At 36.7% G+C, this 144179-nt stretch overlaps 1 protein-coding gene across 1 annotated transcript; it reads right to left on the bottom strand.

Annotated features, from left to right (window-relative positions):
* Nucleotides 1-57144: 57144 nt before the first annotated feature.
* On the bottom strand, nt 57145-139475 carry C3H8orf34 (chromosome 3 C8orf34 homolog). Its single transcript, XM_063300247.1, has 14 exons — nt 139382-139475; nt 124452-124599; nt 123491-123625; nt 120997-121125; nt 114488-114516; nt 112633-112802; nt 109731-109897; nt 96612-96747; nt 86335-86414; nt 84853-84926; nt 76591-76711; nt 70119-70612; nt 65990-66083; nt 57145-57471 (listed from the first exon to the last, which is right to left on the bottom strand). Exons 1-13 carry the CDS (start codon nt 139448-139450, stop codon nt 65991-65993), a joined length of 1845 nt encoding a protein of 614 aa, XP_063156317.1. The 5' UTR covers nt 139451-139475; the 3' UTR covers nt 57145-57471; nt 65990.
* Nucleotides 139476-144179: the final 4704 nt, after the last annotated feature.

Below are 144179 nucleotides of genomic sequence, written 5' to 3'. Positions count from 1 at the left end.
AGGCCTAAACACTTTTTTCCCCCCAATTCTTCACTAATTTTTGTTGCAGATGCCAGAAAAGTTAAACAGTATGTCCTCCTTTTTGTCCCATTTAACCTCCTTTCCAGTTGTCTGTGTCCTCCTTTGCCTCTTCAGATATCTGGTTACCCTACTCAGGAGTGTATCCTCCCCTCATGAAGCAAAGATGATGCTATATCATCTTGCCCCCTTGCTCTTTGGCTGCTTTGAAAGGCAACTTTGGCATGTCCCTCCATAGTAGCCTTTTGCTGTGGTGGTGGTTTGGTTGCACACTTTTCTCATCACAAAAATAGGCAGTTCCCCTTTGTGGGTCTGTACAGCTCTACTTTCCAGGACTTTTTTGGAAATCAATCAGGACACATAGACTAGAATGCAAAACTGGGACAATTCTGATCAAACCAAGATGTAAGGTCTGATGGAGTTTTTAAAGGTTAATAAAAGAACTCCAAGCAGCTAACAACAATCTTGCAAAGTAGAAGCGTGAACCGAAAAAAGGAACTTGCACATTAAGCTTAATTACATTCAGAAAATTCAGTCTTCACACAGTAGTTAGATGAAGAAGAAAAAAAAGGTAGCTTACATTTACTCAGTAGATCTGGATACAAGTAGCTTCATAGTAGAAAACACTTATTCATCACTGGTTCTTTGTAGACACTTTCTATGTGGAATAGAAAGTCTGCGTGCAAGCGAGAGGAGAGGACAAGAGCTGCATTCTGCAGTACCTCCTGCTTGCAAGTGTGCCCAAGAGGTAATGGAGATTGTTAATCCCCAAACCCAAGAAGAAGGAGGAAGTGGAAATCAGGTAACCCATGTGACATCCCACAAGCACAATAGAGATGCGTTTACTAGAAAGACCCCCTTATGCTTATGAGACAATGGTGAGTTGACCCCTGATAATTCCAACAAGGTCAACTAAGAGAGACTGTGAGAGAAGAACAAGTAAATAGCCAGGTCACCAGCCAACTGGCCAAATGCTCCTATTGGCCAGCTAGAGGGAGCACAGGCTATCTCAAGAAGAAAGAGGTGAAGACTTTGCCCAGCACTATGCTACTCATCTATGAAAGTGCAAATTGTGGTACCTCAATGATATGTCCCTGGCCATTTCACCTCAAATGTAGCTATGCTTGTGCAAATTAGTAAGTTGGTACAACTGAAGACTAAAAAGCTAGAAATACTGTATATTTCCCTTCCCATTGTCATATGTACTCTTAAGTTGATGTTAGAAAATACACTATATTTTGATACGAGTAGAAAAACTGCTTCTCTCAGATCTTCTTTCCACTTAGCTTTTAGATGTGGTAATGCCATTTCAAGGTGACCTCCTTGTTTATTCTGTGATGAACCATTCTTCAAGAAAGAATTTTCATGAAAAACAATCTTATTAGATCTTCAGGATCACATAAATAAAACAACTTTGCTTCATATATTACCAGAGAAGCCTGGAAAGTATTTTCTCAGCCAGGTGCCGCAGTGGTCTAGTGTCTGTAAAATTAGAACCCTTTGGGACTGGCAAATGTAACGTACAGTAAGTTTGTGCCAGCAACATTCCTGTCTGGGAGCTGAGCCAATCATCAAAAGGAAGGTGACTTTATTATATAATCTTGGATTCATTCTGATCAAAATTAATAGAAGATATGTCACTTTAGTAATACATTAATAGCACTATAAATAGAATTGTATAAAAAGGAAAATTATTTGAAGCAAAAAAAAAAGGTACCTATTGTTCTAAATCTTGGAAGTGCATTTTATCAGTTAGCCTTCTTCCTTTATTAATAGGTCATCTTTATGCATCATTGTTAAAATCAGATTTCTAGTGATGAAGCTTACATTTTATTGAATTGGGGTGACATCAGAGAGACATGCTTTTCCAGATAAGGACAAGCACAAACATTATGCTGAACCATTTCTCAAGATGAAAAACAACATAATATAGTGTGACTGGATTATAACATTCAGTTCTTCCATCTTCTTATCCTTGAATAACTTATATGACCATGCCAATGATTGCTAACTTGTTTCTGACCATTGTATATTCTGGTTTCCATCATGTTTCAAACAGACCAATGGCACATTATGTTTAAAACCCTAAAATAAACTTTTAATTTTTTCTTCTCAGAGTTGCTTTCCTTCCTCCAACTGCAATTTCTTTCTTTGTTAATACCTACTAACCCCATGCTTCACTCAGGTATTTATTTAGGATCTCCTACCAGATGTGCCTCTTTGGGCACAGGGGACAAATTTGTATTCACGGATTGGTCTGATATGATTCATACCAAGTTTCTATCCAATCCAACTTCTAAAAAATAATAATAATAAATCTTTCCCTAGGTGCCTTAGGTCATGTAGTTACAGTATAGCTATATCATATATAATAAACCATGTGCTGCAACAAACAGCTCCATTTTAAAAAGGGACACAAAGCCACAGTCTATGCTACAACTTAAAGCTTGCTCCAGTTTGATCACTGAAAAAAATCCATTAATTTTTTATGCAGAGGAGACCAACCTGCACGTGCCCTCAAAAAGAAGAGCTATTACAGTATTTCTGAATTCTCAAGAGGGAGTTTAATGTAAAGGCAACATTAACTGCAAACTTCCCTTGGTCTCAATGTTTTCCATCTTTACCTTTAAAAATTCATGCATCTAAATTGCTATCTCAGATTATCCTTGCCCACTTCTGAACATACAGAAACAGAAATATATTGCCTATAATTTCACAGGGTAAATACATATTCATATAAAATATATGAATAGAATTCATAGAATTCAAAATTAATATCTTTATAATGAGCTAACTTCTGATTTCTGTCAGATTCAACTAATCACTGGCATCTGATAAAGATGCATAGCCTCTATTTTTTCAGCTGGTAAAATATTACTGTTCTCTCCAGAGGTCATCCTAATCTCTCAAAATCCATTGCTTTTCTTCAGGAGAAGGTTAAAATGTTTTTTAGAAATGGTCCCAGGATATGATCCAAGGGCATGTTACAACTGCCTGTTGATTGCTAGAAGTGAGACCACCTTTAAATTCCATATATGGTCTTACTTTTCCACTGATAATTTTGAGCTGATGTTTCTAGGGATTGTAGAAATACCTTGTATTTATAATCCACAAACTGACTTGAATTGATAATAAAAAAATAAAAACGTGCAGATTCCAGTATGTTCTGCTTTGATTCTGTGAGGGGCACAGAAGTCTTAGGCTAGGACAGGCTTAGTAGAGTACACCTAGCTGTAATTACACCTACTAATAATTATGTATGCAGTGTCTTGCCCTCTGTTGCCCATAATTTACTATTTATGTATGCATGATTAGGGTTCCAGGGCTATTCTGCAATATGAGTTAGGTTGGCCCAAGAGCAGGCACAGAATTTTCACTATGGCACCATGCATCTTTTCTCTTAGCTTTTGTTCTTCGTTGTACCTGTTCACTACCTTGAGCAAGTAGGAGGAAAGGTCAGATACAACTGCAATTAATAATTAATAAATGGAGCTTGCTTTTGATTTAGCTTGTTGTATAAACCCATATGGTTTGTAAAGAATATTGAGCCTGAAGGAGGGGTCAACAAACCATAGTTTGTTGAACAAACCTATGGTTCAACAAACCATAGTTAACACAAACCATAATATGACACAATTTGAGAACTTAATATGTTGCCATAGTACTATAGTACAATACTATACTACACGATACTATAATAGTCATATAGGACCACTGGATTGATACATGCTAATTTAGAAACACAGGCATATTCCAAACAAATTTTGATTTGCCTATTTACTAGCAACTCCAGCAGTGCAACAGATACTTAGAGGATTTCTTGTATAAATTCTAGTAGGCATATGCCAGATGAAAAACAATAGGACTTCTTTCATCTCCTTTTATTCTCGACATGGCTTCTATTTCCTTAGCTCTGTATTGTCCCCAAATCTATGTATAGCTTCACCACTACAGTAAAAGTTGTGATAAGAGAGGAAAAGGTGATGTTTATTTTTAAGAGACCCATATAATAACATATATTTAGCATATTATTTAATTATAGCATATAATTTAAGCATATAATTTAATTATAGTATGCATGAAACTAATCTGCTCAGATCCATAATATCTCTGCAATCACTATGTCCACTTTCACACTAGTGTTTTATAGCATTTTATTGCATAGTTCAGCTATTACCACAGCAATATAAAACTGGTCTTCAGTGGTAATTTATCACTACAGTGATGGCTGGATGGCATGTAAGACACTATAAATCACAAATATGGGAATGGCCTGAGAGTTACTTATGACAAGCTATTATCAGACTTCACAAGTTCAAGACTTCACTTGTATAAACCGAATGGTTCCAAATATTAATTACCATACTGATTTATAGCCATAAGTTATTCTGTGATCTGCCCCCTCCCCACCAAAAGCTGTAGCTATTACGCCATGTTGCTATTTTCCTTGCATAGGTACAGTGTTCACATGCAGAATATATAATTTCCTCTCTCCCTCAGGCAAATGTACTAGCACTGTGATAGATTGTTAAAAGAGTTAGGAATAAACTCCATCACATTCTCTATTCTTTTCAGTCCAGGTGTGTGAACTCCGAGATATTTCCACGTTCAGGCACTATTATCCAGGAAAGAACAATTCCTTTTACCTTTGTAATGTGACATACACCTGCAGGACCTGCAAAATTTTAGAAGTGGGCATTTATTTATTTTAAGTAGTCTATGTTGTCATGGAATCCTCCCAGCCCTGATTACATGTGACCCTTGGGCTAATTTCTCCTGAGATCTTCCATCAAAGCGATACATGTCATCACAATTGCTTCAGATGATAATCTTAGTGCCTAAATGCTGTACCTCAGTTACAGAATTTTACCTAGAGGGATGAAAGAAGTAACACAGTTCCCTGCCATTTGAAACCCACTCTTATTTTACCAGCTTGGTAAGAAAATAGTAGAGGCCCCTCCCCTAAAACCAAAACATAAACTGCCGGATTGGCTCCATAACAACTTTTAACTGGTGGCTCCATCCATCCCCCATCATCATAGAGAATAAAATGAAAGTTCACAAAATGGCACAACAGTGTCATCCCCATTAAAGACATTACTGAACAATAAGTGCCTACACTGGATCCAAACACCAATCAGAACAGCTAGACCTGTAATTTTTCTGTACAATATAAAACATGTTCATTCTGTGGCAGGTGTCAATACCTGATATCATTTGTCTCCCTGCCATTCTTTCTGCCTTTGATGACAATGCTGTTGCAGCCATCTCTTTATCCTTGTGGGTTTATTAACTGATGTAACAGACCAGGAATCATGGCTGTTCAGAATGTTGACTATTGTGCTATCTCTATCAGGCTAAGTGCAAAAGTAAGGTGGGAGATGAAATTCACAAGAACAGCTCTAATGGAAGAACCAAGTGACAACAGGCATTTGGGGACCTAGTGCATCTGGAGCTGGACCTGGAGCTGATTAACTCAGTGTTGAAAAAACATACTTTCTCTACAAAAAACCCAAAGTGAAGAGAAGCTACCTGTATTCTCTGTAACAAATGGGCAATAATGGCACATTGATTGAATTAAAATAGAACCTAATTGCTTGGAAAGATCAATATACCAATAAAGTGATCATGGAGTGTAACAGAACACTTTAATGTTATGTCAAGTCTGATATAAGTATTTCAAAGAATGATATAGTCCATTTTCTCTGCCAGCATACAGAACCAGCCCTTGAGCCTTTAGGACCCGATGTGAATAGCGACATTTGTTTAAACTTTTAAAATTGAAAGCATTGAGAACCTAAAATATGTGTACTTTTTCACCTTGTAAATAGCCATTTAACATTCACTGCTCTTTTTTAAATGACACATTTCTATTTAGCTTTCTGCTACTGCCATAAAATGAATAGATGAATCATATCTAGACATCAGCCAAATTTTACGTGTTCCTGACTCCAACATCAACATGATTGGTCTTGTTCTTGTCCCACAAAAAATAACAGTATGGTCAGCATGATTGGATAGAGAGCACCCAGAGTGTCAGGCATCAAATAAAATGAAAATTTAAAAAGCAAAAGCAAAGTGAAGGTAGGTGGTGAGTCTGTTAGGAGTAACACTGGATAATTATATATCAAAAAGAGAGAGGAAAACCACCCAAATAACAGATGAACATATGACTCATAGTTTTCAAGTAAATACCTATTGATAAGTAGGATTTATATATATACATATACATATACATATACATATACATATACATATACATATACATATATATATATATATTTTCCCCTGGCAATTTCATTTATTTGTTTTAACATGACTTGTCATGTAGAAAGTTGACATTTGCATGCAAAAATCTGAATATGTACAGCATTCCTAAACCAAATCTTATCAAAGGTTCTCCCTCCCTCCTTGTGCTTTTGCTTGTTTGTTGAGTGTGTATTATTTTTCATGGCAAGAAGTGGCTCAGCATGGCTGATAACAGGAAAACATAGCTATAGCAGACCAGTTTGGTACCTCCAACCAAGTGAATGGTGTCTATTCTGGTTCCAGATATAAGAACATCCTCAGGAGTCTCAAGCTTTCAGAAGAAACACTTCTGAACATGTTGAGAAACAATTGTTCAATCCTTCTCTAAATTTCTCATAATTTCTCCATTATTTTTCAGTCTCCCCATAAAGTATCTATTCCAGAGGTTCTTTGAGGAACATCTCAGTCTCCTCTCTTATTTTTATGCCACATCCAGAACTGTCCCCAAGAGATTTATTTAAACAATTAAATATTAATATTAATGGGGTTCTTTGTTCCTTACAAGTGTGCTACTGAAGACATGTTGATACACAAAGATAAATGTGCAAGTGTCAATTCTCATGTGATTTCAATAAAAACGTCAATTTTCACTGGAGTATAACTTTAAGTCTATATCTTACAGAATATGATTTGAGTAGCTGTTATGCATACAGGGTTATGTAACATTAGTTTTTGGCTTGACCTCTCAAGCCTATAACTGCATTACATGTGTATAAAAATATCAGTGCTTATTCTTTTCATTTTTTTTACTGTTGTTTCTAGTTCTTTCAACCTCTCTGTTGTCTATTCTGAATTAAATTTTAGTTCTAGGCAAGCAAATATAGTCATATTCTTTGAAAGTACCATGCAGGTTAATAGTGCACCTACAATGACAATAACATTTGCACACGTTCTATGTACATCCAGAGGCATGGTTTGTTTTTAGCTTTAATGTAAAATTATCATAAAAGAATAAGAGAGGACAGAAAGTTCTATTTTCAAATCTATTAACTTCTAGCCAAGCTTTTTGAAAAGGTAAAGAAATAGAGAATCGTTTTAAGCATGAACATCTCTTAAGTGATACAAGGCACCAAGTTTCATGATTTTGTGCATAGGTTTGATCCTTCATCCCCATCCATTTGATACAGATTTTTAAAAAACTAGCAGAACACTGTAAATTTCACAGCAAATCCCAAACTATTTTTCAAATCATACCATTGATTTTACTAGATTTTGAGTCTAAAAAGGGATACATCTTAAAACAAAAATGGAGAGCAATGAGATAATCAGAATGTAAGATTATGCAAAAGCTTTAAAGACCAATTCACAGGTTTGCCTTAATATTTACATGATTATTACAGATTACACTAACAAAGGAGTGAAATACATAAAATGTGTACAAACTATATCATGATAGTCTCATAGAAACTTTTAGTGCTGGAGTAAAAAATGTCTGTTTCTTTTGGTATCAGTAAGCTGCACAGCTTATATCACGCTGTATTTATTTTGGCAAGGACATGCATATAAATTTTGCCATAAGTAAAGTTTTCACTTCAGCAGCTCTTGTGAAGCTGAGCTTCACATTAAAACAGGCAGCAGATTAAAAAGAACTAACTTATGCAGCATAATCATTTTATATAAAACTTCACAGTATCAGCAAAAAAATATTGTGTAGCTCAAGCAATGAGCTTTCTACCACATCTTTATTTTCCTAAAATGCAGAATAATTATCACAAATAACCACACAAATTCATAATGTATAGGATGATTTACCTCTCTCTCCCATACACATTAGACAAAAGAAAATTGTCTTGATTATTATACTCACTTTTAGCAATTGGACCAGTGTATAAATTCCAATAATCTTAACATAGAAATATTTTAAAAATTAATCTGGGGAAATTAATGTTTTCCACTGATTGATTGATTGGTTAAGGCCACCCAACTCCAAGAAGACTCTGGGCAGCATACAATGAGCCCAATACATAGATTAAAAACTGATTAAAAACCACATAATTACCCAGACCAAAACAATATTCCCTAACATGCAAAAACTCAACAGGGGTTCACAGCCACCCTCACCCCAGGCCTGGGAACAGAGCCAAGTCCTCAGAGAGTTCCAGAAAAAAAGGAGAGTGGGAGCCATGTGTATCTCTGGGGAACTGCTAGAAGAAACATGATAAAAATTGCAAGGCATCTTGCAAAAATTGCTATATGCAAATACAGCTACAATATTTTACTACCAGCAGGAAGACAAGTATTTTTTTTCTATTAGAGTAATATCAATTACTAATCCCCATTAATCATTCATCAGACTAGACTTGATTATACTTGCACTGGCTGACGCTTAAAATTTATAACCCAGCATGCTAGACCAATAGCAGATATTCATGGCTTTCACTCAGATTTATTGAAATTAAACGGTTGAATACAAAACCAATGAGCTGCTCTTTTTGTCTAGACTGAGTAATCCAGAAAAACATTTCAGAAGATAATTGTATTTGAAAAGGTGAAGTACAATGGAAGGACCTATCTCTCCTCCCCCATCTTTAAATTTTCTCTTCAGTAGGACAGCTATCATACATTTAACGATGCAGTGAGGGGATTTAATGGGGCACAGAATTCCACTGTCTAGAGATCACTGTGAGAAGGTCTAGTCAGAAGAGGTGAGAACAGGACCTTCATCAACAAGTAAAATGTTCAGGAAAGTTTATGTAAAAGGAAAAGATCTTTAAGTTCTCCAAGTTTAAAACTATTTAAGGATTTAAACTTATGAATCATGGATGCATGTTGCTCTTCTCCATGTTTTTGTCACCCTCTGAAAAGAAATATGATGAAAACATTTGTGTTGAGATGTTTTATTTATTTTTCCAATTCCTCAATGCTTTTCAACAGCTCTGCTGATTATGCATAGATACCAGAATCTCATTTAAACATTTCAAGGCTTGAATGTCAACTGGTTACATTCAGTCACACATTGTAGTTGATCTTTTTTAAAAAAAAAAATGGCAAAAACATCCTATTCTTGTAACATAGATACCTGAAAGCAACACTTTCTCAAGCAAGTTAGTTCCTTGTTTTCATTTCTAGTACTTTTTTCTATTCCTTTTTTAAAATCTTTATTGGTTTTTAAAGTCATGTTTTCATGCACATTCCAAAACTGGACTGAATTTATGCCAAATAAATAGTATTATTCTTGTTATTTTAACCTTCTATTATTCACCAAACTTGACATGGTATCAGACATAAAGCATTTTTGCCTTCACTTTTGATTAGCCAATGGCTCTGCCAGTTTATTTGCTTTCAGTTTTGATTTACAAGTGGGTCAGCCAGTTTAAATTTTACATTCTTTAAAGACGGCCCATTTTTCTATGTCCTATTGTCACCTGAATGTTCAGCATAACCCCAAACCCTCAATAATATATCTCTGCAAGCAACAAAGGTATTGATAGGCCTATTCACTACAGATACTGTAAACTCTCAGGCTGAGTTGGTCAGTGATACTCAGAGTTGAATAACAGGTGTTTAAAGTTCACAAGAAAATACTGATAGTCCAATCTTTTCAGGAATGTAGACAGTTACATTCAGTGTCAATGGTCAGTAGAATAATTTAATAACAATGGACGCATATAAGATATCTATAATGTTATTAACATTCCCTTATAACTAGGTATCGTATATAGTATTCCCAATCCTAACATTTTGGAACAGAGGAAAATGACTCAGCATTAATGATAATACTTAGTCTAGTTATGCTACTTCACTCCACGTTATCAAAAAGCAGTATCTTTAAATCAATGCACATTGTTTATGTTTGTGTGCATCTGTGTGTGTATGTGTATATATACCTGCCTGTCTATCTGCAACCTCCAATATTTATGAAGTCAGCATTTATTCAGGAAGCAAACTCAGGTTGTTAGATCAACCTCATACAACATCACTCAGCGACCGTACTGGGTGGGAAAATGTTCCCTCCAGGCTACAGGATTTTAAACCAGATACTATAAACTGGAAACACTGAAATGATTGAAACAATTGTCTTTCTTCTCTTCCATCCAGTAGAAGCTCTCATTACTAAGGTTTATACATTCAGATAAACAGACTCTGAAAGTTTGATCCTCTTTATATTTTAGTCACTAAATGTAGACATTTATTTAGGCTTGTGTTAATAGTTTCATTTTTTAACTTTAGATATTTCAAAATTAATGTTGACAGTAATTATTAAAAATGCAGAATGTTGTAAATTATTGTTATTTTTTATTTTTTATGATTGTATAATTGTTTCTGAGTTCAAATATGTGAATATCTACCCAACTTAAGGCACCTCAGATTATTATTTAATTGTATTATTGTATTTCATGCATTTTTAAGAAACTGTTTTGATTATGTATACATGTAAATGAATGTGGCTATAAGGGAGAGACCTGGAATAATGTATCATTGCATGACTATTGTGTAAAATAACTTAAGCATACATTCAAACTCCATAGGCAATGTACTAAATTGGGCACAGAGAATAAAGCCACATTCACTGTTCTGCCAAGAATCCATTCTTGCCAAGTAAAGGAATTTGAAAACTCTCAAGGTTCCTGTGCAGAGGGTGGGAAACCCACTAACTTGGTTCAGCTCTCCTTTGTGGCCAACTTTTATGTGGCTCTCCTTACATTTCTCAAAGAGAAGCCAGGCATTGCATAAATACTGCAAATGAAAGTTTTCCTGGCATGTAAAGAAAATGATAGTGAAATTAATTTCTGTATCCAGGCATAGGAATGGAGCAGGAAACACTGGCAAGTCTAGGTGCTTCTGAAGGTCCTTTTGCACTGCACTGCTGACCAAGTCAGGTTGAAGACAACTGAGAAGCTTCTGAAGCTTTTTTCATGCCAAGGTATCCGATACTTCTTTAATATAGTAAATCTGCATAGAAAGACAACATTTTCATGAATTACACCCCACAGCTTGTTAGAACCAAATGCTAGGAAGCATTCAACATGTGATTTAGGAGCTTACAGATTACTTTGGGAATTGTTGAACTAAAACTTGAGATATCTTTGACTATTTTTCAGTATTATTCTCCAGCGAGTTTGGATTCTGATATTATTTGGAGAATATTTTCCCACCAAGGTCCTCCTAAAATGTAATTTTAAATGTCTTACTTAGATATATGAAAGCATACTGTCAAGGAAGCATGTTTGATTTTGGGATATTAATGTGGTTACTGAGTCTGACATTAAAAATGGGGAGAAAATAATTTTACCCTTCAAATACTGTAGACAATTTTTTCAGAGTAATTGAAGATTATTTACCACTATTTCCTGCTCAGGAATACAATGTTCCTGAAACAGAACTGCCCTAGATCTGCATTTAAAGGAACTCTATACAAATAAAAAACTAGTGTAGAGCTTTAAAGGTGGGACTCAGAACTCAGCATTCCTTTATCTTATCTACATTGCCATTCTAGTGTCTGCTTGACCCAGTTTGGTTTACACTTCCTAATAATATCTCTAAGAGAAGCTGCAAGATCCAGATGAGGCACAATCTTGTAATAACAATTTGCCAAGCTAAACATGATCTCACTTATTCCTTCAACTCAGGTATATATTATTGCTGTACAACCAACATCTTATCAATCAATGATGTAATGCTTTTATCACCAACTCTGTATCTTAAATTCTGACATCCCCAACTGGCATTTTTGCCTGCTTCTTATTCCTGTCCAGTGTATAGCAGTAAAACAAACATTAAATATCTTACATGACTTTCTCTGTATAAGCTACAGTTTTCTATGTCATCAGTGATAATGAATCTATCCAATTCGGAAGACTACACATTACCTTTTGAAAGGATTCTGAAGAATCCCTGAACTCAAAGAAAAGAACCAGCCATTCATATGTCTATCAGAAGTAACAAAGACCATCTTTCCAATGAATTCCAGTCCCATTTCTGTCTGTCAGAATTCTGTGCACTAGGTATGTATTTAGTAAGGTTACAAAATCCACACAGAGTCTTAATGATCCTACAGGTTTGGGTATGACGAATGCTGTGCAGGTCCACAAACTAACAGAGCACTAACATTTCATTTACCTCTTTCCTTATACCATAAATAACTCATCCATTAACTTTATAAACCTAACTGAAAGGTTCTTACTGGTATGTATAGCATGTTTAGCCACACTGGCTCTACAAGGATGATACTCTGGAACTCCTTCACTATTGTGTATAGTTTTTCTTTGGTTTCTGAGTAAAAAAAAAAAAAGATATGCTCAACTCTTTCTTGCTTCATTTTGATAAGCCAACATATCTGGTATTTACTTGTCCTTTTGTCTATCTGATGCCTCTGTAATTCCCTGTACTGCATGTTGCTTTTCATATTGCTAAAGCATATCAACATATACTATTGAAAGTTTTTTTAACAGAATTTTCTGTCTTTCCTAGGTACATATACTCGTCAAAGCAGTCCTGAACTACCTATAGTCCTACCCAGGCTGCTCTAACTGATCTCAAGCTCCTAAATCTTGAATTTTAATGCCACTGTTTTTCTGCTTTTTTGTCTTACACAAATTATTCTCTATTGACTTTATTTTTCTAATTGTTCTCCAGTACTAAATCTATTTCAGAGATCTTTTGTTCTAGATTTCCTTTCCAATGTTCAACTCCCTCTTACGTTTCATCCAAACAATACTTAAATGCAGGGTCCTGACTAAGCAAAGACCACGCTGAGATGAGGAGGAAGTCTCTAGTGTTTTATTACTGCTGTTGTAGACAGAAAATCCTACCAAACTGAAGAAGCGTGGGAAAACCCAGACAGATAAACCCCAAAAGTCAAGGCGGGTCTGTTCTGGGTTTCTTTGAATGACAGCTCAAATTCTCTAAACTACACATGCATTTTCCCCCCTGGATAGGGGCCCCCTCCTGTTCACCATCAGTACTCATGACATTCAGGGACTCCATGAATTCTCGAAGTGGCACCAGGTGTAAGTCTACCCTCAGCCACAGAATCTCACAGGATGACTTTGGGTTAATCTCTTTTGTTCAGCCCAGCCTACTTCGTGGGGCTGCTGTAGAGAACAATGGGAAGGAACACTATACTATATACACTACTTTGAACTCCTTATCGAAGGGCAGGAAGTAAATCTAAAAAATAAATTTAAAAAATTTAAAGTGGCAACCTTTCATCTATCTGAAATCTCTTAGCTTTCAGACTGCTGTCCTTATAAGAAAGTGTCCAGTTAAGTCTTTAGATTCTCACAGAACTAACTGATATATAATTATAATCTGCACACAGAAAATTATGAGTTATTGTCATTAACTGTGACTGGTATTTGTTGGGTACAATTAACTGTTGTATGTGCTTTCCATGGATTCATTGACACTTTTCATTTAATAGCTCTTTAGAGCCACAAAACTAATTCAAGGCATTTTTCCATCTGGGTTGTCATTACTCTCAGATACAATATTGCCCTGTGCTTAAAATCCTCTCACCTTAAGCAGTCACTGACAAACTCCTCATCTTAACTGCATGTGCCCATTGCTTATTGCTATTTTCATTCCCCCATTATTACTTATTTCTGGAGCAGAGACATCCTTCCCTCCTCCATGTTATGGGAAACTAGGAGCTCAGTGCTCTAGCATTTATCAAGGTAGCGGTTTTATTGAAGATAGGATATTAATTTGGCATTTGATGTGGCTCTGTGCCTCAGAAGTTAAAGCTTAGAGAAGGACCATCTTCTTTCCACTTCTACTTCATTTAATCTTCAAGAGTATCTACATTCAAGGAGATTTGGGCAATTTAAAATGTTCCTTTTTAGCCAGTCAATGAACAGAAAAATATCTCAGCATGCTTTCTCATTCACAAAAGCCTGTTATCTCTTAATTCTAAGATGTCTGTCACCATACTATCAGTTGTTCTCAGATCTCAGCACACAGGGAGGATCAACTCCTCCTGCTGTAATCACAGTGTGATTACAACAGGAGGAGCCTTGCACAACCTTTCAACTCCTGGTACTGGATTTCTTTTATAGAAGCTGTTCTTGCAGCTGCAGTTTTCTTTCTCACTGCTGGGTTTCCCTTGGCAGCCACTGTTCTTTCATAGAAAGGTGCTGCTAAGTCTCTTTCAAAATGAAGCCTTTCTCTTTCAAGCACAGTTTTTGTTCTACAGGTAGTCCTTGGGTTATGGCAGCAGTTGGGACCAGAATTTCCATTGCTAAGCAATGTGGTCATAAAGTGCGACGTCATATAAAGTGCACATCACTTAGCGACAGCAATCCTGGAAGTGCTAGTTGCTGTTGTAACCCCAGGACCATGAGGGTCATTAAGTGAAAAGTGGTGGGAATCACAGCCAAGGAGGCCGGTGGGTGAGAGCTGCAGGTCATAAGTCAGTGCCATCGTAACTTTGAATAGTTGCTGAATGATGGTCGTAACCCAAGGACCACCTATATCTCTGACTATTTAGAAGGACTCCTCTATACCAGGGTCAGCAATCATGTTCTGTAAAGGGCCAGATCCTATCCCTTCTCCACAGGCACAGCTGGCAGGTCTGCAGCCAAGAAGCATGGTCACGCTTCCTCTTGGCCCTTCCCTTTGATCCAGGAGCTCAACTGAAGCTTGGACCTGCCAATCTGTCACCTGCTCACCCATCTATTTTTAGCTTGCAGGCCATACAAAAACAGGTGTTAGGCCAGATTTGGCCTGTGGGCCATAGTTTGCCAAGCTCTGCTCTAAACTCAACTTAAAACTCCTATTGACCTTCTAAACTGACTCTAGCCCTTCAAGGGTTTTAACTCTTTCAGTGGCCATGCCAACTTACCAAAAATCAACCCTACAACAATATAACTATTTACAAGCTGTTCTTCTAGTAACAAATATATTTGGTATCACCCATTATCCTTGCTTTGATCTGCTAAGCCAAGCAAAATATGTCTTTCAAAAATGACATTCTTTAATTACACATTGGCTTAATTAAATGTACTGTTTTGTGCTTAATAACATCAAACTCTAGTTAAAAAACATTTTTATTCTGTATCTTTCTAGAGTCTCCAGTTTATCATCACATAAAAATATATATAATTATATTAAAATATGTTTAAACAAATTAGTCATGCCTTGCAGCAATACCACAAGCTATTAAAAGCAACATAAATATAAAAATGTTATGCAGTAAGAAAAAAATGATGCCTTTCAATATAAATTAAGGAAATGGAAAAATATAGAAATAATTAAGTTTAAAGCAATTAAGTAAACACTTTCTTCCTGAGTCATTGGGAAGTTTAAGTATGCATGATTTCTAATGGTATACCAATATATAAGTTAACCATAGGAGATTACGTTAAGAATGTTTTGCCAGTTTTCTTGATTCAGATTTCCAGACAGTTGAATAATTCAGCAGCAATCCTATCTTTTCTAATGTTTGACAAACATAATGAAGAGGTTTTTCTAATGCTTCTTTTCCTGGCAGTGTCTGTTTTATATGTGATAAGGCTATTCTATCAGCTAAGAAACACCTAAAAGAAATTTTATCCTGAATGATAACAAGTATTAGAAAATGGAAAAGTTACTCATTTTTACAGTATCCAGATCTGTTAAGTTTTTAAAAACTAACATTTTAATGTCTTCTCGTTAACATTCAAATTCTAGATGTATTTACATTTTCACCAGCCTAGAAACAAGCTAGACCTGTTACAATAATACATGCATTAGTCACATCAAACCTGACTTTCGTCAGTGCAGTGATGATCTTGGATGAGACTTCAGGTATTTTAGTCTGCCCAGAATGAAGAAGTGAGAGTATTTGTGACTGCATTTAACCAAGTCCCCATTGCATTCTTTACACAGATCTTCCAAAACCAATTGCCAACAACATCTACAAAATTATTTAGAAATAATGAAGGCTGCCAGTTGTAATCCTGAGCACATGTTACATTCAGAATCTAGCACCAGTGGGATCCTGTGGCTAAGCACTACAGGTAATAACAATTTCCATTAGAAAAAAGTCATGGCACTGAACTATTTTTCCTTCCAACAAGTTGTAAATTTAGTGAGATCATAAATAAATAGGAAAATTAAACCCATATGATCTTGGTAAAGGAGATACAGTTATATTCATTCTCTTTGGTAAAAGCAAGGGAGGCAGCTACTTTGGGGCACATAGTCACAGGAGTACCTGCTTGGCCACCCCTTGCTGCTGATTTCTTACCCCATGCCTTTAACAAATCTAATTGTGCAGGAAAAGGTTAACCATATCTGGACCACAAAAATCCAAATAACCACTAAATGGCTGCGAAGCGCCAGGGAGTTTGCTGTATCCGTATCTGGTGATAATCTGGATTTTTGCAGCCCAGACATGGAATCTATAGCAGAAGAGCAGCATGGAAAGAAGGAAGGAGCAAAGAGAAAGTAGCTGCTGCCACTGCTACTACTGCCTCCTCTGCTACCACTTTGTAGTCAGCCATCATCTCATGAGCAGCAGCTTGCACTAGAATCATAAAATATATTTAATATACTTCACAACCAAATTTATATTTTAATATACTTTTCCGCCAAAGGTGATAGCTCCATGCAAAGAATCGCACATAAAATCTGTGCTAATTTTTCAAGCGCTTCTATTAAGTCCTATTAAAGTGTCAAATTTGTGAATGATAGCTTCATGGACAAGCTTGTTAACCTCACAGAGTAATGTGATCCAACTGTAAATTAGAGTTCTTGCAGTGGGCTGTAGAAATTGCAGTATAGTGAAAGGAATCCACCTTTCTGGGAATCTGGATTGGTCAAAGCAAATTGTGAAAATGTGTTCATTCCCTTCCAATTAAGCAAAAAGGACCCTAGTCTTTGCTGCAGCCTTACTTTGCTTACTTACTATCCAACTGATGTCTGGATTTACATATCACATGAAGGCAGGGTTTGTTAAACTATAATCCACTGAATAAATCACAACTGTCTAGATTTATGGAATACACTAAGCCACAACCCATAACTTACAAGCCATAATTTCCACAAAACACAAAAATAATATAGGACCTGCTACTGTTAGCACAATGCCAGTATGAATCCAGTTAGCTGTAATTTATTCAACAGTCCATGTTAAAGCATGGTTTAGTTTAGGAATGGTCCTTATTTTGTGTAACAAAAGAACCCAATACTCACCACAAAAGCAGGATAAAGATTTTATCTCTGCCTCTATGCCAGGTCTATCATGCCCCTGTTATCAAAGCAGGAAGGAAGGAATTGGAGGAAATATGTATATGTTTCATTGATAGTTAAATGCATAGTGAATACCTGATGATCCAAAGTCTAGTGTCCATTTCCAAATCCTTCCAACTTATGTACAAGCCACTCCCACACTTCTTAAATGAGAAAGTCTACTTGAGTAGATTATACATGGTAACTGTCACTGACACCAGAAGTTCAAGTTAACTGCTTTATGCAGATAGTTCCTTTGGAACACAAGTTTCAAATATGTTCATTCATGTATGAAAATGCAGAGCTTTGATCCAATGCCGTTTTGCACAAGGTGGAACAGGCCACTTCTATTTAGGCAATATTTGAAGTATATTTTATCCTTAGTCCCTCCCAGACCTTAATAAAATTTTATTTGCTGTTTGCTTTAATTATTTCAGAATGATTAAATTCTGTTTAATTGAGCAGTAAACATGTCAGAGCATTTTTTCTGGCTTCCTAAGTCTGCTCAACCTTGAGTTGAAACAAATGCTATTTTACCTATAGGTGTACCTTATGAAACAGTTTATCAAGGCAGATTTAAAACATGAATTGAAAATACATGTTCCAATAATTTTTTTCTTTGATAGGGAGTTACTCATATGAAAGTTTTGCTATCATTTCAAAATTTTACTTGTGGGAAGGGAATGCAATAGCTCGCCAAGAACTACATTAGGTCAGCTGCCATGCTCTATAAACATACTACGCACACCTTACACAAACAAGCTATGGTGAGCTAACTGTCCAGAACAAAAACACTTGGAGAAAAAAAAGGGAGATTCAGGATGATTAATTGCATCATTTCTTTTTCATATTTCATCAATCTACTTCGAATATGCCAATGCATAATTGGTTCTTAGTAAGGATCTCTGGTAAATTAATATATTTTTGTTAGCTTCAAAGCTTTTTCTAACTACATTGTAAAACAGTGAAGTAATTTTGCAAAAGACAGACACATATTGTAGGCAGACATTATAGCAGGTTCAATAGCCAGTAGAAACAAATTGGAAATATTTTATGAATCTTTCAATTCAACCAAAAGAACCTAACAATAAAGACATAAGCTTGAGTGGAAACAACTGCCAATTTCTTTCCTGTTTACTCTTGTCTCATGTGCCACCTTCCTCTGTTGCTTCTCCTGAACTGAATTTTAGTTCCATAAGGGTAGGACCTGTCCTTTCATTCTGCATAAAGTGGGGATAGGAAAATATATCAGTTCTGGTCTGTCTGTCTCTCTCTCTCTCTTTGCAAATACTGTGTGTTAAATTAGATTGATCAAGCTTTTTTCAAACGTGCAGTAGCATTTCTATATATTTTAGTGTATATTTTAAAACCAACTGAATCAGAAGATCCATGGAGGGAGGGGGCAAGGGGGTCAAATAATAGTACTGTACTGTTGTGATGTAAAATCTGCCAATTTTGTACCTGTGTTGTGACATCATGTGCACATAGAAAAGGGATGGAGCTTGCATCATGACAGTGCAATACTGTCTTCATTGTGACGAAAGTCTCTAATCCTGTGGACACCTGTAAGCATAAGGTGTGATTCAGCTGCAGAGCATGGGACTCACTAGGTTGCATTCAGTTCTGATGAAATTTAAACATTAATTCATTAAAATTAATGGATCAAAATTAGTAATGACTGATTTAAAGTCCAACTGATTTCTCCTCAGCTATGACTAAATCTAGATGCAATCCATTAGTAATTAAAATATCAAAGCTGTGGAAACCTATTTTATTTTCCTTTACTTAAAATAATAGGTCCCCTTTCATTCTGATACCCATCATACTAGAATTGCAGGATTCATTTGTCAAGAATTATTTTCAGCAGGAATCAATTGTTGACATTTCTATGTCCTTGGTTTGCTGTGCTTCAACTCTCCCTCATTCCACCTGATCTTCTTGCTTGTTTTCTGAATTTCTGGTATCTTTGATCCTTTTTTCCACATCTTCCAGCATTTCTGTCCAAGATGCCCCTTGCTACATGATGCCACTTTAGAGGCAGTTTTGAACTTTAACAGGATAGACTGTATTATTTGGCAGTTCTTTGTGTGAGCAGCTGTACAATTTGAATTGTCCTTCCGAATAAATAAATAAATACATACATCAGTTCTGAGCCTGAAATTTAACCTCAATCCTATATAAGCTTGACATAAGTCCCATTGAATGAGATGTTGCATCTTTCTACACTCTGTTTCCTGCCATCCTTAGCTATTTGGTTAATTGCTAGAGTGTGTCCTTATAATATCTTGAATCAATTCCACCATCATAACCTCATTTCCAGATGCAAATACTTTTGGTTGCTTATGTGACCAGTTGTATTTTTCCACTTGTATTTTTCCATGGGAAATAAACAAAAAGAGAGTAGGAATATTGGCCAGTAATACTAGGTGGAACAAAATGGGATATCAAAATGGAAATCATTTCATGTATTTCTCTCTAATATGTCACACTTCACAGAATATGCAGGACTCCACCTAATATTCACAATTAACAAACCAGAGATATACTGAAAATGGGAGAAGAGTCACAATCTTTTCACATTCCATGTTCTGTAAACTAAGTTGCAAAAACTATTTCACAACCTGTGCTTTGTCTCACATGTCACAGAACTGAGTCCATGTTATATTCCATGAGTTTCAGACTGCAATGGAATTTGTTGGAAAATCATTGGGGTTTTCAGCTTTCAGAGGTTTGTAATGTGGCTATGTTTTAACACCAAGAATGGTTTTTCTTTAAAGTTAGCTGTCCAAACTTATTTTCTTGGTTAAAACCACTTGGTTGCTGAATTGAGATTTTACTCACCACTGGAACAAAAATCTTACCGAGGATATACTTACTCAGAAACCACATAAGAGAGGCAAGCTCAGGCGGTATCAGCTGCAGCTACACTGCTTGCAAGATGTGTGAGTGGTTTTTTTTTAAGGATGTAATTCAAGATGAAAAAAGATGTATCTTAAAAGTAAATCAATATTTTACTTCCTTATCATTATTGCAGCTTTTAATTTAATACCATTGTTGACTGGTCTGGTTACCCATTGCTTGGAGAATATATGGCATTGATGTCAATGCATGGGCACTTGCAGAGAGAGACTATCACAATTAGGAGACTGATATTGCTCTATCCCTCAACTAATTGTTTTTATTAAAGATCTTCCACTTATACATTAATTTGGAGATATTTTTATTAATTTTGTATTACTTTTTAATGTATTTTCCTTGTTTTAGTTGTGGTGAGCTGCCTAGAATTGTTGGGAGCTGGGAGGCATACAAATTTGATAAATAAATAAATAAAATTAATGGGTCTGTTGGTAAAATTCATATTTTACTAGCTATAAGAAAATAAAATTGTAGTAAGCAAAGCCATGTGATCATCATATGGGAAAATTGATTACAATCAATACAGTTTAATTACAATTTAAACCCTGCATTTATAAGGAGTCTTCATTATTAGTGCCTTATTCTCTACAAAATTCAGTTAAAGATCCCCACAGAGTCATTAAAATAATAGGAAAGTGCTTAGTGAACAAAACTCTGTCAAATTAAATGAGCATAACTGGTTAATGGGATAGTCAAATCTAATAAAACTATAAGCAATTATTTAGAAAGATAGAGCAGTATCATTTGCCATAAAGCTTTATACATGACAGATCTTTGCCTTCCTAGTTGTGAACGTATTTGCATAAGTCTATGAAAATGAATATTTTAGTGAAATAAAGAGATTAAATCCTATTCATGTAGGTGTGTTAGAAGCAAGCCTTTTGTTGAAATGAGATTATTAATCCCAGTTAATAATACAACAAACCATAACTCCCATAGGAAACATTTTAGCTCCCTGTGTGCAATTCATACAGGAAGAATGCATACATATCTTTAATTTTCAAAAATCTATTCTAAATTTTCTGAGTACACCTTCAATAAAGATGAACCAATTCTGCAGAACTCTTTAAGTAACCTTCATGAGTATTGTTTCTGAATGTAAAAGAATTAGGTGACAAAGAATGCCTTCCAACATTTCACAGATGAAAATAGAAATATGTCAGCAAGAAGACTGGAATCCATGGTCTTGTGAGCAAAGGACAACAGTTGATCAAAGGGGAAGGCTCACTTTAGGGGTGACCAAGAAACATAATCACCAGTGCAAACAGATTTGATCTATAATAATGCCCAGATGAGATAACAGTGTAGTTATTGCTTGCTCAATTTTGCATTGCTCTAAAGATTTACTTTTCAGCTTAAAAAATACTTCCAAAAGTGTATTTGTAAGCTCACATATTTCCCTAAAGCTTCTTCTATCATATTTTCCTTACTACAAGAAAATCTGTTAGAAAAAGAGAATCAAATAGCTTCATGATAGCATTAGGAGCACCAGAAAAGCAAAAACACCAGCTAATTAAACAGCTGAATCTGCAACTTCTTTAAAATTTGGAATATTAAAGCTTGGGGATTTTTTAATAGATTCTTTAAACTTTAGTGAAACTAGAACAGTTGGATAATGAGAAATAATTACTGTACTGAAAAAACTCTTACTTCGAAGTTTTCCACGTCCACCAGGCCATCTGCTATGTGGTACGGCTTTATCCAGAGGGAAGAAAAGCTTATTCTCTCTACTATAGTATATTTAAATATACTCTTTTGTATATTGTTTTATTTACTTTTTATTTTATTTTTGCTTATGACATATAGTTGTGTGGTATTTTGTTCCCCAGTTCATACTGAAGCCAATGTTACTGACTTCATTGTTTTGGTATTCAGAAAATAGGAAATAGTGGTTGAATCATATGGCATATAAATGCCAATTTTTTTTAAATAAACAGGTTTCTGTCAGCAATTTCTTATTGCATTAATATATGGTTTTGTGATATTAAAGCATTACATAGGATTTCAGTTCTATTATTTTAATCTTTCCTTGCCAAAGAAAGACATGCCTTGCAGCCTTCAAATGATATATAAATCACACATTCTGTCTCTAAGCAATATGATAGCTTTATAGCACCACGGTGTAACAATATACAATTGCCACTTAGAAGCAAATGGTTTATAGGGTAGGAAATAAGGTAGTAATAATATTGGTATTTATATATCTCTTCCCAGTGCTCAAAGCACTTCACAAATGTTGGCTGCATTCATAAGATTTTTTCATGCTGTCATTTGAAGGATTAAGAACTAGCAATGTATATATTATTATCCTATCCCTTATTTCAATCTTTTTGGACAGAGCTTAGTTCTTGACTCCCTGTTTAAATCAAACCATGGTGCTATGATATTATCCCATGGTATGTAATTATATGGAAATCATGGTTTGTAATTTTACGGTTAATGAATTGGAGGATCCCTTGATTGCATACATTATCTTGGGAATCTTTGGAAAAAGTCTATTACATTTCTCAATATTACTGCACCGCCACAAGCAAAGCAGCATAAAACTGAAAGAGCAAGATTCTCTAATAGCTACCTTAGTGAGTTCATGGTGAAGTCAATATCTGAGCTATTGGCCTCCTGGCTCATGGATAGTAATAGAAATATGCTGTCCAATTTCTACTACTGTAATTTTAAAAAGCTACAAAAAAATTATTTTCAGATTCCTTATTTCAAGAGCTTTGAATATACACAATTCTGTATACAAGTTTCTCTGCACAACTTTGTCTGAGCCAAAAAGTTCATCGGAAGAATGTGGAAAAAATGCCATACCCTCTTTCAAGTTTCCTGTTCTGATTAGGATTGGCTAGAAGAATTTAGAAAAACTAAAATAAATCTTATTACAAGTTAACTGTCTTCTACTGAGAAGATCAGAAGCACCCACTTCTGCAATAAAATTCACTGCAGTTTATTTTTCTGTTTCTGTTTAATTAGTATTTATTGAAACAAGGTTTTGATCTTGTCTTGTTCCAATAAACCACAGCTTAAACTAATGAAGAATACAGGTTCTATGGGTGTACCCACCCAAAGCATTTTTACCCTTCAAATCCAAAACACTGCACAGTCATATTAATTAATAAATCAGTTTATGCAATAAACATAGCAGAAAAGAAACAATAATTAAGGACTACAAGTGATTTTGATATATATTGTTGCTCCCTTTTTCTTTCTTGTGCAATTTGATTGATTGGTTATGTGCCACCAAGTTGTAGACTCATAGCAACCACATAAATAGATTTTCTCCATGACAATATGTCCCTAACCTGGTCTTCCAATGGTGCACCCATCACAACTGTAACCAAATTCATCCAGCATGCTGCAGGTCATCCTCTTCTTCACTTTCCTTCCACCTTTCCCAGCATTAGAGCCTTCTTCAGAGAGCTAGGCTTCTCATAAAGTGTCCAAAGTATGATAAGCCTGGTCATTTGTAGGTTGAGTGAGAACTTTGAATTGATTTGTTTGATGATCTATTTATTAGTTTTTTTCCCTGTGCATGGCATTCTCAGGAATCTTCTCCAACACCAAAGTTCAAAACTGTCAATATCTTTTATCCTGCTTCTTCAAAATCGAACTTTCATTTCCACAGAGTGTCAGAGTGTCATTAACCTCTTCCAATCTGTTGGCCACTGTGTTGTTCTCCAGATTGGCTGCCACAGCTTGATTAGAACCTTTACTGATTCTTCTTCTGATGCTTACCGTATTCCTGCGGGTATTCCTTCAGTTCCTGTAGCTTTCTGAACTGGAAGATCCAGAGTGCTGATCATCTTCTAGTACTAGGTGTTCTGATAAGTAGGGAATATCCCATAAGTTAGCTGTTGTCACCTCTACTGTACAGTATTTCAGTATATTCCTTCCATCTTTCTTTAAACTTCTTTGAATCAGTTACTATCTGACCAATGGCATCCTTTAGCGTACCATTTCGAAGTTGGAATTGCTTTTGGAGTTCAGAGATCTTTTGAAAGACTGTCTTGTTAATATACAGTATAAAGAGCAAGTTACTAATTAAATGACAACAATATCAAACAACTTTCTAAAGAGAAGCTAATGTTCATCTTAGTCCCATAATGTAATGTCTTAATATTTGCAATGAAATGCTATTTACGTGCAAATACCTTTATGATACAAATATCAAATAAATAGTTCCCTGTTGCTCGGTGTTACATCATTTGGAAAAATTGAAGTTAAGTATAACCTTTCCACAGAACAAAGTTCATGTGGCCATTAATAAGGTCCATCTGAGTGGTTTAGACTTCCAGAATACAATTAATGAACAATAGCAACCTACGCTTCATACTGTAGACTAGAATTTTCTGTTTTACAAGCCTGGATTAAAATATATTTGTTAGAGTAAGAGAAATGACCCTGGAGGCAAAAGTGTTTAACAGCCATGGATATATGAAGTGACTAAACACTGATTTTAAAATACAGTCAGCCTGGCACTTGAAAAAGGAAAAATCAAATTACTTTCTTTATTGGGAAGTATTGACATTTTCACCTGATACCGTTTTAAGGTTTTCCTACTGTTGAGTCAAAAACTCTACAATGCCTGAGGAATAATAGGTTTGAAAAAGCTTCAGGAGACTGACCTTTCTAACATTTCCAAGAATTTTTGACTTCAGGCTATGTCTGGACTGCAAGAGATCTCTCTTATATTATGTGGTTTTCATTTACGCATTTACTGTGCATTTCCTTTGTGTTCTCCAATTGCATGTGTAGGCATGAATATTATTTTGCATTGCATCCACTGGGTTGTTCCTGTATAGTTTTGTGGAGGTGGGGTCATACAAAGGGATTTCTTATAAGTTACCTACTTAGGCTGTTGTTTCAAAACCTTTGTCTTCTTGTGCAACATATTATCTTGGAATATGCACAGATATTGAATGAGTTGAGGAGATATATGAGACCTTGTCATGCCTGCTGCAACCATGGTGCCTCAGTGAATCCCAAGTTTCTTCAAACCTTCATTCAAGGTGAAGAATTGTATATATCTCTAGTGGTGAACAAAAAGAGGAGAGGGAGTGGTCTGTCCCTGATGCAGGAAATAAGGGCTGCTGCTGCCAAAGACATGAGGGTGCTAGTAGTGGGCGTGGAGATCAGCTGTTTGGTGGTCACCAGTGGCACAGCAGTGACAGAGGACAGAGGACTAAAAAAAAATGTGCCTTCAAGTCATTTTGACTCCTGGGACTGTCCCCTGCAGTTTTCTTGGCAGCACTTTTCAGAAGTGGCTTGCCAGTTCCTTCTACCTCAGGCTGAGAAAGATGACTGGCCCAAGGTCACCCAGCTGGCTCTGTGGCTAAGAGGGGACTAGAAGTCACAGTCTTGTGGTTTCTAGTCTAACAGCAGAATCACTACACCGAACTGGCTTTTAGCAATGAAGGAGGCAGGTGTTAAAAAATGTTCCCCTCCGGGTGTTGAGTATGCTAGGTACATCACTGTATCTCTCTTTTGTAGTAATGCAATGAATATAAAGGTGGAAAGGCTACAAATCAGGAAAGGAAAAATACAAAAATGCCACCAGGAATGCCATTAACATGTAACTATTTCAATAACAAATGCTTAATTTTAATGATTTTTTTTTTTAAATCCACTTAGTTGCAAGCTGTTAAATCCCTGATGGTTTAAGAGCCCATGAAGACAACCTTGGGCAAAATAGTCAGAAACTGTTACGAAAACAAAAGGTGTAGAGTCATTTATTGAACCTGAGAAAAGAAAAAGTATTTGGAAGAGATTCAAACTGGCTCCTCCCTGACTCCCTGGGGCAGTGGTTCTCAACTTTGGCCACTTCAGGATGTGTGGACTTCAATTCCCAGAATTCTTAAAGTGACCAAGGTTGAGAAACACTGCTCTGGGGTGTAAGAGGGAGGGAAGGGAAAACACAGTCAGACATACAAGATTCTATTACTATAGCCTATCACTATAAAGCTAACAGGTGGTTTCTAATGCAGCTGCAGGTGCTATCATTATTGTGCTCCCTATAAGCTCCTATCTATTTTCATTTGTTATTAACAACTTTTTCATGGGAAGATTTGAACATCCCTTCCCCAGACACACAATGGAGGATTCAGAAGTACAGGCCAGGCTTTATAGCATGGCCAGCTAGGAAGCCTCCAACCTCCAAAAGCAGATCTTACTTGGACTGCCTCCATGGAGAATTTTGGTGTGGATTCCCATTTTATCTGTAACAGAAAACCCCCTTTCTACTGAGAGGATGGTTGTATCTGGTCCAGGAAAGTCAAGGAGCCAGAATATAGGCCTGGGAAGCACTTCCTGACTAAATGCTTTGAGAAATAGTACTACTAAGGGAGATTATTTACTCAAGAATGAAGCTTTCCTTCTAAGTAAATGATTTCCTTCAGATCATCTGTAATAACTTGCAGTCGGGGAAATTTGTGAGAAACTAGACTGGTAAAGCTCCCTATCGGGACCCTCTCTGGCTCATCTAGTAAACTATTTGCCCAGGACTATACTACTAAGATGCCAGTCTTCTATTCCATGACTCTCTCTCTCTTTTTTTTTTTTGCAATGAAAACAGAGTTGTTTCAAGGCAAAGCCTGGGCTATTAATTCGAATACAAAGCACTGATCTCAAAAATTCTCTTTTAAAATATTCATTAGTGTTTAAAATTCTTTTAAAATATATATTGTAAAAATGACTACACTGGTAGTTAACTATGCATTAACCAAATATTTAGAGAAATCTTTGTTAGCATCTAACAAGCTGTTAAAATATGCTGCTAGCTATAATGTGTAGGAGGCAGAGTTTCCTATTAAGTTTTAATTTTTTCCTATACTGTATATCTTGAGCCTTTCTTGAACCCATATTAATTTACTTTCTACCTGAAATCTCTTTAGCCCACTGTTTAAGATCATTAGGAATATTTATTGGTATTTTAAGGTTTAAGGTCTTTTCTGACATCATTGCATTGCCAGATTTATAACAGTAATGAACTCATCCGTGCAACTTCCCATATTTTTTTGTTCATTAAATGTAGTAATATCCTATTATTCTAAATTTTCAATTACATACCTAGTTTATGGACTGGTAACCTTTGCCTGTTATTTATAATAACTCTGAGGAATACTCTACATGATCTTCTGATTAATATGACAAAATTTAAGACTTAAGGATGAAATTTTTCAGATGTCGCTGGCTCAGAAAGTACATTACAATGGCCAATATTTTTAATAATTGTGTAATAATATTCTCATAGATGATACCACTAAACCAATTGTCTAGCTTCCAGATTCATATGGGGACCCTCTTTTGCAAAAATGAAAATTTGTTGCAAAATCATAGTGTTACTTGATTATTCAGATTATTCACAAATATTCAGAGGTGAACACTGTTGTTTCTATAGGCAAAGCTGTTAACTACTAATATAGGGGAGGATATCTGTAAACTTTGCAGTCTTAAAAAAATTCACAATCTCAGAGAAAATACCTCCAAAGACAATTCCATAAGGAATAAACTGACATGCAATGCTGACTATTTGGGGTGGGGTGGGGACAATAGTTAATTCTTTAAGGCTTTTTCTATTCTTATAATTGATCATTACACCTTATTTGGCATACTTCTATTGTCATCAGTTAATGCCACGGATTACAGAAAAAATCCAAGCAAACCACGAAACCATCTGTCAGTAAAGTAAGTAAACTAAACTAAACTAAACTAAACTATAAACTAAACTAAACCAAACTAAACTAAACTAAACTAAACTAAACTAAACTGCATTTGTCCTAGAAGTCACTTTTTATGCTAGACATCTTTACTAATAAAGAAAATGCATCCTGTTCCATTTTATTTTAGAATATATAGACTACCTGTAAAAATAAAAATCTCTCAAAGGTGTTATCAGAAATCCATAAAACATCAACAGGACATCAAATGGCAAGTAAGTGGCAGCTAAGACTGATACAATAATTGTTATATTGATTAATAAATTAAATATTAGAACCCTGTACTGGTAGCTACTTGGTGATACTATGTGAATACCATCTTACTTTGTTCTGGGTTTGAGTCCTGCCACTAGAAACAAATTAAGCCTGCTTCTCATTGAAAAATGCTTAGAAAAGGAGGTATCACAGGAAAATATCTTGAACAATATGCTTGGCTCAAAGAGATTCTCTCTCCCTCCCTTCCTCAATCTCTCTCTCTTTCTCTCTCTCTTTGGTATTCTTGGTGCAATGGGAGAAGTACAGGACTATGATTCACCCGGTTGGTCAATGTATCTCTGACAAATTTTGCACCATTCAGAATACCAGACTGATAAGGTCACAATGATATATACTGAGGCTGCATCTTCTACAGCTCAGCAAACCATAAATCTTAGTTTAGTAGCCACCCTTTCCTTGTGTCTGCCTGTCCTGAAAGACTTATGAAGGGAATGGGGCTACTTTTTTCTGTTTATGCCAGAGTGGTTAGCAGGTTTTATTTTCTGTTGAGGGCAGAACCTGAATGGTAATCTGTTCGGGACTGCACACCAAGTGGTAGACAAGTCCAAACCAAAGGTCGGGGCATTCATTTGCTCCCTTCTTTATGTTCACCATTTTGACACACAGATCCTTTCTCCCACCATCCAGCAGGATGATGGGAAGAGACAAATCACTCTTGCCAGAGCTCTAAATTGATCACTTGCAGAGAGCTTGTGAAATTAGAGTGAGTTTCCTATTCCTGGTTTATGCAATGAAAAACCTCTCTCAAACACTCAACAATTTATACAGAATTCAGAGGACAGGAGAGAAGGTGATCTTTCTATTGGAATGCCACTTAAAGTTGATAGTTTAGGAGGGGGGTTCGTTGTACAAGAGATAAAAATAAATGCAACCAATATGTTCCATAAAATTATTGCACTACAGTTAATTCATGGAAACATAATGAAATGAGGAACTGTGAAAAGGCCACCTAAACAGCAGCCCCATAGAAATTTGGCAGAGCCATTTGTAGGAGAATCAATCTCTACATCTAAGAAATGTCAGTAAATTTTAATATTGATGGCATCAAAATGGTACCATGTATGCTCAATTATTTACATGCATGTGCATTACATATATGTGAATGGGACACACCTTTACAGGATCTCATCATACTGAACCATAAAATCAGGAACATGGGATTTATCATCATCTGAAGATTTATGAAATTATGGAATTATGGGCCATGGGGCAGCAAAACAGATTACTGGTTGGTGTTGAGAAGACTGACCTACCTCAAATTTATAGTTTTGGATAGATATTGTATTTTTTTAAATGAGTTTCTTTTTATGGGCATAATAGAAAGCCGAATAAATATTATTTGTGTGGTCAAGTCTTAAGGATGCATTTATATACCAGACTGAATTATTTCTTCCATGCAATATATCTTTTTGTTCTTTTTCTGTTCATTTTTGTTTTCCCTTTTGTGTCTGTATATATTATAACAAAAAATACTTTTAAAAATGCTTGTGTCCCCCCTTTGGGAGGAAAACCTTTTTTGTTGGTAGTTGACTCTGCTCTCTTACTTTCTAAACCCATGGATTAAAAATACAGTAGCAAGGTGTGAGCACCCTGCAGGAGTGTTTACCATCCATTAGGAAAGGCTGACATCCCAACCAGTTGCAGTGAGGCTGGGCTCATTATTTCTGAAAGGAGCTGTAGGTGCTGATATCAGAATGTTGTTGTAGAGGAAATCTGACTTCCTGAAAGTCTTCTCCCCCCCCCTTTGTTTTTGTTGCTTTAGAATTTATTTAGAATTGCTTTTTGAAGAATTTCAGAGCTTACTTTATTTTTATAAGATGAGAAGGTGTTTTTGCTTTGTTACCCATTTTTTCCATCATTGTGGACAAATCTTAAAAAGCTTAGAGGGGGTTGTTTTCTCATGATGTCTTCCTTTAGAGTTTAGTTAAAATGTAGAAATTCAGGGAGGTTATCAGCTTCTGGAAAATGGGTTGTGCAATGACCCAGGACATTCACACACACCCCTCATCCACTTTGTAACTAAAATAAGTGCAAAGAACTTTCCCCCCCTCCATGAGAATTTCATTTGTTTTCCCTTTTGAAAAAAACTCATCTAAAGCAATTTTCCTTCTTATCAAATGCAAAAGAGTTTAAAGAAATGCAGAATAAATTATTGCCTCTACATAAAAGCTTTGCCTACATTTATCAGTAGCTTCATGTTCAACCAGATATTTGGAAGAAAGTCCCTTAACCAAAAGGACATGGCAAGAAGCTGATATATATCATCCTTTGAATTGTACACTAGCGTTGATTCTTTTCAACAGACATAAAAACTGCCATCTCTGAAGAAATATATCTTTTCTCATAGTAAGACAAGGAAATTTGAGGGAAAAACATGTCATGGTGTGATCAGATTAATATGGGAACAGCTTGTGCAATGTTTTCAGAATCATAGTTGCATTTCTTTAGGATGTTCTGCTGTCCAAGCTCCTGGTTTTCTTTAGTCATTTTTTTCAGTGCTGATTAAGTCTTCCCAGAAGCAAAGGTGGTTTTTATTATCCTTCTAATGTATCCAATTCTAACCATTCCCACCAGTGACCACACTTTCCATTTTTTGTTTTATAATGAATGGAATTGGCTCCATATTTCCAAATATTCATTTTTGACAGACACTAAAGTCTATCAAATCTGCAACTAAGGTAATGTGGAAAAAAGAAAATTTTGAGCAGCAGGCATGACATTCGCTTAATATAAAAGTATAGTTTGTTTAGAACTTTGCTAACAAAGTATATGTATATAACAAATAAACTATTGGACCATTCATCCTCTGAACAGTGTGAAGCAATTCATGATTATCTCAGCAAACTGGAGAGAGACTTAGGCAACAGAAAATACATGGGGCCCAAGGTTAACCTTTGATGCCCCATTCTACAGGCAATCTACACATTAAAGATGATGCAGATTGTAGGAATTAGAAGCCCAGTCTGGATCAGGATCACACCAGTGAACAAAGCATTAAAACATTAATCTGCCATGACAGTTCCAATCCAAGTTAGGTTCCTTTATTTATTTACTGATGATGACGATAATTTAAAAATTACCACTGCACTGAAATCCTATATGTATTCAGCTTCCCCATAACATGCACTCTTTGGCTCTCTCAAAAATATATCAAATTAAAGGACACTATTGTTAATCCAAAATACAGTCCAAACACACATGATATTTAATCAGTTTCAAAGGTATACATTTGTTTGTTTTATTGATGGACTGATATCCTGCATTTCATATACATGTGAAAAGGTGAAAGGCCCCCTGTTCAAGCACTGAGTCATGTCTGACCCTTTGGGGGGACATCACTTTTGTGACGTTTTCTTGGCAGACTATAGCGGTGTGGTTTGCCATTGCCTTCCCCAGTCGTCACCTTCCCCAGCAAGCTGGCTACTCATTTTACCGAGCTTGGAAGGATGGGAGGCTGGGTTGACCTGAGCCGGCTACCCGAGAATCCGGCTTCCACTGGGATCAAACTTGGGTCATGAGGAGAGTTTCGGTTGAAATACTGCTGCCTACCACTCTGCACCACACAAGGCTAGGTTCATATACAAGTAGAGCCTGTATATATGCATGTTATATTCTGACTGCATCCTGTAAATGTAGAATGTGAAAAGAGCTCTTATCTCCATGATGCCAGGCCCATTCTCATTCTTATCTGCTATGCCACAGCTATTGTCTGTAGCATGTTTAGTAAATAGAAAACACACAATAATTATGTTGCTGATTAAATTAAATAGCAGCTTCTTCTGCTGAAAGGGAAGAAATAGTTTCCCATATCAGTCTGGGGAATCTGCTTTCCCCACTTGTGGATTATACAGTCTAAAGAGAATTATTTGTCACCATGTAAAAACGTTTTCATACTAGGCTAAAAAAAAAAGTTCGCTGAACCATTCTACATTCTAACTGCTACATGTTTTCATTATAAAATTATCTCTTGTGGTCTTACTGATTTATGTTAACTAAACATTCAGTGCTATGAATCTAAATATACTGTAACTCAGGGTAAAAATAAAATATTTTGCATTATTTAAATAAATGAAAGTTTTAGAATAATTATTCAGGACATTAGCATATATTATGCTGTGATTTAAAAAATCATAATAAAAGAAACTGTTATCTGATAAGCGACAATAACCATCAAATGGACATTTTTGTGTTCTCTGTATGACTACCTTTCTTGTTTACTTTAAAAAAATCAGAAAAGCATATTTTGGTGGGATTTCAGATAGAAGATAGTATTGCTGTGTTGGGATAATGGAAATTGTACCTGATTGGTGCTAGGTTGAGGAAGGCTGGATTAATCCCTTCCAATGATAGGATTTTGTTGGCTCATAATTGGCAAGATATATTTTCTTTTTTTAAAAACTGTATTTCATTGACACATATTAGATTTTTCCTCTTCAGTCGTCCATTGTCTTTTAAGCAGCACTGGGAGAAAAACAAATACATGTTCACGGTATGATAAAATTACCTTTAAATTGCTAGCTAAACACTATCGCAAGGATCAAGAAAAGAGGCCTCAACAAGTTATTTGGAAATTTCCCTGCTTGTAAAGTTCAGACAAAAAGTCTTTTTGTTTATTGATCTGAACATTTTAACAGGAAACAGGGGTTCAGGCATTAAAAAGCAACTTTTTCCTCCCTGACATAAATTTTGCCATTGTGCTGTGATTGACAGCTGTCCCCACTGTCTGTAAACACTCTACAAACCTCCCAGATTGACCATTCAGATCCTGCACCCAAGATCTAAAGGCTGAGCAGTTTGTGGCCAATAAAATTCCTTTTCATTTCACCCCGGGTTGCCATGTCTCTTCAAACACAGACAGAAAAGCGGTGCTCTGTGTCCGACAGATTTTAATTTTCAATCCTCATCCTTTCGCACAATGTAGACACAGCCAAACAAACCATCCCCACAGCCTAGCAACCTGTGGTTTGAACAGTCTATGTGTATAAGCTGCAGGGATGATGGCCTGGGCCTGTTCACACATGAATAAAGAAGATTAAGATTTCCTTTCAAAGACATGAAACTTTTTGACAGCCAGTGTCAACAGTGCTGTCTGCCTCTCAATGTGAAACAGTCTTCTGTCACGGGTTCCCACAGGGAGGTCCTGCTGATTAGCATGCTTAACACTTCCATTCCTTGTCAGTGTTTAATTTAAGAATAAAGCTGAAAGTTTTGCAAACTCTAACTTACCAACAAAGAAAGGAAAACTTACTAGAAACACTGAAAGGAAATATCAGCTAATGTAAACACCTACTGGGTGTATTTTTGGAAGAGGATAATGTGAGGGTACTGAAAGGAACAGGAGAACATTGGATTCTCTTAACTAAAATATGCCAGTAATACTGATGGTAAGAAATGCAAATCTTTAAGAGTGGGCTTCTTCTGTGAAATATGAGCCATTTAATGCTAAACATTGTTTCTTGGAAGTGTCTCTTAAACGTGGTTAAGATTTGCAGTCAAAAGTGCATCTGTGTTCCAGAAGACCTTTAAGATGTGTTATAAGATCTTTAATACTTTTTAAGGGCTTAAGCTTAAACAGCTTTTTAAGGGCTGTTTTTTTAAACAAACAAACAAACAAACGTTACCACTGCTTATTGGGGTTTGGAGAAGATTAGGTTTGGGGAGAAGATTCCCCCCCCCAACCTCTCAGTAATCTACTGCCTTTCAGTGGGGGTGCTTGCTCTAAAGAGGTTGCCAAAGACATAAGATATAAAATAGAGTTGCTTCTGTGAGACTAGTCGTAGTCCCTTTAGAAAATTCAGCAGCAACTGAGAATATCCAGCAGAACATCAGGAGGTATTTCCCCAAAAATTAGTTTTGGGGAAGGCACAAAGCTTTGCTTACAGAATTTAGAAGATGAGGTATTGGATCCCCCTTCTGTGTTACAAGAAAAAGAACACAGGATTTTATTCCATTGCTAATTGTCTTGTCTCAACTGACTTGTCTTTGTCAGATTTATAAGAAAGAAGAGAAATAGAAATGTATCATATGTAATATTGGAAAAGAGAAAAAATACTCATGATTGTTTGAAGACTATTTCAGTTTTTGTTTCAGTTTTGACATTTATTTGTGTCAAAAGGTAGATTATTTGCTTGCCTCTGTATTTTTATACTTACTCGTTTTATAATTTGTAATGTATTTGCATCCCCCCAGCTACTCATGTGCATAGCAGATATACAGTAAATGACATCTTTGGTTTTTCATTTCCTTATGGTGCCTTGACACTGCTTCCTGAATGTATATTGCCTAGCTGGTGGGATGTGGGCAACATACTCTGGCCTTCAAGATTGAAAGCCTAGATTGACCAAAGCTGTGGTGAATAATGGAAATCATTCTTCTGATGATTGTGGCTTGGTGTGTAAGAGTAGTACCTGCCTGTCTGTCTGGATCTGGAAGTCCCACAGGAGACAAGTAGATAGAGGATAGAGGATAGATAGATGTGTGTGTGTGTGTGATTTTGTGTCTGTAAATGTAAAGACTTTGCAGAATTGTTACCACCAAAGGAAACTGAACTCCATAACACTTACCCTGGAATTTCTCACTACTACGAAGCCAGGAACACATACCAAGGCTGACATTTTGCCATCAATCTACATAAAGTTATTATCAGTAAAGAACCCATTTCTTTCTTTTGTTCACTGAGCTAATCTGAATGATTATATCCAGCCAGCACTCCAATAACATGATAAAATGTGTAAGCTGACATATGCACTGTTATCAGTCAGCAAGTAGAAGAAATGGTGTTTTGTCCATGTGGATAAGATAAGATATAAGCCACAAGGGTTTCATATCAGCTGACATTTCCTCAAGAACAGTACCTGGTTTGAATCAGGATGTTCTATAAGGGCCATATATGTAATGAAAAGGGATATTTGCCAGGAACATGTATTGTTAGCCTTAGGTGGCATAATTCACTGAGATAATGACCATCTGTTTTTGTTTAAGGGGTTAGCAAGTTGAAAAGGTTAACCAATATTTAATGATCAAAATGGGTATTTCAATTGCTTTGCACTTGTGTGGGTTTTCTCCCCACTAACAGGCAGACATCATGTCACACATTGGATTTTATCACCTCTGCATGTATATTTTAGCCAGTTATTGACTTTCTGAGCTAGAGAATGAATGTCATTTTTCAACAGTTTATGGAGAAAATGTCTGAGATTTCAGACTGCAAAATTATAATGAGTTTACATATCCCCTGTATAAAGATACAGAAACCCCATTTTAAAAAGCCAATTCTGTCCCAATTATTCCTCAGGAGTCAGCTGTAATTGCTCATAAGTGCTTAATGTGGGGAACAAGGGGAGCATTTACAGCTGCATATAACATCTCCATATAAGAAATTCTACTGGGGTTTCAGTAACATTATCATATTCAGTAACATTATCATGTCCAAAATTTTATTATTTTTCCACAGCCCCCATAAAATAAAGATCAGCGAGCAACTACTATGAAAGGACTAGCTATCTCTAAAAGGCTTCCTCAATATTTCCTTTGGCATCATTTGGGGCCAAGAGAAAATGTTTTTTAGCCTGGAAAAATTCACTTGAGACCAGAATCCTAAGATGTCCAAAGGGCCATAGAATAGGGAAAAGTTTGCCCTTTATGCCCGCTCAGTTTTGAACAAGGCGAGCTCCAGCTTTTTAGTTGTCCTAGAGTCAGTAATGACCCAAGAGAGAAAAGGGACAATATTTTCTATTGCTCTTTACATTCATCAGGTGGAACAAAGTAACATAATGTGTAGCATTTTCCACATATCTGTTAAGAATTCATATTTGCATTAAAAATTACCCTGAGATTAATTCATTTGTTGATCCAGCATTTCAACAAATTAAGCAAAAAAAAGCATTTCAATTTTATTTATTTATTTATTTATTTATTTATTTATATTTAGATGTTGCCCAACTCTAATCTGACTATTTAGAATACTAGTTAGAACACTTTATTCCATTTTGCAACTTTGAAAGTATCCTAAATATCTTTAAATGAATGTAACAAAGTGGCACATAGCAACAATAAGTAAACATAAAAAAACATAATATAATATAATATAATATAATATAATGTAATGTAATGTAATGTAATGTAATGTAATGTAATGTAATGTAATGTAATATAATATATAGTATAATGCAGTTTTTCTCCAGCCTGGTGCTTTGCCTTGAGTTGTTTATTCGTTTAGTCGCTTCCGACTCTTCGTGACTTCATGGACCAGCCCACGCCAGAGCTTCCTGTTGTTCATCAACACCTCCAGCTCCCCCAGGGACAAATCCATCACCTCTAGAATATCATCCATCCATCTTGCCCTTGGTCGGCCCCTCTTCCTTTTGCCTTCCACTCTCCCTAGCATCAGCATCTTCTCCAAGGTGTCTTCTCATTATGTGGCCAAAGTATTTCAGTTTTGCCTTTAATATCATTCCCTCAAGTGAGCAGTCTGGCTTTATTTCCTGGAGGATGGACTGGTTTGATCTTTTGCAGTCTAAGGCACTCTCAGAATTTTCCTCCAACACCACAGTTCCAAAGCATCGATCTTCCTTCTCTCAGCCTTCCTTATGGTCCAGCTCTCGCAGCCATATGTTACTACAGGGAACACCATTGCTTTAACTATGCGGACCTTTGTTGTCAGTGTGATGTCTCTGCTCTTAGCTATTTTATCAAGATTGGTCATTGCTCTTCTCCCAAGGATTAAGCGTCTTCTGATTTCCTGACTGCAGTCAGCATCTGCAGTAATCTTCACACCTAGAAATACAAAGTCTTTCACTGCCTCTACATTTTCTCCCTCTATTTGCCAGTTATCAATCAAGCTGGTTGCCATAATCTTGGTTTTTTTGAGGTTTAGCTGCAAGCCAGCTTTTGCACTTTCTTCTTTCACCTTCATCATAAGGCTCCTCAGTTCCTCTTCGCTTTCAGCCATCAAAGTAATATCATCTGCATATCTGAGATTGTTAATGTTTCTTCCAGAGATTTTAACTCCAGCCTTGGATTCCTCAAGCCCAGTTTGTTGCATGATGTGTTCTGCATACAAGTTGAATAGGCAGGGTGAGAGTATACAGCCCTGCCGTACTCCTTTCCCAATCTTAAACCAGTCCGTTGTTCCGTGGTCTGTTCTTACTGTTGCTACTTGGTCGTTATACAGATTCTTCAGGAGGCAGACAAGTTGACTTGGTATCCCCATACCACTAAGAACTTGCCACAATTTGTTATGGTCCACACAGTCAAAGGCTTTAGAATAGTCAATAAAACAGAAATAGATGTTTTTCTGAAACTCCCTGGCTTTTTCCATTATCCAACAGATATTGGCAATTTGGTCCCTAGTTCCTCTGCCTTTTCTAAACCCAGCTTGTACATCTGGCAATTCTCGCTCCATGAATTGCTGAAGTCTACCTTGCAGGATCTTGAGCATTACCTTACTGGCATGTGAAATGAGTGCCACTGTTCGATAGTTTGAACATTCTTTAGTGTTTCCCTTTTTTGGTATGGGGATATAAGTTGATTTTTTCCAGTCTGATGGCCATTCTTGTGTTTTCCAAATTTGCTGGCATATAGCATGCATTAACTTGACAGCATCATCTTACAAGATTTTGAACAGTTCAGCTGGGATGCGGTCATCTCCTGCTGCCTTGTTATTAGCAATGCTTCTCAAGGCCCATTCAACCTCACTCTTCAGGATGTCTGGCTCTAGCTCACTGACCACACCGTCAAAGCTATCCCCGATATTGTTATCCTTCCTATACAGGTCTTCTGTATATTCTTGCCACCTTTTCTTGATCTCTTCTTCTTCTGTTAGGTCTTTGCCATCTTTGTTTTTGATCATACCCATTTTGGCCTGGAATTTACCTCCAATGTTTCTAATTTTCTGGAAGAGGTCTCTTGTCCTTCCTATTCTATTGTCTTCTTCCACTTCCGCGCATTGCTTGTTTAAAAATAGTTCCTTATCTCTTCTGGCTAACCTCTGGAATTTTGCATTTAATTGTGCATATCTCCCCCTATCACTGTTGCTTTTTGCTTTCCTTCTTTCTTGGGCTACTTCTAGTGTCTCAGCAGACAGCCATTGTGCCTTCTTGGTTTTCTCTTTCTTTGGGATGTATTTTGTTGCTGCCTCCTGAACAATGTTGCAAACTTCTGTCCAGAGTTCTTCCGGGACCCTATCTACTAAGTCCAGTCCCTTAAATCTATTCTTCACCTCCACTGCATATTCCTTAGGAATATTGGTGAGCTCATATCTAGCTGATCTGTGGGTCTTCCCTAATCTCTTTAGTCTGATCCTAAATTGTGCAATAAGAAGTTCATGATCTGAACTACAGTCAGCTCCAGGTCTTGTTTTTACTGACTGTATAGATGTCCGCCACCTTTGGCTGCAAAGGATGTAGTCAATCTGATTTCGGTGTTTTCCATCTTGTGAAGTCCATGTATAAAGCCGTTTCTTAGGTTGTTGGAAGAGAGTGTTCATTATGCAGAGTGAGTTGCCTTGACAAAATTCTATCAGCCTATGTCCTGCTTCGTTTTGTTCTCCCAGGCCATACTTACCTGTAATTCCAGGTGTCATTTGACTGCCCACCTTAGCATTTCATTCCATTGCCTTGAGAGACACTTTTTATTCTTTTTTTTTTTTAAGAGGATTGGCTTAGTATTTCCATTGTAGAGCTACATAGTTGATACTATGGTTTTATATTTAATGTATATAAAGATAGATTGAAGAATAAATGAGAAAGGAAAACTACCAGATGCTTTCTGAAGCTAATAAAGACACAGGAAATATAAATTAATAGCATTTGGATTTTGTCTAAACAAAACATTTGGCTAAGACAGACAATGCTGTAAAGGTCTATTATTTTATTGTAACCAGATCTTCAAATAAAGAAGAAAGGCCAATTAAATTCTAATACCACTACAATTCTAAATACATGGCAAGTTTATGGATTCCAATGGAGCAAAAATATGCCATCGGAGTAACTATTCAAATGGGAATTGGATCATGGGTACTGATACTGGGGTTAGGTCCTATTCCAAACTGCTGCTAGAGAATAAATAAAGAAAAAAGCTTTTTCCTGTTGTTCACACTAATAACAAGTACTCAAATTTTCTGGTATGACAGATGTAGAATACAATAATATAAAATACATTTTGCATCCACTTTAAAGACTATGCCAAGCATTAAATTAATTCTAAATAATATTTTATTGCAATTTCTGATTCCAGTGAACTGCAGTCCTAAATTACCCCCTCTGTCCTAACAGCCAGGAACCACGCTGAGACAAGGAATAGGTCTCTAGTGCTTTATTACTGCTACATTAGACAGAAAATCCTAACAAACTGAAGAAGTGTGAGAAAACCCATAGAGATAAACCCCAAAAGTCAAGGCGGGTCTGTTCTGTGTCTCTTTGAATGGCTGCTCGACTCCTCACTACTACGCATGCGTTTTCCCCCCTGGATAGAGGCCCTCTCCTGCTCGCCATCAGTACTCATGACACCCTCTAAGGATTCCATCTGCACTTTCCAAGCTCACCTTCCACAATGGTCAGCATACCCAACCCAGAACTCTGTATCTATAAAATCTTAAACAAATGCAGGCAGCAAATCAGACATAAGGTCCTTAAAAATTGAAAATGTGCTAGATGCAGGCCAGGAGACTTTAAGACTTTCAGTTTTGCCAGAAGACTGGGTCTAAGAGGTAGTCCTGGCCCATAAAGTTTAAGAGGGGTCAGTCCATTTTTTAAATCATGTAGATCAAATACTCACTTGGAGCTATCCGTGGTGCTGCAACCAAAACCCTTGCTTGCTAGTGTTGTAATCACCTTGGCATCAGAACAGAAGATGAGGCTTGAGCAGAGTATGGCTTTCTTTTAAACAGTTTTATACAGACAGTAACAGGTATAGTATTATACCAAAATATACCATTATTCTTCTCTAGCAACAGAGATCCTGAATCTACAGAGAAACATCATCTAGAACTGCTGTTGAGCAAAACCACTGACATTTGGCCTGTCTTAATTTCTATATTAATTTTTAGTATTATAATAAAGGAAAAAAGAAAGAAGTTACAACAAATCTAAAACAAAAAGAAGAAAAAGAAGAACAGCAGTCATGATAAAATATATAGATAAGAAAAGTAACTTGGTTTTGAAAATATAAATTAAACACTCCGCAAAGACATATTGGTTAGATCTTCCTCTACTTTGGTACAAAGCAAGTTTATAGGTGAAGAGTGAACATAGTACATAAATCCAAGCTTTAAAATCAGGTGTAAGAAAAACTTTCCTTTGAAGTAAACCTTTTTTTTTTTAGCTACAGTCCATACCCAATAAATCCAGAGTTCTTCATATTTTTTGGTATATAGTTCAATATTACATTAACCTCTTTGAACCTTATTTTTCTTCCCAATGCCCTATTAATATTTCTTAGTATTGAATCAAAAAGGAACAACTATAGAGCAGGCCCAAAAGATATGTTTCAGTGTCCTTTCCACAATTATATATTTTCAAAATATTAAGGATGAAATCCAGCCCCTACGGAATATCCTCTTAATCACATTAATGTTTTAAAAAATTCATATGCACCATTTTAAACATGTGATTTAAATAAAAAACAGGATATTCTGACATTTCATTCCTGTTCTCTTGTAAATTCCCAGAATCTGTTTTCATTATACTGTTTGTAAAAGGAAAGTTTTAGAATCAGTGGAAGCTTTTTTCAATAATAATAATAATTTGTAAGTTCTAGACACTGCTAACATGTCCAGTCCAAACTGACTGTGATTATTCCAGAGTGTCTATTACCATGTGAATGGGGAACAGATATAAGCTTCCTTCTTAATTACATCTAAATATTTTTGTAAAAAAATCAGAAAATTACCAAATATATAAAATGGGAAGAAGACAATATTTCAATTCATATTCAAATCATTAAGGAATCTATTGAATGAAGATTGAAGGAATAAGAAACATTATTTAGGAGGAGAAAACACATGATTTAAATATATATGTTTGTACTTATTTTCAATCTTTTTTGCCCTGAACCTTTACTTAATGTAATTTACTCCAATCAAATCTTTGCTTAACCTTGTTATTAAATGCTTCAATTTACAGGAACTTTGCTATGCCTCTTGGGAATCTGTTTTAGTACAAATCCACTTTTAAAAATTCTTCTTAATGTCCAAGTAAATGTTTTGGGGATGCACCATGGAAATGGAAAACAGTGAGAACTGCTGACTATCCATCCTGAACAGTTTTGGCTGGAATTCTAGTTGTTGTTGTCTGAATGTGCCATATATACTTTAAAGGCTGGGGTTTGGACTGCTATAATATTTCTTTACATCTATATTATCCTTCATGACTGATAATAGAACCTAGGACCAAAGGCAGAAGTCTGCTATCTTTCTCAGTCATGCTGCCTCATGCATTTTAAAAATAAATGCCACAGGATGAAGGTCATGAATTTTCTAATACACCAGGTGAAGTACGCATGAAATCACAAAGCTATTGATTCTTCATCTCTCCCTGCCTGCAGCTTTGCCTGGCTCTGGGATCAGCACTCTGCATTCTTTCTGACATTCTCATTTAGTAATTTGTCATCTGCTATACATTACCTGAGGACAACAAATATATTCACCAAGTCACAAGTACGTTGAGGGTGTATTTGTGTTTCAGATGCAGTAGTGTACTCTCAAAGTATCAGCAATCGTTTCACCAAGAAATGAAGGATTCGGTTCCCTCTTGCAACTATTTCATCCAAGACCCAACACTGTCCCTCCAGACTGATATGCGTCAATACTATACTTTGGCATCTATCACCTAATAGAAAATATTTCACAATAAGCAGCTTGAAGTCCAGGGGCATCCACAAAGAGAGCCAAAAAGTCAGGATGATGGGCACAAACATACAGTTGAAGACCTGCCCCCTTTCTACATGGATTAATGCATTAAAAAAGGAGGGGGAGCTTTAATCATTCAGCTGTGGCTGACCTCTTTGATTATTTTTTATCCCTCCCCTTCATAGACACCTCTGTTAGAGTCTGAATCACTTCATACATAGGAAGTTTTTCTCCTAATCTACCCACTCCTTGCTCAAAAATGGATTCCTTTGTATGACCTTTTTTTGCTTGCCTGAACTTCAGAACTTTTCACACTTTTAGCCCCAATGCTATTTCCCTGCTTTAGGAACAAGGAAAAAAGTCAAATGGATAAATGCTTCTTCATCTCCTGTTTCAAAAAGATAAGTGTCTTGGCAGTTGTATAACATGGCCTGCTAATGGTAAAGCTAGTCAAATGATTACAACCCATGAAAGTTAGGTAGCATTAAAATGATTACTGTGTTAGGACATTTGTAAATTGGCTGATACTCACAGAACTTAAAGCAGATTGTTGCTTTATCTCAAATATTGTAATCACTTTAATTAAAATTAAAAAATAAATCTGATAACTGATTTCCAGTGAGTTGAACTATTTATTGCTTGTCTGTAACAATCCCCTGGATTGTACTGAAGATTCAATCACGTGAGGCCATAAATGGCATTTGTCTTGATTATTATTGAAATACAGACTTTCTTTGAGTGAATCTATTTTTTTTGCTATACTTCAAACCCTTCTACACACTTTCCCTCTATTGAAAATGAACCATCAAAGAATTCACAGACGTTTAACAGATATCTAGGTTTCTTAGCATAGTCTTTTCTGTTTAACATCATTCCAAGCTCTTGAGGAAGGAGATTCACAATTGTGCTCCTGAGTAAGCCAGTGATTGTAAAAGCTAGCCAAGTCTGTGAAAGTGGGAACTCTCAAATCAGAACTGATCCAAATTGTCTAATCTACCTCAGCAAGTAAGGAGTGTCAGTCTTTCTTTGACAGAGTATGATAAATCAAACATGTCACATTTGTTTTAAATAAGACTGTGTAAAACATTGAAGAGGTGATCCTAGCTTCAATGATGCACCAAGTAAAGCATCTGTTCAAAGGTGCTTCGTAAAGCAATATAGCTATCTCTTCTGAAAGAACGAAGCAAAACTTCTGCATTGCTATGTTTGATGGTGCTCTTCTTTTAGAAGCTGTGGAAGCACCAGAAGAGCCTCTTCCAACTACCACTACCCCAGAGGAAACTGTCAGAGCAATACAGAGCATTTCACTGAGCTGAATCATGTCACTGCAGAACCCTGAAGCATCACACTGAGGCAAATGGCAGCTACTTCTTCCTGATGTAATGTTAATGAAATACACATTCACATAATATTTTGTAAAAGTATGTTGGATTTGGCAGATACTATAATTTCTTGCCTGTGAAGATCATTCAGACATGAAGAATTTGAGCATCCATGATAGTTATGGTTCAGAAAAACCACATTGTCCATAATGTAAAATCCCAAGTTGACCCTTATTGTTAGTTGTAACCAGTCTTCTCTAACTTGGTCGCCTCCGGGTGTATACATGTATTGATTATGCTGCATGGAAATTTTCAACACATTTAGAGTGCATCAGGTCAGAGAATATTACTTTAAAATATAATTGGGGATAGACCACTTGTGTCCAAGGAATTCTATAGAACAATTTATATTCTCAAATCTAGATTTTTTAGAAAGGGCCCCAGATCCTATTTTTCCGATGAGGTCTTTAATCATATTAATCATAGTGATGTAATGCAAGCCACAAATTGCCAGCAATATAGTATGTACAGACAAGTAGGCAGTGGAGTTTATGACATCATGATAATAAATTAACAGCACCATAAACCAAACCAAACCAGTTGGGGAAAAAAAGGGAATGGAAGACAGCACTTCTGTTTTTGTAGCTTCTAGATTCATTTACAAACCATTTTTATTTATGGATATTAACTTCATTACATGTCTAGCCATACTTCTTGGCACATAAGTTCAGATATTTTACCCAAAATAATTTAACAATTCCAAGAACAAATTTAATGAAGTACTAAATTTTTGGTTTAGTAATGGAAAAATATTTTTAGCAGGTTAAGAATATTTTCACATATTTATTTATTACATTTTACTGCTTTTTGCTTTTTAAAAGTCAGCCCAGAGTCATTGGAAGTCAGGCGGCCTCAAAGTGTCTAAATAAATAAATAAGATTTAAACACAGTGGTTCATCTTGCTTCTTCTTCCTTCCTCCTTTTTTCCTCTTCTCTCTTTTTTTTAAACTCTTCACAGTTACCTCTGAGTAGGCATATGTAGGATTGATTTTTAAAAAAAACTATTTTAAAATTGTATCTTTTCATTGGAACTAATGTAAGTAAATGTTTTCATAATTGTCCTTGAGAAAATTTGGTTTATTCTTAACCAATTTTAGCAAAATTAGAGTCCTATCCCATATGCTTTTCAAGGGTTTTGTTCATATTTAAGAAACAACAAACTATGGTAGACATTTAGAATGCTAAATAATTGAATTTTTAAAGTTGTTTATTTCATCTAGCTCCCGTGCACCCCATACTCCATACATACAAACAGGACTAACATGTTGCTTAAAGATGCCAAGTGCCAGCAAGTTTCCTTACTTAATATCACAGTTTAATTACTTAGCACTCCTGCCAAGTTTTTTCCCCCTCCTGTGTGTCAGTTTACACACAATAAAGTGAGGATATATAGAGAGCAAGAGAAAGGGGTGGGGGGAGAGAGAGAGGATGGTTTGTGAAATGCAGCTACTGTCTGTTCTATATATATATTTAGTAAACTTGTGCCAAAAAGAAATTCATACAGAGCCAGAAAGTCTGTATGAAATCATTTATTACCCCTGCTAAAATATGTTCCGGAGAGAAATTAAGTTCTGAACTTTCACTAAGCTGTAATGTGGCTCTCTACAAGTACAAGTTTATTGTTCATGGGCCAGCACTAAAAATGTGATTAATACTAATTTATAAAATATGCTTTGATCATAATTATTACATCTCTGAATGTACCATAATTATTTCTTTAGGGAAATAAGCAAGGAACGTAGGCTGTTGGCAGGTTTGGAGATGCAGGCAGCTTCGTAGCTTCATAGTTGGAATGGCATGACTTTGCATGTGTGAACACCAAAGGCCATCAATCTTCAACCGTTCAAATCAGCATTCCACTTCTACATCACTGATGAAATTCAGATCACCAAAGGGTTACAGCCCCAAAGCCTGGTTTCAATCCACCATTGTAAAGGAGGAAAAAAGGGATAAAACTAAAGCTGATGAGATCAGCCCTTTAAATGCTTTCATGTACAGTATAACATAAAATATTCTAACTATTGCGGTTTAAAAAAATATCACTTCAATGTGTCTGCCTCTGCTTTGAAAGTAACATAGGAGCTTATTGCAATTCTGGTGGGTAAAGGCAAAATGCTAACACAGCAGCAGAAGGCGGAAAATAAAAACACATTTTCCAGCTTGCTTCCTTGGAAATATGTTCCATTAAGTTCAGTAACGCTTTCTTCTAGCTAAGCATATAAAGGGATGAGCGCAATCCTGCAGTGGAGGTTAGTGAACTGAAAGATGATAAGATTTTATGGAAACTTGGTTGTATTGGCAGGCTCCTGGATTCTCTACCACCATACAAATACCTCAGGAATCCTGGCAAACACTTACAGCAGTTAGTTAGGGAGCAGAATGACTAAAACAGGATGTATTCATGGACAATTAAGGGGGAAAACATGCTTTGTCTACATCTGGGGTGTCCACAGGAGGGGGCTCAAAAAAGTCAAGATGGTAGACTCAATCAGGTAAATTGGAGCCTCAATCCTTTAATATCTTTGTGCATGTGACACATATAAAGAAGGAGTGTGGGATTAATCACACGGCCTAGCTGCCATCTTGATTATTTTTATTTCTGCCTAATCTGGGTACATTCTACACCCTGTTTGATTAAAGGTCAGACCTATTCAAAGCCACAACTTTACATTAACTTCAACTTGGCAAAAATTATTTCCCTCTCATTGAAGTCAAAAGAAAGGGTGAATAAGTTATTGGTTCAGTCTCCCCATGTGAATATGCACACTTAGAACTCATAAGGGGAAATCCCATGGACTGAGGAGAAAGAACATTTTTCCATACAAAGAATGCATTTTGCCTAAAACTGCTCAGAGCACATATGACAGCTAGAGCACATTATTAACAACTGCTAGTCTAAAACTTCACAAGGATCCTGAACTCCAGATATAAAAACCAGAACTTCATTCAATGCAGCAACCCTGAGAAGTCAGAACTGGGTATGTTAAGTACCTAAAATAAGGAATTTGATGATCCCATGTTTTTCCTGCACTTTTTGCAATCCATGAACATCGTATTCCAAGAGCTCCTAACCCTTTATAGATCAATAAGCACAAGAGTTTTTATGAAAAATAAAATATAAAGTTGCTATAAAAAAAACAGGTAATAAGAAAATTTTTAATTTTTCTTTGGCCATAGCAGTGTTGTTCTTTTTCTTTTCATACATGGATTATTAGCAGCTTAGGATAATGATATACGTATCTTTTAAAAATATAAGTTTAAATGTAAATATAAGGGAATGGAATCACTGAGGTTGAACAGTTTCAGTGCTGTTGGTAAACTGGTTTATGAACCAACTTCTTTAGAACTCTGTAACAAGGCTGTACATAAGGTTTCATACTCCATAAATACACGGTCCCTACATACAGTATATTTATCTGAGCTTGGAATTGGCCCTTTCTTATTTTCGAGTCTGGCACCTTCCCTTGCTTTTCCACAATTATACAGTACTGCATGAATGATTTGATTACTGATAAAATTCTATTGATATAGTAATTATATTGAACTAAAGGAAGTGTGTATAATAATCTCCCTCCCAGCCTCCACCTTCACTTCCATTTAGGGATTAGTACTTCCTTTCAAATGCTTTCCACAATGTAATTCATTAGCAGCCCCTTCTCATGCAGCTATCCTCCAATTCAGTGACTAGAATCTAACCATGTTCCCAGTAAAGTATTGCAAAGTAAGTAGCACCAGATTTAATGGGACAGATTTCTGCGTATTCATTCATAGAATTGTGCTGTAGCATTCATTCAGTGGAGTTTAATCATTTTAATCCACAAATAACATAAACTGCTTTTTGGAGCAGCCTATACAACTTGGTTTTATCATTTACTGGCAGATGACCACATAAGCCTAAAATTGTGATTAATCTTTAGAACAGAAATTCCATGAAAATGAATTGTTCTTGTGCCTTCAGTGTTGGCCTAAGCTTACTTTGATGTCTATAAAAGATCAAAGATGTGTAGACGTGTATCCTGTAGCTTTAATGTATGTCACATATATAGCCCATTAATGTCAGCAATAATATGTGTGCCTGTCTCTCTCTCTCTCTCTGTCTCTCTCTCTCTCTGTGTATTGGAGATGCTCTTGGTCATGCATCCATTTATTTTTTCACAAACACCATCCTCTTTTTTGGCTCACATGGAGGATAGTTTCTCAGTCTAAGTGAGTGCTAAAACGTAGAAATGTCAAATGAAGGTATTCTGGTTCATTATTTTGAAAATGACAGAAGCCTTTGCAAGGTCCTGGAACTGATGGAGAAAAATGATGAGGAGAAGCAAACCCTTCTTAACAAAGAACCTCTCAAGGCTTGAGCCTTTGCAAGCACCTCGAAATGCTAACACAATACTGGGCCTGTTTGCTTCATTGAAACTTTTATAACAAAAACTCTAGTAGACTGTGATCTCCAGAATGTATTTAAAATATGTGCTCATTTTTTTTTAAAAAATGGGAAAACTAGCACAGAGCCATTGAATTTATGTTTCTCTCTACTTATAGAAAGAATCTTGCAAGATTAAGGAATGGTAATCAAATGGTATCATTTTTCTTCACTCCTGTCTTGAGAAAAGTCAGATCAGTGCTGAAGGTTTGCAGGGTTGCATAGAAATAATTTGAAATAATTAAAGCTGCCTGACTTTACATGTTCTGTTTCCAGTCCTTAAACCCAAGGAGCCAGACTTCATAATCTGTTTGCTGAAGAGACTAAGTATAATGTTGGTATCATTTTAATTACCATAAACAGAACCATCAACTGCAAAGAATTAAGAAGAAATGTCTGGTTGTGACAACAACATGTGTTAATGCCTTTTCATTTTTCAGGGGGTGGTCTCATATGCACAGGCGCACACACAATTTATTTATTTAGCTGGCTAGCTAGCCGGACCAATAGACAGACATCTATCTGTATAACCCAAGTGCAATCATCTCCTTTTCTGAGTTTAACAAATTTGATCAAAAACAAACTTTAGATTGAGAGCTCCTAATTATTTTCAACAGTAAGGCTGTTTCTGCTCAAATCTGCTATTCCTTCTGCCAGAAAAAGGGAGAAGGACAAACATTAGCCACCCAAGGAGAAAATAGATGTACCTTGAGTTCTTAATATGTCTAAGATTCTTGATGTGTAGACGGTTGCTCGGATTTAGCCTTTTTTTCTGATCCCTATAAACCTTAAATCTGATCTCAGAAGAAATTATCTACTTCATTTTGAGATTTATCTGGACAGATTTGGCAGTGGTTTGGTACTTATCATCAGGTGTACAAATGAGGGCTTTCTATTAAATAAAAGATTACTTTTCTGATGAAATATAAAAGAAATGGTGACTTGCTGAGGCACCAATAAAAAATATCCACCAACACTAAAGAAAAACAATATTCTGCTACAGTATGGTTACTAATGACCTACACTGTTATACCTACAGAATTTGTTTGAGTTTTGAATACTTGAAACGCTGTCAGGCAAAAAGTAACATGAAGGCCCTTCAGACCAAGGAAATGGCAAGGCAATACTTGGATGTGCCATCACCTGTCCCATTCACTGTATTTTATCAAAGGAAATCCAGACAGCTTTGCAGCTCTTCTGTGTCTTTTCATTGCTTCTTCCACTGGTTTTTCCTCTCCATAAAAAACCTATTGAGGAAATTTGGAATAGTTCACAATTGCTAGGATCATACATCACACTAAACCATAAAGTACTTATGGGCTGATTTGCACTGCCAGGTTGCCCCGTTGTGAGCACAGACAACCAACCAACCACAGATGATGCCATTTTTGACTTGCCCAGCCCACTGTGAATATCCCTTCCGTCTGTGTTTTTCTGCTTCGCATCAAAGGTAGTGTTTTCTGGTTTGTGCTGCCTCAAGTTGTGCCTGATATGATTTACTTCCTTTTAGGCAAGGTTGGTGAACTGAACACCCCACTCAAGAAGAATTTTACCAGAGTTAAAGTATCAACATGCCTACATCTGCACACACGGGATCTAGCTATAAACATTGCCCTCTTACTTTTTCCCAAGTTTTGCTCCTTAATTTCTTCTGCAGCTACTCTTACTATAGTGTCCTAGTAGTGAAGCCTAATGTGAAAAGGGTTACCAGTCTGAAACTTGGCAGAACTCTCATTTTTAAATACATTTTAAAATTTTCTTTCCCTGAGCTACCCACTGTTCTTTTCTTTTCTTTCCTTTTCAAATGAATGCAGTGATAAGTCCTTTGCAGTAACTATTCATTCGAGAGCCAGGAGGTGAAACTCTTCTACCTCGAATGACAGCAAATATAATGATACAGTACATGGAAGAACTGGTTAAAATTAGGAGCAGTAAAGGGGATTGCTCAAGGAAAGGCACACATGCACGCACATGCGGACGTGCACACACCCACACCCACATATTTATTCATTCATTCATTCATTCATTCATTCATTCATTCATTCCCTGGCTGGTTTCATACTGGTGACTCTGCCTATCAAGCAATCTAACCACTGGCTACAATCACATTACTATAACTGTAGTGCAGCAAAGCCAAGGCTGGAGTTAAAATCTCTGGAAGAAACATGAACAATCTCAGATATGCAGATGATACCACTTTGATGGCTGAAAGTGAAGAGGAACTGAGGAGCCTTATGATGAAGGTGAAAGAAGAAAGTGCAAAAGCTGGCTTGCAGCTAACCCTCAAAAAAACCAAGATTATGGCAACCAGCTTGATTGATAACTGGCAAATAGAGGGAGAAAATGTAGAGGCAGTGAAAGACTTTGTATTTCTAGGTGCGAAGATTACTGCAGATGCTGACTGCAGTCAGGAAATCAGAAGACGTTTAATCCTTTGGAGAAGAGCAATGACAAATCTCAATAAAATAGTTAAGAGCAGAGACATCACACTGACAACAAAGGTCCGCATTGTTAAAGCAATGGTGTTCCCCGTAGTAACATATGGCTGTGAGAGCTGGTCCATAAGGAAGGATGAGAGAAGGAAGATCAATGCTTTTGAACTGTGGTGTTGGAGGAAAATTCTGAGAGTGCCTTGGACTGCAAGAAGATCAAACCAGTCCATCCTCCAGGAAATCAAGCCAGACTGCTCACTTGAGGGAATGATAGTAAAGGCAAAACTGAAATACTTTGGCCACATAATGAGAAGACAGGACGCCCTGGAGAAGATGCTGATGCTAGGGAGAGTGGAGGGCAAAAGGAAGAGGGGCCAACGAAGGGCAAGGTGGATGGATGATATTCTAGAGGTGACGGACTCGTCCCTGGGGGAGCTGGGGGTGGTGATGACCGATAGGAAGCTCTGGCGTGGGCTGGTCCATGAAGTCACGAAGAGTTGGAAGCGACTAAACGAATAAACAACAAAAAAGTGCAGCAAAGATTGAAGAGCCAAACCTGGAAAACAGAAGGAAAGAAGTTTTATTTTAAAGCTGGTTGCTATGAATGCCGCTTTAATTCATTGAAATAATTTTTGATGCTTTAACTTTTAAACAATTTACATATATCTCTATCTCTAATCTCTTTCCAGAAAGGCCAACTCACAGAAAAGAGAGTGATCTGCAATTGCTTTTCTAGCAAAAAAGTTGTAACAGCACACCAGCAGGGAAATTGTCCAGGGTGGGGGTGTGGTAGCCAGCACACATGGCAAACGTCTGCCAAAAAATCCCAGTGTAGGCTGGAACATGAGCAGCTGAAGGCTGCAGGGTGAAAGATAAGAATCCGACTACTGTAGTTTGAACAATGTAGTTTGTTACTAGCTTTACTTAATACAATAAACAAAACTAATGAGTGAGTCTGTTAGTTACTAGTATTTGCTAGAATTAAAATGGTTTTATCACACAAATTCTAAGTTCATTCTTGCAATTTCAAATTTTCATATGCACCCGGAGCAATTCTGAAAAAACCTTTCCTGACCACAATAGCTATGGCTTATTAGCTGAAAGTTCACATGCTACTGGAATCGAAAGAAGTTATTTCAAATCAATATGCAACCTGTACCACAAATTGGTTAATTGCTAAGAAAATTAAATGTTGATAGCTATGAAGACTAATACAAGTGTTCTTGATGCCCAAATGTTACTGTGTTTCAAGTGTATAAGGTCAATAACATGGCACCCTTATTTATAATTCAACTATATCAATATAATGGGAATAATTTTTGAGAACTAGGGGCTCTGTTCTACAGAACTGCAGAAGAATCTAATCATCAGTCCTTTCTAGTACCCCTCAATGCATTGTGTTGCCCCATCCTTGGTCTTAGTGAAGTCCTCCCCTCAGCTGATGTGGATTGGGAAGAAAGGATGGAATGAGAAATGTCATATGGCAAATATTGATACAGGTTACCAGATATAAGTCAAATAGTGTTTGTTGTCATCACTAGAATTATGCATGGCTCTTTTGGAAGAGTTAGAGGCTGCTGGTCTGGTTTGGTTTCTTGGCTGACCTGTATCACCAGCTAACAAATTTCTCTCAAACGAACAAAAACGTGAAACAAAAGAAGCCATGGCAGGAAATGTTAGATGAATAATTTTATCACTTTATTTGACTATTTGAAGAATTTCACGTCATTCTCTGTACAGATTTTCATGATATCAAAAGCCTGGAAATTTGCCAAAATTCCTACACAATCTTGTCATACAGCACAGCTGCTAAAAATCTATTATTATTTCAGCAAAGATTCAGCAAGAGCTCCACTGGACTGAATAAACTGAATGTAGTAGAAAGTAATAGCATGTCTCCAAATATACTACCTAATTTCTAACAAAAGTTCCCAGCACTTGGAATCCAAGTATACAGTAGAATTCAGTGCAGAAATTTGAGGGAAACTTATGACCTGTGGTATGATAGCTTTCCTAACATCTCTATCTGGGTAGATGCCAATTTATACTCAAATCCTCAGCTGTGTGTGTGGGGGGGGGGTCAAAAATGTCAAGATGGTAGTTACAATCATGTGATTGAAGTCCCACTCCTTTCTATGTGCAACACAAGATCATGCAGCTGTGAATGCCATCTTGACACCCACAAGGAAAAACACATGTACAGCAGATTCCCCAGCCAGTGTGATAGATAGCCACTTGCCTTGAATGCTCCCATTTCTCCAACCTGGAAAACATGCCATGCTGTTGTCACTGCTGTGATAGGCTTCACAAACAGGGTTAATAGGAAGGTAAATAAAATTGTCCTGTGACCTGAGGAACTTTATGTATGTGTCACTTCCATCCAACACAGGTAGAAAAACAATTATAATGACATCACCTGCTTTTTTTTTCTTGTTAGAAGTCATCTTCCCACCATTTCCTGCTAGAAGTACACTAGGATGTATGATCAATCAAATGAAATGTGAGAATGGCAGGTTTAAAAGACAAAGACACCTGATAACTATGTGAACATGTCTACATACTTTTCTTGCCAGCAGTAATGGGAGTGGGTTACCTTTGTATTCTTCTGTATTGCTTTTCCAAGTCTGCACAATAGCCTTGAGATCACTGGTAGTGTCCTACCCAAATACTAATGAGATCCAACCTTGCTTATTTGGGATGGGATAAGATTAGCCAAAGCTAGGTTTTGTGTCGTACAAGAAGGCCAACAAGGGAAAATGTGTAATGTCAGGTAGTAAACGGCCATAACAAGAGTAAGAAATCTTAAAGCATAAGATGATTTGTTCACTCAACCTCTCCATGCTTAAAACCATTACATTTAGGTTTAATGTTCTTTCCCCAAATTGACATCAGTAAAGGAAGAAGCCATGTCTGAAAGTTGTCACAGAAGCATGATGGCTGGCCTTGAGGGACAGAGGGGGAAACTGTTAACAAAGAGGCCAGAATGAAAATATAGATTAAGTCCAGGACACGTAGAAAGTGTGGGCAAATGTCTCAGACAAACACCTCCCTAAATCGCATGGCTATAAAAGATAGGAGCGGCAACAGAATCAGACTTGAAAAATTATGTCACTAGAGCCAATCTCAATCAAAGTTATTTTTAGTCTTCTGTGGAGTTATTTCTTGGTCTGGTCTACCTTGCAGGGATGACATCAAGCTTGCAAGGCTGATTGCGCTCTCTTCCATAATCATGTGATATAGGGAGGTGTCTGAAATATTTGTGCCCACTTTCTAGATTGAACTTCAAGGCTTGCTGGGAGAAAAATGGCTGGGATATGTGCTATGGTATTACATGATTTAGACATGGAGTTGGTATTGTTTGGTCACATGGCATTAGCAGTTTCCTATTATTTGTTCAAGAGAGACAGTATCAAGCCAGCTACGCAGGGAGATGATCTGAGAGGGCTGAAGAGAAATCACTGAGAGAAAAACTTGACAGAGTTGGAGCTAAGTGTCTGGATCACAGTGTAATCATATGCCTCCTTTCTGAGGACTCTGTGGAGTTTTAGGGCAAGATATTCATAAAAGAAACAAAACTGCTGTCCCTATGATGAAAACATCCCAATGAATATGCTGCAATGTTTGTACTGTGAGTATATTCACAAATCACTTAGTACACCCTTGGCTTCCTTTTAACCTGGACTGGACCTGGATGGAAACAAAGCTTGACACTCCTCTAAAAGAGGTGAGAAAAGTGGGCACTGGCTCAAAAGAAGAAAAACTTTTTTTTGGAAAAGTGTAGAGTTTTATATAAAATATTGTATGAGGTTTTACTGTATCTTCACAACCACAACACTAGGAGAAAAGATGAAGCAATTTGTACTTCATGAAAAAAATGTACAGTGCATTTGATCTTTGTCTCACTGTGATCTGCTTTCTTTAACATTATATCACCCTTCAGAAAACCCTAAACCATGAATGGGAAATCATGGCTAAGACTCCAGTTAATATATTTCCCAAAGTACTTGCATATTCTGATGCTCCAGGTAATTCCCTCGCATTCAACAACAAGGGAAAGGGGCTTAGATTATTTTTTTGTCCAGCTGCAGAACTGTAGGTAGATAACTTTTCCCGGACATGATAAACCAGCACCACTAAAGGGAATAGGAATCAGCAATCGCTTAGAATGTGGAGTCCTTGGTGCTCTCTGAGCCTTGTTGTTTTCTTACAGACGTTTCATTGCCAGACTAGGCAACATCTTCAGTGCGAAGAGGGAGTGGGCCTTGCTCTCAGTTTATATACTGTGGCTTGCCCTGCTTGTGTTGGTAGGGGTGTCGTTCTCTCCTTGGGAGTTCTTTGATTGGGCTGGTGTTTGCTGCTTGGTTGATTGCCTGAGTTAATAGTTCCTTGATTAGGGTGTATTGTGCTGTTTGATGGTTCATCTGGTGTTAATCCTAGTGTTGACTTTTTGCATATCTGGGTGTTGATTGCTGGCAAGGGAGCGTACTGGTCTTTTGGCTTTTCTATTGTCTCTTTTAAATGTATTGTCAATACCATTCAAAAGAGGTATGTAACATTTACATACCATTCAAAAGAGGTATGTAATATTTACATACCATTCAAAAGAGGTATGTAACATTTACATACCATTCAAAAGAGGTATGTAACATACCTCCACAGTTCAACCCTGAGCTACAAATATTCACTTAGATTGGCTTAGAATGTGAACAATGGGCTGATGCCTGCTAAAACTGAAATTATGAGTGCTTAGGTGTTAGATTACCCACACGAACAGGAAGAAACAATGACTGCAGGCAGCTTGGGGGAGTCCTGGCATTTGAGTATCAGGCCCCAAGGAGCAGTCTTTGGAGCCTTCTGGAATTAACTCATTGATTTAGATACACTTGTGATGACTAAAAGGAACAGGCAGAATAAGAAAATAACTTTTTCTTCTGTCCTATGTGAAAGATACACCTTTAGGAAGGGAGCATATTGGAAACTGCTGGAAATTATCACTTATTGTTGTTCAGGGGCAAGTGGACACCAGATCTGCAGAATGTTAGCTAGGGCTGAAAAATATCTGGAAGAAGAGTTTTGGATCACGAGCAAACAAAGCAATTCTCAGCTCATAATTAAAGCAGTCACATCTTTTGTGAAGCTTCTCTGTGAGTCAGAGAACTTTAATGAACAGAGACTTTAATGAATGGAGAGGCTGTATTCATGCAGTATCCAAAGTAGTATTTCAAGATAATTTTCAAAGTATGCATAGCCCTGTTTACTTGCTTGTATTAATTTCTATATACAAATACAAATATATAAACAATTACTGTAATTTAAATGTGAGTATATTTCTCCATATTGGGCAACACCATGACCAGCTGGTCAGTGTGGCTACTTAATCTGCAATCTAGGAGCAAATTATTGATGGACAGCTTTGGGACCCCTATTCACATTGTTTATGATTCTGAATCTTTAACCCTGAAATAGCCACATAAATAGAGGGACCATCAGGGTATGGTCTGGTGGTCCTTAAAACAGACAACTAATATTTGTAGAATAGGCATATGGATGTCCCCCAGTTCATTACAAACATATTGCTAAAAGAAGTTTGTACCTTCTTAATTTTCTGCAGTAAGGTACAAACCTGTTCTTGAATATCCTCTTGGCCCAAGGAGTCATCTGTTGCTATCTTTTAACTTCCAACATTTAAAATTCTGCTATCTGCTATTAATACATCAAAGTTATTTTGTTTGTGTTGTGTTGTATTTATTTTGTGCTATTATAAAATATTTTTAAATCCACAATTATAGAGGCCATACCTAAATATTTTAAATAAATAATACACTTTCCTCATATGCTTATTCACCACTTGCTTACTTTGGAATAATAAAAAATGAAGGTCACAGTCTTAATATTTGTGATAGGAAGTTTGGTTTTATTCATTATTCATTTGATATTTATAACGACTATAACAGTATGTGATTATGATTCAGAAACTGAAATCAAAGAGGAAAGAAGGCAAACTCATGTCTAACTGAACCACAGCACAATCTGATGCATACCTATTCAGGAATAAAAGCCATCAGATTAAATACAGCACACCTCCACTTGCAGTTGAAATACGTAAATGGATACTGTATATGGGATGATTCCTCTATAAATCCTGGAAGAAATTTCATAGTCAGTCCAAAACAATCTGCTTCAAACATGTTTCAACATATAATAGGCACACACATGTTATCAAATGCTTAAACCAGTTAAGATCTGAGTAAATAATATCATATTTGAAATTAAAATATTTCACTTACGCATGCCTACATTATTCCACATAATTCACTAAGTAAAAGCTTTCATGTAAAAATGTGAAACTGCTAATTCCTGTAAATTATGCTTGAATAAATACACACATGCATATAAACATACCCCACACATTAATAGTTCATTCATTTCTATATTTATCACAGTGAACAGCTGCCCATCTACCTTGAGCTCTATCTATATAGGCTCTCAGCAGCATATACAACGCATCTTCAATTTCTCCCCACAACATTAATCCTACTGGCTAGGCTGCATACATACATACATACATACATACATGCATGCATACAGATGTGGCTAAATGAAATAACATTTCATTGATTAAAAATGAGACAAGTTTATAAAAATATACGGAATAAAAAAATCTTAAATGCAGAAAACCTTTAAGGAGGTGTGCTTTTCACCAGGCAAAGCTGAATATACCAAATGTGAATCCAAAACAAGAGGGATATAAATTAAACAAAATACATTTTATTAGAACTATGCATTAAAAAGTGACTCTTAGACATCTTTATCTACAGCCTCTGTTACCATGGTAAGATCTGGAGTTTGGTACATTACAGCACCCACACGTTACAATAATTCCACTTATGTTGCATTTATAAAAATAAGCTCTATTATGCACAATAAATGAAAATAGCTAATCATCTGCAAGTTATATACTTAGGATAAATTGTTCTTCTTTGCATCCACAATTTCATTCACAAGCCTGGAAAATAAAAAGGGACAAAGCACCATTAAACATTAAAGGACCATAAAAATGATAAGAATGCATATTCTTCATATGCGTTTTTAATTTTGTTTCTTCAATCAATCTTTAATACGGTCACAGACCAGAATTACAAATTTTAAAAAAAAAAGAAATACATTGAAATACGTTAAAATACATTAAAAATACATTAAATGAAATGAACAAAACATGATAATATATTTACAGATTAATAGAGTCATCAATGGGCAGTCGAGGTCTGCCTAATTTGCAGACAGTATAGCAAAATTTAGCTACGTTCAGGGAAACTAAGTCATTCTGATCAGATAGCAACAACTGAACATAAAAGAGAGCAGAATTTCCTGGATATTTTATCAAATGAGGGGTTATTAAATGGGTTTGTGAATCCTTATAAAGAATACAGTATAGCAGGATATGTTCTATAGTTTCAGTAGCCCCTTGTCCACAGGGGCACAGTCTCAACTCGTATGGGACTTTTTTGTAGCGGCTCTCCAAAACTACTGTGGGAAGCACATTACAGCGTGCCAGAGTAAGTGCCCTCCAAAATTTGGAGACAGTTATATGATTTAGGTATCTCGCTGGCTTATAAGAAAAGGCTTGATCGCCCAAAAAAACACTCTTAGGCAAAGCTGACTGGTCCTGCTGGATTTCCAGGTCTTTGATACGCTGCTTGTATTTGCTAAGTGCATGCTCATAGCCCATCATTAGGAGTGCCTCACTAGAAAAGCCGAGATGTTGTAGTTTTTGTGAGATGGTCCTGAACCATACTGATTTATAATTATCCTTAGAAAGGAAAGAACCCAAACCTGTAGGGAAAAACAGTAGTTTCAGCCAATGTGCTATAATACAAGTCCATGCACCTGTTTCAACTTTAGGCAACCCTGCTTCCCTCCTTAATACTACATTTGGGGTACAGGGAGGTACCTGAAATATGGCCCTTAAGAATTTGGATTGAACCCTTTCCAATGGTGTGAAAGAAGAAGAGGGTCCTAGCTGAGCACCGAAGAGTAATTGTGTGCGGGCCTTAGCTGAGTATAACTTCAGTGTTGCTGGAATGTGCTGTGCTCCCTTGGTAAAATGAAAGGATTGGATTGCTGCCAGTGTTTTTTGAGCGTTTTGTATAACATAGCTTTGGTGCACACTGCGTTTAGTGGAGCAACGAAAAACCATGCCCAGATATTTAAAGGATTTAACTTGTTCAATGTTCTGGCCGTTTAACCTCCAGATGTGCAGTTTAGGTCTCTTTGCAAAGACCAAAATTTAGTCTTGCTATAGTTGATTTTGAAAGCTTCTTCAAGCAGTAACTGGCCAGAGCGCTCATGGCTCGTTTGAGTCCGATTCGTGTTTGTGATAGAAGTACTATGTCATCTGCAAACAACAAAGTTACATCCTGCCAATTTTGGAGGATGATATTCTAATTGATTCATTTTGGCCACAGGTGAATTTATATACAGATTAAACAGCAGAGGAGCTAAAATACAACCCTGCCTCACTCCTCTGTGAGTTAGAATCTCACTTGTGTGATGGCCTTGCATACTGCATTGAACTTTGATTCTGAGTTCTTATAAAGATTATGCATGAGCAGCAGTAGCCTTCGATCAATTGTAGTATGGATAAGCTTAGACCAAAGCCTTGCTCTGGGAACCAGATCAAATGCAGACCTAAAATCAATAAAAGCGGTATATAATGTCAAGCCTGTTTTAGATGTATATTTTTTGGCCAGATGTTGAAGTATAAGGGCATGTCCATAAATAGAATGTCCGGACCTAAAACCTGCTTGCTCATCTGCCAATATATGCTCTGAGTCAATCCAGTCAACTAGCTTATTGTATAAGTATCTGGCATGGAGCTTACTTATTATACTTAACAAGCTAATGGGCCTGTAGTTAGCAGGCAGGTCTCGAGTGCCCTTTTTATAAATAGGGACGATAATAGCTAGGCCCCAGTCCTCTGGAATTTGTGCAGTGTCGTCAATATAAATAAACAGGGAAGCAAGAACAGGAGTCCACCAATCCAGGTTTTGTAATATTTCAGGTGTAATAAAGTCATTGCCTGGAGCTTTACCAGGCTTTAACTGTTTTATGAGCCTCTTTATTTCAGCATTTGTGACAGCGGCCCAATTTGGGAGCAGGTTAATATTAAGATCTAAGTCAACTATATGGGCCTCTTCTTGTGAGTATAATGCTCTAAAGTGGTCTTCCCACACAGATGCTGGTATGAGGTGAGGGAGTAAAACCAGCCTGTCAATTGAATGGACAGCTATAAGGTGCCAGAACAGAGTGGAATTTCTGGCTTGAGAAGCTGTTATCAGTTGCTGCCAGGAAACCTTAGTGAATTCTCTTTTCTTGTTTTGTAGAAGATGTTTATATTGTTTCTTCTGGAGCATAAAATCTCGGATGAGGTGCTCAGCTGGGTTCTCTTTATATAGCTTAAATCCCCTGATCAGTTTACCTTTGGACTCAAAACATTCTGCATCAAACCAGGGCTGGGAAGGATAGATCTTGCCCTCTAGATTATCTCTGCTCCTTGATATCTGGGTGGAAATCACAGGCTGGAGCAACTGAATCAGTTGTGTAAATGTCTGCAAGGGAGAATCCCCAGACCTCTCTCTGACTATGGTGGAGCAGAGTTGCAGTGCTGCTTCAGGTAGAAGCAGCTGAGCAATTTGCTCACTAAGTTGCTGAGTCCATTTGACATGAAGCAACCTCAGCTCTGAGTCTGAATCCCGAGATGGGATGGGTCCAGAAAGCAATTGTCAAATGCTTTTAAAACTGTAATACTTGGAAGATGATCACTACCGGGTCGATTTCCTAAATAAAATTTTTGTACAAAAGTAATCAAATCCCATGAGATTAAAGTATAGTAAATCAGGGAAGGTCTTGAGCCAACCCAGTGGGAGAATTCACTAGGGAAATCACTACTGATAGATCCATTCAATAAATATAAATTTAATTTGTTAATTGTTAGTAATAGACACAGCCCCTTATAGTCCCCTTTTGAGTCTTTAGATTGCCAGATTAGCGGGGGGGAATTGTAACTGGTTCTGGGGGATACTGGTGGAACTGAGTAAAAAGTGCCTTTTGTTTTGTTTCTTAATATAACCATATTGATGTGGACAGTGAAAACAACAGGAAAATGAATGAAGTTTAAATGAGACTACACACATCAGTATGAAATTAATACGATGTTATAGGAAAACATTTAGAACCTATCAGTAACTGTCAATTTTCCCATCTTCTTATTTCATTCAGCAATTTTATTTATTTACTTGTTATCCCTCTATTTTTTACAACTCAAGGTGGGGTGCATACTGCTTCTTCCTTCTACTTTACCCACAACAACAGCCCTGTGAGGTGGGTTGGGCTGAGAGAACGCAACTGGCTCAAGTTATCAAGGTAGTAGTCTTTGGTGTGCGATGCAGCAAGAACCTTAATGGATGTGGAATAATGGAGCAGCAATGAGGCCAAATTTGCCAATGGTTTAAAAAAAGCAATCCAAGTTCAAGATGTACATATGCACACGGGAGTGGTCACAGCACCTTTGGGAGGTAGTGGATGGAAGGAAGAAGGAAAGACTCAGGGTGCAAGATTCACTTGATGACTGCCAATCTTAGGTCAGTGTTTACCTAAACATACCATGCAGTTTATTAAATCTTTCTTTAAAAAATAAAAAACCACTAAAGCAAAAGAGAGTGAATGAGACAGCTTTAGTGAAAATTTATGCTAGCTGGCTTTGCATTCATTTCTCACAGGATCACTTTTATTATGACTAAGTGAAGGAGTCAAAAATAAATGATAGAATAAATTAGGTTTTCGACTTATCTTTGCACATTCCAACTTTGCTGAGTTTACAAAGGAGGTTTACAAATGAACTAAAATTTCACAGAATATAGGAAATGGAAATCTATCCTGAAAGTTTAGAATACCATTGGGAATGTTTATTTGAATGTAAGTAAGCTCTTTTAAACCTAAACGACAAGTTAAACATTTATATTTCTAGTATGGTTTATCTTGGCACTTCCTATGAAGGATATTCAGTGTTGAAATCAAGATGAATTAGAAACCATTCTAACAGAATTTTAACATGGAAAACCTTCCTTGCATTCAGAGTTTCACTACACATTCAGATAAAATGGCTTACATTGCTTGTAGTTTCATTTTATACTGGAGAAATGCAATCTCATAATTTGGTACTTCATAATTACAACACTGAGATTACATACTGTAGCTACTTTGGAGACACTTGACCAAGATCGTGATCAGTGTTATCATGCCAGTAAAATAATCTTATCAGAAATAGTTCTGATAAGAAAAGTGTTACATATTGGAGAAGTCTGTCATCGTGATTTTGCCCAAAAACAATTGACATTTCATTTAAAGTTAAGCTAAGACTACTCACATTTTTAAAGGTAAAATCAAAATCAAAATGGAGAAAATCCATCTATTGTATGTAGTCACTAGGAGTTGAAAATGACTCAATGGCACATAACCAATCAATCAATAATCAAAATACCTTTGAAGCAATTGTTTGCCAGCCCTCGTGACAGTGTTGCATATTCATTTACCCTTCCTTCTTCTTGCACTGAAGTCACTGCAACCCTCTGATGCCATCCCACTCATTTTAGCCATAGGAAGTCATAGGAAAAGTACTATTTATGTGCTGGACATATTCCCATTAACCCAGCTCAATTCTGTTAACTGAATCTTAAAACAATTTGCAGGCCATCAAAAGATAATTTTAGTTTAGAATTTCATACCAAAAAAAAAGTAAAATGAAAATTCAGATTTTGCCAGCCTGGCATATGCTGCACAGAACAATTTGTGGATTGCCTTCTGGCAGCAATGTCAGAATTGGCTAGGTTGACACTACAGCACTAGCAATCAACATGAATCTGAACCACAAATCCAAAATATAGTCCTCATTCAAGTTTTTTAGACAAGAAGCCCATTGTCTGATATATGGCCATCTTATTTCCTCAGAAAGGGCTACAATATCTGCACATTTTACCCAGTTCATTTGGAAAAGGCATACAGTCATTTGCTGATTTTCAATGACACTGGAAGACATAGAGTTTCTGATTTACAAATCAAGATGATTCAGCCCTGAATCAAACTGGGTAGCCTCCAGATGAGTCCGAAATCTTGCTGTTGGCCTTGTTCCTAATAAAACATTGGTGTATATTTTGTGCTTTTGATTCTGCTTCCTATGTTCTAGCATATATATTCATTTATTAAATTCGTACCTGCTGCAATCAACTGGATTCTGCTGATTTACAGTAATTAACAGCATAAACAAACTGACATGATTTTTAAGGGGGAGGATATTTCCCCTTAAGGGAAAAGCAGGATCTACAACTTTCAGTGCCATGTGCCCTTCAAAACCGGAGGTCCTTCAGCAGGGTCCATGGGACAAGGGGAGTCAGTGTGATAAGCCTAGTGTTGCAGCATTGGAATGCAAGCCCAATGTTGCAACATTGCATGCACACCCCAAAAGGGGCAGAGTTTATGGAGCAGCATTGCTTTCATCATCCTTCATTCAGAGGTTATTTTATTGGTAACTTTCACAGAACTTTGAATTAAGAACTTAATTTCCCAGTTAAAAAATATTTAAACATCTTAACTAATTAAAGATTTCTAATAAAGTAAAGCTATTTAATCTGGGTGGAAAATAATTTTAAAAGAATCTGTAGTTTTGAGGCTACTATAACATCTTTCAAAAAAACTATTTTACTTGCTAAAAAATGGTCCATGTCTAAAATAGCTTTTATACTTGTGTTGCTATTATCTTGAAATTGAAGAATGTAGTACTAGCTGTATTCAATAGATTAAAAGCTGAGTCAAAGAACACCTGTTATTGTGAAGATTAATTCCACTGCTCTTCTGTTCTCAACCATAAATTATGAACTTTCATTCCTCTTGACACTAAATCACATATATAATACCCATGCAGATTTGTGTCTCATTTATTAACTTTCTCTAACATTTTCGGTATATGGCTAAGAACTTTACTTACAGTGTACACAGGGAATTGGCATCAGAAACTCTGCCAGGCGTTTCACTGGCTCTCTGCATTACAGATATTTCAACACCTGGATGTTGGCAGCCTGCATTTTCCAGGACTTGCCCTTCACTTGTAAGCTTGGCTACAGCAACTGCATTCCAAAAGCAGATGGCTGCTATTAGCCATATAATTATTTTTAAAAGACTTATTCCTTTACCCAATTTACCATTCTCAGATGTCACAGTAGAATATTGCTCAGATCAAACAATGTTTGTTTTCTTTCAATGAACCTCCTATTTCGAGTGACCCCCAATTAAATAAATAAAAAGTCTATGAAAATTGATATATGGGCTAAAATCAAGATTCAAGACTATTGCAGCCTTAAAAGTTTTGTAAGAAGGTAACCATTATTTTAACTGAGAGATTTTACCCCTCTCTGCCTTTGTTCAAGCTAGAGTAAACAGGCTTTTTTGTTCATGACAGCAAGAAACAGATTCAGTAATTATAATTCAGGGGGTTGGTCTGAAATAGCAATGGAAAAAAAAATAGGTAATTCTAAAATGCAAGTATTTACTGTAAAACTCTAGTTTCCTTACTGTATATTCTTATTTTTATTGCCTATTGTTTATCCCAAACATTTTTGATAAATTGAAATGTTTAGATAAATACTAAACGGCATGTACTGGCATAAAGTTGTAATTTTAATAATAACATAAAACTCTATTTGGTATGTTCCCTTGAAACTAAACGGAATTCTACAGTGGTAGATCGTATGTATTGAGGAAGGAAGGAGCAATGGCTTTTCTGTCAGGCATATTCTGTGATTATATTTATTTATACCACCAGAGCTAGTCTCAACACCCATAAAAATAAAATAATAAAATAAAATAAAATAAAACTACAGTATTACATAACAAAAACAAGAAAAAATGGAAGTAATTAAATAAAACCAATACCGTACTCAAGAATATAAAAATATAGAATAAAACCAATGGCCATAATGGTTATTACAACAAATTGTTTACTTATCCTAGTGAATGTGAACGATGCCGACAAATACAGCTTATTCTTTCTTGCTTTCTTGTTTTCCCTATTTGGAAAGTTGTTAACATTAACAAGGAAATATTTATTTCAGGCAATACCCAGGATTTGGAAACAATAAACTAAGATCTAGGCAAACCAGTTGGAGCTTTGATCTTGCTGACATGGCCAACATCTTGACTTTTTAACCATACTTTGTGGACACTCCTGCTAATGTATTTTATTTAGTTTTATCCGTTCACCCAAAGGGGGGAGCAATCAGCTGTTTATATGGTGATGCTTCAAATGGACAGGATACGTTTAAAACATTTAAATGGTGTTTTTTATCATATCTGTATAATTTTTCAATTTAGTTAAAAATATTTTTCCATTCCATATGTATTTCTAAAATCACCCACAAGTCCATGTAATTACTGTGTCTTAGCACAGTATGGAAGGAATTTGCCATTCTAGAATGTTTTTTAAAAAAAACTTTCTGGTTTTGCCCACAGCTCTGCTATTCTCTGGAGGAATCTGAACCACGTACAGTCCAGGCCGTCTCTGCTTAGTTTTCCAATTCCTGCTACCACCTGAATATTATGCAGGATTTCACCCAGCATTAGGTTTTTCCACAAAACTGACAGGATTTTTTATTCAACAAGTCATGTTTAGATGGTTCAGTTCCATTGACAAGGTACTAATGAATACCTGGTTAAACAGCTTGTTCCTTCATAGCCATAACATCTAAAATAGCTTAGAAAATCACACATTTCCCCCTTTCATATCACAAGCTATTGTGATTTTTTTTAACAAACACTATTGTCAGAATAATTCATATTTCCACCTAACTTATTTAGATTTACTCTATCACCATATATAATTTGTTGTAGCCTCTGTACATTGAGATCAATTAGCACGTGCTACTTGTCTAAACCTCTGTTATTTAAGTATATGACCTCTGTATTATGTTTATCAGCAGCAGAACCATATACCTGAGTTTATGAACTATATCTCTGCGCTAACAAAAACTGTTCAGAAAAAAAAATTACTATTACATTACTGAAAGTAATATTTGTCAGTTAGAACTAAATCTGCTAATGCTACACTGAAGTCATATATTTTTCAAAGATTGTTTGAACCACCTATGTTTTATCATATTTGTTGCATAAAAGCCTTTGTCACGATGCACAGTTCTTATCCCTGTTCTGTGAATCTATGACACTTGCCTTAGAAAGAGATAGGTTCAAGTTTGTGGCATGGAGAACAAATGATTAAGCTAGATGTCTTTTTAGGCCACTTTCAACCTTACAGGCTGAGCTCCCAACAAGAAAATCAGACATTTATTTCCATAAGTAAATGATAACAAATACAAGAATTTTCTTACAAGCAAGCAGCCAGCAAAGATACACAACTGAAATTATTTCATTAAAATGAGATACCTAGTCTCCATGCCATGAATCTGGCACTAATCACTCACATTAATCTTGATTCACTTCCACATCTTCACTTTCAGTATCAGTTGGCAAAATCCATGGCTGGTGAGCAGGCTGAAGTTGTTGTAGGAAGTCATCCTGCCACAAAAATAATCAATTCAGTCAAGACAAAAATTAGGGCTGCAATTGATCAAACTGATTCTTTAATTAAAAACAATTAAAGGTGCTCCTGATTAATCAGGTAATCTTCCTCCTCTATTTCAGGGGTTTATTCCCCACTTGTTTTTCGGGAAGACATAAGGGAAATTCTGTGCATGTAACATAGTTTAATTAGTGGAATTGTCTAAGAACTATTTAATTCTAGTCTCACAAAACAGACTCTGAACTGACTGCATACAACAGCTACCTAACCTATAAGATTATGTATGGAACAGAGCAATGGAAATCCAATGGAAAGGCTACAGGAAGCCCCTGGGCTGCACAGCTAGTGGACGTAATATGCTGATTTTTTTTAAAAAAATTATTGCTTTATTTTTTAATTTGTACCCCAGATTTCTGCTTATATAAGCTCTCACAACAGCGTGCAACAATGAGCAAAGTATAAAACATGACAGTAAAATCAGCAATTCTGCCTCTCCTTCCAGGTTCTGGGGTGCCTTAAGTTAATATCTTTACCCCAAATTACCCCAAGACCAACAGCAATTTTTGACTGAGTGAGTAGGTGGAGGAAGACGCTGTTGCTTTCCCTTCTCACTGAATGGATCTGCTCAAAATCACCCTAGTATTATGTTCTAGTGTGGAAGCTCAAAGTGCTGATCCAAGCCTCGGGTCTTGAAAGACCCAACTTCAGAATGAAATAGGAGCATGTTATTGTCACCGCGAAAGCAAGATCTTCTAGTGTCTACTCTGAAGAAGTAGAGAGCCGCCATTCTGTAGGTGAACTTAGCAAGAGACCTCATGGAAATTCTTGACCTAATTTCTGAATAGCTAGGAATTGTTAGGTTTAACCATATTCTTTATTATTTCTTTAATTTATATCCACCTTTCTACTCTGGAAAGAGCTTGAGGGTAGCTAATAAAATTTCAAACCAAAAACAGAATACAGAAATTTAAAAATACTATACATATCAAGATCATATTACAATTAAAACCCTGGCAAAAGATATGCATCATTACAGATTTCCAAAACATTGCAAGAGTGGAGCCAAATGCAGTGCCCAAGGACATGCATTCTATATACTGCAAGCAATGCAGGGTATGCAGATTTATGCAAATTTAATTAATCAAGTAAAACTCATATGGTTAACCTTCTCCTCTTTCTTTAATCTTTGTGACATCCCTAACAAAGCTGACACGTTGACAGGTCAACTCTGTGCAGAAAAGTAGCAAACAAATGAATGTTGATCTACACTGAACAGATGTAAGCTATAATAGAATCCAGATTCCTTTCAGGCAAATAGCCCACAATTTTAAACTGCTCACCGAACAGGGAGGACATGATTTCACACTGTGGGGCAGTGATGCAATTGTAATTCAGAATTCATGAGAGGATGACTTCCTAGACGCTGGTTATATATTGTTTAGAGTGCTGTGACTGTGCAGTGAGTTAGCCAAAAGGGAAACAAGCAAAGAAGTTCTTTTTATTAAATAGACTTTTGTCCATGAAATTTTTTTTAAAAAGTATCTTGAGATTTATAAAACACTTCTTTGGGTAACCAACAAAGCAAAGAATTTAGTCAAAAAAAGCCAAAACTTTTCAGAGAATGTGCAGCAGTTTCAGGCAAATAATATTAAAACAAATCTAAACAAAGTTCATTGAACTTCGTTTATACACACATTATATCCTTCTCATTTTCATTTGCACAGCATTTTTATGTGTTTTTCTCACCTTTTTCATTTGATCATTCCATCAAGCATTCTTTTTCATACTTACTATGAGGATAACACCCACACACTGTTGTGACATTCTGTACATAATTCCTTTCATTCAGTTCCAAGTAGCTTCCATATTCTCTTTCTTTATATCTACTTACCATTGACTGTGTTGGAAGTAAACCTATCCTCTCAATACCTCTGCATACAAGATTTGTAGTTCTCTTTCTGCTGTCATTCTTTCACTGTAGTTTCTTTCACTTCTTTCCTTTTCAACCTGTTTATTTTCCCAAGAACTACTCTTGACATCACTGAGAAATGGACTATCTTTCATTCAGAAACTCTCACCATCCATCTACCTTCACTAATACACTCAAACTTCCATCTTAAAAAATCAAATCAATCATACTTTTAGATTTGTATTGATTAGTTTGTACTAATGAATTTACCTTTACTTAAACCAATAAACAGCTTTTTTTTCTAAGCAAATACCCATCAAGCAGTCACCATTCTCATTCATTCTTGGATCTTTGAATAGCCCAATCACTCTCTCATTTCCTTCCCTTCCAAAGCTCAGTTTTACTACAAAGATTCTTACACCATTCTATGCAAGCCTTGATTTGCAATCCAGAGAGTAACTTGCAAGCTGATGTATAGTTTTGTGCAACCTCCCAGCTGAAAGGTATTTGCAACGTCCTGAGACATACTCAGGATGTTTTTTTTTATGTTTGCTTTGACTTTCCCTATGCCCTTGAGGAAGGAAAATGGATATTAAAACAAATAAACCAATGTTCAAACAAACAAAAAAATTAGCTCTTTCAATATAAGTAGCAAAACACAGCAAACTAGAAAACAAAAGCATGTTACTTGAACGTTTTCTTTTCCTGCTGCCAACCAGGTCTAAGACCTATCACAGATCCAACAAACTATGTTCTGAAGAGATAAAGCATTAAGATATACAGTACACTTCATAAAAGACTGAAGGAAACTGTAATGATATGATGCACAGACATATCTGTTTCACTTGCAGTTGGAGAAAGATTTGAAGACTAAAGGCTAAATGTATATAAGTGCATGTAGAAAAGAATTTAAAGCATTGGTTTATACATTCTGTAGCAGTAACAAAAACATTTATCTAGTTTATATTGCTTGGTCTGAGTTTGAACTGAGCTAGTAATGTAACACACCTGCAAGTTCGCTATAGCATTTTCCATGCCAACAGAGCTGAGGGCATATGTATAAGCACTCAGATCATCAGGCAACTTATAATTCTTTCAGACAAGATAGCAAAACTAAAATCTTGGACTTTTTACAAAAAGAACTTCACAGCTGACATGCAAATCTTTGCCAAATTCTTCATGTATTCGTGCTTTAGAAAAAACCTGTTTATAATGAGGTTTCTCCCATAAGGAAAGGAAGAGTTTTAAAGCATTTCAACGATTAGAAATGGGGCATGGAAAACTACACTAGAGGCCCCTAATTTGGAAACAAGAAAACTAAATGATAAAAACTGTTCCAAATTGTGTTGTTCAAGTGCTAGACACTTTTTATAGCACAGCTCAGCATGAGTGGTAAAGTACAGAGTTGGAGACTAAATTGCTAACTAAAGTGTAATAGAACTAGAGACTGCTTAGGATATCTTTCCTCCATGAGATCCATCCTACTCTGAGATACAACTACAGTTCCTAATCTAGAATTAAAGCAACAGATGAGCAGAAGGAGCCAAGGAGTAGTTCTTGGTTGTTAATGGACATAGCCACTGGAATGCCAAAAACCTACCAGTTCATAAATCACTACACTGCAAGAGTTTGTGTTGAGAAAGAAAGGAGCAGGCATATGAATCTCTTTAGAAAACCAAAAACCAGTACTTTACAAAAGCAAAGCATTCAGACGATCTTTTGAGGAAGATCGGTGGTAACAAAATTTGAACTATAAATAAAATAAATAAACAAATGAAAAATATGTTTAATTTTCAAGCAAAACACAGAAAAGAAAAATAGAGTAATTCTATAAATGTGTACACAAACTATGTATTGTGTATGTGTGTGTGTGTGTGTTTGTGTAGATACACATAGACACAGAATTTTGGGAGCAATTAAACAGTGCTACCAGCAAGTAGCATTAAATTATAATAAATATAAATAATGTGATAATGAATTCATTCCGAACTGGTATTTTTTCCTTTTAATTAATCTTAATCAAGGATAAGTGCAATAGAGAATAATTATAAAGCTAATACAGAAATAAGAGTGAAGTTGGGTTACAGATTTATAGTATTATAATTCTTTTCAAAAAGCTTACTTCAGACATACTGCTTCTTTGAGTGATATTTCCTAGAGCAACTCCAGTTGTTTCAAGATGCCCTGCAGGAGTGGTGATGGTCCTTCCAAGCTGATTCTTTGATATTAAAGCCTGGCTTCTTTGCATACTAATAGTTCCTTCTTTGTTTCCTTGGTTGTTAGGGGAAACAGGTCTTTGTAACAAAATATTTGGGGTTGCAGACCTGTTTACTGGAGTTGGCAGCCCAGAAGATCTGTTGGTCTGTGTATTGGAAGACTGAGGTCTACTGTTTGTGACACTGGAGACTAGCAGGCTATTGTTACTGGATAATGGTGGTGATTTGTTTCTTTGAAGCTGGAGCTGAATATCTTTCCCACTCTGAACTGGTCCTGAATCCTGGCTAAGGGTAACTTTAAAATTTCCCTGGTGATCTAGTGGAATTACATGAGTTGATTGTCCAGTTGTATTTCTTGATAATCTTCCTTCTTCCCACAGCACTAGGTCCTTTGCAATGTCTGCATATAACAAAAATTAAGCAATATAATGGAAGAAGAAAAACAAGAAAAGCTGTATAATTAATATAAGATAATCAGCTTCATTCTAACACAAGCAAATGGTTAATACACTCTACTACTAGGAAAGTCAAGTTGTTTTCAACTAAGATGGTTTGAATGCCTTTTGAAGTACCACTCTTATGAAGCCACTCCCAAATTCCCAGTCAAATTGGCTGCTTCTGGGAGAATCTATGATGATATTCCCACTGAAATGAAGTGAATGATTTGGTGCTTTGGAAATCCACAAAGTCAAATTTTGAAAAGGAAAAAAAGTATCTGCTTTATTTTTGGATACATGAAATATGTCAGGGTATGAGAAAGTTTTCCATTCTTAACACTGTTGAGTCTGGTGTGTTTAATGTATCCTGTTCTCTCCTAAGCATGAACATTTGATAGATTCAATGTGAGAGAAAAGGGTTACATATCTTTTTGATTTCTCATTCTCTATAATCAATTAGCCCATTCCAATCAATTCCTATACTTTTTGAAGAGGTGCCAGGAAGCAGTATCATACAGATTCAAAGTGAGTCCTGTTGTGGCAATGCGGAAGACCATTGTTATTTCGAGGAGTTAAGTGACGTATTTTTATTTTCTCTCTCACACAAAGAATATTAGAGTTTATTTTGAGTCATACTAACTGGCTTGTTTTTTATTTCTGTTTGGCATGGGGGGAGGTAAAAGAAAAGCACAAGATTAAATGTTTAAGAATAAGCCCACTCCTCCCACACCCCTCCAGAAAATATATGTTTGGAGTGGGGGGAGAGATAAGAGGAAACCCCCAGATTGTTGTTGTTAAGCACTAGCTTATCTGTAAAGCTTCCCAGGCTCTTGGAAACAGACCCTGGGAAGCTTCCTAATCAAGGTTGGGCCATGCAGCCTCGGTACCATGGAAAGAGGGTCACGAGGTTTGAGGGCCAGACTTTGATAAAAACCCTTAGGATTGTTTTTGAGTTTTGGGAGCTTCTACAGAGATCCTGCACACTGGGTTCTGTGGAACTAAAAACCCATCCTTTTGGGGTGTTCCCGCTACCTTGGCCAGGAGGATCCTGGTAGCAAAAGGGAATAAAGGCATCACCTTGCTTAGGTATGTTATGATTTCTTTCTTAATGCTATGCTTTTTATGCTTCTGTATAATCTGCCTAAACTGTGTTTCTAGTTTAAACTGTGTTTCCGTTTAACTTTGTTTGCTTAAGTTTATAATAAAGCTTAAAGTTTCTTTATCCACTGGCATGCTTATTGTCTCTGGATCTAAAAAGAACCAATTGCCTGAGCACCTGAGCACTGCTTGGACACTTGGCAGAACAAGTCCACATACATACACAACCAGTTTTGGAATGCCTCACCCTTCTTCACTACTTCCCCAAAGTACATCAATTATTATTCAGACCATTTTGTCACAGACTTCCTCTCCAGAAGTAAACATAGCCTTCATGACAAACTCATAAACTATCATTAAAGGCTGAAAAAAGAGATTTATGAACAGTTAGCACAATTATTTCCCCCTTCTCAACTCTGGATCTATATCTGTAGATTAAATTATAATAATCCAACAGCTCATATAAACTTTGCAATTCATCAACTTCTTATTGAATTCCAAAAAAATGACATTTACTAGATATTCATCTAATCCCAAAATGGAGGAAATGACTACATCAATGAAACTTCAAAATGTTGTCAATATCCCTTGATAAGGGATAAGTTTTTGCTTATTTTCAGCCTGGACCCAATCTAGAATATTTCTCTTGTCTTTATCACTCTCCCCAGAAATTGCATACTAAACAAGAGGATAGTTAGATGTATTTTGAAATATGGCAGAGGCAAATATGCCTGCAAACATTATCTAAATAAATATGTGCACGCACATAACCATAAACAAACAAGTTATAGCCCCTCTTTTTAATAATTGAAATGAGTTGCCACACCAAAGCTCTGCACTTTCTCTGTAATTTGGCAGTATGATTCAATCACCTCCTGTGCTTATCCAGTCAGGTTCTTAAAATCTTGTGCTGGTTCATACTCCTACCCACAGTCATTTGTGAAGCAAGAAATTGTTAATAAGCAGACTTTTCACATTTTAATGGCTATCTGACAATCTGGCATGTAATAATGCCACAGAGGCTGCCTTAAACAATATGGGTTGCCGTATCCTGATAATCAATATGCACTTACAGACTCCTAAGGAAACTTTTTGGAATACACATGCACACAAGGAATAGAACATAAATTATTTGTATACAAATTAACTATTAACTCTGCTATCAAACTGGAATAACCTTATTAGAGGGCCCTTTCATTCTCAATTGTATTTTCAGAGTTTTGCTCTAGGTAGTTGATTATTCAGAGCTTGCCAGCTTGAATGCATCCCATCAAGCAATGAGCCACAGATTGAAAATCTTGGAAGAACAGGTAGTTCCCTAGAATCACAGTTGGGATATTATTACCTGGTCAACAACTCAGACTTTCTTTACTTGCTATGTCAAATCCATTCATGCTCCTTTCTTCCCTCTGCTCACAAGCAGATTTATGAGGCAATTGTTGCCATATTACTGATATGCCATTTGATATCTTCAGCTCCAACCCTATCACTTATTCTTTATTTAATATTTCACTTTATATTCCATCTTTTTATTTTTACTGCATCCAAAGTAAACTCTAGAACTACTGAATCCTCAGGTTTAATTCCACACAAGTACAACAAAGAGGAGCAGGATAATGCCAGCTAGCCAGACTCCAATTTCCACATTGAGCAAATAGGCTTTCTGTGTGTTTTCACACAAACAATTATCATGACTGTGAGAAGTAAAATTCCATAGAGACATCTACATATGTACATCTTGGTTCAACATAGAGATGTGAAGATGGTACAGCTGGAATCACCCTCTCCTGCACTCACCTATTCAATGGCTTGGTCTCAAATATGGCTCATATAAGCAGAAATGTGCTTCCTCTTTGGCAATATAAATTTACCAAATTCTCTTTCCCAATGCAACCTCTCAGACTGAAATGGTCATACACCATTCCAGAGGGAATATTGATTTTAGGGGTAGCACTTGAGAAATCAAAGAGGCTGCTCTGCGGTGGGCAGATAGGTAAAACTCTGGGCAGAAAGTTGGCCTAAATGACTTGCAAGCTTTTTCCAATTCCATGACCACAGAAAATAGGAAGAGATTAAAGGCAACCTTAAGTATGGTTTTTGCAATATGCATTACTGCCACTGTCCATTAACGCCTATTATTTTACAGCAAAATATTTTAAAATTACAGTTGAAGAGCATTATGAATGAACTTGATAAGCATGATCTCAAAGGGTTTCTGATCAAGCCAGTATTTTGTTATATAAACTGTAAGGTCTCATTATCAAAATCACTGTACATTAGGCCTATGCAGACTTCAAAATGATTTGGAAGAAGTGCTTTGAATCTCAGGTTAATGTGACTGTTAAAACAGCTATATCTTTATTTTCCAGATTGCACTGAGCCATGAAAAAAATAGCTTTGTTGAAAAGCATAGAGATTCTGTGCTCATGTGAGGTCCAAAATAATTATTCTGAGATATTCTTGAATGATGCACAGCTCTGTTATATTCTATTATATAGGTAGACACAATTAAAATGTCCTTTATTCAATCAGAATATGTCTTTCATATTATGTCTATAAACTTAAAATGTTATAATCAGAAGACTTCATTCAATTTATTTTCAAATTAGTTATTTTTATGTTAATAATGTTAATGACCTTCCTTGAATTAAGTTTTAAACTATATATATGCAACCCCCTTTTAAACATACATCACTTGAAATTTATAGGATACCTCTTAAAAATCTTGGTTTAACAAATGATAACATAGATGCTATAAGTTAAACCAAATGTGCAGTGAATCATCTTTCAATTAAATTAACCTGTGTTTTTCCAAATGACTTGGTTCATGACTTACCTGCAGTGAATGAGGGATGGTATGTTGGAAAAATGTAGTATTTATGTTTCACTGAGTTTCAATAACCATTATAATTTTGGCTCAGCTTCAGTTATCTGTAAAAACTGATCGGTTCTGCTGATAAGCAAAGCATTTAAATCATTTCTCCACAGTTAATTTAACCATTTTCGAGTACAAAACTGTTTCCATTTATTTAGCACAGAATGTATTTGATTTTGAACATCAACTTTCACAAATGAAAAACGAAGTATTTCAGAGAGAACAGGGCCAGAAAATACTTATCTGGGAACATATTTGTCCTATTCATTGTTTTAAATAAGCTCACATCAATGACACTGAATGGGAGGAAGTACATGCAAGAGAATATTAAATGGCAATTTTATTAATTATGAAGAGGCTGTGTGGATAACAAGAGATCCTAACTAATTTCTGGATATTTGAAAAGGAAGCCAAGCATTTTGTTATTTGCAAAAACAAAAAACAATTTTTGCATTCTTAGAATGTTACTATTGGAAATAATAGAATGCGGTTTCCCATGTTTACCCATGTTCATTGGGAATGTCAAGGTGATATTTAAACATCAGAGCGAGCTTGAATGTCTCTGTGGGCTGGAAAAAGGAAAAGTAGCAATAACAACTCAGATAGGCAAGGTAAGAAGATCAATAGTTAATGGAAGCACCTTAAAACCTTCTCACGTTTTAAAAATAATATTGTCTGCCTTCCAAGGACAGCCTAATAAAATATATAGATTTTAAAGAGTTGCTGAAACCCTGCTTTTCTTAAGCTAGTGTTGGTCAAGTAGGAAGAACTCTGATCATATAAGCAGAGTGGGTTGCATAGTTATGGCCACCATTTAAATATCACCAGCAGAGGCCATGAAGCAGATGTATTGTTTGTACATTGAAGATAATGTACGAACAAAATCAGGTTAAGAGGTTTTTCTGTCTCTTTTAGCTAATAACAGCTCAAAGAAGGAACCCCAACAATAATAAAATGTATGAATTTGCTAGCAGAATTATGCCTGTGTTCTGTCTCCAATAATGACCCTAAAAAAACTTACAAATATAGTCTGATGGTAACAATCAGCCTTAAGCACCTGACCAGGTATTTTTTCTGTAATACAGGTATTACTTTTGGTTATAGACATTTGCACTAGATATTAACTATCAGTGCATTTCATAGTTTTTCTCTATCCTCAAGAAGTATTCATACAGTAGTTTCATTTTTAGGACTTTTAAATTATGGAAACGAAGGGTAAGAAATTGGAATAATTTGTCTTCTAGAACACAGGAGCAATAAGAGCTTAATAAAGAACCATTCTGTGATGCTTAAGAATTAGGGCTTCATTCTTTTATGTGCTTGTATCTGTTATCCTTTCTCATGACAATTTTGGTCATGTAAATACAGCAACACTAAGAACCTAACAATTATTCTTTACACTCCAGATAAAAGTCAAATGGCTTGAGAGAAAATTATCTCCTTCAAAGTATGGGTTTTCTGGAATTTTCTGGGAAAATGTATACAGCGCTGCCTAACACTAATAATAAGAATTCACTGGCATGGAAATTTTTCTTTAGATTTTTTTTATCCCACCTTTATTATTTTTATAAATAACTCAAGGTGGCAAACATATCTAATACTCCTTCCTCCTCCTATTTCCCCACAACCACCCCCCTGTGAGGTGAGTTGGGCTGAGAGAGAATGACTGTCCCAAAGTCACCCAGCCAGCTTTCATGCCTAAGATGGGACTAGAACTCTCAGGCTCCTGGTTTCTAGTCCGTTGCCTTAACTACTAGACCAAACTGGCTCTCAATATTACTGAGATACGGAAATATATCTGTAAGGCAGTTGTCTCCTTTAATTGCTATAGGCAACCTACTGTCGGTGCCTGTCTTAAAAACAATAGAGTAGCACAACAATTCAGGTAATCTTTTCATATCATATTCACCCAAAACATTTACTACATTATTTCTAAAAGAAACCTTAAAGTCTTGTGCATAACACTACCAGAGAGGTGTTTTTCCATGGTCTGTAGTTCTTTTGTGGCCAGTGAATCTTCTAATAGTTTCTGACTTGAAGAGTCTCTACTTCTGGAACCTGTAATGTCTAGAGCCCAGGCCGGATGATTCTAGAACAAAAGCAATGAAGAATACAACAATGATTTTGTGTACTGTGGATTCATCTACAGTTATATAACAACTCAAATGGCCCTTCTTTTAATTAAGTAATTAAGATAGTCTTAGTAGTACCAGGTAATACACCTTAACATTGCCACAAGTTAAGGTCAAGGTGTTAAGTTAAGGTGACATTTTGGGCCAAATCCTAATATGATTTAGAGTTTGTGTGAACCTATTCATTTTACTGAAATGTATTCAGTTTAAGCCAACATCAAATTGACTTCAATATGAATATAACCTACTACCTTCAGAGGCAAAAAGCATCTCCAATGCCACTATATAATTGTAACAACTCATGACATAATTACTTTAGAACCATTGTTGGCAAGGAAAGCATTCAGCTACTGAACAATTTAATATTTAAATTTTTTTATATTTATTGGAACTCATCAACTGATTTTAGAAGCTGTTTTTAAAATGAGAAACTTTGAAGTGAATTTGGTAGTTTTTTTAAATTTCAGCCAACAAAATTATGAGCAGGTGTGGAAAATAATTCATGAAAACAAAGAAGTAAATTTTAAAAATATTAATTATCTATACTTTGCAGTGTAACTACTCTTCCAAATTCTCAAACAACAATTGATGATAAATTCCAAAATAGTCAAATTAAATACTATGTGACTAATATCCTATGATATGGGAGAAAGCTGTATCAGTCTGTCTTGGAACTGTTCCTGAATATTTATCAGGCTGGGCTCCACAAATATCTTGACAGATATTAAAGCAAAATTGTTAAAAGATATTCCATTTTTCATTTAAACACTTACTGACAAAAGAAATGTAATTATGTTTCCATAAATCATGTTATTATATTTAAAAAATGTAGGAGGAGAGTGTGAGCCATAACTATATAATCTGCTGAGTTTATAAGATATCTAAACTTGAAGCTCTGCATTAAGAAACACTGGCTGCATTTAAGTATCACATCAATCAACTTTATAAAAGCTGCTAAAATATTCTGACATATTTTCTAGCTCATGCAGAAACTAACTTTGCAAAATATTTTCTTATAAAAGAAGTGATCTAATTCAGAGAAATTTCAGCTTTTGTTTCCACACCTAACCTTCTATCCCCAATTTACCAAATTATGCATATGGAATAACTGAAAAAAGTTACATATTCCATTTAGTGGATCAAATCTTTAAAGATATACTGCTGCAGAAATATTTGTGGATAGGACCACTAGTGAGGAACAGAGTGAGAAGTATGGGAAGTGATGTTTATCTCTAGAGAGCCTTGCCAAATCTATGAAAAGTGGGTTGTCTTTATATCCATACAAATAACATTATGCATGAAGGGAAACAGAATGTAGTTGCTGTTATTAGACTGAACCCACATGTTCAAATCAACAAAATCTGTGGAGATCCTTCCTTCCTTCCTTCCTTCCTTCCTTCCTTCCTTCCGCAGAGCATTTGGTTTTGGGAAATATATATATCAGGGAGGCCCAATGATCATTGGATGAACCTCTTCTTACCCTTTTGTAAGAAGCAGAAGAGTTGGAAAAGCAACTGAGGATTCTTCAGTATGGAGAGCTATTTCTCATGTCAAATATCTCTGACCAGCCTCAAACTTCAAACGGCCCTTAGCTGTAAAGGTTCTGTTCAGCAACATCAGTGCTGCTGGATAAATTGGATATATTTATAACCCTACATGATATTCTATTAATGACATGCATAAAACTATGGTTGACTTGTTTAGGGTTGGGTTCAAATATTGACTGATGGACCATCTTTTCATCCTGCACTGAATAAAAACTACTTGTCCTCTACTATGTGATCAAAGTAAGCAAGGAAGTCTATATTTGCCCATTTTTCTGGGAGTAGTGGAAGCTGGGGGACACAAGAGTTTATGGAAATCAGACATTAACTACAATATACTCAAGCCAGAGACTAAGCTGTGGTTGAATATCTGAAGGTCAAACCTGCTGGTACAAAGGAAATAGCTGTGGCCATTAGAGGTATGTGCTTTTAAGTGAGGGAATAGTTGCTTTACACACCTGCTGGGTAAACTGAAGATGGAATCTGCACACCATCCTATGCCCGAGACAACTAGAGTTGTAACTGTACCTGCTGTGATATACTCGTGTGTGTGTGTGTGTTATACCAAAGCACAGCTCAATTGAGAATCTGTTTCTTGCTGCATCCTATGATCTGTAAAGTCATCACAGCTACTGACACCAATCTCCAGAGATCTGCTATAAAGAGATATATAGACACCTGGAAATTTACAGAGAAGAATCTTTTTGTAGCTTTTAAACATAGCTATACACAACTGCAGGATTTAGTGGTCCTTATTGAAGTATCAATTCAGAAACATTAATTGCACACCTAAGAACCATGTTTAACTTTCATTCTTTGTTACTATACGTGTTTTCCCCAAAGCTGAATCTGCAGCAGGTAGATGGAGAAAAGAGAACTAAGAGATAACAGGTCATTTAAAATCTGACTCCACAGTGACATCTAGTGGCCCAAAGAAGACCTTCACTAGCTACTGCTGGTAATAATGCTGAAGCTTCTGCATCCTGCAAAAATCACTAATATCATAAAAACAAACCTAGTCTTATTTATGGAGGTCAGTTAAGTTCCTTTCATAAAACAGATATCCATTTTGGCCAAAGATAAACATATCAATATGTCAAGCATTTGCATTTCTTGGGAAGTGGCCAGACAAGTGAAGTACTTGGCTGGGAGATATTCGATGAAAGATTGCAATAGAAAATCTCATATATTTAATTGAATGTATATAAAAGCTCTGTAGGTTTATATCTGAAAATATTTGCAGACATGAATACACAGCCTATATCACAAATACAAGTTCTTTGCTCAGATTTACAGTGTTCTGGTCTGTAATGCCATAACTGATGAAAAGGCATTGGCAGGAGTGATAGAATTTAAGACAAAATAAATCTATTTTTGCTGAAAAAGTAAGTTATTCTTCAAGTTTCTAATTCTTGCTTTATTACCTGAAATAGCCAACACTGTGGTTCATGATTACTTACATAGATACATGAGGACTTATAGGAGAAACAATGAAAGACAAAAGGGAACGGGCCACGATCAAGTCTTTTCAGTACAATTAAAATGAATGGAAATCAACCCTAACCCTTTTAAGATAATCACAGAAAATCTGGAGGAAAAGCTAGAATGTGTAAATGTTACTGAGAAGGGTCTATTTCTGTATCCCACTTTCCCACATCTTCTTTCTCCTTCTGCTTGTGGGGATAGAGTAAGAGAGTCCCATGCTTCAAACAATGCTAATGTTCTCTTTGATGTTACTGTTACTTTTAAAGCCAGGTTAAAATACATGAAAAACATTTCTTAGCGGGAGTTTTCCATTTTTCCACCAAAGGAAATGATCAAAATGTCCTTGTCAATGTTACTTTTGGAAATGGCTTTTGACCACTCTCCTAGCTAACTTTGAACTAAGGCAAGACCCCAGCTATTACAACAGTAGAAAGCTGTTACTCTAATAGATTTAAGATGTATTTGCCAGCAACTAAAGTCAGCCATATGTCAGTGTTTAAAAAGCTTTTTCCCGACTCTTCAATATTTTCTTCACTTACATAACATGTATTTTTGTCTTTACTCAGGTTACTTCAGGCAAATTCCTCCTGGCATGAATGTTCCAAATTCAAACACTCCTTTAATTGTTTCCTTATATTCTTGGAAAATTGGAAAAGGGTTTGTAGAAGGATTCTTAATATCAACCCACTGAAGGGCAAGATCAACCATCACTAATGTCTAATTTGTGTGTAAGTATGTATATGTGGGTGGGTGGAGACAGATAGGGAGATAGATAGATAGATAGATAGATAGATAGATAGATAGATAGATAGATAGATAGATAAAAATAAAATTGAGATTTATATCACCATTCTTCCAAATACTCAGGGCAGTGCCCACTGCACACTCTCCATTTTTTCCTTATGACAATAACTCTATGAAGCTGCTGGACTGAAAGGTAGTGATGAAGTCTCCTAATAATCTTCCATGGGTGAGGGTTGACTTACAAATGAGTTCTTTTTGCTAAAGCTTGGAGGTTCATAGAAACAGGAGTCTGTACTTCAACAACGTATGAAAAATTGAACTCTAAATAGAACCAGTAGCCTAAAAGCAAATTGTTTAATATGCTTTAATTCAGTCAAGAAGCCCATCCTTTAATTAATATATTTCCACTTATGTTAAGGGCTGTACACTGCTATGAAAGATGAAAAGCTTTTTCTAACAGCATCTCTGGTGGCTTCTAAATAAGCTGGAAGTACAATTTCCGTAATTCTAGAAAATACATTCCCAACACACCTGTAAGATGCCAGGGTGAGAGTAGAGGATTGGGGGCATGATGTTACACTCAGATAGAAAGAATGAATGAATATGAATACCAATATGAATATGGAACCAGGATGAACTACAAGCTGTACGAGCTGTACAGGATCAATATATAAGGTGTCATTACTCTTAGTTTCTCTCCCTCTCTCAGGACACCAAATTAAATCATTACTGCCAAGTTGGGAAGTCAAAGTAATTGCTCAGGATATAATGTAAGAAACAGTGTCCTTATATACCAACTCTAAGCTTGATTGAATATTTTAGAATTTTTGCTCATTTACTGTATCTGCCCTTGAAAAGCAGCTTGTCTACCTGGAGAGCTTCATTAATCATCTAACTGAAACCTGAACACTAGTCCATTGTATTTAAATAGTCCAGGTCCTGCAACTTCTTTCAGAGAAGTTGTATTCCTCTTCTTGCACTCATCTGTCTTGAATAATTATTCTGTTTAAGTCTTAATACTGAAAATCTGGGGTTTCTGCTTTCTAAAGGAGGGTGTCCTTAACATGAAAGTAGGAGAAATTTGCAGGTTTTCATTTGCTTGAATTTCATTTTCTGGTTTTTTCAATTTTTTACTACAGCTGTGCTGTGGTTTGGATTAAAAAAGGAAAAGGTGATTCATAGTGCACGGGGGTGGGGGGGAGACACATATTGCACCAGTAAATTAAATCAAATGTATCTTTTCCTGGGACTGACTGAGAGTTCAGAAAAGGGAGGAGCTTCTGTAAATTTCTACTTCCACATGCTTCCCCTTTGAATCTCAATAATTTGCAATGCCTTATTATCTACCTGTAGAAATGTTACCAGATAACACCAATGGTACATACAGTAGTATTATCACAACAAAATCCACTTAGCTCAGAGTGCAAAAAATGTAAATCCCCTCACTCCCTGAAAACAACTAATTGCCCTTTTTGAGATGTTAGGGCTTTGAGGATTTAAGCTGTGAATGGATGGCTTTTCCCTTTGGGGCTTAATGCATTTTGCCCTTTAAAAATCCCAACTCTACCACCCTGAGTTAAGCCCATTTTGGTTCCTGGCTTGGTCCATTGTTAGAGTACACCAAGCTCTTGAGCTGATGGAATTTGAGCATTCCATCTAGATAATAAAAGGCAAGTTGTACTGTAGCTGTCTTTGGATTCATAAACCCAGCATGCAATTTGAGCATCTTTCACAAGACAGATCACCTCATCTTTGAAAGTATTGTCTCTCTGCATGCAGATGTTTCTTTCTTTCTTATATAAAAACAAAGACTAAGTTTTGCCCAGGAATTTCAAATACAGTTTTTTCCTTAAAAATATCTCTCACATTGCATGTACAGAATTGGTACTACCATGCTAAGAAAAAGCAAACTAAAAGGTGCTAAGGCAAAAGCATTTCAAAGTAATTGATAGAAGATTAAAACCTGGAAATTGTTGTTTAATAATTAGCTCCTTCCAAATTTAATGTGGTCAACTGAACGTTTTATTCTGAATATTTTGTTACCAGCAAATGTATGAAATAATTTCACAACACAGGAAAAAATAGGCGTGTCTCCAGTAATCAGCGTAGCAAATTTTCCAAAATAGAAATACTTGTCACAAATATTTCAAAATGCAATCAAATATTTTTTACAATCCCATGAATTTATTTATTTATTTATTAGATTTATATTACTGCCCCTCTCCCCCAATCCCTCTTTTTTTTGCTAATCCTGATGAAGGAAGTACTAAGAAAGCAGATTACCATTCAAGCAGCTAATGAAATATTTAGTATGCGGGATTCTTTGAAGCATTCTATATTAGAGTTCTATCTTTTTGCTCCATGAGCTATTCATGCATATGATGTAAGCTAGTTCATTTTTTAATGTTATTTAAAAATAAGAATCCTCCCCAGAGCTTTGTTGTAGCGCTGCAGATATTTTTAATCCTTAAAACAACATTAGAGTTTGTTTTATTTCAAATGACATCTAATTGAAATTGTAAGTTTTCTGCCCTGTAAGTCAAGCAACCTGTCAGCACATTGTTAATGTCAAAAACATACTGAGATAGTTCATCTCAAACCATGATTCAAGCTAATCAAATACAGGGAAGTGGCACAAAAAGGCTCCAGGTAATTTGAGAATCTGAAGCAATTCACTGGAGTGTAAGAGTGAGGGAAAGGAAAACTCAATCAGGCTTTCAAGAGTCTGTTGTTATAGCCCATAGCAATAAAGTATAGTTCCAGTCAAACTTGTATCTGTTTCTTGATCTGGCCTACCTTGAAGGGCTGACATAGCCATGAAGGAATAGATTTTGTGCCACAATGTACATACTGTCATGTGCATTTCCACCACCAAACACACAAATGTCAATGCAGCTCAGGATGATTTAAGCTTTCTCACTCATGGACTGGGGACAAGATGAAGGCAACGTTATGGGGACAAGGCAGAAAAACAATGCTGGCAGACTGGGTACAAATGGAAAGACTCTTAACCTCCATTAGTGTTGATGGGGTGTAGGAGACTTTCCAGTGAAAATGCAGCATTACCAAAAGGAGCAGGACCAAACATTTTTGGCCAATTTTTCTTTTGATTTGGCAGACTGGGGGGGGTGTATTGATTTTTTAGGTCATGGATTCTATATGCTTCCATTCTTACCTATAGGTGCCCTATATCATTAAGTTTTTCCCATGCTTAATTTTATCCCATTGCCCTGCTCTTCCCAAGGCCACAGTGACCATCACAACTTCCAAACATGCCACCATATTTTTTATTTTCTTATTTTCAAAATGAAACTTTAGGAAGAAGGGGGAAAAGCAGACTAATTGTAGTTACATAAAAGATTTTGCAGTTGCCAGAAAATACACTGTGTGTCGACTTTTCGACGCCACTATACTATTGGAAGACCCTGGATGACCCCATCAACTCTGACCTCCAGATTTTAAAAGATAATTTCACTGCTGGAATCCTTACTTGGCTGAAACTGTACCATGTATCTCCAGATGTGACTCTCCATGGTCGAAATTAAAAAAAAAATCAAGGCTCAGGCTCATACAAGATGTGTCATGAAATATTATTTTCTCAGTTGCCATTATCTAACCAGTACAATTCTTCATTTACAGAATGCATCTTTTTGTATACTCTCACATTCATAGTTAGCTTATTCAAGCCAGTTAGTTATTTGGTTTAAATGGTATAGGCTAACACATTTACAACTACATTTACAATACAATGTTTATACTTTAACATAAGCATTTTTTTTTTTGAAAAAGGGTATGAGCCATCCAGGTCAGCAGTATTAAAACTAACTGATCGTGTCAAATAGTCTATCAGGTAATTTGATGCCTAACGCTTTGCAGTTAATGGTATTTTTCTCCGTTTTGTGTATATATATTTATTAGGGTATGCAGAGATTTGGATTCAAAGGAAAAAATGGTTCACAGTTCACATATCCAACTTGGTGGCAGTGCCTTAAAGTATTTGCACACAATCTTAGAAAAATATTTGATTTAAGAAAGTGCCGGCAGATACAATGTGCATATCCATGTGAGCACCGATCAACTTTTCCCTTTTGAATCCAGATAGCTGCACAGCTGAAATATTTTTGTTTTTATGTACACTGACTAGTTAAAAGTTTGAATTTAATCTGTAATGCTTCTGCACTATAAGCAGTAGACTAAAATATTAACTCATTAATTTATGCATGCCAATTTTTCTATTTACTATTTCATCTAGATGAACTTGGAGTATGTAAACCACAATATATTATGTAATATTCAAGACAATACCTATAAAGTGTTCTTCTTACCAGCTCAGTTGCTTGGGATGCATTCTCCACTTCATCAATACTCTCCATGGATATTTCCGTCCCAGGCTCTGATACTGTTCAGAACAGGCAAACAAGAATAGGAAAAGAAGAATAGGAAAGAAGAATAGGAAAGAATAGGAAAACAAGTAACATAACCCAGTAATCTGTTAGCTTTTAAACAAGATATTTTGCACCCTCCCACCCCATCCACAACCATAAACAACAGACCAGAAGCATGTTTCCAGTTGTAAACTAACTCTAGGTTATTATATGTGACTCACTGGAGCTATAATTGATATGAACCATAGTTAATTCCTAATGCAAGATATCAAATTGAGTCTAACTTACATAAGACAACCACAGTTTAAGCCAGAGGTAGAAAAAATTTTCCAGACTGAAGTCCACATTAGATCTTTGACTTGATATATTGGGGACTGGGCTCTCAAAACAGTGGTTTTCATTTTATTTATATGTAATTAAAAATAAATAATAATTAAGGCAAATACAGACTTTAGCTTGATATGATCTATGTTTGTTATGACTTTAAAATCATTTTGCCATTAAAAAGAAGTGAAATTACTTTCTAGACATCTTCTTCCCCAATAAATTATTTACACAATGTTCTTTATGGGAGGTTCCAAGGTCTGACTTTTTGCTAATTTTACAAATACCTGTACTATGCATGATTTGAGAAATTATATCATTATTATTTTTATTTGGTGAATTTTTCACAAAATAATAGATATTGAAATGATCTGTTGAATGAAATATTTACCATTTCCTAGAGGTCATTAAGATTTTGAGACGTATAAAATTACTTCATGATAAATTGACAAGCTTAAGTCTCTGTTCCCTTGGAACCTGTTTGCATGGTAGCACTGAGCTGGTACAAGGGAGAATTATTTAGGCCAATGGTTCAGAGTGCCCATGTTTCTGCACTGTGCATTAAGAATTGTACTAATAGACAAGTGGAGGCAGTAGAATCGAAAGCCCTTGATAAAAGACACATACAGCCTCCCCCTGTGGTTTGACATTGCCAATCCCAATTTCAATGCAAATATTTTCCAAATTCAGAAGTGTAGTTACTGTGGACAGTGTTTATTACTTCATGGAGGTATAAAATTTGACACATAAGATTATATAGGTTGGGGATTTTGCTTTAACCATAGAAACTCTGATGTTAGACTCCAAGTCCAGCTATGTTGAAAATGTAAGATGATTTCATTATGTAAAAAGAATTAGGAAGGTCATTTTATATACTCTTTCTGTATAAAATCCAGTTATTTTAAATTTAGCCCCGTATCGCCATCCTTACACAGCTTTATCCACTATACATTCAGTTTGCATTTCCTGTTTATTCTTAGCACCCTGGAATTTAATTATTTCTAAGCAATGATTCATAACATATTTTTCTGAGCTCCTAAGGCAAAAGAGAGATACACAGGTAAACAAATGAATAAATGAGGCAATCCAAAAACTTACCAACAGATTTTGGTCCTTCTTGCTCAGATGAGACAACAGACGGATCCTCTGCTCTTTCAGTCAAAGTATCTCCTTGCAATCTAGATGATTAAAACAGAAACAGTTGTTCAATTGCAGGGAATATTCAGTCCGCTATCATGCTCATTTTCATTAGTAAGCATAATGGTAGGAAGCAAGAAACGTGGCGTCATTATTAGAGGGACTTTCCATATGCAAACATGGTGCAAATCTGAGATTGATGCTGCCCTTATCTATTCCCCTGATGCTACAAGTCTTTTGTATGTTGAGCCACTTAATTGGCTTAGCTCATGCTGCAGAGAAAATGCTACATAACTGTGAAGCACAAAGTACCCCACTGGCAAGTATTCCTAAATTCCTGAAGTCAAGGTGCCATGACACCTTGTTATCATTCGCCTGTTGCTTTTGAATTTCTCTTAGGGATAAATTTGCCATGTGCCTCTTGCCTGCTCTTCAGGCAAGAGCTGTGAGTCTAGGAGGACCCCCAGATTGTATACCAGCTCTGACTAGGGAAGTTCACCCACATGCAGAGTTAAAGATGGAAAATCTCCAGAGTTGGGGGGGCCTTAAAACCTACACCCACTAGTTTTGCCAACGTTGTGCTGAAGAGTTCCCATAAAACCTTTGACACAACCCTTACATCCTATGGTTAGGATGGTACTTCCCTGTTTACCATCACTTTTACTTTTGCTTCCTCTGTTATTGCTATGTCCCATTTTTGGTATTCTTATATCCTATAAATCAGGAACAATAATCCCTGTCTTCTCCCCTCCCCTCCCCCATGAAGATATCCCTCAAAAGTTTAGTATAGAAGCTGCCCATTATGATAGTGAGTCAAAGGTCCACACAAACCTGAAAAGACTTAGACTCCAGGCCTTTGTTTAAAATTGTTTGTTTAAAACCCTAACCCTAACTTGTTAATGTCAAAGCTAGAAATTGTAAATTCTTGCAATTTCATCTTTATTTTTATTTAACCTGTATTTGTAAGATGCAATCACAATCTCATCTCTATCACAGGAAGTAAACAATTAATAATATAGGGAAAGGGAAAATATCATTCTTCTCTGGCAGCTTGTCAGAGCTGAAAACACCTTGTTTTTCCTGTTTCTCAGAAAGCAGCAGGGGAGATATTATGAAGAGGAAAGCATAATAAAATTAATCAGCCCTTTTTTCAGTCAGTCCATGGAAAGAGTCCAGAATAAGAAGTAAAGCTATGAGGTTTATGAACTGCCAAACAGAGGAACCAAATTGTGTATCGAGCATTTGGAAAAAACCACAGGTCATATGGGAAGACCTTGTTAGGTTGTATCTGGCTTTAAACACAAGGGATTGTTCTGTGACAGGAGGAATGAGAGACACCCAACTTACTGCAAGGTTATGTAAGTGATAACTGACCCAAGGTTTACTAACCAGCTGCTCCAGTGAGCTGTCCATGGTCCTATCAAATTGTAATTTATCCTGGATATGACATTTGCTGGCTCCAGTCAGTAGCAAACTCAAGCATTTAAGCAGAAATCAGTGGAAGCCATGACTATTCACACTTATGTATAAAGGCGTTTATTCCTACACAAGTCTGCTTCTTTCAGAAACGTATGTTTTTCTACAATACTGTACACAAGGTTTTAACAATCACATTATCTACAAATTTAGCCTCATCTATGACTTAGACCACTTTGCAATCTTTGTTGTTTATTCGTTTAGTCCCTTCCGACTCTTCGTGACTTCATGGACCAGCCCACGCCAGAGCTTCCTGTCGGTCGTCAACACCCCCAGCTCCCCCAGGGACGAGTCCGTCACCTCTAGAATATCATCCATCCATCTTGCCCTTGGTCGGCCCCTCTTCCTTTTGCCTTCCACTCTCCCTAGCATCAGCATCTTCTCCAGGGTGTCCTGTCTTCTCATTATGTGGCCAAAGTATTTCAGTTTTGCCTTTAATATCATTCCCTCAAGTGAGCAGTCTGGCTTTATTTCCTGGAGGATGGACTGGTTGGATCTTCTTGCAGTCCAAGGCACTCTCAGAATTTTCCTCCAACACCACAGTTCAAAAGCATCGATCTTCCTTCGCTCAGCCTTCCTTATGGTCCAGCTCTCGCAGCCATATGTTACTACAGGGAACACCATTGCTTTAACTATGCGGGCCTTTGTTGTCAGTGTGATGTCTCTGCTCTTAACTATTTTATCGAGATTTGTCATTGCTCTTCTTCCAAGGATTAAGCGTCTTCTGATTTCCTGACTGCAGTCAGCATCTGCAGTAATCTTTGCACCTAGGAATACAAAGTCTTTCACTGCTTCTACATTTTCTCCCTCTATTTGCCAGTTATCAATCAAGCTGGTTGCCATAATCTTGGTTTTTTTGAGGTTTAGCTGCAAACCAGCTTTTGCACTTTCTTCTTTCACCTTCATCATAAGGCTCCTCAGTTCCTCTTCACTTTCAGCCATCAAAGTGGTATCATCTGCATATCTGAGATTGTTAATATTTCTTCCAGCGATTTTAACTCCAGCCTTGTATTCCTCAAGCCCAGCTTGTCGCATGATGTGTTCTGCATACAAGTTGAATAGGTAGGGTGAGAGTATACAGCCCTGCCGTACTCCTTTCCCAATCTTAAACCAGTCCGTTGTTCCGTGGTCTGTTCTTACTGTTGCTACTTGGTCGTTATACAGATTCTTCAGGAGGCATACAAGATGACTTGGTATCCCCATACCACTAAGAACTTGCCACAATTTGTTATGGTCCACACAGTCAAAGGCTTTAGAATAGTCAATAAAACAGAAATAGATGTTTTTCTGAAACTCCCTGGCTTTTTCCATTATCCAGCGGATATTGGCAATTTGGTCTCTAGTTCCTCTGCCTTTTCTAAACCCAGCTTGTACATCTGGCAATTCTCGCTCCATGAACTGCTGAAGTCTACCTTGCAGGATCTTGAGCATTACCTTACTGGCATGTGAAATGAGTGCCACTGTTCGATAGTTTGAACATTCTTTAGTGTTTCCCTTTTTTGGTATGGGGATATAAGTTGATTTTTTCCAGTCTGATGGCCATTCTTGTGTTTTCCAAATTTGCTGGCATATAGCATGCATTACCTTGACAGCATCATCTTGCAAGATTTTGAACAGTTCAGCTGGGATGCCGTCGTCTCCTGTTGCCTTGTTATTAGCAATGCTTCTTAAGGCCCACTCAACCTCACTCTTCAGGATGTCTGGCTCTAGCTCACCGACCACACCGTCAAAGCTATCCCCGATATTGTTATCCTTCCTATACAGGTCTTCTGTATATTCTTGCCACCTTTTCTTGATCTCTTCTTCTTCTGTTAGGTCCTTGCCATCTTTGTTTTTGATCATACCCATTTTTGCCTGGAATTTACCTCCAATGTTTCTAATTTTCTGGAAGAGGTCTCTTGTCCTTCCTATTCTATTGTCTTCTTCCACTTCCGCACATTGCTTGTTTAAAAATAATTCCTTATCTCTTCTGGCTAACCTCTGGAATTTTGCATTTAATTGGGCATATCTCCCCCTATCACTGTTGCCTTTTGCTTTCCTTCTTTCTTGGGCTACTTCTAGTGTCTCAGCAGACAGCCATTTTGCCTTCTTGGTTTTCTCTTTCTTTCGGATGTATTTTGTTGCCGCCTCCTGAACAATGCTGCCAACTTCTGTCCAGAGTTCTTCCGGGACCCTATCTACTAAGTCCAGTCCCTTAAATCTATTCTTCACCTCCACTGCATATTCCTTAGGAATATTAGTGAGCTCATATCTAGCTGATCTGTGGGTCTTCCCTAATCTCTTTAGTCTGATCCTAAATTGTGCAAGAAGAAGTTCATGATCTGAACTACAGTCAGCTCCAGGCCTTGTTTTTACCGACTGTACAGATGTCCGCCACCTTTGGCTGCAAAGGATGTAATCAATCTGATTTCGGTGTTGTCCATCTGGTGAAGTCCATGTATAAAGTCGTCTCTTAGGTTGTTGGAAGAGAGTGTTTGTTATGCAGAGTGAATTGTCTTGGCAAAATTCTAACAGCCTGTGTCCTGCTTCGTTTTGTTCTCCCAGGCCATACTTACCTGTAATTCCAGGTGTCATTTGACTTCCCACCTTAGCATTCCAGTCTCCTGTGATGAAAATAACATCTCTTTTAGGCGTGTTGTCCAGTAGGTGCTGCAGATCCTCATAGAACTGCTCTACTTCAGCTTCTTCAGCATTTGTGGTTGGGGCGTATATTTGGATCACTGTGATGTTAGATGGCTTGCCCTGAATTCGAATTGAGATCATTCTGTTGTTTTTTGGGTTGTATCCAAGCACTGCTTTAGCCACTTTACTATTAATTATGAAGGCTACTCCATTTCTTCTGTGGTCCTCTTGTCCGCAGTAGTAGATCTGGTGGTCATTTGATGTGAAGTGGCCCATTCCAGTCCATTTCAGTTCACTGACGCCCAGAATGTCTATCTTTAATCTTGACATCTCACCAATAACCACATCCAATTTGCCCTGGCTCATAGATCTTACATTCCAGGTTCCGATGGTGTGTTGATCCTTAGAACATCGGATTCGCCGTTCACCACCAGCACCGTCGGCCGCTAGCCGTCCTTTCGGCTTTGAGCTAGCTGCGTCATCACGTCTGGGGCTAGTTGAGCTCATCCTCTGTTCCTCCCCAGTAGCATTTTGACCATCTTCCGACCTGGGGGTCTCATCTTCCGATGGTATACCGACATATCTCTGGTTGTACTGATCCATTTAGTTTTCACGGCAAGAATACTGAGGTGGGTTGCCATTACCTTCCCCAGGGATCGCATTTAGTCTGACCTCTCTGTCATGACCTTCCCGTCTTGGGTGGCCCTTCACGGTTTAGCTCATGGCATCACTGAGGTGCTCAAGCTCCAGCACCACGACAAGGTAACAATCCTTTGCTGAAGCTTTGCAATCTAATACTACCAATAAAATATGTATAACTCCATATTAATACCAACAACACTAACATTATTAAAATTATATTAAAATAGTTCCATGGAAAGCTAAAATAATTTCTCTTCCCCCCCTCTCACATTTCATTCCTCCAAAAAAGTACTATGTAAGAAATCATAGAATATAGACATGTAATAAATAAAGAATGTGGACAAGATGGCTGCCATTTCTAAGTGTAAGTTTTCTTAATGACTGTAAAGCAGCTATAGCCCAAGTCTATGAAAGGATATAAAATAGAAAACAGTAAGAAAAATATACATGTTTTAAATAATGAAGCAAAGAAAACTACGTTTTTAGTTTTTTATTATTATTCCACTTGTAATAATTCAAAGTGGTGTTTTATTGTGCTATTCATGATAATCACTAAACAAGAACTGTTTTCCCTCAGTAAATGTTGTATTTTTTAAAAAAGCAGGTGGAGGGGGAGAAAAAGATTAAAGTTGATTACACAGCTCTGGCAACTACAGGAAATCTCCTGTTATTTTAAGTGCAAAAAGAATATTTCTCACATGTCTTATATGAGATTAATATGATTCCAAAAGCAAAACGTTTGTGTCCTCCAAAATAACTCAGATTTAGCTAGTTTAGCTCTCTTAGCCAACCAATTAAGTCTCAACTAGGTCAAAGCATTTGACATTGGCAGATTTATCTAAACTGGTTGATCTCTGGGCAACTTTAAATATATTTACAAGGATTTCTTATTCTCAATTATTTAACAAAGACAACACAAATTACTTCCTTTTTGCTTTAAGTTACTGAAATGAAGAAATCCAGGATAATGGACTGTTTTGTCCATTTGATTCAGATATGTGCTCAGAATTACTTTAATTTTTTTAAAGTATACTCTACAAACAGAAAAGCTGTTCACTATTGGTTAAAAACAAGCAAAAAACTTTCTAGGATTTATTTTAAATTGTTTGGATACACAGATACAGTACAACCTGCCACTGCAGACTATCTATACCATGGTCTTCCAAGCAAGACCAGTATGACCACACTGGAAACCGCATGAGAGAGATTTCTTCCCATTCGCTGTACTCGAAGACATCATTTAAAATATACAGACATTTTTCTGTGGCTGTTTTTCCTTTTACAAAATGGCTAACATTAGTATTGTAATTAAGAGCCTGTGTAATGGAATTAGTCATACTTTTCTTAATGTTAGCCTGTCTCTGACCTGTCCTGTCTGATGGGTAAAAATTGGAAAAATATGTCTGCAATCCCCAGACATTCATACATCTTCGTAATTTCAATTTACTGCATCGTGTTTGGCATTATGTCTTTGTTTGTTGGTGTCTGCTTTGATACCATCTTGATAATTATGGCTCGCCAAATCTATTTCTGTACGGTAGAGCAGCTGGATCTTTATGGAACACTGCTTTATGAACTGGTGCAGGAACCATTAGCATTTCTGATTTAGAAAAAACTAAATTCCAGTTAACAGTTCCTTGCAAAAATTTCATTCAGATTTATTTTATTTTATTCTATTTCTTTTTTATTTATTTAATTTCTATAGCCGCCCATCTCAACAAGTCACTCTGCACAGATGTATATAGGCAGGCTGAATTTCTAAAGGGCTGTCACACATGGGACATGTGGGAATTAATTTCAGAAGATAATGTGAGGCAGATGCACATTATGTTGGCAAATAGACATCCATATGCCGACATAAGCCAGGGGTAAACTTTCAGAAGTAGAGGAGCTTCTTCCCTCTTGCAGTGTTTGCTGAAAAATATTGCAAAAATCAAGCCAATTCTAAACTGAGCTGAGAAGTACAGTATTTACACAAAGGACAATGTAGACATTAGTAATACAGTCCTGTTTACCAACCGAAGTAAGTATTTGTAGCTCAGGGTTGAACTGTGGAGTCCTTGGTGCTCTCTGAGCCTTGTTGTTTTCTTGCAGACGTTTCATTGCCAGACTAGGCAACATCTTCAGTGCGAAGAGGGAGTGGGCCTTGCTCTCAGTTTATATACCGTGGCTTGCCCTGCTTGTGTTGGTGGGGGTGTCGTTCTCTCCTTGGGAGTTTTTTGATTGGGCTGGTGTTTCTGCTTGGTTGATTGCCTGAGTTAATAGTTCCTTGATAGGGTGTATTGTGCTGTTTGATGGTTCATCTGGTGTTAATCCTAGTGTTGACTTTTTGCATATCTGGGTGTTGATTGCTGGCAAGGGAGCGTACTGGTCTTTTGGCTTTTCTATTGTCTCTTCTGAATGGTATGTAAATGTTGTTTACCTCCATGTGCCTGTTGATGGCTGACTTGTCTGAGTCAAATCTAAATTCCAAAACCTGTCTCATTTTCCATGTTCAGTATGTCTTTTTGTTGAAAACAGATTATTCAAAACTACATTATTCTCAGTTTATCACATGAATGAGCTGGACATTTTCCCAAGATGGTATAGAAAACCATGGGCTTATTTGTATACATTGTATATAATGTTTTCGAAAACATTGTTAAATTCTGTAATGTTTCCCTGATATAGAAAATATTACGCGCTGAAAGCTTAAATACGTATTTTCTACAGACTACTGCAATGCGCTGTACAGCGGGCTACCTCTGAAGATCACTCAGACACTAAGATTGGTGCAAAATGTGTGACCAACTTGCTGGAGGATACTAGCTGCCAGAAGCATGTAACTCCTGCCATGGGCCAGCACTGATTTCCAGTACATTCCTAGTTGCAATTCAAAGTGGTTTGGTGTCTAGGTACTTACAGAACCAGCTTCTCTGACCCATACGCTTGTCCCAGAAGAAGCTGATGGTTGCTCCCCACTTCCAGGATGTGAGGCCAACTAAAGCTAGTAAATGTTATGTTTTGGTTAAGCCTCTCCCTTTAGAAATTAGATTGGCCCTTTCCTTGATATTGTTCCATAATATGATAAAGACAGAATTCTTCTGGAGGGCATTTTGTAGCTTATCTTTGGTACTGATTATTTTTCTTCTTTTACTCCTTTTCCTTCTTCTTTCAATTTTTATCCCACTTTTTTAAAAATATATTTTTGGTCAAATCAAGGCAGTGATTACCCAATATTCCTTCCTCCTCCTATCTTCCCCACAACTGGTTACAAAGACTGGTAGATATCTTGCGCATCATGTCAAGAAATTCTTATCTAACTGTATTTTAAACTTTGCTACTTGCCTAATATGTTAATAGATAGAATAGAAATAACTTTTCCCAAACAAGTAGTATGCCCTAAGATTATGAATCTTACATGACTTACAGTACCTTTAAGTCAAACTTAGTTCCTTGGTACTGTTGTTTTTTTCAAAAGACCCTCATCTCTTTAAATTAAAATATGACTTAAAGAGGTAGAGCAGTCTTTCTGTTGTTAGTAATTGGAGCTCAGGATTTAGCATTGTTTCTGAATGATGTAGGAGAGAAGATCCACCAAGCCAAAAAAGTGTGCACTAATCCCTTTAGCAATTACTGTGTGATATGATATCGCATAAAATGCAAATTGGCAGGAAATAACAGGAAGATGGTGAAGACTATTTACCCTGATCTGATTCAAGGTATATAAGGACTTAAGGATAGACCTACTTTCATTAGGCGGATGGGCTGTCTAATCCAGCATTCTCTGTAAGGAGTCACCCATGTGTTCTGCTTGCCCCAGGGCAAAGATGATCTGCTAATGTTTTTTTGAGGAACAATGTTCTCCTGATCCTGTCCCCAGCCTCTCCCTATCTTTCCTACCCCATTACAGGAGTAGATTTTTTCCAACTTTGCCAGCACAAGCCACTCCAAGTGGTCAGTCTGCAGTGAATCGTTCTACACTAGGTTGGGAGGTGAGGACCTTCCTTGCTCCACCTGAGCCTAATGAGGGCATGACCCCCTCCCACCACTGATTTTTAGGGCCACTGGCCTTTCAGCAGGAGAAAACTCAGGACTTTCCCACTTTTCTTGCCAACCCCTTGTTGAGAGGAGGGAAGTGGGCATTATGATGCCAGTTCTCCCAGCGTTAAAAAGATCCATCCCCTGGCAACAGGGAAGGGGCAAAGTGGTTTTCTGCTCCTCATTTTCTGAGAGATTGCAGAACCAGCAGCAAAAAGAACTGTTCTCCCTCAAAAGCTGTTTGTTATCCCCTTGCATTGACCTCCTTTGAAAAAGCATAGCAGAATTATTAGAGGCATGAAAATATAGTTTATGTGTATGTGTGTGTTTAATATCTGTGTCTATACAATTTTCTGACCAATAATGTTTTTACCCATTTCCACCAATTACCAACAGAGTTCACTAATATTGCTGCTGAAAAGCTCTGCTCAAAAATGTAGTTCTGAAGAAGAAATCAAAGGATGTGTAATGTTACCTTTTCAGTTGATTTGGCTGCTTCAAATTTTAGCTGTCATACCACATATGGAAAAAATAAGTTCCAGCTGCCAAAGCCAGAAAGGCTTCATTTTGACTCGATTCCTTCCAAAGGGTTAGGGTTATGAAGTATTATAAGGCAACTGCAAGAACTCCCAGAAGATATCCATGAAGCCAAATCTTCATTTACACAGGTGTATTTCAGAGACTGTGAATACTTTAGATCATCCTCAGAGAGCCACAGAAATGCAGGATAATCAAAGTTAAAGGCAGAAAAATGAAAATAATTCTAACGTGTGATGTAAGATTGTCTTGTAACAATTTGGTATGCTTTTACTGTGAATGTTGTAAAGTGTAAAAATAATGCCAACAATTCTATCTCAATCCTAAATACAGATAGTCCTTGTTTAGTAACTGCAATTGGGACTAGCAACTCAGTTGTTAAGCGAGGTGGTCGCTAAGTGGAAAATCATGTGACTGTGACTGTACTCACGATTTTACACAGGACGAAGCATACTAACTGACTGTAATGGCGAACACATGACTGAGAGAGAGATAATGCAAAGGTCGTAAATGTGGACATTGGTCACAAAATTACCTTTTCATTACTGTTGTAACTGCGAACTGTCGCTGTCCAAGGCAGTTGCTAAGTGAGGACTACCTGTACATTCAATTAGCAATAGTAGGAAAAGTAAAATACATTGTTCAAAATGATTTCACTCCATTCAGATTAAAGCTCTTTCTTCTGAACCTCCTGTATCCTCAGATCCAATGAAAGCCTCAACTGATAAAAGCTATCACCTTACATTTTTCAGAGCTCAACTTTATTCCCAGAAGCTGGATTTCTTGCATTCATTTCAGATGAAGAACAATGCAAATCCAAAATAAAAAGTAAAACAGACAGTTCCTGTATCTATACCTAAGATAAAAATGAATCTTCCTCTTTTCCAGGCCTAGTAGGTGGTGCTATAAATTCCATTCCCCAATACCTGTCTATTATTTACCTGGCACATCTTGCGCAGATGTTCAGGGTGACTTTGGCTTGTGGTTCAGCTGTATGTGAACTTCGAGTTTGGTTAATTTTGCTTCCAGTAGAAACCATGCTGGTTACCCCTTCCATTCTTAAATCATCAAGATCTTCTGCAAAGGAAATCCATTTTTTAAAAAATGTACAGTTAAGCACATATTTTAACAACATAGTCCAATGTAATCATTACAGAAATTTTCATGGTTATTCAAATGTAGAATCTGGACAATCAATCAACTTGCATAAACAAATAAATGGACATATACACAGTATATATCTGCATATATCTGTATCTATATCTATATCGATCACATAAAAATAATGCCTCATACATGCTGAGTACAGGTGTCAGCGGGGTGTGAGGGCCAGCATTGTGTCCAAGCCTCTTTACTTTCTGTACTCTCCTGCTTAAGCTTCTTGTTACCCTTTGGGTGTGAACCCCCAGAGTGAAGAAACGAAAGAGCAAATAGGAGTTTGGAGAGGAGTTCAACTATGTAGAGCAGTGTTTCTCAACCGTAGGAACTTTAAGATGTGTGGACTTCAACTCCCAGAATTCCCCAGCCAACTTTTCCCCTACTTGTAGAACTATGGACAGAATATGAACAATATCAAAATAGTAATTGCTGCTGTAATTTTCTTTAATTTGGATAAAAAGAACTCTGTGTATACGCCAATGAAATTCAGAGTTTCAGCGAATGCTCAGAGATCTGTAGGCTAATTAGAAATTCCATTTAAGTATTTAAAGGCTGATGTTAGCTCTTTGATCAGCCCTCTTAAAATAGCCAGTATACAAATTTAATAAATAAAAAAAGACAAAAAGACAAAGAAATATGTCAAGAATATAGCTGTGGATGTTTCCATGTAGTTAATAAGGCTTAATTTAGAAACCAGGATGAGTGTTCTCTTATTATCAGATATTCCATTCAAGTAAAATATAAACATAAAAAAGGATTCAAGACAAAAATGTTAAAATTAGTTAAAATTGGACGTTACAGGAGTCTATCTGGACTTACAACAAAGAGCTATTCCTTGATATCAGGAAGTGTGTACATAATCTGTTTTATAGCATTAGCAATTATCTTAATAAAATCCGCAATTTAGTATGATTCATAACTGCACAAAAGCATTTTTTAATTGAAAACATTTAATAGAGAATACGTAGCTTAGGGTTGAACTGAGGAGCCCTTGGTGCTCTCTGAGCTTGGTCATTTGCTTGTAGATGTTTTATTACCCGACTAGGTAACATTATCAGTGCGACTGAGTGTGGGGTTTGCTCCGTTTATGTACAGTAGCTTGCCCTGCCAGTGTTGGTGGGTGTCTGGTTTTCTCCTTGGTAGTTACTTGGTTAGGGTATTGTTCTCTGCTTGTTTGTCTGGTGTTAATCACTGCTTATCTGGGTGTTGGCTGCTGGACAGGATCTGTTCTGGTCTTTTTGTTTCCTTCTTAGCTTTTTTTAATTGTCTGTTTTGAATGGGGTGTAAATGTGGTTTATCTCTATACTGTATGTCTATAGATGGCTGATTTGTCTGAATGGCAAGCTTCCAGGAATTCCCTAGTGATTTTGGATTTAGCTTGGTCTAGGATGCTTACAGTTTCCCAATTGAAACTGGTTGAGTCTGTTTGTGTGTTGTGAGATCAAGGAGCTTTCAGTGTGTCTTCTGACTGCTGCTGGCGCTCATGGATGTGCTCTGCTAGTCTTCTGCCTGTCTGTCCTACATAGTTGCTGTTACAGTCCTTGCACTGTTATCTTGTAGATGACTGTATGTTGTAGATTTATCACTGTAGGTTGTAGATTTGGGGCGTGTGTGTGTGTGTTGTATTTTGTAAATTTATTAGTTGTGGATTTACCATTGAAGATTTATCATTTGTAGATCACTGTATGTTGTAGATTTATCATTTGAGATTTTTCACTGTTTCTTGGTTTTAATGGAATGGAGACATTGGTTTTGGTATGGTTCATTTCATTTCAATTATTCAACTGTTTTGAATTTCTATAGTTTATTCTTTTTATTGCAATCAACTTTTCTTTTAAGAAGAAAACACTTTTTAGTACGTCAACTACAATCAATTATAAATAATTAACTCGATAATTATTTATCTCCAATTAAATATGAAATAATTGCATCCTTTGGTTATTTTCCCAATGTTTGAAGTTTTTTTTTTAAATAAAATCCAATTCATCTTTCTACCCAGCAGACTATATGTCACTTTTTATCTTCTACATACAAACATTTTCTTTTTGATAGTCTGAATCCATAAGAAAACACATTAGTGCCCTCAAGTGGCGGCAACTAAAGACAGAAATAATGTTTCTATATCAAATTTCCCAAAGAGGTTGATGTATTAGTGGAAGGGAGGGAGGGAGGGAGGAAGGGAGGGAGGGAAAGAAATTTGTGGTACCTTTAATGTCAATTAATTTTATCATACCCAAAACTTCTTGGATCGTGTCCACCTCCCACCAAAATAAATTCTGAAGACAGAGATTTTATAAGTACACAATGTTGCAGGGAGTGGTGAGAACAGACAGAATTGTTTTGGGGTCAGGAGACACAGAAACAAAATAGCTTACACAGTGATCATAAATAAAGTAGTGGTGTGTGTTCTTGTCAGTCTGATGTGGCAAAATCAATAAAGAATTCTGTAATCCGCTAGACTAGCAACTCTCTTATCTCATGAGATTTATAGTCCTGAGATGGCTTAAATTTATCTCATAGTCTGAAGGCAAAGAAAATGGGAATGAGGAAAAATGGTTGCTTTCAAGATGACCAAACATGAAATAATCATAATATTTGACATGGAACTCCCAGCCTTAAATAACTAAAAATAATATTTCAGGAAGACTTAGTCCACATCTGAACCATGAAAACTGTACTGAACCTTCTGATTAACTTCTTCCATTGTTCTTTCAAATGTTCTTCCATTTCCATATCCAAATGGTCATTACAGTTCCTTTTCTCAATTATTTGCTCTTGTGGTGAAAGATAGAATATCTTGGGAGTTAAGAAAATTCCTCTACTGGTTTCAGGATATAGTCATTTCCAATGTCAGATTGTGTTATTTTATTCTTTTGCCAATTTGTCTAATGTAAAGTATAATGGAACATTGCTAACTGAAGATGGCACACTTCACATTGGAGGAGAAACAAATGTATATTCCCTTAACATTGTTTACTGTATGTTTGCCGGAATATGGGGACAGAACTGGATTTTGTATTTGTACTACTATGGCACAATCTGTTATCAATACTGTTTTCAGTTAGGTGGCTGAGCCTAAACTGGAGAAGGAAAGAGAAGTGGAAAATGACAATACTGCATTTGAGTGGTATTAGCTGGGAATTGAGAGCTGTAGTGACAAGCAGTTATATTGATTTGTCTTCTCAGTCTGTCTTGTTCAGTATTTCTGAGGACCTGTGTAGCTTTATTGGTCTATTTGATTTATTTATTTCACAGGGCAGATATTGTAGTTAGAGAAATGCCTGCTTTAAATTTTCATTTGTGTGTCTCATATTGTAGGGTTTAGCTGTGCAGAATGGATTATGTGGTATGCCTTGGATTGAAGCTGGAGGCCTGTAAGGAGATGTGATGCTCAGCCTATATTAAGTAGCAATTGATGCAGGCCTACATCCACTGTAGTATACTTCATGTAGAATATAAATATATCTGGGTCAGATTAATAGATTTAATTCAATATAACAACATTTGTGGACAGCCAATGGAAGTAAATGAATACTGAATTCCACAGTTCATGGGCCATAACTTTTCTCTAGTGCTTGTTACATATTTTCCATGTGTAGATATCTTCATAAACCACAACTCCAAGTCCAAATAGTTTTCACTAGTAAGAAGCAATCATTTTCCCTCAAGTGGCCAGAAGTGGGTAGCAGAAATAAGAATGCCAAAGCCATCTGGAGACTGCAGCCTCTCCTTGCATCTGCAGGTTTTTTGACCACTGGGGAAAATGGTGAAAAGTAGATGAAAAGGCTCTTCACACAGTCTCCTGGACCTATTTCTCCCCTGGACTATTGGTAGCTGAGAAAGTCTAGCTTTAATGGAACTTCCTGTTTCTCTCTAAATATGTAGCTTAGCTAAAAGTGAAGCTTTCTATCTTAACAAATTCAATGTTTCCTTCAAATATAATGAATATCTGCTTGTTGGGTTAAGCCCATATTCTGAATCCAAGACAATATATTGTGAATATTTTATTTGTTTTAATGGGAGTTTCTGCTACTTAATTACCCAGGAGCCTTTTAGCATTCTGTATATGCTCAGAATCATTTCCTGTAACAAGGGCTGTTGATTGTAAACCTCTAGCACCATATGGGAAGAAATAAGCATGGAAGCTAAATCCCTATATTAACCGCTCCGCAACACTTTTAGACTTTTCCGTTCTCCCAAAGTGGTTTGTGCATTTACGAACAATGTCTGCTCTAAATCCAAGCCAAGCAAATCTTGCCATGTTTGGAGAGGAATATAAAATGAAATCTCCAAATCAATTAGAACCTTTTCATCCTATTATACAGGTGTCCCTACAAAGAAGGGACAAACACCACAAGACAAATACCAATCATTTTCTGAAAATGTTAAGGTATGAGAGGAAATCTCCTAAAAGAGCTGATACTTGTAGTTTTAAGTAGAGAAAGCGGGGGAAATGCCTATCTCACAAAAGATACTTAAGTGCGTCCTAGTGAATCTTACTCCTGTTAGTCTCTGGATTATGCCACAACAGTAGGGATAATGGCAATTATCTCAGTAAAACCTCACTAACAGAGCTGGACTACTGGGAATTCAGTTTAAGGCAAGAATATTATTCAGGCTTTTTTTATCCAGCTTGAATCACTGCAGTATTATGGAAAATGGACTCCATTTATTTGGAAGGAGTGGTCCCAAATGGAGCCAACATAAGCTTTCCGAAAAAGGGCTTGTTTGGAAATGTAAACATATCTGAATCAACTACAGCCAAAAGCCCCATTAAGATAATGGGAAGCTATCTTTCCAGTGCCATTACAGAATCTGCCTTATTAAAACCCTGATCTTCAAAGTGCTGCATTGGCACAGGCCCCATTCATTTTGAAAAGTTCTGCTTCAGAAGGATTTTTCAGAAGTAGCAGCAGATTGTCTGATGATTAAGTGCCAGATCTTAAATATTCACTGTAGAATTAGAGAATCATCTGAAAAGTGCTGGGCTTGAGGGAGGAATAAGCATATTTTACTCTCTCACTATGTGCTTGGGGAAAATTTTCCCTTTGTTGTCACTCTCCATTGGAGAGGGCCACCTCTGATTGAAAACCGCATAATAGAGTGCTATGTTATCTCTGGATTTTGCATTCTGTTCAGCTTAGCTATTGTTGATATTTAATAAATCACACTTTATTCAATGTAAATCATCCTCCTTATAACATTCATTACATACAAACTGTCTGCATATTAAGCAGGGCAGGACAAAAATCTGCAAAACATTTGGTAGAAGAATGGCAAAGAATAGTTTAATGTGATGGGAACTAAAGATAGCAAAAACACAGAATTGGAGCAGTGACAATAGTCTAGCAAAGGCCTTGCAGGTAACAAAGAGATTGAGAAGAAATATTAGGCAGCAGTTCCTAACCTATGATCTTCAGTTATATTTGGACTATAGTTCTCCTGCCCGTTGGCTCTACTAGCTCAGAATTCTGGGATTTTATTATAATTATGCCATTTATATTATGTATGAATGCATAAATTATTTTTTTATTTATTTTAGATATTTTTATCCCTTTATTATTTTTATAAATAACTCAAGGTGGCAAACATACCTAGTACTCCTTCCTCCTCCTATTTTCCCGACAACAACACCCCTGTGAGGTGAGTTGGGCTGAGAAAGAGTGACTGGCCCAAGGTCACCCGGCCGGCTTTCATGCCTAAGGCGGGACTAGAACTCACAGACGCCTGGTTTCTAGCCCAGAGCCTTAACCACTAGACCAAATAGTTAAGGTGACTCTAAGCGTGTACAAAAGCAAGAGTTGCAGTCAATGCAATGCTTCTAGAAGGCCATGAGAGTAGAAGCTATTGTCTCAAGAACCAAGGTGTTCCAGAGATGGGGACCCCTTTTGGGCTTCTTACTGTTGCACCTCTTGACAGGTGGGATATTAGTTTCTGGGCAGCCTTCAAGGCAGACTCATATAAAGCAAATCACAATAATCCACACAGGAGAAACAAGGACACGAGTGACTCTCTTCAGTGCCCCCTGTTCTAGGTAAGGCTGTAATTGAAGCACAAACGCTTCCTATCTTACTTCTTCAAAATCCAACTTTCGCTTCCACAGAGGGTCACAGGGAATACGATGACTTGCACGATTCTCATCTTTGTTGTTTTAGATACATCACAGCATCTGAATATCTTTCCCAAGGCCTTCATGGCTAGTGTACCAAGTGTTAGCCTGCAAGTACTTCTTGTCTCCTTGTTTCTTGATCTTAAAAGGCAGAAGCTACCTACTGCTTGAAGTGTTAGCATTGTTAAATTACTTAAGTTGCTGTTTTTGTGACATGATTTTTAATGTATTGTTACTTCCATTATTTTATTAGGATTTTTTTTCTGAGAATGGCATTAAAATATGCATTTTAATAAATCACAAACTAAGGTACTAATGTAATTGAGGAAATGTGGTAGTGCTAATTGTAGGAATATTTCGTATATAGAATTCCTTTTCCCTTATTTTCCCATAAAACTTAGGGAAAAAATGCACTCTGATAAACAATATAAACTTGGTGATAACCACCCTCTCCCAACCCTAAAGTTGGGCTACAAAAATCCAGACAACCAGCAGGTGGAAGAAAAGAGTTGGATGTTAGTTCAACTCCCTAATGGCTCTTACTGTTGAGAAGTTTTTTCTATAATTCTATTGGAATGTTCCTTCCTGTAACTTAACTCCCTTATTCTTTGTCCTACATTCTGGAATAATTGAGAACAAGTGTTGTTCTCCTTCTATGTAACATTATTTCATATACTGAAAAATATCTGCCTTCAATCTTCTCTTCCCAAGGCTAAACATGTCCAGCTCCTTCAACCTCTCATCACAGGATTTAGCCTCAAGTTCTCTGACTATTGCCATTGTTTGAAAATAATGCTTAAATCTGCCAAACACAGAATAAAGTGGAAAAAGTACTTCTTGTGACCAGGACATTACACTTTGGCTGATGCAGCCTATAACTGTGTTTGCTTTTTTGTATTTACATCATACTGCTGAATCATATCCCATAATCAACCACTTTTCTAGGACAAGTATGCCCCATTCCTTAACTTTGCATTTGATTTCAGCCCATTCCTCTTAAATATCAAGACTGTTTTGAATTGTATTTCTATCATCTAGGATATTAGTTATCCTATTTAATCTTGTATCATCTGCAAATTTGAGAAGCATTCTCTCCACCTCTTCATCCAAGTTATACTAAAAAAATGTTGATGAATAGAGGAACCACAGAGGTATCTCACTTAATATTTCATTCCAGTTGATGAGAAACCACCAAAGAACATTCTTTGAGGACAATTTTCAAGCAAGCTATTTATGTGTTACTATCCAAACCACAGTTAATTAACTTGCTAATCAGAAGGTCATAAATTGCTTAATCAAATATTTTAAGTTAAGATATATTGTGTCTATTTTACTTCCATAATCTATTAAGGAAATTGTCTAATCAAAAAGTAAGATTAGTCTGGTTAAAATGTTTCTTAACAAATTCTTGATGACTTCTGGTAATCACCATATTGTTTTAATGATGTTTGAAAATAAATTGTTTTAAGGTCTTAGTTTATAAACTTCCAAAACATTAACAACAGACTGACCAGTTTGCAGTTCCCTAAATCCTCTTTTCTTCCCTTTTTGATGGAAAGAAAAGTATTGTCCTCCTCCTGTTATCTGATGCTTCACCCATTCTCCAGAGTTTCTCATATATAATACATAAAGATTCAATTAGACCATTTGCAAATTTCTTTAGTACCTTAGATGCAATTCATCTCACTCTGGAGATTTAAATTCATTCAGAGTAAATAGGTATTCCCTGACTATGTAACTATCAAACTCAAGCTTTATTCCTGCCCCTTAATAATTTCCTGGTAGAATAAATATCCATCTTTTGATAGAAGACTGAGCCAAAATAGGAGCTGCCCTTCTAAGTAGCAATATCAGGGTTTTATGTCCATTTCCCCTAATTTTCCTGCTGCTTCGGCACCCTCCACTAAATATTCCTTATAAGTTAGCATGAAGGATAGCTGATCATGTTGCGAGTTCCTCCATCTTCTCCAAGGAGAAACCTGTTGACAAAACAAGTCATGAATTTCTGGAAGAATTATGCTTGACAGAGTTCGTATTCCAACAGATGTTGGGATAATTAAAATCTCACTTCACTACCAGCTCTACTGATTCAAATCCTCTATCATTACTACTTCTTTCTCTTCCCCAATCTTTATTTTCACATTAACCTTCTAAAATACAGTTAGTTGAAAAACAATGACAAATCCAAAGTATTCAAGGCACTGATGATGTTACCTAGTCAGGTAATGAAACGTCTGCAAGCAAATAACCAAGTTCAGAGAGCACCAAGGACTCCACAGTTCAACCCTGAGCTATGTATATTCTTTTTATGAAATCCAAAGTACCTGATAGGTTACTGAGGATGTGAAATTAAGCCTGATCTCACCTATTTTAGTTCAACATTTTAATTACCCTGTTGCTCTATTAAAGATACATGGGGGAAGTCTTTTATTTTTAACACAGATTTTAATTTCTGCCCTTCACTAAGTGTTCCCACATTGTGCAAAGAAAAACATAACAAATATGTCATGGTAAATCTAACATTAGAATATGCCAGAAACTCTGCAATTACTAAAGCTAATTATAAAGTGCTAACGCTGCGGGTTAAACCGCTGAGCTGCCGATCGGAAGGTCGGCGGTTCGAAACCGCGCGGCGGGGTGAGCTCCCGTTGCTCGTCCCAGCTCCTGCTCACCTAGCAGTTCGAAAACATGCAAATGTGAGTAGATCAATAGGTACCGCTTCGGTGGGAAGGTAACGGCGTTCCGTGTCGTCATGCTGGCCACATGACCCGGAAGTGTCTATGACAACGCCGGCTCCAAGGCTTAGAAACGGAGATGAGCACCGCCCCCTAGAGTCGGACACGACTGGACTTTACGTTGAGGGAAACCTTTACCTTTACCTATACAGACAACTGTGAGCACATTCTGAATGTATTTACAAATTTATTTTAAAAAATAAGGATTATACAGGGGATTTTAAACAATTTAAAAGAAAAAAAGAAGAAATGTTGCTAATACTTCAGTGACATAATTCATAACGTTATTTGTTCTGTCCAACCTTCATGAAAACATATGCCACATTAACTTTGCTGCCTATCCTCTGAGCACATACCAAAGTATCCCATTCTGAGACCAAGGTTTCTAAAACACTTTCTCAAGATGCAAAAGAAATGGGAATGAATAGATGTGATCCACAAAAATATATCTTGTCACAGTCCATGATTTTCCATTTAAATATCCACACAAAAATGCATATATTGATAATACTACATATAACAGAGTGTATATATGGGAAAGATGAAGATACAAAGTATATATTTGTATATGTATTATATTTATATTTTTATTGTATTTTTAACTGTAACGGTTTTATATTTTAATTTTGTTTTATTGTAAGCCGCCCATAGTCCCCCTGTTGGGGAGAGATGGGCAGTGAATAAGTTTATAAAATAAATAAATAAAATAAAATAAATAAGTATTTGAAATATTATAATTTTTAAAATGACGTATTAGGAAAAGAATATATGGAAGACCTGTATAGGAAGGATAACAGTATCGGGGATAGCTTTGACGGTGTGGTCAGTGAGCTAGAGCCAGACATCCTGAAGAGTGAGGTTGAATGGGCCTTAAGAAGCATTGCTAAGAACAAGGCAGCAGGAGACGACGGCATCCCAGCTGAACTGTTCAAAATCTTGCAAGATGATGCTGTCAAGGTAATGCATGCTATATGCCAGCAAATTTGGAAAACACAAGAATGGCCATCAGACTGGAAAAAATCATCTTATATCCCCATACCAAAAAAGGGAAACACTAAAGAATGTTCAAACTATCGAACAGTGGCACTCATTTCACATGCCAGAAAGGTCAAGATCCTGCAAGGTAGACTTCAGCAATTCATGGAGCGAGAATTGCCAGATGTACAAGCTGGGTTTAGAAAAGGCAGAGGAACTAGGGACCAAATTGCCAATATCCGCTGGATAATGGAAAAAGCCAGGGAGTTTCAGAAAAACATCTAGTTTTGTTTTATTGATTATTCTAAAGCCTTTGACTGTGTGGATCATAACAAATGTGAATTGGGGAGAGGTAGAATGGAATAATAATAATAATATACCGATACTGAAAGGGATTACATTTAGATTTAGGACATTTTATAGCATTTTAGAAAATTCAATTAATTTGGTTCAAATATAAATACACCCTCATATTGTAAATGAAAATTGGTACAAGCAGGCAGAGAGTCTCTGAGTAAAAATTGTATTTCATTACTAATATTTTCACTGAAAGTACTTGAACAAAGTTCCCAAGAAACTTTGAGAGCTTGAATACAGCTTGAAAAATCACTTATTTATTATAATGCTCTATTCCTTGCACATAATTAAATTTTCATACAATCTCAAGGAATGTAAAGGATCAAATTCAGTGACAGTATCTGTCACTGGGAAACCACTCTTAGTTAAATGGTGTGTTAATCTGACATAGTAGGATATAATAAGATGGATTTAACAATAGTTCTAAATTTTATGTGAAATCTTAGCAACTGTGTAGATATTGTAAAATTAAAACTGAGATTTGTAGCCAACTAAATCCTGTTACTTCCTGTGTTGTGAGAACTCAGATGAATAACTCTATGTTCAGTTTATTGAACGCAATCAAATCCTGGTCCACCGATAAACAGATATAAAGAATGGAAAGAAAATGGAACTGCTTTCAGCAATATTTCACCTCTATGCTATCTTGCTAGTAGCAATTTATATAATAATATCTATCCTTTAGTAGGCAACTAATCGAGTCAGCAATTCTGTATACTTTTAAATTCTTTTAAATATTCTTTCTGCATATAAATGTGGTGGATTTCAGTAATGCTGCTGGTTCTCAGGAAGGAGGGAGCACATTCCAAGAAGGGGGACAAGATAAGAGGAAACATAGTCCAGGAAGCAATTGTGGGAAAACCAAGAGGTTTAGAATAACCCTGCCTTATTGCTTTCCCAGGTTATTTCGCTTTTGGTTAGGTAGAGTTACTTTAATCTGGCAAGATTCTGTCTGTACAGCATTAGCAAAATTAAGAACTGAAGTTTGGCTGGACTGGTTCTTTGTCGTTCTCGAGCTGGGCCTGACAATAAAGGAGTGAGCAATCTTTGTGTGGCTGAGAGACTACACTTAACAAGCTGCTCATAATCCTGTTGTTTTCTAACAGCATCTAAGCCCCAGCAAATGAATGAATGAATGAATGAATGAATGAATGAATGAATGAATGAATGAATGAATGAATGGGGAAGGCAAAGGCCACAGCAGTTGCATTTACCCATTTAAACATGGGTAAGGCTAGAATTTTCTGTCATCTCCCCACTTTATCTATATTAAGACTGGTTTAGGTTTTAGACTGAAACATTGCAAACAAACCCAATACAAAACATACTGCAGAACGTTGGCAGTTTGAGTGGCCTCCAGGGACTATAGAAAAGGGATTCTACAGATGAGAACTTTTCATAGTCATGCCAGCAATGGCACAGCGTGAGAGGCAATTGGCCCAACATTATAAGGGAAAGACAGAAAAGAACCATGGTTTCCTGGATCATCTAGTAGTTGCTATTGGCTCACAACATTACCTAAGATAATGTAAATGTACCAAAGTTAGACAACAATTAGGGTGACAAAAGATCTGATTTTGAATAAGACAGCTAACATTTCTCAACTTTCTTTATGAGAGTTATATTCAAATCGTATTAAGATATTTAATGTCATTAATAATTATGTAAAATCTGTTAGTTAAACTCATGAAAAAGTACATGCAATCATAAGAAATGGAGAAAAGATACACATTCATTTAAGTAATTATGAGTTAACAGAATATGCCTTTTAAAAAGATGCCAGAAGACTGTGTTCTTTTAATAGCAATCAAGGGTAGGAGAATAGCCAACCGCATGAAAAGAATTTGAATAAACATGCACATTAAGTGAAATTTATATGAAGCTACAGAAAGGAGAAGACTGTGCAAAAATGGGTAATTTCCTAACAATTTATTGTGAGGGAATAAAGGAAAAAACATTCCATATTGCACATATTGACATTTTCAGTGTTTCTCTATTAAAGTTCACCCTTCAAGCTTACACATTAATGTGAAATAATCCCCCATATTTTAAATTACCATCTCAGCCAGAGAGATTTAAAAAGTAGAACTCACAGTTCCTTTTTCACTCTGAGATTAAAAACAACCCTAAAGCATTACTCACAGAAATACGTAAACACATCTCCCTACATATCAAATTGTTCTAAGAAGAAAATCTGCTCAGTTACAGTGGATCAATGCAATGCAGTAGACGTTTATCACTGCTGAAGAACCAGGGGACAGAGAATCTGGCAATGAAAAAATAGCATTTGATATTATTTGGAATTCTAATGAGTGTTCCAGAGTATATTTTTAAATTCATGTTGTTCCTAATTTAAGAATAATCCCAGAACACAACCAAACGTTGCTTGTAATTCCAGATGACAAGGAAATGATGCACAATGATAGATGAACTGCCACTGCCAATTCCAAGAAGCAATACCTCTAGATATTGGCTATATATACACAATACACACTCTCTCTCTCTCTCTCTCTGGATATAGTAAAGGTGGAAAAGGTTAATTTGTATAAAATTTGCATTTTAAAAAAACACCTGGCAGTAGCCATTTATCTCTCTCTAGACTTTTTAAACTAAACATACCTATTTCCACATAAGCACACACTTGGAATCTGACTTCAGATTCCACACTGAGCCTCAAAAGGATAATCAGCTGCGGACACCTTAAATGAATTGAGTTTTGTAATTACCCAGCAGTTCCATGGCATCATCTTCATTGTCAATATCTTCTTCTGTTACTGAAGGAGTTGTGCTCAGCAGAGAATCAAATGAATCTTGTGAAAGCATAGCAGCCAGCAATTTCTTATGTTGTTGCTGCTGGTGTTTCAGTCCTTTAGTCTTTGGTTTCATCTTTAAACTAGAAATGATTATTAATTAATCTATTAGTCTTATTAAGAGCAACTGTTTGCACCCCAAGAGAAATTATATATTTGATGGAGACTAAATAAGTCAATCATAACATAATTAAGTCCTTTCGATTTCATGGGAAGTTAAAGCAATCTCTGTAAACAGGATGCAGATGTAACACTATAATAATAATTATAGTAAAGAAAAGTCATCCCAGACCATGTAAGATAAAATACATATAGAAGTAGACTTCCTTATATACATGGAACCGTGTTATGCATCCAGTTCCCATCATTCAGAAGAAGCCCAACATTGGAAACCACATGCTCAGTTCAGAAGAAAGATAATGTCAACTCTGATACTTGTTTGGGGGTAGGAAGATGTCTTCATTAGACATACCAATCCAATCATCATGGAAGGCAACACCTTGGTCCCACCTTTTCTGCCTACAGTCACCTTATTTACTTACGAGGTAGACAGTAAAAAGGTAATTGTGTTCAGCTAAACATGGTAAAATATATTCACATGATTCAAAAGTGTGAGAAGCCAAGTTCCTCAGTTGTGTAGAATTCAGGTGAATAGAGATTTCTGTTAGGACTTCTGGATAAACAGAGGAAATTGGAGTTGGAGGGCTAAAGCTGCCTTTAGCACTTATCAGTTCTGAAACCCTGTATTTTGAAGTCTTGATCACTGCAGTTGACATAATTGGCAGCCATATGCCTAACAGAGTAATTTCCCAAGAAACATTTAAAAAGGCCTGCAAGTACATATACAAGGTATACCAAACCTCAGTCCCCATAGGCCAATCACCATATGTTTTATTATTTAATATTTTTTTCAGAGAAAATGTTACTGTACTTAGGAATGTTCAAACGAGTAAGAAAGTGGCTAAAAAAAAGTGCCAACCAATTTGAATATTTAATGTAATTTATATAATTAATTGTCTATGGGGACTGAGTTTGTATATACCATATATATATTTACAGGTCTTGAAATAAAATAATATACATCCACATTGTTTTTAAAGTTCTATAGTTTGATATATTCTCAAAGTCAGTAACTATTGTTACTAGTTCTCTGCACAAAACTGCATGTATCATTAGACCATTTAATAACACTACAATGAATTAGATTATAATTTAATTTTAAAAGTCCTTCTGCTACTAGTTGGTTATGTAAGAATGAAATCTTTGGAACTGATCAGACATCCAATAAATGTCTGAATAGACAGTATAACCCAAAGATAAAACCTATAATTAAATTCTATAAACTTATTTTAAATGTTGAATTAGAACTACAGTTAAAAAAAAAAACTTCTCTTCCACTGATGGACAAAGTCCAAACTAAGACAATTTTCCTGTAGGTCTTTCCCCTTCCCCAAATGTGACCTGGAAATTTAGCAGCAGAAATTGCAGACTAGCACTTAGGTAATGTCTGAGATAACTCTTCTTATGCATCACTGGTGATTACTGTACACATTCTGTTGTGACTACTGTTTCAAGAGATCACCTGCTTAATCACTTTGTCCATCAGCTACTTAATCACTTTTCTCTGCCATATGTGCATCGCAAACTAATCCTATGGTGTACAAGTTTAAGCTCTGTACTGAGATGTATCGTTCAAAGGAATGATCTAGGCTGTAGTACCAGCCTATTTGAGCCATGTTTGCCGACAAACTCTAAAAATGCTTGCTCCCGAATCTGAGTAAATTTCTCTCCGATTAGCTTCCACTCATATGCAACTTAGCTCCTGCCCAATTTTGACTAATTGTTCCCCTGGTCTTTTAATATTTTCTCATTCTTGGCCAGTCCATGCCTTGACTATGTACCTGCTTTCTGATTCCCTTGGCCTTGAATGTTTTTCCATGCCTGTTTTAAAACTCAACCTTAGGCTTGCCTACTTGGATTTGCACACACTTATCTTCAAATGCAACATACAGTGCAGTAGTGTTTAACAGTCCATACAAAGGAATATGAATGTATGAATGCATACCCACAAATGTTCTTCTTGCTGAGGTAGAAATGGGCACATGCTCTTCATCCTAGCAGAGAGAGAGAAATCTTTGCAAATGGAACTGTGTCAAGGTTAGACACATGATCCTGGCTTTCAAGGCCCTACTTGCTAGGATGAAGGAGGCCAAACTTATTTTCATGCCAGATTAGAGAGGAGGAACCTGAGGATGGGATTGCTTGCAATAATCCTCTCCTTTTCTCCTGATTATTAAGATAGCATCATATAACAGAAATTCCGATAAAGAGCACTTGACAAATGTTTACTTTCTACACCTATTCCCCATCATTCCTATCAAGATTGATAAATTATCACCATAGAAAGGGTAACTTTCCAACATTTAGCTGGTCAGTGTTAGTCCTATATGCAAAGAAACAGTTAAGGTACCTAAGACTAAACAGTGAAGAACTGAAAGCCACATGTGGCTTACAGGGTCCAGATGCTCTACATATAGCCTCAACACTGATCGCACTAATTTTTGACATTAATGGAGTCTTATTTTTCCATTATCTGTGTATACTCTTACACAGGTACCTGAGAATCCACTGAAGAAATTACTGGAAGGCCCATGCTAATCTCTACTATGTTCCCATCCTGTATCTCTGTCCTAGACAAAGTATTCATCATGAAGAAAGTTTCCTATACAGCAAAATCAGTTAGAATTAACCTGCTGTAATTGGATACCAGACAGGAGGCAACTATCTCCAAATTATTCACCATAGCTGGAAAATGTACCTTCCTCCAGGACTGCTACTATCTTCACTATCCCACTGTTCCATTTTGCTTCTTGGAACCGGAGGCTGCAACATTTCATCAGCCAGTGGATCGGAATCATTTTCTTCACGTCCAATCCATTCTCCAACAACCCGAGGCCGAAGAAGTGGAGTATTAAAGGCTGCTGTTTCCTATTAGATAGAAAATAATTTATTACTATTTATTTGCAACAATATGGAGAAACAGAGGAATAAGTGCAAGCAATTTAAACATAATGATATTTTATAGAAAGATACAAAATACATGAAGGAATCTGGAAGACACTGGAGTAGGCAAGACTGTAATATAACATATAGCTTGACGAAAAAGATAACTGCATTTCTGGATAGCTAAAGTTATCCTTTGATTTTGATTATGTGCTATCAAGTTGGTGTCGACTCTTAGCAATGACATAGATAGATTTTCTTCAAGATGATCTATCTCCAACCTGATCCTTTAGGTTTTTCAAAGGATGCCCATTGTAAATGAGCCCATCCACCTTGCTGCTGGTCATCTTCTTCTCTTTCTTTACACCTTTCTCAGAATTATAGGCTTACAACACATATAAACTGCATTTCTAGACCAGTTCAAAGAAATATCTATCCCTAACGCACCAGGATAGTGTTTTCCATTGTGGCTAGTAAATTTCCCTTAGAAAATCAAGCAGAGATTATTTAATTTTCCTTCCTTCCTTCCTTCCTTCCTTCCTTCCTTCCTTCCTTCCTTCCTTCCTTCCTTCCTTCCTTCCTTCCTTCCTTCCTTCCTTCCTTCCTTCCTTCCTTCCTTCCTTCCTTCCTTCCTTCCTTCCTTCCTTCCTTCCTTCCTTCCTTCCTTCCTTCCTTCCTTCCTTCCTTCCTTCCTTCCTTCCCTTATAGTGTTGTACAATATTTGGATCCAAAGCAAGTAAAGGTATACCCTCTTTCTAGCTATTAGCTGCTCCTTACCAAAGATGTGCCTGAGCTTGAACACATATTTTCCTGAGCCTGAACAGCTATCGTGCAAGCTCACAAAAAGGCACAGCTTCTTTAATAGCAGGGTAGAGAGAGACTACCCATGCTGGATCTGAAGCATTCTTGTCTGCTGTGGATCCAAATACTACTCACCACTAATGTACATAAAAACAACTAATACAATAAAGCATCATAAAACCCCACTGAACATAGAGTACGATAGCTTCCCCAATCATAAAAGAATATAAAAGAAGACACAGTGGCAGTCCAACCACTCTTAAGCTTTGAAAGTCAGCCTTAATGAAATCGTTTTCATGGCCTTGCAAAATGTCAGTAATAAGAGAACCAGAATTATGCTCCCACATGTGGGTCCCATCTATTGGTCCAGGATTTTACCACTTCCCAAGGTGGCAGGACCTGGAGAAGGTCCTCTCTAGAAGACCTGACAGCATAGCCAGAATTATTTTACTGAAGATCCATCACATAGCCTTCTATATATATTTTGTATATACTATCATGTGTAATCCACAATGATTTGTCAAATTCCTTTTCACAGCTATTACGTGAGTGATCATTGTTATGTGTTTGTAACAGCAAGCTTTATAGTAGCACTTTGAATTCCAACAGACTTCCCCAATACAATGCCTTCTAGATGCGTTGGGACTTCAACTTTCAGAAGATTACATAGATGACTCTTCTCGAACTTGGTGGCTTCCAAATTGGTAATGATATCCATAAATAGTAACAATTGAAAAAGATTTTCAGTTGAAAATGTAATCTACCTAGGCTAAATTCCAGCAAGGATAGGAAATATTCTCAAACTATTTGTGCATGCTTATTTTGTGAGATACTCACGTTTGACGTAATTTGCTATACATAGTTCTTACCTTATCAAGCTCATCAGAAACTGCAATGCCTACAAATAGAACAAGATTATAATCAATTATAAAAGTAAATAAATGAAACACAATTGCTTGAGGAATTTAATGCCTAATCAAGGCCTCGTTGAAATGTAACAACGACATGAGATTCCTTCAAATTCTGGCTTCAGACAGAGCAAATATGCTAGCATATAATGCCTGATTATTCCCACATGGCTCTTCCTGCTTGTGGGAACACCTAATCGAAGCACAGGTTAACATTTTGAGCCCATTGCAACATTTGGAATTTTTAAAGCATATAATTGATGCTCTCACAAAGTGGCTGCCATTGGGTGACTTATCTGTTTATAAAATGGCTGCCATCATAAGCATGATTAGTCATAACATACCCATTTATCAGAAAGCAACTTAGTTATGTTGCTTCCTGTCTATCATTCAAAAGGATTTTCTACCATCCTATTTCCTTTTTTATGAATGAGTAGATAGTAGGACCTGCAAATTGCTCAAATGAGGTGATTTGCAATCCTTGGAAAAAAGGCTAAGCAAAGTGCCTTAATGCTCAGAGAGAGACAGCCATTAACAGTTTATGAAGCTTCATGAAAACCTCAAATAAGAGAGGGATACTTTAATGATTCAGAGAGATTCTTCATATGCAATATGATTTAATAGACATATTTAAAAAGGGGGGGGTTATAGCCATTTACCATTTTTATTATCTAAGAATGCCTTCTGATACTGAGAGTTAATGTTTTGCTTTGCAGTATGCTGACTCTCCATTATTTGAATTAAAATAATCTTATAAAAAGATTAAAGCCAGTGCAGGGAGTCTAACAGAATCAGGTAAGTCTGTGAGGCACACTAATACTCTTGGACACTATATGGTCTATTTCTAAAAAAAAAAACAGGAACGCATTACAGCTCAGCAGCACTTCAGATTCAAAGGAAGCAATATGATTCACAGCATATTCAGGGTATGCATACAGCAATTGCTGGAAATTAAAACAACTCTATTTTTTTCTGGTTTTCTGTAGTTACCATGACTAGATAAACCTGGAAACCAAAGTTTCTGATCTTTCATCTGCACTGGATAGGAAAGCTACCGTATGCCTCTGGGAAAACACACATTTGTTTATGGTGTTCCTAACAAATATTATGAGCATCTCCACTCCTGCTCCATATCACATCTCTCCCTTTGAATCTGAAGCGCTATACTAACCTAGAACATAAGTCCATGTTCTTTAATGCTATATCTGAACTGGGATCTAACAGCAATTTGAAGAATACCCCAACATTCCAGGGGATTTGAGTTAGATATAATCAGTGGAGAAGGAACCAAGTGGGGACAATGAAGCAGCGTAGGCAGCAATTTTGTTACTTCACTTGAACCAGCCCATTATTTTCTACATCAGCTAAATGACACTCTCCTAAGCATTACATCCATGAGTTAAGAGCTTATATACCGGCCACCACTTTACTATCCAATGCAGCTGAAAGATCAGAAACTTTTGTTTCCAGGTTTATCTAGCCATGGTAGCTAATTATGTCTGAACTTGAATAAAGTGGTTAGTCTTAACCAAGGTTTATGAAAGCAAGGTAATTAAAACCATAGTTTACAGTTGTGATTTATTTATTTAACTTTTCTTCTACAATAACAATAGCTGTTGACTAATAAAAGTAATTGTGGTTAGCCAAAAATGGAATAGAAGCATCCTGATGTCTCTGCAAAAAGGGAAATCAAGCAGAAATATAATCCAGGCCTACCCCCATAATGCAAAACCCTACGGGAAAGTTCTAAAGCAAATTTGGCAGGGGGCACATAGGACCGCAGGTACAAGAAGAAAAAAATTGCTTTCCTTCTATTCATGGTAGCCATGCTGGAATAATGGTCTTTCCGGGAACAAAAGGCTAGACCCAATTCAACACCTTTCTTCCAATCAATATAGCACATGTTTGTTAAGATATACTGAGAAATATTTGGTTCCTGCTTTTAAAAGATGTTCAAAACTGCCTAAATGCTGATCAATTTTTCAGTCTAGATAATGCCTTAATGGATTTTTATGTTGAAAATGGGTTAGTGTAGTTCAGAGTAGAGTAGTTAACATTTTATGACCAATTCAATATGTGAAAAAGTACATACATTTACAAAGTACATACATATATTGAACAAAGAACACTTTGCTTCCAGCTGTTAATCAATTTTTAATCCTGGAGGGATTAATTTAGTGACGAAAGTACATTTCTAGTTCTTCAGTCTCTAGCTGTGTGGGCACTTGCAAGAGATAGAAAATAGAATCAACTTTTACAGGCTGAATTTGGTTCAGAAAGCTGAGTACATACACCACGGTATCTCAGTCTTGTTCATTTCCACATATGATCTTCCCCCCAGCCTTTAAAACTTTGTTATTTGTCCTTTAAAAGATGTCTATTATCTCTTATTTATCAGTATCAAGTCACTCTTTATCTATCAAGCCTGGCTGCACAGCAATCCTACCCTGATTTCTAAGATCAAGCACTTTTGTTTCATAGACCAGTTTTAGGTTCTGGCTGCTAAAGACACGCTAGTTTGCTTCTGCTGGTTTCTCTCTCAGCTGTATCCACCAAATGAATCTGTTTGTTATGAACATACCATATCCCTATTCAAAATTATTGAGCAAATACACTGAATGTATACAGGGGAAACAAAAGTGTAACAGCATGTACCAACCCAATTTCTATGTTTCTTCCAACTTGGAGTGTAAACAAAGCTGTAAATTCTTACAATAGTATGTGCACAGGGCTCTTTGTGCACCTTCACCTGAATGTTGAAAATAGGACACATGAACAGCAGCTGCATTTCTTATTTTCTAAGTATTCCATGGACATGTGGTATGAACCTCTCTTTCCATTCTAAACTAGGAATCACTCAGTAATTGATCAGGGCCAGTAAAGGGCAGGATTTATGAAATGTAAACACTGAATTTTAAGATTCTTCCCTATTTCTGTTGTATCCCTAGTTCCTGTTGTTATTCCAGAGCTGCTGATTGACTGAAAAGACTATCTAAACAGAAGAGATAGAAAGAGATGATACTACAATTATTTTCAAGCTAAGCCTCTATGTTGCTCTACAAGCCAACAGTCTTTGTTGTGCAACTGCTTCTTCATTTATTCACCCTACCCACATAATTTGGCCTTATTTCAATTATGGCTAGTAGGCTGCAGCCTTGGTTAGGATGGGATCCTACCTAAACAGTCTAAAACCTCTTTACACTGATACATTAATCTGAATAAATTTCCTGTTTTAAATTTCTCAGTTGTATTTGCCACCATATAAATTAAATAAAATATGAATGAGGATCAGGATTGTAGCTCTAGATATCAGAAATATCAAGCATCCATGACAGATTTTCTTTATATCTCTAGATCCTGTGTAGATATTATTCTGGAATATGTTATATTATATTCAACATATGACAGGGGCTATTACAGAGAATCCTATTTATCTGCTTTTTAAAAGTATGCAGAACCTCTAGGTTTGCAACATACTAATTTTAATAATAGCAGATAAAATCAGTATAGTACAATATGAGAAATCACTTAAATGTAAGAAGTGACATGAGAAAATATGGAAATTAGCACTGCTTTTAAAATAAATATATTTTCTTAATCAGAAAAAAGAGGAATTCAAGAATGATAAACTTATACAAAATGGTCATCCAGAAGGATAATTACAAATATGTATGTATGTATATATCTTCATATATGTATTTTTTCATATATTAGAAACTATGAAATGTAGACCCTAACTATGATATAGTTTTTCACTTTATATTTATTTAAAATAAACATTTATTTAATTATTTAATTATTTAAATCAATAAAATAATTATTGAACAATTATTTAAATTAAATATTTATTTTGAAAAATATGATTTCAGAGTGGGAAGAGGGAACTTTTCCATTGTCCTGCAGCTCTGATAACTAATATGATGGCTTTAATACAGTAAAGAAATAAAGTACGCCAAGTCAATTAAATTCTCTGTATCTGTATGATATTATACCCTGAAGAGCAGTAGCAAGCCTATTCAAGCATTACTTCTATGAAGTATATTAGAGCTATCTTCTTCTAGAGGGAAAAAGGAAGAAGAAACTATAGGTGTTACAAACACCACCTAACTATTGGGCCTGTCTTTAAAACCTTCTCCTATTAATGTACACTTCATCTATTTTGATAGCTATATTTACAGGGACATTTTCCCACTAACAACTAATTTCCATTTTTATGCTTATTCAACAAAATTCACATAATGTGCCTCTTAAAATGAAAGAAGCTTCACTTCTGCAGGCCATTTGAAATTCATTTCCCAAGTGACTTACTTTCAAATAAATGCAGGTGAGTTTAATATGACTTGGGTGATTTTTATCACTCTAGCAGAAAAGAAGGCATAAGGGGCTTACTAGATTCCCTTCTGCTGTGCCATTTCAATATGCAAATTCTTCAGATGGTATCCGTTTTACTGAGAACAAAAGACTGATGTTGATGTGCTTTTCTGAAATGCCAGCAGATGGCTTTATTAAAGACCAAGTGTTTTTAAATCTGTTGAATTAAACTTTCTGGTTTTAACAGTACAGTTGGGATCATTTTTCTCTTTCGGACTGACTTCAGCATAGGAAAGTAAAGCAGATCACCAGTATTGGACTGTATATTACATCTGATTCATTCGTTTTAAGAGTGGTTTAGTCTGCATCCAAAAAAACTGTAATTCAGCAAAAAATAAATCAAGAGCACCATGTTCTTAGAGAATTTCTTTGGACACAATAGTACAGGATACCTATAACAAAAAATGGAGGAAGGTTCAAGTTTTTTTCAAGCATTGTAAAAACACGTTAGTTTCTTGCACAAGAAGGAGAGTGGGAACAATGGCAACAATGCTCAATGGCAACAATGCACTGATTTCTATGTGTTCAAGGGAATTACGTATCTGCACTGGATAGCATTTTCTAAACAGGGAGGCTCTTCAGGTAATTTGAACCATGTAATTTCTGTGATTTCTGAATTATGCAAAGAGCATTTATTGACAGAGGATTTACCCCTTTAAAAGTGAGGGGTGGGGGTGACAATGAGAGCTAGTACACTTTTTCACTTGCCTTTTCTTTGTGTGTATACTCTTAGCACACCTAAATGAGTAATAGCAGAGCTATTTATTTATAATTTGTATACCTCTAGTGAATGAAGAAGGAATCCCTGTATCAGTAAAGACCCAAATGAGACTCTAGCAAAGCCAATAGCAGAAGCTATATAGAATTTGCCCCTTATCTTGGTGCAATACAGTGGTATATAGGAAAGGACAGCATTTGTGATACTAATTACATAGAAACCTATGGCTCTGTATATCATTATAGAGTAGGGCTTTCTAGGTACACATTCATATGTATAAGTATTAACACTGTCCACTTGTGGCAATCAAAACCATACGGAAGATACAATTTCAACTGTAGAGCAATAGTCTAATACGAAAAGTTGATGTTAGAAAAAATTGTATTATCTTGATGCCTTATTGCAAGAATTCTTGTAACATTATGCTGGCATAGTGATCTGGAAGAGATCTTTGATTTCTGTTAGGATTTAGTTGCCTTTTCGGTGTTGAGTTTCAACACAGGCAGCATTAAATCAGGATATTGTTCTGCCATCACTTCTCTGATGAGACTACAGGCTTGTGTACCTTCAGTATCCATTGGCACATGCAACTTGATCTCTGACCTAAAACTGATCAGTCAGCCTGAACAAACCATAGGAATTTCACAAACATGAAACATATTCACTGCTTAACAGAAACAGAAATGGAATGAAGTACTTCAGTAAACACTACACTTCAGCAATTGCAACATAAAATTAAGTTTAGCTTGCCATAAAATGCATCAAAGTAGATATCAGCCATAAAAACATATGCATTTTATAATGGCACAAAAACTGACACAGCAACAAATATAAAAAAGAATAAATCTAAAGTATTTGCTGGCTTACTAGAATTCAGTTATGATACACCAAGCTGCCATTCAAAAGTATAATTCAATGTCATCTTAATCAGCTACTGTATTTCAAGAAATTACATAAAGGTATAAAATCCAGTTACATTTTCTTGGAATGAACAGAGGAGGAAGGGACTGATGAAAGGCTCAGGTGGGCGCCTTTTAATTTTATTATCAAATTTGATCCATTCCTCTATTTTCTGGAGCAGCTTTTCAAAACACTTAAATAGTTGGAAGTCTCCCATAAATCTTAAGGATTTTCATTTTTAAACAATGAAGAACAAACAGTCTTTTGAAGGTCTGTACTTCAAATGGTGCAGAGAAATGTTCAGATTTAATCCTGTTACTATGTGTATCACAAACTGTTGGTAATATCTTAAAGATTATTTTAATGAAACTTTCATCAAACATATATTGCTTTCACTAAAGTGGTTTCTAATCTTCATGCTGTAGGAATATGTTTTTTTCTTCATGCTGTAGGAATATGCCTCATGTGCTGATCAACTTACTTCGAGAAAGATTTTCGAGAGCTTTGCCAAGTTTCTTACTTTCTTGAAGGATATGGTTTAATTCATCAAAATCACGATGCTCTGATTTTGACCTCCAATCCCATTTCAGGTGTCCTACCGATCGTGGCACTAAATAAAATAAAGCAATTTCAGGTTATAAAAATCTACAAAAAAGGCGTAAGGCTCCCAGGTTTGCTGAAATATCTCCCCAGTCCTAACATACACGTTGCTTAGTTAGTATTTTAAAACTGAAACTAATGTTTTGTAGCTTTGTTTCTCTAGAAACTGATTTTCACATCTTTATGAGCATGCAATCATTTGTAAATAAGCTGAATTTAAATAATTAAAACAAAGCCTCTCTAACTATGCTACAACAAAACTTTAAGTAAACGTCAGGAGGGTATGCCTTCCATTTACAAAGTATTCTGAGGAAAAAGCACTGCAAGGGGGTTCATTTTGCAAGAGACAAGGGCTTTACATATATTAAGGAGAGAATCTTTAAACAGGACCATATTTATCTTAACCAGTGAGAAATGCAGCAAAACACTGCAATGCTCTTGCCAGTTAGATCTCACTTCAAAATTCTCCATTACATTCTTCCCTTCCCCAATTCGCTATTTTGTTCAATCATAGATCTCAGCATTCTGTAGTCACTGAGCATGCTCAATCCTCATTGGCTTGTTTGGGCACTGTTGGGGAAAAAACAAAAATACGTTTTAAAGTAAGTGCATAAATAAGTAAAATCAGGGTTTATTCCCTACTGTTTTGTCTAGGTCCATATCACATGAGATTCTCTCCTGTTTCCTAGTTGCTGAATTCCTCACTTCAATGTTGTATTATGTTACAGTCCATAGGGGTTTTCATCATTAAAATATGATGGAATAAATGACGTAAGATTACTGGACAATGCTAGACACTTTTTATTTCCAGCATAATAACCCACTTCTCTGATTGGAAATTACTTTGGCCTTCTTCTTCCTTTCCATTAACTCAGCAAAATAAAAGTCCTGTGACCATGTGATATGAACTCATAGAGTAGCTCTTCCCCACTTTAACACTCACCTACAGAGAACTGGGATAACAATGAGATAAAATTTAAGAAGAGCCCTGAGTGATGAGATCAAGAGCCCATCTGATTTAGCATTCTGTGACTTATAGTGGCCAAGCAGATGCTCCTAGAAGCTCATAAATATGGACAGGATGGCAGTAGATCATTTCTACCATGCCTGTGATTATAGAAATACTAAAACAGCCCATTGACAGCCTGATCCTCCATGAATTTGTTAGATCATCTACATCACCACCTCTGATGGCAGAAAATTCTACCATTCATCTGCATTAAGAAATATTTCTCTTTATTGGTCCTAAATCTCTCCAATACTTCAGTTTGTAAACAGGGAGAAAAAAGTCTATCCACATTTTCTATACTAGCCACAGCTTCAAACAGAAGGAATGAAGGCTCCTTTCATATGACCTGGGACTTTTTGAATTACTCCCATAGGCAAAAATAACTATGAAACTGCAATTCCTTTGCCATCAAAGTAACAGAAGGTTTCCTCTTTTGAAATATTAATTTATAACTTTAAATATTCAGGTTTCAACTGCATAAAATAAAATGCCTTCAATAAAAGTAGTACCAACTTCATTGGTAATCACAATGATCACTACAGTATTTTTTTTTACTGAATGTCTAGGATAACTCATTACTAATATTTTTTACCTTTTCTGAATCTCATTGTTCAGCATTTACTAAAGCCAGTACTGAAGTTGGTTAAATCTCCTGCCAAAATTCTTGAATTAGCATTATCTTTTACTCAAGAGGTAATACCTATCAAGTAATGTAAGTAACATAATATATTAGATTTGCTTCAGTTTAATCAAAAAGGAATTTTAGGGCTTTTCTTGTTTCTTATTGTAACCAACCACTTTCTTCCTTTTAGATTTTTTTCTATGCATGTACTTCAGTTAGCTCCTTTTATCCCTAAAAATTCTTCTTGCTACGTGGCTTTCAATATGTAAAAATGGCAAATTAAAACTTACGTACACAGTGGAATTAGAAAATGCAGAGAAAACCATTAGAGTTGTCTAGAATCTACACTGACATTCTGCTTCCAATTTAACCATAGGGCAAACAAATGTATCCACGCTCTCTAAAGAGAAGGTACAGGCTGACTCAGCTTGAGCACTTGATACTTTAAAAAGTACAGTATGTCTATACAAATGCATATCAGATACATATCCAAATATACATGAACCCTGCAATCTGAATATTGATTAAACAGACAATAAAATTTGAAACTTTATCACAAGCAATAGCACTATATTATTGTTGCACATGATTCAGGCCTCCTGTAAAACACAAGACAGAGCATGCCTATATTTATCAAATTAATTTAAAAATTAAATTTATAGATACGCCCACAGAAACATTAAAATCAAAATGTAAGTATAGAAGGTAGAAAAAAATCACACACTACGTTTAATACTTCCGTACATGTTTTAGATTCTGGTGATGGAGGAGAAATGCTGGATACTGCAAGGTCACTTTTTGATTTTTTAGGCTTCTTTGCATTTGTCTTCCAGGGTTTATCATAACTTCTGAAATCCCTTCTTGTTCCCTTGTGTTCTGCTGTAAAAAATGTATTTGTTTAAGTTTTTCCAGATCTTTTATATAAAGTAATCATCACTCCACAAAATTATTCAACATATGTGCATCATAACAATTACATAGACCTGTTGAATAAGTCATTTCATTTATGTATGCCTTTGATAGATGTTCATAAAAAAACAATGTTGTACAAGACTGCATTTGCATAATAGCTTTTTGATATTGTCATAATCCAAACTATACTCTGATAAAATATATCCAGTTATAGTAAAGAGACTTGAAGGATTGTTTTTGGATATAACCATGTAACCAAACAGCCATGCAAATTACTACTTGTTTAAATTTATGTTCATGTAGAAAAAACTCTTAGCATTTATATCTCTGTTCATAGGTTAAAAAGATCCACATGTAAAATGAAATATTAATCTATATCATGCGTTCCATCAGTACGGCCTGGAACTTTACATCTGGACATTATGAGCAATATCCAAAGAGGAATTTCTTTAAATATACCTGTTAATATGTGGTGACTTCTCCTGATTTGAACTGAGGGGCATCCAGATTGTATGGTGTTACTGCACATTAGTAACTGATATATTAATGTGAACGTATTAGTTTGAAATGAAGAGTAATTGATAAACCCAGATAAATCTCTAGTCAGATCATTTAATTTAATTAATTAAATGTGGACAGATGTAAGTGTTTTGGACATACAAAACATATGATATCTAGGCATACAACCTCTGGGCAGATAAATTTGATCTAATAAAAATATAATAGTTTTGGTATGCAGTACAGAATTGAGTTCACTTAGAATTCCCCAATGAATAATCATTGTTCTACATACCTGAAGCTTCACTCTCTGCCCAGAGAGCAGCAGATCCAGACAGTGTCCTCTGAATCTGACCATGGCTCCCCTGTTTGGACTGAAGATGGTCAATGAGAAATGGAATTGGATGATCAGGAGTCTCTGTTATCAGCTTGGTCATCAGTTCCTTAAAATCATCAAATGAAGATGTGTCAAATACATGCCCTGAAGTTCGTCTTGTTTCAGTGGAAGTTGACATGTAATTGATGTTCTCATTAATCAAATCCTCCTTTAGGATTTTTTTTTTTGCAAGAAATGCAGAATATTGGAATGCTTGAAGGACAAAACTATATATTACTGAAACCACCTCAAAGAGCACAAAGAGCCAAAGAAAATTTGAATCAGAAGTACAGAATTCTGTTTCCATGTGATTTTTTTTTTTTGCTTCAAAATAAAAGTAAAAAACCAAGAATGTTTCTCCTTTAAACCATATGACAACTCTGGAAGAAGTTATTTAATTGGCAGAAAGGGTTAGCTGTATACAGTCCATTCTTTGTTTAAATATGGTTTGTTGATTAAACCACATTAGCTGGTTCCATAAAGTACAAAGTCATAAACTATGGCTTAAAGGCCACTTTGATTAGAATCAGACACTGCACACGACAACTGAGCACTTGGTGTATATCCAGTCAATAATTCCACTTGGTTTATGTATCAATGATTTTTATTAAAATAATCATATACTTTTCTTCATTTGTATATTTTTCAAACTCACTCTATAAAATGTTCAGGGAAATCATTTATTCTTTAACAATAAGAACCTGACAACTTCAGCTCCCAGAACAGAAAGGACTCATTTCTAAATTCTTTGCATGCAAGTTAATTATTCTAGATAATTTACATAATCTTCCTCTTTATTGCATCATTTTGTTCATCTGTTCATTCATATATTTGATTTCACCTTGCTGAAACCATTATCTACATGCTTTTTAAAAAGTCATGCTTTGAAAAGGTTTTGCACATGTTTTTCTGAATTAACTTGTTTTACTGCTTTCTTTTAGTAATCTTTTCTCTTTTGCATCTCATTATCTTTCAGCACCAACAACCCATCAATCTTCAAAAAATCAGCACAGGACTATCAAATCCAACTCCTCACATTGACTTAGCTTTGAAAACCAGCCCCATGATATTTTCTATATACAGGATCTTGTGTCAAGTACATTTAATTTAAAATATTACCTTTCCTTTTTTTAAAACTGAGAGAATGGTTTACCTCTGATTTATAATAGTTTTTATTATTTTACAAGTAACGAAATGCAGCCATGCCTACACAATTATTCCTAGTGAAATTCCCAATGAATTTTTTTTAGCCTTGGAAGGAGAATGGTGCACTAGCTGATGATTTGCTCAGATGTTCACATATGTATGGGAGTGAGTATATAGGTGCACATGTGTGTGCATACACCCACCCACCCACCACATATTCCTTCTCTACACTGGGCAAACACTGCAGCCCATTACATTTTGCCCATTAAGTATAATGTTATATTATTACTATTACTCTCTTCTATATGCCTTTCTGTCCTTTATGAAAAGAGGGGGGAACAGCATCCATCCTTCGTCTCTTCTGGCTTTAAGGCAAATATGTTTTTAAAGGATGGTGTAGTGCTGGCTTCCAGAAAGCCTCAAGAGAGCCCTGCAACATATACCGAATCTAGTACCAAGAATAACTGCCAGTTCCCCAGCCTTCAGGAGGCAATATATGAGCAGCAAGAACAGCCAAAGGAATGGAATAGGGGAAAGAGCACGGAAAAGTAGAAATAGTGCTGGATGCATATACAAGCAACATCCATGGCAGGTATAACATGCATGCCATTATAACATAAGCAGTGCTTCTTAGAAGTAAACACCCAGCCTAGAAATATTTCATCCACATTATCCATCCATTCAATTCAAAAGAAAAGCAATTCATACTCTTTCAGACATGCCAGCAATGTCTTTCATTTCCCTTTCTCCTAATATCATATTTCCCACCCCACCCCCATAATTAGATTGATAGGCAACATTCTTTTAACAAGTTCTTGAAACAGATCTCAGTTTGGTCTAGTGGTTAAGGTGCTGGGCTAGAAACCAGGAGGCTGTGAGTTCTAGTCCCGTCTTAGGCATGAAAGCCGGCTGGGTGACCTTGGGCCAGTCACTCTCTCTCAGCCCAACTCACCTCAGAGGGTTGTTGTTGTGGGGAAAATAGGAGGAAGAAGGAGTATTAGGTATGTTCGCCGCCTTGAGTTATTTATAAAAATAATAAAGGCAGGGTTAAAAAATTAAATAAATAAACATCCAAATCCTGAAATTCTGTCAGTAAAAACAAATGTCTATTAGAAAGTTTTGCTAGCCTGAAGTACTTCTTATCTGACCTTGTAAACCAATGTGCCAGACAGGATGTCCATAGAATTCACTGGAGTTGGCTGGCCAATCAATTTAAATAAAATAATAATAATAATTTGGTGCTATATAGACTGGAGTACAAGCCAGAACCAGTGATACTGTTTTGCCCAACATGTATCTGTACATAATCTCTCTCTTCTCCATTTACACAACTCTCAGTGGGTCCTAAACTATGGATTTGTCAATTAACCCATTACCCAGGAATACCCCTCTGAGTTTCCCAAGTTTAATAGCTTGGGTCCATCAGATAACTCTACCTCTAAGAATTTAAAGTATTATTTAATATTTTTAACTCAATTTGGACACCGGCTGACTCCAACTGACTCTGGGCAGTTCACAGATAGTAATATAAAAATCAATACCAACCAAAAGCAAGATGGCATTTAGGCACAATATACAAAGAGAAAACAAAGATAACAAACACACCCCAGGGACTCCATATATCTCACCCCAGGGCCTGAGATAACACCCAGGACTTCAAGGCTTTTCAGAAAGCCAGCATGTCTCTATTAAAATCAATCTCAAGTATGCTAAGAATGTTTCTTCCTCTCTTGATCCACAAGACACCTCAGGAAGTTTTCCACCAAGATCAACCACAGATATATTGGTTGTACCTTTGTTTAACCATCTTAAACACTATTTTTAGACCAAAGGAGAAATGTGAAGATTTCGGCTTCAACGTAATGGCTAAAAGCCATTACCTCAGCATCCTGCTTGTCAGCCACACACAAATACAGGCAAAGAGTTTTGTTCTAAAGATTATTTCAGATGCTTTCAAAGTGCTAAATGAAAGGAAAATTAAAATGCAAATTGTTCAGAATTGAATTTTACATAGAAATAAAACCTCATTAATTCTACAATAAGAAAACCATTATCAGTTCAGGAAAAAACTGCAGACTGCTCTTCCCATTAAGTGTTTCATTGATTTCCATTTTCATGAGGTTAAAAAAAATGAAATGAAGTCTTTAACAATTCAGCAAGTAACAGGGACACAAAGAGATAGTGTAGGACTGAAGTGTTCTACATTTTACCTGTCAACTTCCTGTATTCTAGTCAAACTACAAACATATTTAGGATGAAAAAGTTTAAATGTTCCTGGTCAAACTGAATGTTTCAATGATCCACTGAAACATTCAATTTCAACAGTGGTGCCTAAACTTTTATATGCAACTGTATGTGTACAGTTATATCATAAAATATTCATGATTTCCATATGACCTGGTAATTTCAGAGATGAGATAAAAACATGGGGAGCTACTTCATACTGAATTAGAAAACTGATCATTATTGATCATATTATCAATACTGGGATAAGCAACTTGGTACCATCTAGATTTTTTAAAATTACAAATCCCACAATCCCTTGCAAATAAACATGGTGAAGAAGACCAGTGAGAATTAAAATCTAAACATTTGGGGTAACCAAGTTTCTAACTTCTGGTCTACATTCATTTGCATAGCTCTTTTTGAAAAAAGTCTTTTCTATCTGGAATCACCTACTGAGTGTATGTATTTCGTAGCTATGCATAAAAATACGTAGCTCTTGCCTATGTATTACCTCATGATATTCTAACCTTGTTAGAATATAGATCTGGAATAGGGAATCCCACTATTCAGTCAGCATTAACTCACATAATTCCACCATGTGTTCTTATAATCCAAAATAACTTTTTTGTTTATGGCAAGTTCAGTGGGAGGGCATGCAACTTACAGATATATTGGGAATGCAGATGTAGGTCCTGTCAACTGGTAGCAGAGCAGATATATGAGATTATGAACTGATGGGTAAATTGAAGGAAATGTACAGAGAATAATGAGGTAAAAAGAGTTTTGTAGCTTATCTGGCTATGTCTTTGCAAATATAACTGAGGACTTCCACCCCTTTGTACCATTAATATAGTCAATTTGGTATCTGTGTACTCCATCTGGTGATGTTCCCTAATAAGCATTGTTTTGATTGTTGCAGGACTATAATAGCAGTAAAGAAATCACTGGATTGGTAGAAATAGATGTCATTATCTTGCTTCATTTCTGTTTCCTAGATCATACAATCCAACTATGTTTTCCTCTGTATTATTTCCAACTTTGTCATTCCAGTCTCCAACCACAAGTAGCACATTATTGCTCTCCTGTTCTTTCAATTTCAGGCTGAACTTGACCACAAAACCCATCAATTTCCTCTACTGCATCAGTAGTTGAAGTATAAACTTGGATAATCAATATATTAAAGGATTTTTCATGAAGCCTAATTGATATTATTCAATCACTGATTGCACTGTTCCCAAGTATTGTCCTTGCTGTATTCTTCCTGATTGTGAAAGCAATGCTATTACTTCTTGGTGTTTGTGTCCTAAGTAGTAAACATTATGATCTTCCGACAGAAAATATCCAGTTCCAATTCTTTAATTCACTGATGCCTAAGATGTTAATGTGTAATCTATTCATTTCATCTTCACTAAGTCAAACTTTCCCATGTTCAAGCTTCTTATGTTCCATGTTCCCACATTAATTATATTTTTAGCTTCATATTTTCTTCTTAGCATGGCAACATCAGAAACTAGAAGTCCTGAAGGCTTTAATCTAAACACATCATAAATTCCATTATTACTCTGAAGGATCCTCAGCTATTCCTCATTAGCATGTTGAGTGCCATCTCACCTGATTGACCCATGATCCAGCACTATATTGTCAATCACTTTATATTGCCCATCCACGTGGTTTTCTTACTAAAATACAGTAGGGTCTACAACTGCCTTCTCCTGCACAGTATGAAATGATACCTTTGCCTAAAGTGATCGTCCTCCAATATCTTTTTAGATCACTGTTGCCTGGCATTTGTCACTTATCCTTCCCAGGAGCACACACCCACATACACATAACTGCCATGATGAGGCAGCACTGCTTTTTTTCAGGCACACACAGAAGGGCTTACTACAGAAAGTGTAAGGCTAGACTTGCCACCTTAATGACATACATCACCTTTAATGATTCACCAAGTATAAACTGTGACCACTGTCCATTAATGTAGAAATATTCCCATTCCGACAGAAAAATATAAGCATATTCATGCCAGGCTTCATTACAATGATCCAATCACCTTCTAGCATTCATATCACCGTCCCTTCACAGAGTCGCCCTGAACATTTAAAGTGAGATATGGATGACATTCTGCAGCATCACTGCAAAAGATGTTTCTCATACTGAAGAGGCTCAGTTATGTGCACCAACGTTTCTCTGTGCATAAATCTTTAGACCTTTGATCTTCTAACTCTGTATTTTTCATTTTTTGTATTAGCTGGCTATCTAATTACTTTATATTTCCCAACACAGGTTCAGGTCTAACATGCTATAGTCAGACTTCAAGGCCAGCCACCTGAACAAAGGAGAAAGGGAAGGAATGTGTGAACTGGCATGTTCTAAAAAATGTCTGCAGCAATCAATGAATGAGTAAAAGAAGGAAATATGTCTAATTAGAATAGTGAATAAAGAGTATGAGAACGTTCTCAAAGTGAGAAGCTCAATGCAGGCCAAAGCCTGGAAAAGTGTTGTACACCAGCCAGTTTTAAGAGGTACACCTGCTCTTTCCTCAAAGTAGGATAAGGTGTTTCCAAGCAGCAGAAGGGACCGAAGGTTATTCTTCCTGTGTATCATTTTTCCTTTAATATATTTAGTTCTCAGCTAAGAACTTTTATTTTTGCCTTTGGCTTATTCAATAAAACATGTTATCTTTCACCTCTTTTGTGTATTCTTTGCTTCTTAACTGCAGAATTGCTTCCCACAACCCATCTAGCAAAATACATTCCTTAAACACAAATAATTTGTCTGAAATAGGTCAGGATTGGTAAACACATGTATAGGAAAATACTTCTTTCTTAGTTTGTATCCCTAGTGTCATCCAGGAGCTCACGAAGGCAAAGATAACACTCCTCCGGTTTCTCTCACAACCATCATTCATGAGGTATGCTGAGCTGAAAGGAATAACTGCCCCTAGAAGCGAGCTTCTAGGGCAGAGGGTTGACTTGAACTTGGATCTCCCAAATCCTAATTTAGCACCTTAACCACCACATCATATTGGATCTCAGTGTACATCAGTAATCTTTTCCAAATTTGCTGTGAGAACCACTGGTGTACATAACAGGTGCTCAGTCTATGGGCCACTTCCAGTTACAGACAATAAGAGGCAAGCAGTAAAAGACACCCTCCTATAAGAATGAAGAAACACAAATATATAATGTGAACGAATACCATTTTTTAAAAACCAAACAACAACTTAAATGATTAGCAAGTAATATACTTATTTTACCATATAAAGAATGTAGGGTGGCAGAGGAAAGAAGGACTTCTTTTAGAAAAATAGGTACATTTTGGGCTTTTAATATGTCTCCGGTCTTACCCTGCAACTCTACCACCACTCCCACCAAAAAAATCTGGCCCCAAATCTACAAGGTTATTAAGCCACAGACGTAAGAAAATCCTGTAAACATCATCTCAGCTAACTAAACCCAAGTATGATATAAAGTCGAAAGAACCCCAACTTATTTCAACAAGAAAGACTAGAAAAATAGTTTTCAATCCATTTCTACAAGTCCATAAATGCAAAGGTCTCTTAAAGTAAGGAACAATATACTCTTGTGGTCATTTTTAGTATTTATTCCTTGAACAGTAATCCCAAATGCACCTGCAGCAAAAGAACCACTCAAAGAAAGAATTATGGCTCTGAAAGAAAGCATTGTGCAGTTATATAACATAATTAAACCTACATAAACGTTAAAACTGATGAACAGGCAGTTTCTAAGTCTGCCTAAGTTTCATCATTAATCAACCCTTGGAAGAGGGACTTAGCTTCAGAATAGGTCATCTAAAGCAGACAAGGCCCACATACAGGTAGTCCTTGCTTAACAACCGTTTGTTTAGTGACACTGCGGACTTATAAGGGTCCTGAAAAAAACAAGTTATGACCAGTCCTCACGCTTATGACCATTGCAGCATCCCTGCAGTCACATGATCATGATTTGGGAGCTTGACTATTGGTTCACGTTTATGACCATCACAGCAACCTGTGGTCATGTGATTGCCATTTTCGGCCTTCCTGGCTGGCTTTTAGCAAGCAAAATCAATGGGGAACCATGTGATTTGCTTAATGACCACATGGTTTGCTTAACACTTGTGGTGATTTGCTTAACAACTACCACAAAAAAGGTCATAAAATTGGGTTGGATTCACTTAATGACCACTTTGCTCAGCAACCAAAATTCCGGTCTCAATTGTGTTCGTTAAGCAAGGACTACCTGTGGTGGATTTCGGTGCTGCTGCTAGCTCTCAGGAAGGAGGGAGCTCATTCCAGGGAGATAAGAGAACTCTCGGTAGTCTGGGGGCTCTTGGTGGGAAAGCAAAGAGGCTCAAGGTGGCCCCGCCCTAGAGTCTCTCAGGTTATTTGTGCTTGGGTTAGTTAGAGTAGCTTGAGTCTGGCAAGATTCTGTCTATATGGTGAGAACAGTAAAGAACTAGAGTTGGAAGACACTGACTCAGTGTGGTTCTTGGCCTGGTTCCAGCATCAGTCTTGTCAGACTCAAGCTACTCTAACCCAAGCACAAATAACCTGAGAGACTCTAGGGCAGGGCCACCTTGAGCCTCTTTGCTTTCCCACCAAGAGCCCCCAGACTACTGAGAGTTCTCTTATCTCCCTGGAATGCACTCCCTCCTTCCTGAGATCTAGCGGCACATAACCCCCCCCCCTTTTAGGGATGCATTCCATCACACTACCTGTATCTTGCCTATATAGTCATGTATATCATCCAGGCACATTTAGGGCACTTCAGATTGGATTCCAAAAGGTACCTTCTCAGCTGCCCTCAGCAGCTGATGTCAATGCTCAGAAAAGAGCTGCTTTAAAGAGTTGCAGACAGTTCCCATCCCACCCACAAACACAAAAGCACATTTTTGGAATAGGTGCTTTCACTTTTCCGAAACACTGTATAACTCTAGTCACTATTATACTTCAGCCCAAATTTTCCTTCCTGAACAACGAGCATGTATGTTAGCCACTGGCATTTAGTCCCCAAACCCTCTGACTACTTTCTTAGCCTCAATTTAGCTCTATTGTTTATTTTTCAGAGACCTCTGCTCCTTGTTCCAAGCCCTTAAAACATATACTGTAGATCTATATCTAATTCTGACTTTCCTTCAAAGTTAGTCTTAGTGGCCATTTTGCTCTTTCACAGTGTATTTGAGGTTACTATTTTGGAGAATAATTATTTCCTGACTGGAATTGTCAGACTTCTGTGTAATCCCTGAGCCACAATCATAACCTATGAAGAACTTTTATCACATTTTTATGCTAGCTAGGATATACGACCCACTACACAAAAGTCAGATTTATCACTTCAATGCAATAAATAAAAATAGCATTAAAATAGAATACATACATTATTCCTTTCTCCCAGTGTACAAAGTCTTTGATGTTTTTTGCAAATAAGCAGCTGTACAACCTGGAAAAAAAAATCAGCCACTCAAATCCTTTTTGGAATGGAATGTCAGTCAAACTGGAACATGTTTTAGAGCAGTGTTTCTAAAATGTGGCAACTTTAAGGTGTGTGGGCTTCAACTCCCAGAATTCCCCAGCCAGCCATGATCGCAAAGATTGCAGCTAACTCTTAGACAAACAGTTTTCAACTTCCTAATTCAACTCCCATGATTACTTTAAAAAAAATCTTTCTCAACATACAATAGGAACCTCCTGTGGGGCTGCCAAACAGACCAAGGTGCTACATACTACTGGGCATCCTCCATGTACATTTCTAGGTAAACTCACATGTGTGCATAATTACAGAATGCCCAGATGGAATTCAGGGGTCCTTTTCCACAGCCTGGCATGCACGCCCCACAGTATTACTCTGTCTACAACAAACGGAAGAGTAACTACTACTAAAATGGGCAGAAATACCCTAAACTACTATTCAAAGCCACACTGATTAGACTCCATTTGCATTTCCTGTATAGACAATAGTCACAAGCATGCATATTAGGACTTTGTTGCAATGTTTCAGATTCAGTTCTGAAAAAGCGCTTTGGTACATGCAGGAATGCAAATCCAATACCAGTCAGCAACTGATTAAAACAGCTGCAACATTTATCTGTTGTAGAAACCTCCCTGCAGGACTGAAACAAGGTAGTTTTATAAAATGGATAGTTTTATAATGGAAACAAACACTTTTTAAAATAAAGAAATCCTATAGTTGTCATACTCCAGATTAAGAGGAACATAAAGCACTTCCTGATTGGTTATGGCTAGTTAGAAAAATATAATGGGAGTTTTCTACCTTTTAGTCCAGAGTTGCACAATTTTTCTCAGCTTGAGGGCTCCATAAGCTTCGTGTGGCATAGTGAGTGCCACATGCAGATGTGAGTGGGCCTATTTTCCCTTTTTATATTGTATTTATCCATGTGCATTTTTATATCTTTCTTGTTCTTATATTTTATTTTACTGGGGGATTGGATGATACAAAGTTCCCCCTCCCAAACAATCTGCATTTTTTTCTCTTCATCAGTAGAGTGTGCAATGACACCAAGACCTTTTTTCAGCATTACAGTTCCTTCTACTGATAAAGGCATTTCAGTCTTCTCTCTCTCTCTCTCTCTCTTTTTTTTTTTTTACAGATGTTAGATTACGTGGAAAAGGGAAATCAGTCAGAGGCAAGATGATGATGAGGATAATGGTATTTTGGAGATTTGGGGTAGTTTTAAGGGGCAAAACACCCCCTAAAATGGGAAATATCAGATTGATTTTTTGAGATGTTAGGATTTTCTAAGAAGTGGGATTGGGCACCTTAAGTATCAGGGCACCAAGTTTGCTTCTTAAAATCTTTCAGCCCCTCCTTCCCAAAAAACCAAAAAGCTTCCCAAAATGTTGGCCCTACTCACTCTGGGGGGCTCTGTGGAATGCAAAAGTAGTCCTTGCGGGTTGTACATGGCCAGTGGGCAGGGCTTTTGCACCCCATGCTCTAACCTACTAGTTGTTGGTTATCAATTCAAGAAGAGGCAGAAGGCTTCAGGCTGCTCTGGCACTCTTAACTATTACGTCATCCAGAAATAGCCACTGAATAATATATCCAATGTCATTCTAATGCCTATTTGTGGAGATTACGAGCAGTATAAATAAAGGCTCAGCAGTAACTAAGGATTCCAAAGCCTTAAGAATTTGATACAAAGACATTTTTCAAAAGATGCCTAAACAACTTCTAAACAACATTTCAAATTCTTTGACTATGTTTACTGATTCAAAAAACACTCATATGAAGATGTTTTTCTCACTAAGATAAAAACAATGGAAAAAGGTAGCTCACAATTTCCCTTCCTCCGATATATGAAACTGAACTTCCGACTCAGCAGCTGCTTCTCCAGAACATCGCTGTGCCAGCAAGGGGGGCAATTCTTTGGGAAACTTGGTACTATTGTGAAGGAGCATAGAGCACAGTAATAGAGAAATCCCAGTATCCCAGATACTCCGTGAAGTACAGGTAGTCCTTGCTTAATTACCATAATTGAGACTGAAATTTCAGTTACTAAGCTAAGCAGTCATTAAGCAAATCCAACCCAATCTTACAACCTTTTTTGTGGCAGTTGTTAAGCAAATCAGCTCAGGCATTTGAGCAAACCCCATGGTCGTTAAGTGAATCACGTGGTTCCCCACTGATTTTGCTTGCCAGAAGCTGGCCAGGAAGGTTGAAAATAGCGATCACATGACCATGTGACACTGTGACGTAAATGTGAACCTGTTGCCAAGTGCCCAAATTGTGATCATGTGGCCATGGGGATGCTGTGACAGTCCTAAGCGTGAGGACTGATTGTCATTCAAGTTTTTTCCAGCACCATCATAAGTCTGAACCATCAGTAAATGAATGGTTCAGAAGTGAATTACAGGACTACCTGTAATTCACTTCTGCAATACATTCTGAATTGAATATTTCCATGTGCTGCCGACATATGCAACCCACATCAATTGCCAGTCCATTAAGACTCTGGAACACAATCCCTCCCTTGCACTCCAATTACCAAAAGGAAGAAGCACTGGTTGTGCTGACCTATCTTCTGTGGCTTGACAGAGCAAAGTGATTCTCTGACCCTGTCCAATGGAAACCATGATGACACTGTGTGTCATGACATCATTGTGCAAATGATACAAATCATGCCATTCATGTGATGATGTAATGATACATATGATGTCACTTCCTCCTTTACATCCCCCTCCATGCCCAAGCTGGCAACTAACAGGATACTTGCTTTTCAGTATTTGCTCACAGAGCCAGATAGATAATGGTTCCATAAAAGACTGAGTTATTTGCAGCCTGAAGATGACATATACTCCAGATGGTTTTTCTGATCTTTGCATCAGGCCAACAGAAAAAAATAATTAATCAAAGGAAGACTCTGATGGCAGCAGACATAGATCCCCTCACAAGTAACAGCTCAACTGTATTTTTTCAAATGTCAGACAGATGAAGCAATAAACAAGTATGTCCAGGATGGAATCTCCATGCAGAGGAGGTGGATAAAAACAGCTTCAGAGCAAACAAAGGGTATATTGTGTATAGTGTGAGTGGATCTAATTCAATGGGAGAATGAAGAGTTGGAAAAAAAAAAGTACAGAGAAGGGCAAGTCATACAGTAAAGAAGGAACATACAGGTTAATGAGCAAGAGAGCATACAATAATTATTATTATACACAACAATGTGAAATCACAGCTGCCAGTTCTTTAGCTGGTGTTGACCTTCATTCACATCAAGTTCTTCTTAAGAACCTAGGATGTCATAATGTATTGGCGTAGTATCTGTACATGCGGATCAGCGTAGTGTATGTGTGGATCAAAGCAGTGTGTGGCCTTTTGTAATTGACAGATGGAAATTTTGTCAATGCATAGATTTTCTAAGTCTCATCCAAGCTTTTTGGGCATGGCACCCAGTGTGCCAATAACCACTGGAAACACCATGGGCGGTTTATGCCATAATCTTTCAACTTTGATTTCAGATATTGATACTTTGTGATCTTCTCCAATTCTTTGTCTTTTATTCTACTATCCCCTGGTATTGCCACATCAATTATCCACACTTGCTTCTTGTCAACCACAATTAAATTTGGTGTGTTATATGCCAATATTTTATCATTTTATATTCAGTCTGTAATATTTTAATATGCTCCTTTTTGACTACTTTTTCAACTATATGTTCCCAGCAATTTTTCTTTACTGGCAAATGATAATTTTACAGATGTTCCAGTGAATCATTTGGCAACTATGTTATGACATTGTTTATAGTCAGTTGGTGTGATCTTCGTGCACAAGCTGAGTATATGACCTGTTTCTTCTGCTTCTTTGTACAATCTGCACTTTAAATCATTTGATGATTTTTCAGTTCTGGCCTCAATTGCATTAGTTCAAATAGCTTGTTCTTGAGCAGCCTTCAGTTTCTTTTTTTAATGTTCTAGTTGTAAGCGATTGCCAGGTTTTATCTTTATCCACTTTTCCCTCAATCTTTTGCAGAAATTGACCATGTAATGCTTTTCCTTGCCAGCATTCTGTTCGTGGTTTTTATTACATTATTTTGATATTCAAGTTTTGTTTCCTGTACATTCATAAGTTCCCATTTTTAACTTGTATTAGTGCTTATTCTTGACTATCTTTTACATAATCAGCCAATGCATGCTTTTCTTCTTTGACCGTCTGTTTGACTTGAAGTAAACTTCTGCCTCCATTTCTGCAGGGCAGGTATAATCTATCAATATAACTACAGGGATGTAATGCATAGTGAATACACATGAGTTGTCTTGTTTTTGGGTCCAAACTATTCAATTCAGCATGTGACCGTTTAATAATTCCAGCAGTGTATTGTATAACAGGTATGGCGCAGGTATTGGAGACTTTAATGGTGTTTCCACCATTCAATTTTGTCTTTAGCAATTTTCTCACTCTTTGGATGTATCCTTTACTAGTCACATTTTTAACTTGTCCATGTTTGATGTTATCCGACTGTAAAATGCCCAGATACTTGTAGGCTTCATACTGATAGCTCCTAATGGTTTGGCCATTTGGCATTTCAATTCCATTACTGTTCATGATTTTATGCCGATTTATTGCTTTCTCTATCCCGATTTATTGCATTTGTCTAGGCCAAATTCCATTGCTATATCTGTGCTAAAAATTCTTACAGTATTTGTCAATGACTGGATTTCAATTTCTGATTTTCCATAGAGCTTCAGATCATCCATATAAAGCAAATGTGAGATTTTATTAGCATTTTTTGCTGTTTGATAGCCAAGATTTGTTTTCTTCAAGATCACTGAAAGTGGGATCATAGCAATGACAAATAATAAGGGTGATAATGAGTCACTCTGGAAGAAGAAAAAGAAAAAGAAGTAGAGGAGGGGGGAAGGAGGATTTATTAAATGAGTCGGCTGCCCAACTCTCAATGACTCTGGGCAGCTCACAATAATCAAAGAAATTACAATAAAATCAATAAAACATAAACAATAAAGATAAAGCTAGATAATCAGCCCTACCACTAGGTTAAGATGGGGTAGCTGCTTCAGACATTCCTAAAAAGGGAGCAGATTGTTAGTTATGTGATTTACTATTATCAAAGTTGCTGCCCTTGAGAAATTTTCTGCCTGGACTGCCCATATAACTTGATCAACCTGAGCTATTAATGCCTGTGCACTGGGGAGAAAGGCATCTCTCACTCCACAAACTGTGGTGAAGCACCAAACACCTGGCAACACATGAATAAGAGAAAGAGGAAAGGATATATGGAAGACATTTAAAAAATAAAAAAATATTAAAAGTTAAGGAAGACTTCTGTGTCTCTCTGCCAAAGGAAGCTTACAGTACTATTACCGGATTCCTTGTGGGTGAGGCTTCTTTGTCTCGAGAGACCAAGAGAGTCATAAAAGTGAGACCACCAGAAGCTGTCCGAACTCTTTATGGCAGGAAAACTGAATCTGGTGGTATAAATATTAATTTCTTTTACCAGGGCAGGACTAGGAGAGCGTGCTCTCGAAGTGATTCGAGTAAAACGGGAAAGCAGCAGCACGCAAAAAAAGAGTATGTGTCAGAGGAAAAAAGGAGGCGTGAGCGTGCCTATGCACCGGCAATTCTTTAGGTAAAGCACGCGGGCGCGCAATTACCACGGAAGAGAAGAGGACGACCAGTAGTTGGACAATGAGTGCACCTTTGGAAGACCTGAAGGACCAAGTTAGGGTCCGATCGTCACGGAGATGTGTCTGACTGGTCCCTAATAGCCGACAACGACTTGATGGTACATAATCAATCAATCACCAAACGCGGACACTCCCGTATCGCTTGCTCCCAGCACCAACTGCAATTTCAATTAAAGCAAACTCGAAGTAACTTGGCACGACCCAGCCGCACTTGCCCGGACAGACTAGGCGCGCGCGAGCGGCTCCCGCCAAGAACACCCGAGCGCTGCCGCCTAGGTCCAAGCCCAGAAAGCTGGAGACTCGGCGGTGCTCTTACCTCGAACAGGGGCCCGATCTTGTTCCTTTCCAGGTAGGCTTGGATCCTGTTTTGCTGGTGAGACGCCATCAGCTTGCCGAGGAACGAGATTGGTGTTCCCTGCTGCTTCTCCGGCGCCTCCTGCTAACCCCCTTCGCAGCGCTCCAGCAGAAAGAGCAGGGTGGGAACGGCAGGGCGGGGACGAAAAAGCCTGCGGTCCAACAGCGGCACCGGTCCCTGGACTGCCTGGAAGCCCCGTCCCCCGTTACAGCCGAGCTCGAGCTGGGGGGCGGGAAAACCTTGCCATCTCTCCCACCTCCATTGAGGGTGAAGCTGGAACGCGCGGGCTAGTGCGCAGCGAGGGGGGCGCGGCGGGAAGAGCCGTGCGTCGCCTATGCAGGCGCTCGGTTCCTTGGTTACAAGAAGCGCAGCCCCGGCTCCACTTGAAGCCACATCGCCAAGCTGCCGCCTTAGCGACAGCGCCTCTCGCAAAGCCAATAGCAACGGCGCTGCTCTTCCCAAGCGGAGCCAGGCGAGGGCAGTCGCTTCCCTCTCGGACTGCGACGACGCCCGCGCTTCTCGCTCGGGTCAAGGGATTGGGCTGGGAGAAGGCTCAGGAGCGCCCCGCAGTAGCAGGAGTCGCTTCTGGCCGAGCTGAAATGCGTCCTTAAGCGTCGCGTGCGCAAACGACTTCGAGGACGCTGGAAGCAGCGCCCATTCCCGCCCAGCTTCAGCGAATACACGGCCTCTCTCACGTGGTCTGTAATTCTTCCCGTGATTTCTTTCAGCTCTCGCCCCATCGCTGATCTACACTTGGGAAGCGACCGTGACGGGGGAGGGGAAGAATTACCCTTTCTAGTATCAAGGAGGGTGTTTTGAAGGGAACGCTGCCGGGTCCATTAGCAGCCCTTGAAGTTACGTTTCTTCTTAGTTGGATGCTAATAGTTGTCTTAAACACGCACCTCCCATCCAAGTGGCCAGGAATGGTAGCTCAGAACTGTCCCATAACTTATTGTAGTGATACTTCCGTTACGTGAGATTAAGCCCCACTGAGGTCTCTGGGTGTGTTTAGGAATAAGGACTGCGTGGCTTTTCTTCCTATATGTACTTTATTTGAAAATGTATATATGAATCTTCAGACTTCAAGGTAATTAACACACAAATAACAACCGAGGTTGGACGAGGAGAAAACAACTTGTTTTCAGAAATCGTATAAAATTAAAAAATCGTATAAAAATTCCTTCCATCCTTTACATCAGTTCTGATGCAAGATAAATAAATAAAACCAAGGTCTGAATTCAGCAGCGTCTGGGTCATTATATAGTTCACCACCACACAAAACTGTAAGGTGGATTGTTTGATCTTAAGTGTTGGACAAACTCAGCGGTCATGATTGGTAAAAACCATTATTTATGTGTTGTATGAATTCATTCAGTTGTGGCTTACTCAGTAATTTATGGTTTACCATATTGTGTGAACCAGTATTCTGAACCAGATTTTTTAAAATTGTTGAACAAGCTGTAATGGCCTGGCCTGAATGTGACACTTAAGCCATAATGGATGTATTCACCCAAAGCTAAAATAATGAAACCACATTTTGTTTTAGTATGAGGTATGGTATCACTGGCTAGGTTCACATATTGAGGTTAGCCATAACATGGTTTGTTTGGTTTTGGTTTAGTATGTTGTGTGAATCTAGCCATTGTAGTATGTAAACCATGTTTAATGGCTTAGTGTGTTTGTTTAATAAAACATAGTTAAAGAAATAACAGTTTAGCACACTGTGAGGTCAGTTACTGAGTGCAATACTTTGGCCTGTGGTAAGAAAACATTTACTTGGAGTTTCTAGGCAAAATAATGGACCTGATCTGCTGTAGGAGTTTGGAAGCTGTTATTTATACATCCATTTTCTGGGACATACAAACTCTGTGATTCCCATATTTTATTCTTCATGGATGTCAAAACCCTATGGGGAAAATGGGTATTGTAATATAATAGAGCATTTTCTTTTCTTTTTTTTTCCAGACTGTTTCCAATTCTGGTGGAGAGTGAGGATATCCAACAGTGTTGTCATTTGTTAACAGTCATATGGTTGTTTTTGCCACTTGGGTAAAGGCAGGAGTCCCCAACCCTTTGGGATTGATGGACATATATGGAATGTTGAGAGTGTATTAGGGGCACTTTTGGTAAATGTTCCTTCATTTACAGTACAGCTGCCCTGCAGGATATACAACCAGTTAGAAAATGCTAGCGTTGTGCACAGCATTAATTCCTCAAAGCAGTAACAGACACAGCCTTTGGAAGGCTCAGCAAAGTTGCTTTGATTGGGTTACCAGATTGATTTTGATGTGTAACCACAGCTTCCTGTGAGACTGCCAGTAAACTGAAGTGACTGTGTATGGATTCATGTGCAAAAACAATCCAGAATGGCCCTTGAAGAAGCCCCACCAAGCTTTTGGAGCACCCAGCTGCCTTGGTGCTTCAAGGACTTTTCACACCAACTCACTTTGCAGCGTCCCTACAGATGCTGTGCACAGCCAGGTGAAGCACTGATTTGCCAGAATGGTTCTGCTATTGGGCTTCTCAGTGGATATTTAAAAAAAAAAGATAGTTATTGCCCTTTCTATGCTGAAGATGTAATACATTTGAGGGAAAATTAGCACACCGGTTTGGGTCTTGTCCACTGGTAGTTCATTTTTAGTTAGATATTACTGCTATGGTGAACTAGGTCTTTGGGAGGAAATCAAGCACCAGTGTGTGCAAAAGGGTGGGTGAAAAAAGGTAAGATGGCTATCACATGTGTGCCATGTTGCCAATCTGACACACAGTCTCCATCCAGTGGACACCAATGAAGTCAAGGTTTAAAGATGTTAAGGTGTCGTTGAATTGTATTCCCCAAATTCGGAGTTTGTCTGTTTAAGAAAAGCTTTGTATACAATATGCTTTGAATGTCACGAAAAAGGAGTTTATGTATGCTTGGAAGGATGCACATGTAGCTGACTCTAAAGGAGCCTTAATGAAAGCTGTCAACTCTCAGCCTCTGGACTGGCTATGTATCAGCCAGCAGACAAAAATAGACAATATAATTCCATGTGGCCTAGGATTAACTTGTCATTTAAAAATTAACTGCTGTATATATTGTAATACTTTTACTATTAAAATTATAATGAGAGGTATGTTATGGGGTGTTTTTTTGGTTTTGGTTTACTTTTAAATCTTCTTTTGGCTTTTATTTTTAGCCTGCATTATTTAGGATTCTTTAAGTATACAATTTCTTACTGAATAGTTTGGAATGAAATCGATACAGTTTGTTTACAATGGTTTTTCTTTGTAGCTTTTATAAAATTAAATAAAACTTATATTAAGAAAATATTTTAAAAGAATGATACTTTCATTCTCTGTTACTTCAGATAACTTTGTCAATGTTCCGCCTGTTCAGAAAAGGTCAAAGAAAGTACTTGGACCCAAGATATAGGTTGTAATTGTCAACTGCATATTTGTTTATTCTTGCTTTAGATCTTGCCTTCAAAAAAAAAAAACCCTCATATTATCCAAACCCATTCCTAAATGCACTAAATTCTTTGATTTGCTATAGCTAGAATAATCTCTGCTACCAAACAATGCTATCATTATTTTGCATGTTGTGTTGACTCAAGTAAATGGAATTGTGTTGATTCAATTGTATTATGTAACAGCTCTGCAAAAATATTTGCCTGCCTGATGGGAAAAATCAAGACAATTCATTATACATGTTTTTTTTTCTTTCTTTTAGCCATTTCTAGACTAGAGGGGCAGCTTTAGCAGTTCTTGCATCAAATCTTCACCGTGTGTGTGTGTGTTCATTCATTCATTCTCAGATTGCTTTCTGGGGAGAAGAACAGCTGTTTTCTAAACTATTGGCATGCTAGTGTTTCTTCCAGCTAAATTCATGATAGGCAATTGCTACATTTGCTAAGCAAAAATCTTCTTTTGGAATAAAGTTCTCCCTGATATATCTTTTTATATTTAAAAAGTGTAATAAAAATGGTGATTGTTTCTTACGCCTCAGTCATATGGCAGACACCTTGCTGAAGAATGTGTGTCACTATTTGCCTTTCCTAATCACGGAGCTGGCTACATGCTTTTCCGTGTTAGCCTCAGAGTACCTTTTATATCCTTTAGGAATAGAACTGTACATATTGTGACATGATGAGGTATGGAAATAGACATCTATAATGACGAAGGAAAAAAAAAAAGAGTTATAACACAATTGAGTGATATGAGATAGAATCACCACATTGAATTAATACATTTTTAAATAACCCCATTCAATAAGTTATTCAAAACTCTGTAATCAGGGTTGTAAGCCAGATAACCACTAATGAACAGCTATTAGTAATTAAAAATTCTTACCACTGAAAGGGCAGGAATATCAATGAATTGAGTTGGTTCAATTACGGTAAAAGTGAAAAATTACTTGCTAACAGAGTCCCCTCTGGTTTCTTTTTGGCTTGTAGCAAAAATTATATATAAACTACAGTATACTTTGTTAAAAAATACAAAGGCATTTAGAATTTAAACTTTAGGTTATGTCATATCTAATTTGTCTGACAAGGTATCTTAGTTGGGTGTTGTGGATAAGAACTTCAGTATCAAAATACATGTTTAAGTTTGATTTATAGTAAACAAAATGCATAGTTTAGATCAGAATTGAATTATACTATTGTTTCAACTTTTCACATGTGAGAGGTTGAGAACTAAATTTATAAGGACTGATTGCTCTGGAGGAAAAGATTATGCTGACCTGGTATTACGTCATATTTCTTTATATATGAATAAC

The sequence above is a fragment of the Candoia aspera genome, chromosome 3 (assembly GCF_035149785.1).
Source record: "Candoia aspera isolate rCanAsp1 chromosome 3, rCanAsp1.hap2, whole genome shotgun sequence".
NCBI lineage: Eukaryota > Metazoa > Chordata > Lepidosauria > Squamata > Boidae > Candoia > Candoia aspera.
Note: the sequence above shows the minus strand (reverse complement) of the source record. Positions and strands in the feature narration are given on the sequence as shown.

Excerpts from the sequence above, each read along its gene's own strand:
- C3H8orf34 (XM_063300247.1), bottom strand. The coding sequence starts at position 139,450 with ATGGCGTCTCACCAGCAAAACAGGATCCAAGCCTACCTGGAAAGGAAC. Across the intron at positions 112,803-114,487 it reads TTTCTGATGAGCTTGATAAG|GAAACAGCAGCCTTTAATAC; the intron begins GTAAGAACTATG and ends TCTATCTAATAG. Across the intron at positions 86,415-96,611 it reads ATCTGCGCAAGATGTGCCAG|ATTGCAAGGAGATACTTTGA; the intron begins GTAAATAATAGA and ends TTAATCATCTAG.